Genomic DNA, 124,952 nt, shown 5'->3' on the forward strand with positions numbered 1-124,952 from the left:
CTGTCTGTGCAGTTCGTCACCGTATGACCTTAGGGAAGGCACTCTACCTCACAGATTGTTTTCGTCTCAGTAAAATCAGATGACACTTTTAACCTCATAGGTTTGCTGGGAGGATGAACTGAGAACACAGAAAGCATGGTCGGGTACCTGCTGCGTTCTGAAAGATTTAATTTATTATTTATTTATTTATGAGAGAGAGAACACAAGCAGGGGGAGTGGCAGGCCCAGGGAGAAGCAGGCTCCCCTGGGAGCAAGGAGCCCGATGCGGGGCGCTATCCCAGGACCCTGGGATCATGACCTGAGCCGAAGGCAGATGCTTAACCTACTGAGCCACCCAGGTGTCCCCAGTGCATTGTAAGTGCCCAAGAAATAGTAACTATTATTTTAAAAACTCCCTTTTCTCCCTCTTACTGTCCCCAAAACTGCAACCAGGGGCTGACTTACCGCAGTATCTCCTTTCCTTCCTTCCTTCCTTCCTTCCTTCCTTCCTTCCTTCCTGTCTTCTTTTACTCATTCATTCATTCATTTCTACATTTATGAAGCTGGACAATGTGCTAGATCCTAGGAACACAGGGACTAGGAAGTCATTAAGGCAAAAGAATATCTGTATTTCTTTGCTGTTGTATCCCCAGCCCCTGGGTTTTCAATAAATAATGGCCAAATGAGTAAATTATATTAGTTGTCTTCCTGGGCACCCACGACATGCCAGGTGCTGAGCTAAGCATTTTATCTCCGTTACTGCAATGGGTCTTCAGAAGGAGAGCCCCAAACAGAAGGCCTGTAATCAAGCTCATTTACTAATGGTAAGACTGAGGCTCAGACTGATTAGAAACTTAGTTGACTGAAGTCACGCGGTCAGGAAATGATGGCACTCCAATTCGGTATCCAGCCTCAGCTATGACGGAACCATTTTTTATCATCATGGCTGTCACTAGGCGTGATTTTCAGAGGCTTATCTTACAGTCTAGGGAGGGTCCGGTGGCCTTTTCCTCCCCAGACTTACCCAGGAGGGGCCCAGGCGTGGTGCAGACTTGGGTTCAAATCCAGCTCTGCATGGCTGGGCTTAACTTAACCTCTCTGAACCTCAGCTTCCACTGCTGGGAAATGACGTTGGGTGGGTGCTCCACGAGAAAATGCAGAGGGAATGCCCAGCACCTTGCCCAGTATACAAAAGTCACTTGATAAATGTTCTCCTCTTTATTTCCTCCTCCCTCCCTGCCCTCTGTGGCCGCGGTCTGGGGGTTTGTGGCTTGAGGCGTGCTGAGCGCCCGCCGAGCACCCGGCGCTGGGCCGTCGCGTTCTCGCGGCGATTCCGACCGCTGCCTCCAGGGGGCGCCACCACACCGACCTCGCGTTTGGGGGTGGCCGTTCTCTTGGTCGCCGCGCGGGGCCGCCTGGGTCCGGAGTTTTGGGGGACGAGGGCATGCGGGCGGCAAGGAGGGCCAACCCCAGCTGAACCAAAGATGTCTTCGGCGTCACAGTCATAATTAATAATAAACAGTAATAATAGTAATAGCACCAGAGCCACCGGGAGCCAGCAGTGACCGATTCAACAGGCGTATTTGGGTGCTGGAGGCTGTGGGACTTAAGGGAAGGAGCCAGGTTTAGACTCAGACTAGGTTCCAATCCCATCCAGCCAGCTCATTTCACTCTGTGCTCTGTAACCTTGGCCCTTTCTGAACCCTCTTCCTCAGCTTTGAAAGGTTCGGGCTCTGGCCAGAAGACTTCCCCCAGCCATTCCCACTACACGCCACCCCAACCCTCACACTGGAGCAATGTCCCGCCTCTTACCTGCCTACCTCTTCTAAAACCCATGCAGTCACCTCATCCAAAAAAACCTCTCTCTCCCCTGCTCAGCAGCCTTCGCGTATGCTGTTCCCTCTACCTGCACACCCTTTCCCCAGCCCTAAAGCCTGCTACTCAGGGCACAGCTTAAATATCCCATCTTCCAGGATGTCCCCCTCCCCTATGTTCCTGCTGCCTCCTGGTCAGAGCATAAAGGACTTGCTTGTTTAAGTGCTGCCTCTAGTCCCATTACACCGCGGTGCCCTGAAAGCAGGAGCCACACCCTATCGAGGGCTCCATGGTGTCACAGGGCCGAGCCCAGTGACTGGCACAAAGTGCCCGCTCAATAAACACATGTCCCGTGAATGAGCGATGGACCCAGCTGGCTCCGCTCACTGAGCCTCCTCCAAGGCCTCAGCCCCGGGGCATCTGCACCGGCGCAGAAACAGAAGCACAGACTCAGAGACAAGTCACGCACAGAGTCACATGTACTCACAGTTGCAGAGAGTCATATGCAAAAGGCCAAATTCCTCCATTGCTCATTTCTGCTTCTGTTTATGTACCTTTGTGTCCTAGGTATGTGTTCCCTCTCTTCTTTTGTGACTTGAGGTCCCTGAGAACAGTGTTGTGTCTCTTTATCAGCCTGGTAGCCCCTTAGGAGAGGGTGAACTGCTCCCATCAGCCTGGGAATGCCCAGGGAAGTGTGAGATCTCCCCAACTAGTTTGGGGACTGGGCTGCGGAGTCTCTTCCCCACCAGCCTGGGAGCTCTTGGAATAGTCTGTCTCCCACATCAGACTCAGAATCCTTGGGGCAAGGCCTTTATCTCCCGCACTAACTCAGCCTTGGGGCCCCAAGGTCAGAATGGGTCTGACTAAGCTGGGCACTCCAGGGGCAGAGCGGAGCTGGATCTCCCCCTTCAGACTGGTGGCTCCCAGGAGTATGGCCGTTTCTCCCTGACCCCTACCAGATCCCTACCTACAGTCCCTGCTCCCTGACTCCGTAGCCCTGCCACCTGCACACCGGCCAGGCCCTCCTCCCAGCAGGGCTGGGTGGGGCTGCCGGGGCTTTGGGGGCAGCAGCAAACCCAAGAGCAGCCCGCAGGGCCAGAGGCTGAAGCGCAGGATCAGAGAGGTTCCCGGAGGGGGTGAGGCGGCTTGGGTCAGTTTGTCCTGGCAACTCATTCCTAAGTCTTCCAGTCGCTCCCCAGACCTGTCCCTGCAGCCATGCTGCCTCTATTGTGTTCCTTAACTCCCTCGCCAGTCCAATCTTGGGAGACCATCACCCCATTTATAGCTGAGGGGCCTGAGGCTCAGGCAGCAAGGGGCTTGCCCTAAGTCACATAGCTGGGAAGTAGCGAAGGTGGGCCTCACCCTGCACAGGCCGCCTCCTCTCCAGGTCTAAGGACACGGGGGAGATAAATGTGACAGGGAGCAGGCACCGTGGGTGCATGTGTGCGTGTGTGCGTGCGACACATGCCCAGGTTTCTGGCTTGCACCTGTGCTGTTATGGTGCCAGAGGATGGGAGTGCCTGCCGGGGACACTGGGAACACTGAGGAGCGACAGGTTGGACAGGCAGCCAGCCAGCGCAGGCAGAAGGAAGGCCTGGAGCCCAGTGTTCCCTGTCCCAGTTCCCAGCAGGAGCGTCCCCTCCCCACGTGGCTCCTGGCACTGGAGTCCTAGGTTCAAGTCCCATTCACCATCTGACCCCTCTGTGGGCCTCACTTTCCCCATCTGGGAACAAGGGCACAGACCTGATGAGGTCAGCGCTTGGGATTCCCGCTCCTTTAAGCCTTTCTCGGCGAGGGCGCTGCCTGGCACAGGTGAGCGAGTTGTTGCCACATCAGCAGGGCGAGCCCCGCCCCCTCCCCTCCCCCAGCTCCGGAGGGAGGCCCCAGAGGCCCCAGAGGACAGTGGGAAGTGGGTGGGGAGAGAGGGCCGAGCCTCGTTGGCTGCAGATTGGGGCAATGGCCTCGGGGGTGGGTGAGGGAGGCTGTGTGTGAGTGGACCTGACCGTACTAGCCTGTGTGTATCCGTGTCTGAATGTTCCAGAGGATACGGAGTGGGGACGCAATAAGTGCATGCTTCTGACTGTGAGGAAGTACTCAAGTGTACAAGCTGGTGTGCAAGAATGTGTGAACGTCTCTGAGCACGTCTGTGTGTCTGTGTGTCTGTGTGGGTGGCCCTGGCTGTGCAGGAGTGTGTAGGATTGTGTCTGAGTGTGTTCCTTTTGGTTCCTTCGGTTCCTTTCGAATGCACTTGAGCGTACAAGTGTGTGCGTGTGTGCGTTTGCCCTTTTGCCTGTGGGTGTCGTGTACGGGAGCGTGTGCGTGTGTCTGAACGTGCGCCTTTGAGTGTGGATGTACTGGAGTGTAAAATGCGTGTGGATGCGTTTGCGAATGTCTCTGAGCGTGTCTTTGTGTCTGTGAGTGACTGTGGATGTCCCTGAGTGTACAGGAGTGTGTGAACGTGCCTGTGTGGTTCCAGACTGCCTTTGTGTGACCGCGTGGACCCGGGTGTGTGTGACCGTGTGTCGCTAGTAAAGTGCTCTCAGAACAGGTGTGAGCCTTGGAGAATCCCCATCTAGCAGACCCAGGGAGGCTGAAGGCCTGCCCTAGCCTTCAGAACAGCCAGCTCCTGCTCCCCCCTTCCTGGGGACTCACCTCCCTGCTGTCTCTGTCCCCTGCAGCCTCCTGCCTTCAGGGGCAGTCCCCCTCTTCCCCAGTTTGCCCTCCTCCCACCCAAAAGGAGTCTCAGTCCTTTCTTCCAGTCCACCTGCTGTGACCAGAGAAGGGGGACATAACACCAGTGACGCATGTTCCATGGAAGCCTCACTTGACAGGTGAAAACAGACTCAAAGCACTACAGTGGGCACATGTGTTTAATCCTGTGATGCCTGAAGCTCAGGGTAGGACCCCTGGCCTCCTCCAGCCCCCCAGGAAGGATGGCCCCAGCCTGAAGCCCTGGACCTGGGAAGGAGAAAGAGAACTGACATTCAGGGAACCCTCCAGCGACTTGCTTGGCCCTTCCCATGCTGTCATTTTAAAGGAGATTTTAGTTTGTTTGTTTTTGTTTTTTAAAGATTTTATTTATTTATTTGACAGAGAGAGACAGCGAGAGAGGGAACACAAGCAGGGGGAGTGGGAAAGGGAGAAGCAGGCCTGCCGTTGAGCAAGGAGCGCACTGCAGGGCTCAATCCCAGGACCCTGGGATCTTGACCTGAGCCGAAGGTAGATGCTTAACAACTGAGCCACCCAGGCACTCCTAAAGGTGTTTTCAAAATTAATTAATTTATTTGAGAGAGCGAGAGAGAGGCACAAGCGGAGCGGTGGGGAGCGGAAGGAGGCGTAGAGAGAATCTCAAGCAGACTCTGCGGAGTCCAACACGGGCCCCGATCTCACAACCCTGAGATCACCACCTGAGCCAAAACCAAGAGTCAGACTGTAAACCGACCGCGCCACCCAGATGCCCCTCGTGCTGTCGTTTTATTCACTCCTGTCTTGCTCAGAGAGGTGAGGCAGCTTGTCCAGGGTCACACAGTCAGGAAGCAGCTGAGCCACGATTTGCACACAAGTCTCTCTAGCTCCAGAGCTCATGTTCCTAGGGCCAGGGTTGGAGTGGGGGGTGACTGGCCACTAGTCCTCAAAAGAAAGGTAGAAAGATGATGAGATACGGGTAGAAATGAGGAAAGGTGGCTCGAGACAGTTCCCTAGCGGCATCACGGCAAGAGCTGAGTTGACACAGTCTCATGTGAGCCCCAGCCACAGCCTGATAGGACTTCCTGTTCTAACCAGAGTCCAGCTCCCGCCCTAAGGCCCCTTCCCCTGGACCGAGGCCCTGGGTTGACAGAAAATGTGACTAAGTGGGCCCAGGCTTGAGCAGCCTCCCCACCCACTGGTCACAAATGTTTGAAATTCCACAATGCCACTGACCTTTGTCCTCCAGAGGCTTCTCTTTTATTGTTTTAGTTATTTAGTTTTTAAAAGATTTTATTTATTTATTTGACACAGAGAGAGAACACAAGCAGGCGGAGCAGCAGGCAAAGGAGAGGAAGAAGCAGGCTCCCCGCTGAGCAGAGAGCTTGACGTGGGGCTCCATCCCATGACCCCAGGATCATGACCTGAGGAAGGCAGATGCTTAACCGACCGAGACACCCAGGCACCCCTGGGGGCTCCTCTCTTAGATCAGAACCCCACCCAGGCTCTCGGGGAGGTGGCTAGAGCCCTCAACCCAGCCTGAGGGAGTCTGGTTGGAGCCAGGGGTCCCAGATGGATGGAAGTCCTGGGTGCCCTTCTGGAGTAGGGATGGAAGCAATGACCAGGGGCCAGAGGGATTGTGAAGAGTGGACCCCAGGGAGAGGCCAGAGTGGCCTCTTGTCATCCACCATCTCATGTGATTCTCCCAGCAGCCTCTGGGACAGTGGGCATCACTCCCATGGCTGATGAGGGACTCCGAGAGGCAGATATGTGCTAAAAGTGGGACTTGAATCTCATCTCTGGACTCAAGTCCAGGGCTCTTGCTACCATATGTGGCTCCCTCTGGATCCCGGGGCCAGCCTAGCCGGGAGGAGGCCAGAGAGGCAGGGATGTGAGAGACCATGTTCCTTTGGCTCTTCCGGATGACAAGCACCAGAGAAACGCTTATGCAAGTGCTTGAGGAGACAGGACTTGTGGTGAGGCTATGTGGGGAAGTGAGGGAGGCAGGGACGGCGCCCCTCACCTCCACACCTCACAGCGTCCCCATGGGTGGTCAGGAAGCAGAGCGCCCCCACTGACCCGGACTTCTGGTCTTTGCTCCGGCTGCGGGAGCCCGGCGCTCCCACGTTTGACGGTGCCGGTCTCAGAGGCTCCATCATTCTGGGGCTCCGCTGCTGCTCTTCCTGCACATCCTCCCTGCCCCGCATCCTTGCTGTGCTCCCCTCCTGAGGAAAGGATCCTGCTCCCAGCTTTCTCTGGGTGGCTCCCTTACCCCCCGAATCCGTGAATCTGATCCCTGGAGGGCAGTTTCAGCCAGACCACTTCAGGGGCCACTGGGCAGCTGAGTGAGGGCCAGGCCCACCTCTGGTCCACTTAGGGGCAGGGCAACTAGGTCATTCCGTTCAGAGTCTGGTGACCTAAGAAACCCTTAGAAAGGACTATGGGTAAGGCAGTCCCTTAGCGCATCAACTCCCTTAAACCCAGCTCCTGGGTTCAGCTGCTTCCATGAAACTGGGGACAGCGCCTTTTCATTTCCTTCCCCCTCCTGTCCAACACGGGGCTGGCAGAGCCGAGGTGTGGTGGCTCAGTTGATGGACAAGTGAATGAAGTCAGCCAGGGAGCCGTGGGGCTCTGTTGAAGGCTGTGGCTGTGCAGGGGGCCTGGGAACCCTGCGTCCTTGTCCAGGGCACTTCAAGGTCATCTTTACCTCCAGAATCAGTCAACCTCCCCGCTTCTATGCCTGTGGGCTTGGGTCTCTTTCACAGGGGTCTGCTCCTCTGCGTCCCCCAGACATCTAGAACACCTGGTGGTCGCCCCTGTCACTCCAGACTCGGGGGTATGAGCACCCAGCCTCTGCCTGCAGGGCTGACTGTATCCCTGACCCTGGAACTCCAAGCCTGTCTCCCTTGCTCCTTGCTGCCTGGGTGTCCTTCTGTTTCCGGTCTCCATGGGTGGCCCTGCTGACCCTGTCCTGGCCTGAGGGGCGGGGTGGGGGAATGGGAGCGGTGTGCACAGTGCAGCTCTTGTTCAGGGGATCAGGGAGGGACCAATGCCCGCTCTTGTGTTCCAGCCCCTGGCTTGGTTTTGGCACGCGGGGTGGGGTGGGGGAGCTGCTCTCGGCCTGCAGCATCATCTCAACATCCGTTCCGCCGGCAGAGCAGGCCCAGAGCCACTATGGAAGCTGACCAAGAAGGCCCGTAGCTGGGCTCTCCCAGGCCGTTACTGACCCCTTTGCCTCTAGCTCCTCCACCTCATGACCCCGAGCCACTGGCCGCGCTAAAGACAGGATGTGGCCGGTATGACTATGGCCGGAGAAGCGGTGGACACAACACTGGTCCCGGGGCTGCAGTTTCAATGTCTCATCTGGGAACTGGAGGTTTACAACGAGGTTTAGATTAGGGAGATAGGAAATCAGCCAGAGGGTGGGGCCCAGTGAGGGGATGGGGGCTCAGTGAGGGGGATGGGGGCTCACTGAAGAGTTGGGATCTCAGAGAGGGGGATGGGGCTCAGTGAAAAGATGGGGGCTCAGGAGATGGGGGGTTCAGTGAGGGGATGGGAGCCCAGTGAGGGGGATGGGATCTCAGGGGATGGGGGCTCAGTGAGAGGGTAGAGCTCAGTGAGGGAATGGGGGCTCAGTGAGAGGAATATTGCCTTAGTAAGGGGGTGGGGCTCAGTGAGAGGATGGGGGTTCGTTGAGAGGACAGAGGTTCAGTAAGGGCTTGAAGTAAAAGAAATGGGTAGATAAGCTCTCGAGACATTAACTCAATGACCCCTTCCTAATTCAGCTCAGGTACCTGAGCCTATCCTGGGGTCTATAGTCAGCATAACTGTGAGGGACATGGCCGGTCACCTTGGGGTCAGGCACTCCTCCTAACTGTTGGAGGGAAACTGGAGACCTGTGTCTGCCAGGAAAGGACTCAAAAGGACTCAGGCAACACCACAGTCCTAAGCAGTGAGGACTTTGGGGACTAGGAAGCCAGGGCTGAGAGTGAGCCCCCCCCCCCAAGGCTAGTTCTGGCCTGGGGCCATGGAGGTCAAAGGAGACTTTCCTGGAAGCTTCCTCCTACCTCTGGGGTCCAGGAGGCTGGATGCCACTTCCAGCAAGGCATTCGGAATCCTGGAATGGCCCTACCCAGGGATCTGGAGGAGTGCCCCTCTTTGCCCCTCAGGTTACAGCCTTGGCAAGCTTCCAGAACTGGGAGGAAGAGGAGAGGATGGGCATTGGGATGACACGGGGGATTCCTGAGACTTCTCTTCAGTAAACTCCCTTCCTCCCCCTCTCTAGTACCCTCCTCATTACTGAGTCCCGGTCTGTTTTACAGAGGCCCCCTCCCCCATGATTGAGCCCACCCCTTTCTCTAGAGAGTCTCTAGCTCTTTCTGGGTCTCTGTTCCCTTACTGAGTTCAGGTCCCCCTCACATAGCTGTCATACCAGAACTAAAGCCAGTTTTAAATCTTTCCCTTGAGCCTTTTAGGCACTGACCTTTCTCACTAGCAAGGAGGGCCGGATTGACCCTGGGCCCATCCGCTCAGGCCCCATTGTCTAAAAAACTGAAAGGGCTGCTCCTGATATTGCCTTCATTTGCATAGGATCATTTAATATTCAAATGCCCAAGCCTGGGCTGGTGAGGAATGGCGGCTGCTATGCCTACTGTTTGCGTGCTTCCTTTTTAGTGAGGAAAAACTCCAGCTCTCCTCCCTCTCCAGCACCCCTGTTTGGAGTCTGACTTGAGGAGGGTGGTAGTTGGGCTCCACGGAGAAGGAGCAACAAGGCAGAACGTTCAGTGGGAGCTGTTTGGGTACTAGACCTCGGAAGTTTGCTGAGGACAGGCCTGAGGTGGGAGAAGAGGCAAAGATTGTCTCCCCATTCCCCAGAGGAAGCCAGGATCTAGAACAGGGAATAGGATGAGAAGGGGAAATGTTCTTACGTTGTTAAAAACTGAAGTGATTCTTAGGATTTTTTAGACCCAACACAGCGTCCCCACAGGATCTGCGTTCCACCACTCCTTCCGTGCCCATGCAGACAGGGTTAGGTAAGCATGGCACCCTGAGCCCAGACCCACTTCGTTTGAGGCAGCAGTTAGCATGTGCAATTATATTTGTCTCCCCTGAGTAGTTCGGCCCTTCCTTCCCAGACAGGGAAACTGAGGCCCAGAGAGGACACAGGAAATGTAGATTCTATCCACCCCCGCACTACCTGCCCGTCATGGAAGCACATGGGTCAATCCCTGGAGGGTGAAAGAGGGCAATTCTACTCCGTGGAAGAAAATCATCACAAAAAAGTCCTTCCGGGTGGAATTACGGTGATTTTTATTGATGACTTTGTGCTTTTCAAATTTCCCCAATTCTCTCTGAGCATGAATTCATTTTGTAATCAGAAATCCCTCAACAGGGGCGCCTGGGTGGCTCAGTCAGTTGGGCGTCTGCCTTCAGCTCAGGTCATGATCCCAGGGTCCTGGGATGAAGCCCCATGTCATGCTCTCTGCTCAGTGGGGAGTCTGCTTCTCCCTCTGCCTGCAGCTCCCCCTGCTTGTGCTCCCCCCCCCCGTTAAATAAATAAATAAATAAATAAATAAATAAAAAAAATCTTAAAAAAAAAAGTAAGAAATCCCTCAATAACAATACTAGCTTTTTTTTTTTTTTTTTTTTTTTTGTAAATACTATGTGGTACCTGCTTTAGTCATTATCTAAATCTCAACCCTGACATGGGGCGCCTGGCTGGCTCAGTCAGTGGAGCATGTGACTCTTGATTTCAGGGTTGTGAGTTCGAGCCCATGTTGGGTGCAGAGATTACTTACAAATAAAATCTTTAAAATAAATAAACAAAAACTCCTGACAACCACCCTGAGAGGGAGAGTTTATATTATTGTTGTCATTCCCATTTTGTTTTTTTAAAAGATTTTATGTTTTTATTTGGGAGAGAGAGTCAGAGAGCGAGCACGAGCCGGGGATGGGGGTGAGGGCAGAGGGAGAGGAAGAAACACTCACCCTGTTGAGCAGAGAGCCCAGCGTCATGACCTGAGCAGAAGGCAGACATTTAACCGACTGAGCCACCCAGGTGCCTCATATTATTTCCATTTTAAAGAGGAAGAAGATAAGACTTAGGGAAGTCCAAAAATTTGCCCCAAGGTCACATAGCAAGTGGCACAGCTGTGACTCTAGCCACATTAAATACCATTAAATCAATTAAAAGTTAATAGCAGGGATGGTCTGGGTCTATGGAAGAATGCTGATTTGAATGCTCTTCTGAATAATAGAAGTGGAAAGCCCCATTGGGAGGGGGAAGTGACTTGCTCAAGGTCATGCTGGATGTGCCTGAAAAAGCAGGCTGTGCCCCAAAGAAAGTTTCTGAACAGCCTGGGACAAGAGCAGAGGCCTGGCAGGATCTCCTTGCCTCTCTCCAGGACCTGGACACCTCTCTGCTCAGGACAATGGGAACACTGTGCCCCGGCAGAGTGCGGAGTAAGCTCCCGCTATTCCTCTCAGCGTGGTGGAGTGAAGAGATGAGGAAAGACACTGAGGAGTGAGGTAGGGGTGGGGCGCCGGGGTGGCACAGTCACTAAGCGTCTGCCTTTGGCTCAGCGCGTGATCCCAGCGTTCTGGGATCCTTCGCTGGTAGCCTGCTTCTTCCTCTTCCTCTCCCGCTCCCCGTGCTTGTGTTCCCTCTCTCGCTGGCTGTCTCTCTGTGTGTCAAGTAAATAAATAAAATCTTGAAAAAAAAAAAAAAAGGAATGAGGTAGGGGTGGCTCAGAGCTGAGCCAACAACAGCATGGCCAGACAGAGCAGGCCAAGGGGAAAAAGGAGGGTCTTCCCTCCACTGGGACTTTGGGAAGGGGCCATTTTATTTATTTATTTCTAAGGTTTTTTGTTTTTTGTTTTTTTAATTTTTAATCTTTTTCTTTAGTAATCTCTACACCCAACCTGGGGCTCGAACTCACAACCCCAAGATCAAGAGTTGCAGGCTTCTCCAACTGAGCCAACCAGGCGTCCCTAGGAAGGGGCCATTGTAGCAGGAACGTGGGCCAAGTGCCTCCCCCAACCTAGCTTCTGCAGTGATCACCGCTGGGAGGCTGGAGCCCCTGGGCTGCTTTTTTCCAGTCTCCAAACCCCCACCGCCTTCTGTGTGCCCAGAGCATGGGACGGGGACAGCCTTAGAGCAGCTCTCCAGATCTGTGTGGCCTCGCCCAAGCCACTTTGTGTCCGAGTTGTCAACCCTGTGAAACAGAGGTGACAAACCCTACTTTTCAGGGCTGTTCTTTTTTTTTTTTTTTTTTTTTTAAGATTATTTATTTATTTATTTCACAGAGAGAGAGACAGCCAGCGAGAGAGGGAACACAGGCAGGGGGAGTGGGAGAGGAAGAAGCAGGCTCCCAGCGGAGGAGCCCGATGTGGGACTGGATGTGGGACTGGATGTGGGACTCGATCCTGGAACGCCGGGATCAGGCCCTGAGCTGAAGGCAGACGCCTAACGACTGCGCTACCCAGGCGCCCCTTTCAGGGCTGTTCTGAGCCTAAGAGGCGGTCACAGAAGCAAAGGACCCCTCGCCAGAGTGGGTGAAGCAGCCCAGCAAATTCTGGTCGTTCTTGAAGCACGGACTCTCCTTTCCCAGCCTGCCCCTCCCAGCGGGCTGCGTGAGGACCTGCTGGGAGAACTTGTGGGGGAGGAGCCTCTTCCTTCCTACCCCTTCCAGCTGGGTATCAAGATCTGAGACCAGATGTGGGGCTGAGTGACTCAGCCCTTTCCTGCCTGGAAACTCCTCCCTGCCTGCCTCACCAGGCTGGGCCAGGGACGGTGAGACAGCAGATTGGAGGTGGGGGTGGCTGGTTCTGAACAAACTCTGGGGAGCCGTGGGGGGCCGAGTGGGGGAGGGAGAGGGTAGGAGGAATAAGGATAAGATGGCTTGGCCTGCAAGTTGGGGATGGGAAGGAGTGGGGGGGGACCATGTCCAGGCTGCTGAGGAAGAGATGGAGAGCGTCTTTGTGCTGAGTGGCTGGCTCAGCCTAAAGTGCTCACCTGCCCACCCTGTCCTCCTCTCACCTGCTCGCATCCCTTCCCCGATATCTCCAAGCCAGCCCCAACCTATTTGCCCTGCCCTCCTAAGTCCTCATACCCGCAGGGTGCTCCCTTCTTTCTCGGTTCTCTCTTCCTCTTCCCAGCCAGCCACCTCCACTTCCTCACCTCCCACTCAGCACGTCCCTTTACTGACTCCTCGATGCACGTAGAAGCATCAGTCTGGAAGGCTGACTCTCAGTTGTCACATCTTGCACCCAACCCAGCTTGATCTCTCAGGGACAGTAGGCTCTGCTGACCGGGCCCTTCTTAGACCTCTTTTCTCGTCCGGAAACACCGCCCTGCTGGTTTCCCTTCTATCTCTTGGACAGTTCCCTCTCTCTTCTGGGCTTCCTACTCCCACCGCTGTAAACATATGTGTTTATAAGCACAGTCCTTTCTAGTCTACTGAAGAGAGAACGGATAAAGTGCATCATACGGAACTGGGTTCAACTCCTGGCTCTGTCCTTTACTAGCTGTGTGACTTTAGATAGATTAATTTAATTCTCTGAGTTTCAACTTTCTCCTCCATCAAATGGGTTAATATTACCTACGTCTTGGGGATCAAATGGGATAATGCCCATGATGCATTCAGCACCGGATCTGGTACATAGCAAGGATCAGTTAGCGGTTGTTGGTTTTGTTTTTTGTTTTTTAAGTTTTATTTATTTAAGTAATCTCCACACCCAACATGGGGCTTGAACTCATGACCCTGAGATCAACAGTTGCTCTACCGACTGAGCCAGCCAGGCGCCCCTCAGTTACTGTTAATATCCTTTCCTCCTGGTCCACATTCGTTCCCACTCCACTCCCGGCTCCTGCCTACCGGGCACCTCAGGCTCCAAACGACGAAAAGCAAAATCTCATCACTTCCTTTTCCTCTCCAAAGACCAGGTTCTCTTCTTGATGCTTATTTTTTTTTTTTAAGATTTTATTTATTTATTCGACAGAGATGGGGACAGCCAGCGAGAGAGGGAACACAAGCAGGGGGAGTGGGAGAGGAAGAAGCAGGCTCCTAGCAGAGGAGCCTGATGTGGGGCTCGATCCCAGAACGCCGGGATCACGCCCTGAGCAGACGGCAGACGCTTAACCTCTGTGCCACCAGGGGCCCCTGGGCCCCTCTTCTTGCTGCTTTTATTTCTGTTAACGCTTCACCATCTTCCCCCAGGCCCAGCCCTCGGGGATGTCGTTCCATTCATTCAGCAAGTGCTTACTGAGATAGCAAAGCTAGGCGCAGTGAAGAGACTTGAAAAATCATTGTCTTTGCCCTTCAGGAGTTCGCAGTCTGGTGAGGGAGACGCACAAGGAATTAACTATAATGAGATAATTGCTCTATTAGAGGTTTGTATGAAGGAAGCCAATCCAGGAAGCCTTCCCACAGAAGGTAGCATTTGAGTTGGCACTTGTAAGCTGAATAGGAGCTTGAGAGGTGGACAACTCAGGAAGAGCTGAGGAATCATTTCCGGGCAAGGGTGCGGCCCTGTGGGTTATGAGAGGGCAGGCCCTTAGAGCCAGAAGCTCACATTTGTGATTGAGAGCTCCCTTGGGGCAGCATAGAGGGCGGCATGGAGGCCCACTGGAAGGGGGCAGATGTGGAAGAGGCAGGGAGACCCAGGAGGATTAGGGTTCAAAAGTTGCCACGCACACAGGCTGTGCAACCTTGGGAAAATCACCTGACCTCACTGAGCTTCCATCTCTCATCCTTCAAATGGAGACAATAATAGTCACCCAAGGGGATCCTGGGGAGGGCAGAGTGAGCTAATGGAAGGGAAAGTGCCGCACAGACACAAGCTGTTGTTATTGTAGAAAATCTGCCAGGCAGGCTGTCTTCCAGCCGCAGCCCCACCTCAAAAATGGCCTCCTTGAGCCTCCTCTGAGCTGGGCCCACATCCTCCCCGCTGGGGGTGGGGCACAGGACACTGGGAACACGTGCACACACCTGACTCGGGATCCTGGCTCGCTGGCTGTGTGATCTGGGACCAGCATCCTCCCGCTCTGAGCCTCGTCTCTCCAGCTGCAAAAAGTGGGCTGAAAACCCAAGCTGCAGGGCTGTTGGGAGAATTCTGTGCCACCTGGCAGGTGATCATTAACTGTAAACAGTTCCCTATCCCCTGCTCTCTGGTCCCCTTCTCCGGGGCCTGGCACCAAGCTGAGCAGTGGGAAACAGTAAATATTTAATAACACCCTGGCTCAGAGCTCCTGACTGAAGGGACGTGTGGAGGAGCCAGAGGACACCTGCTCCCCCAGCAGGGTCTGTGCAGATGGCCCTGGGCTGCAGGGACAGCCCCTGCCAGACCCTGAGGAGACCCTTGCCTTCAGTGACTTGTTAGGGAATCCCAGTTAGCAGCCCTGCCAGGCTTTCCCCATCTCCCTCTCTTCTATCCTCTCTTATTCTGTCACCCGGGGGACAGCAGATGGATGGGTACCGCATTCAACAACCATTCACTGAGCCCTTCCCCACCGTGCCAAGCCTGTGCAGCCCAGCAGAGATCCAGAGATGAATATGTTCACCCTAATGTGATTGTATATGGCTTGTTTGAGGACTGACTTTCAAGAACATCAGACTGGAAGGCAGGGACTTCACCTCTTTGGGCCTCCATTTAACCATCTGTAAAATGGGGACAATAGTTCTTATCTCTCTAGGGCTGCTGTAATGATGAAGGGAGATGATTATATAATACACTTAGGGCAAGTCCTAGAAGTTAATCAGTCCATCAGTGGTGATGATTTTAAGTCTTTTTTTTTTTAATATTTTATTTATTTATTCGACAGAGAGAGAGACAGCCAGCGAGAGAGGGAAAACAAGCAGGGGGAGTGGGAGAGGAAGAAGCAGGCTCCTAGCAGAGGACCCTGATGTGGGGCTCGATCCCACAACGCTGGGATCACCCCCTGAGCCGAAGGCAGACGCTTAACCGCTGTGCCACCCAGGCGCCCCTGATTTTAAGTTTTGAGGTGGATCTCTGCTGGGCAGACTCTGTGAGGTGGGAGTAGGGGTGGAGGTGGGGACTGGAGGCAGGGAGGGATTCTGCATGGGGAATTGGGGAAGCTTCAACAAGAGGAGAATGTGAGCTGGTGCTGAGGAAGAGAAGTACTTTGCCAAATGGAAAAATGGGGAGAGGCGGGTTGGGGCCGGGGAGTGAGGGCTCTATGTGTCTAAGAGGCTGGGATTCCTTCTGGAGACAACAGGAAGGGATTTCAGCAGCGGAAGGACAAGGTCCGGATTTAGCCTTAGGAAAGGTTCCCCTGGGACCTGCGGGGAAGGGATCGAGGGGGAGAGAGGGGTCAGGAGACCGGTAGAAGCAGGTTGTGATAGCCTGTGAGGCTGTGTGGCCGGCTGAGTCACCTGTGCGGTGCTCACCTGGGGTCAATGATTCAAAGGTTCCAGGCCCAGGAAATACATCTGCTCCTTAACAGAAATTTACAGGGACAACGCCTGTAGCCAGAGGAGGCGACCGAGAGACCCAGAACAATGAGGCGGAGAGCCTGTCGGGCCTCTCTTCCTCTCCAGCCCGGAGGTGCGGCCCCTCCCCCTGCCCCTGGGCCTGGGCCTCCCCTTTGTGAATCTGTCTGTCTGTGAACGTGTGGTTGTCTGCGGGCTGAGGCAGCAGAAAGAGCATTTTGGAGTGAACCAGAGCTAAATCCAAACCCTAATTCTGCCACGAAGTTCGCTGTATGATCTTGGTCAAATCTCTTAACCTCTCTCAGTTGGTTCTATGGAAAATGCCAGACCTGTAGTATCTTCACACGTGTGTATGTAAACGCACAGAGTATACACTGCCCACCAGCAGGAAGAGTGTTGGGGTCTGGGGAACGTGGGGGAGGAGCCACCTACACATTTTATCTTATTTCCTCCCGCACTGTCTGGGCCTTCTAGAGGCATCCGTATTCTACGTTGTCACGTCTGTGAGGAGTGGGGATACCGCCACCAACTTCACAGATTGTCGCAAGGATTTTTAAAGGATCCTACGGATAAAACTGTGCAGAATTGACCCTCACCGGGTATCAGCTCCCTTCTCTTCCCCGTGCCCGGATCTGCGTTAGGGATTCGCGTGTCTGCCTTTCTACTTGTAACTGTTTCTCTCCCTGTATCTGTGTTTGTGTGACGGGCCTTCTGGATATCCCTCTTTGGTTTATGGGTCCCTGAGCATGTGTGTGTGTGTGCGCGTGATACCTCTGTGCATGAGTTCTGTGTTTCAACACGTTCCCGTATCTGTGTGTGTTTAGACGTCAGTCTGTTGTGTACCTGAGTGTTTGTGGGTATCTAGATAGGCCGATGTGTGGCTGGGTTTGTGTTTTAGTGCGTGTGTCCATGTAACTGGGTATGCCAGTGTGGACGGGTGCACACGTGGGTGTGTCAGCCTGTGTTAGGCCTCTGTGTGGATTGTGGGAGGTTTCTCCGACCGTCCACATCCAACTGTTTCCCTCTGATCGTGGGCGGGGAGCTCTGCGCACAGATATTGACCCTACTCCCGGCTTCTCGAAGTCCCCAAGTGTGGGTGTTTCCCTCCTAGCTCTGCCCTTGGGCACAGGGCCAGGCTTGCGGCCTGGGACTGCTAGAGTGGGTATCTGCAAACACCTTGACGGCCCCACCCGGCAGCCCCCAACTCGAAGCCTCATCAGCTGGCAGGTGAGGCTGGTCATCCCCCTATTCTGGGGGTGAGAACCGAGAACTGAACACTTCTTGGAAAGCAGGGAGCCCTGTGGATCTTGGGTCAGGAAATCCCTGCTCTTTTGGCCTAGGTCAGTGCCCATCTGGCCCGGCTTTTTGTGTTTGTCAGAGGCAGCCAGACAGTTGGGAAACAAAGCATGTCTCCATGGCAACCCGCCTCTGGCTTCGAACTTGGGCCATTCGGTGGTTTTGTGGACCCTTCTTCAGGCTCAGTGCTGGGATGGGGGTAGGCGGTAGGATGAGTAACGAAGTTTCCGTTACGTGCACTGCACCCCCGTCACACACCCCAACACCCTCAAATACCTCCACACACTCACTACTTTCCTAGGTGAAATCGGGTGCTCAGATGGGGAAACTGGTGCCCAGAAAGGGCAAGCGTCTCACCCAAGGACACCCAGCAAGTTAGTGGCAGGATCGAGACGAGAACCGGGTTAGGTTAACTTTTGACAGGTCACTAAGGGCTGGTTGGATGACTCCTTTCCTTTGCAGACCCCACAATAAAGCTTCTCTCCACATTTCTACCGAGTTGTTAAAATTCTTACCATTCGCGCCCGCTTGTCTATGGGTGCAGTATTTTCTAATTACCTATTAAGACAAACTGCCACCAAAACAAATGGAAGGCTGGCTCTCAGTTAAAACCCAAACCATCACTTATAACTTGGGTTTCAAATTTTTAGTCCATCACGGTGTCGTCACTGTTCCCACTGAATTACTTTGTGGTAAGTAAAGGTTATATGTTGATTTATAAACTAAATTTATATGTAGAAAACATTGCTTTTTTCCATTTTAACGCTCAGATAAAAGGCAGGTGGCTTTTGTTTGAGGGGAAAAATAAAATTCTACTGCTAAAAGAGAAAGTTCGAAAACCCCTTTTCTATACTGCGTACGGCTAAGCGAGTGACAACCGGGTCACAGATGAACCGGTCCATCTGGGAGCCTGGAGCACAGAGCTGGTACTCCCGAGATGTTTGCTGAAAGAATGAATGGAATCAGAATTTGTTCCGCACTGGAGACTGGGCAATGGCAAGAGCTACCTGTCCTTTCTCTCTTGTTCCCCTGCTCCCCCCTCTCCTCTTCCCTCTCCTGTCTCTCTCTCCCCTTCCTTCCTCAGCCTTCTAGGAGCCAGCACCAACTCAGAGCTGGGAGCCCACCAGGCTCCATCTCATTCCGGGCACCCACCACACGCCCCTTGGGTGCTTTCTCATCTCTCAACCCAGCAGGGGAAATGGGCGCAAGTAGGCTCAGGATCTGATTCTTGGAGGTGCTGGGAAGATCTAAGAAGACCTCAGCAGATGTTGTTCGACACGTTAACCTGCTGCCTCAGATGCCAGCAGCCAGGGCAGGGGACCAGGGAATACCCACGGTGCGGAGGGGGCCTGCACGCCTCCTCCCACTCCCACGTTAGGGAGGAGAGGGGAGGAGGGCCTCTTTCTATCTCATCCTCCCACTGGAAAGATCAAAGGGTAGATTCTTAGTTCGTTCTGAAATAGGAACCCCTTTGGGAATCTGGCTAAAGCTATGGCCCTTTCCCCAGAAAAATGCATGTAAATACATTCAGAGTTAAGCAGCACATTTGGGAGGCCCCAGGAGAAGTACTTTCTTTTTCCAGGGTCTTCGCTGTCTACAGCTGAAAGCAGCTGGCATGGGGTAGGGAGGCTTGACATAAAGCAAGTGCTCAGTCAGGAAACACATACACCCACAAACACACTCGTGAGCACAAGGCAGTTTTAAATTCCACCTCTGCCCAGAGGGAACTGTGTGACTGCTGGCAACTCACTCCACCTCTTCTTAGGCTGTCTTATCCACGGAATAGGAATATTATTAATCACTCCATATCTCAATTTTGCAGAACTGCTTCTCCCTGCACTGTAATTTCAGCCCCTCCAATTAGTCTTAGAACAGAGGGCAGTCACAGGTGCTCCTACCCTTGGCTGTGTGATTTACAGCCTCTTTTCCTTCCTGGTGTTCCCTGTAAAATGAGGGAGGCTCAGCCACACCTTGGCCTGGCTGCCCAGTCTGGAGTTTGTGAGAAGACCGGGCCCAGCAGAGGACAAAGCTGGTGTCTATCGGAGGCAGGTCTCCCTGGGAGAGTGGGAGGTGGGGCAATCTTGGGTGGGTATGGGGGCAACATCAGGGTGGCCCTGGGGTTTCCAGAAACAGAGGGGGCAAAGCTGGAGGGCCTGGGGGCTGCTGCCCCAAGCCTGCTTGTTGCTGGTCTCCCTGGGGCTGCAGCTTCCTGCCTGGTCAGGTGACAGCCTGGTTCCAGGATGGACTTTGGGCCCTGCTGACATGGGCTGCTGGAAGGTCTGTTTCCTTACCTGCCCACAGGGCCAGCAAGGAAAGGTAGCTGAGCTGAGTAGTCATGAATCTAGAGGGCAGGGTTGCAGGCTAGCCCTTCCCAGGCTAGCCCTCTCTGGGTGTCTCCGAAATTTGTCTGTCCATTAGGCCAGGGGACAAGAGGGAAAGCTGGGGCTATTGGTCCAAGGGTGGTCCAGGTTGGAGTTGGAAGGTGAGACTGTCTGGCTGTTGGGAGTTAGAAGCAGTGAAGGGAAAATAACCCTGACTTCTTCCCACTCCCTCCTTCCCCACCTCCAAATCAGGGGACCCAATCTCTGAGCTGACTCCTGAGGATTGTGGGGATTTTTTTTTCTTCAATTTTTTAAAAAAGATTTTATTTTTAAGTAATCTCTATACCCAACATGGGACTTGAACGCACAACCCTGAGAACAAGAGTTGCACGTTCCACCGACTGGGCCAGCCAGGTGGCCCTCAATTTTTTTTTTTTTTTTTTTTTAGTTAAGTAAGCTCTATGCCCAGTGTGGGACTTGAAGCCAGGACCCTGAGATCAAGAGTTGCATGCTCTACCACCTGAGCCAGCTAGGCACTCCTGGGGGTGGGGGGATTGTGGTTTGAGGGGAGCTTTTGCTAAGGAATTATATGAGCCACTGGCAGGGTCAACTTCATAGGCCCAGTCACCCCCCGGCCCTGATGTCAGACAGGCCCCACACTTGGTTGAATGCTCTGCTGCTGCCTGCTTGAAAAAAAATTTTTTTTTAAGATTTTTTAAATTTATTTATGAGATAGAGACAGCCAGCAAGAGAGGGAACACAAGCAGGGGGAGTGGGAGAGGAAGAAGCAGGCTCACATCAGAGGAGCCTGATGTGGGGCTCGATCCCATAACGCCGGGATCACACCCTGAGCCGAAGGCAGACGCTTAACCGCTGTGCCACCCAGGCGCCCCTTGAAGTTTTTAAGTAAGCTCTAGGCCCAACATGGGGCTCAAACTCACGACCCTGAGCTCGAGTCTCACGCTGCACCTACTGAGCCAGCCAGGCGCCCTGCCTTCTTGAAAATTTTAATAATTTTATTGATTTATTTGAGAGAAAGGGAAAGAGAGCATGAGCGGGGGAGCGAGGGGCAGAAAGAGAGGGAGAAGCGGATTCTCCACTGAACAGGGAGCCCTAAGCGGCCTGATCCTAGGACCCCTCAGATCATGACCTGAGGTGAAGGCAGATGTTTAAACAACTGAGCCACACAGGCACCCAAAAATTTTAATAATTTTTGTACAAAAGTCTCTGCATTTTCACTCTGGAGTAGGCCCTGCAAATTATGTAGCCAGTCTCGGCTACCAGGAAGAAGGAGCTGCTGAAAGGGCTGGTGGGGGAAAAGACTGGCTAATATCCCTCTCTTGATCGTCCCTCCCAAAAGCCAGAGTATGTTTGCCTTCCTCTCTCCTCCCTACCGAGTGCTTCCAGACTATCCGACAGGCCACGTTCCTGCACGTTGGTCTTTCTCTGTGTCTCAGCCTTGCCTGTAACACCTCTCCTTTGACACTTACTAAGTGAGGGAGAGGAAGGGTCCTTAAGGCTAGTGCTGGGCTAGGCAGAGAGAACATGAGGACGGGGTCCATTGTGATCCCTGTGCCTGGCCCAGTGCCTGATCCAGAAGGGGTACTCTGGAATGTGGGCTAGACCTGAATGAATGGTGGTTAGACGGGGAAACTGAGGCCCAGCAAGGATAGTGATCTGCCTCAAACCCCCCAGGTTTGCCACAGCTGAACCTCTGGGGACACGCAGGGGGCTAAGTCAGGTTAGGGAGGCCAAACCCTGAGGTCTAATTATTTTCAATGTTACGGTGAGTGCTGTCTACGCTATGCCAGGGCTGCCTGGACTGGGTACCCCAGACAAATGGGTCTCTGCCCTTGTGGAGACCAGGATCAGGAGAAAGCTATGTGTCCAGAGTCAGGTTGGATGGATAAAGGCAAACTCTAACTGGTGGGGTGCTGTGATCCCCTTCTTGGGACCCCTGAACCCACAGCTGGCCCCTAGGGCAATTTCTAGTGCTGGGGACCGGGCAGAGACAAGATCTAGATTGCTGGTCTTGGCTCCTCTGCTGCTGACCACCTCTGTGCTCTTGGGCAATCACTGTCCCCTCCTGGCTTCAGTTTCCCTTTTGTGCTAGGGGGGTAACACTCCCTGTGCTGCTTCCCTCATGGCTTGTTGTGGGATCTGATGGTTTAAAAGTGCTTGGTCAGCTATGATAAAGAGCCAGAGGCCTGGAGGAAATGAGCACAGCACTTTCATGATTCTTAAAGGCTTTCTTCCGTACGACCATCCTTAGTCACACTTCTTACCCACAGAGGATCTCAAAGCCCCTTAGAAGCTGTGAGTTTATCAAGCCCAAGATCAGCCTTCATCTGTGTTGAGCATCTCCGTGGAGAATCCAGACCCAGGCAGGGGTGCCCTGGGGCCCGACAGCGAAGTCCAAGGGTAAACTGAGGCACGACTCTCCTCATCCCTCTCACTAAAAGGGTGAAGCGAGAGTGCAGGAAGCATGGATCCCAGCTCCACACCGAGGCTTGACACTGGGAGAAGGTGCGATGAATTGGGGGTTAGGAGTGATGGGGAGACTCCCAAATCGCCCGGCTGGAGAGGAAGGCCCACTGTCGGTCACAGGTCTCAGGTGTGTCTGCAGCCTCAGTCTCTAGAGCAAACCTCCAAAGCCGTCTGCGTCCTGGAAAGAATTCTCAGAATTCCCATATTCCAGGAGAAGAATGCTCGAACCCCCAGGTCCTCCCAGTGAACTCAGGATACCTAGCTGTCCTGGGGTCCAAGTCCAGACTTCCAACGCCGCCCTCCCGGTACCTCCTCCCGCAAAGCGAACTCCCTTTCGCGCCCCCGCCGGCACCGAACCCCAGGACCGCTCCTCCCGTCCCGCCCCGCGACCCCGCCCTCTGGGTCCCCGGGCCGCCGCGCCACCCACCCGCGCCCGCCCTCCCCCGGCCCTGGGAGCGCCCGGAGCCGGACGGCGGGCCGGAGGCGGCGGGGAGGGCGGCGGGTGGCACCGCCCCCGCCCCGCGGCCGCTCCCTCCCCGGCTGCCGGCAGGCCTCCGCGCCCCGCCCGCCGCCCGGCCCGCCCCTCCCGCGCCGCTCCCGCCGCCCGGCCGCTCCCCGCGGGCTCCGCTTCCGCCGCCCAAACTTTTCTCCCGCGCGTCTCCCAGCGGCGGCCGCCTGCCCGCGCGCCCGCGCCGCACATGGGTGCCCCGCCGCAGGGGGCCTGACCCCCGCCCGAGGTCCGCCCACCGCGCCATGGCGGCCAGCGCGCCCCCCGCCGCACCTGCGGCAGACGAGCCGGGGGGCCCGGGCGGCCCCCCGCGCAGGAAGAAGTCCCGCTCCGGCGCGTCCGGCCTCCGCCGCGCCTTCAGCTGGCTGCGGGGCAAGCGGCGCAAGAAGAAGGCGGCGGGGGCCGAGGGCGCCGAATCGGCCGCCCCCCGGGCCAAGAAGGCGGACGACAAGGCCAGGCGGGCCAAGGGTAAAGGCCGAGGTAAGGCGGCGCGGCACCTGGGCTGCGCGCCGGGCGGCGCCGAGGGTGCGGACGGGGTGGCTCCGCCGGGGGTACGCGGCGTGTTGGTGGGGTGAACCCCTAGGCGCCGAGGTACTGGGGAGCGGAGAGCCCGGGGCTCAGCCCGAGCACCCCCATTCTACGCCGCCCCCCAGCATTTCCCAGACGCAGCCCGACCCTATTCTAGGGGGAAGGGACCCCCGGCTGGGGCAGGAATCTCCTGGCTTGAGCAGGAAGTGCTGGCAGGCTGGCTGTTGGGACGGTGAGGCAGTCCCCCCTCCCCCAGGCTCACCCAGGTTCTGCCCTCTGCTGAGTCAGGGGGTCGGAGACTTGGCTGTGGCCTGGGGCCCATGGGAGAGGCAAATGGCCTTGCGTCTCTCGTGGGGATTCCTCCGGTGCAGAAGGTCAGCTGCACTCAAAGGTGTTTCAGCCCCACAAAGGACCCGGCGTGGGGCACAGCATGCTCTTAACGGTGTTAGCTTTTCCCACCTGGCCCCCCTCACTCCCCTGGGCCAAACCGCAACCATGCACCTCCTGGGGGGGGGGGGTGAGCTCACCGGTGAGAACCAACCATGGCCCCCCTCCCCATCACTCCTTCCCCATTCCTGGTGGAAACATGCCAGTGCTGGAAGTGTGCTTACAGATGGGGAAAACTGAGGCCCAAATTAATGGAGAGTTTGTACTTAAAATACAGCCAATTCCCTGTCTCTGGGCTCTCTCTGGTCTGATGGATGGGTGGTCTGAGCAGAGGGCAGGGGTGGCTAACTTGGCCCATCCCTGCTGGCGGTCACTTTCTTTTTGAGCACTTGCTTGGTGGTTTTCTCATTTCCCCCCTCTGTTTCTGTCTCCCGTTTGAGGGGTAGGGCATGAGTCTCTGCAGGAGGGTGGGGCTCCCTTGGGGCATGCCCAGCTCCGAAGTCTACCTTTCCTCTGGCTCGAGCTGCAGTGCCAGAGGTGAGGAAATGGCGGTGTGTGCGGGCCCATCCCATTCTGTGTTTACCCTCCCAGTGTCCTTTAACCACCTCCTCTACGGGAGAATGAGAAGGAACGTTTGAGGGGTCAGGAAGAGGGTGAAAAGCCTCTTGTGTGATTGCATCCGGCCTGATCTTCCTTTTGGATGAGGGCCTTTGGCCCAGGCACAAATAGAAGTCAGGGTGCTGGGGTAGGGATGGCCTGGGCCAAGCCCTGAGGGAGGGTTTGGGTGAGGGGTGTTTCTCAGGGCTCTGCACACCCAGCTGGATGCAGAGTCTGTCCTGAGGCTGTCCCACTGGGATTCAGTCTGAAGTCATCCCCATCTCAAGAGGGCATGGGTCAGAATTGCAGCAGGATGGATTCTGGTTAGATCGTCAGGATTGGAGATAGAAGGCTAGTGGTGTACCCCAGAGCAGTGGACCCTTTTCGCCTCGGAGACCAACCTGGAGGCAGGGGCTGGAAAAGCTGACTCTGTCCGTCCCTGCTCCAACAGCCTGGGTTGGGGTCATTGGGTCAATGGTAGGCCTCCCCTTGCGTTGTGTTAGGTATCTGGTAGCACTGCGCTTTCTGGGCAGCAGGTCGCCTGATTTGAGCCCACGTGCATAGGAAACACCTCCCTGCCCCTGGCTGTTGTTTCTCTAGGTCTGGGGGTGGCCCCAGGTCTGACTAGAGGAAGTCCTGCTCCCTTGTGCTCCAGCCTCCTATTATTCCAATTGTTTCCTTGTCACCTGCCTGGCCCAACTTCTTTTCTGTTTATTAAGAGAAATAAATCCGATCTCTCTAATCTCCATTGGCACTGCTGGTCAGGAAGGGGAAGCCCAAAGAAGGCTTAACTCTTTCTGGGGAAAATGTTCAGAATGGAGACTGGGGGAGATGGGAAGGAGGAAGATACAGAAAATTCCTGAGAGGTCAGGGGCCTTGGCTTGGAAGCTCCCCCATCCCAGTCTCTGAGATGCAGGTCGTGGCTCCCCTAATCTGACTTTTCTACAGTAAGTTGGGAAAACTGAGCTTGGAGTCGAATTTTGAGCCCTTGTCTTCCAGGACCACCCTGCACAGACTTAGAAAGAAAAGAGAGGAAATCTGACAGTTACCGATTATTCTGAATGTGCCAGGAGCCCTGCATCCATTAGCTCACTTGAGCCCCTTTGCAGATGAGAAAATTGAGGCTCAGGGACAGTGAGTGCCTCATTTGCCCAAACTGGGATTCGAACTCAAACCATCTGCCTCCAGAACTGGTACTGTTTTCATGAAGAGGATATGCGGGTGGGACACAGACCAGCGGGTAAGGCTGACAGATCTTCTCATCCAACCCATTCTACAGATGGCAGAAGGCCCAGAGAGAAGTGAGGGGAGCTGACAGAGTGGGAGGAGTAGGAGAGTCGGGCAAATGCGAGTTCAAATCCTGGCTCCGTCGCTAGCAAGCCCGTGACATTGGGCAGCAGCCTCTCTGTGACCCCACTGATTCCATTACTGTCTCAGGGAAGAACGGGGACCTTCTCACAGGGGTGACCCTCTGGCTGGACATGGCCTTGGTGGGTCCGTGACTCCAAAATTTCTATCTCTGTAAGATTCTCACAGGAGCGAATGTGGAAGTTAGAGGAACATGAAATCACCACAGAAATGCAAAGGCTTGTTCTTCCTCATCACACTCATCTGAGCTCGAAGGACCCAGTCTGGAGGGAACGGGCTCAGAGGCTGACGGGACAACGCTGCTGCCCCCCCCCCCCCCCGCCCCGCCCCAGGCCTCATGATACCCGCAGATCGTGAGCCCCTCTAAGCCTCAGTTTCCTGGTCTGTAAAATAGGGAGACTCACTCCTGGCTTTACAGGGCTGTTTCAGGGGTCAAATGAGATAACAGAGATGCAAGTGCTTCGTGAACTGTGGAGAATGGTCTAGAAGGGAGCAGGTTTCCGCGGTTGTGATGCTGAGGACTTGGACATTAGCTGCTCCTTGTTTGGAAATCAACTCTCGGTTACACCTCAGATACCCATGGCGGTGATGATGACGATTGAGGGGGGAGTCCTGGAAGGTGGACTCACCCTTGTCCAACAGAAGACTCAGGCATAAGAAAAGGTAAACAAAGAAGAATCCATATTTTCCAGAAATATCACCTGGACTCTAGACAAGTATGTGGGGAGGAAGTGTTTCTGGGACAGATGCCAGGACTGGAGCCCAACAGATAACCAGGGGAGGCTCTCTGCAGGAGGTGAGCAGTGTAGAAGGAGGGCAGGGTGCTGGCTGATTTGATTTATTTATTTATTTGAGAGAGAGAGAGAGTGGGTGGAGGGGAAGAGGGAGAGGAGAGAGAGAATCTCAAGGAGACTCCACGCTGAGGGGGAAGCCGGAAGCGGGGCTTGATCCCATAACCCCGAGATCACGACCCATGCCAAATCAAGAGTCGGGTGCTCAACCGACTGAGCCACCCAGGCGCTCCGGGTGCTGGCTAATTTGAAGAAGTAACATGAAGGCTGCTTTATCAGACCCTGGCTGGGCATTTTCACGAGTGTTTTCCTTTGTCCTCACCGCAGCCTGGGAGGTGGGCAGTTATTACCATTGACACGTGAGAAAACAGGCCCAGTAGGTGAAAGTAAGTTGATCGAGGTCACTCAGCTTCATTCATTTGAAAACGACATATTCTTTATGATGTGGTGTCGGGCACTGTTCAGGGTAATGCGAATCCCTGGGACAGGACAGGCAAGGTCCCCACCTGCATGGAAATGACGTTCATGGCGTGGCAAGGACAGAAGCACTCAGTCGGCCTCCCCTTCCCCAGGCCACACTCTTGAAACCAAACAGTATGAGGCCAGATATGTTTCTGACTCTGGAGACGAGGAACCAGTAACCACTGTAGGAGTATGTAGCCCTCCTGAAGGTTCCTCTTGGGGAGTGGGCAGCGGCCGGGGGGAGGGGGGTCAGAGTACGGGTGGCTTCCGTACTGGAAGAATTGAGGTCCAGCAGATTTAACCTGAACTCTGGCCACTCAGGAGGAACTGTCCTTGGTGTGGGGTTGTGGAGAGACTCCTGAGTTTGAGTTCTGCCCCACTGTAGGCCACACATGCCCTGTCTAGACAAAGATGGGGTTTCATGGCCTCTGAGAGCCTTTCTGGTTCTAGAATTCTGGTTTGAGAATGGGCTGGGGCCATAAGGGTGGGAGCTATGCTCAGGAAAGGAGAGTCTGCCTTTTGGCCAGTCACGGGCAAGACATTGGGACCCAGTGGTCTAGGTGTTATAGTAAGGTGTGCAGGGAGAATCTGTGTGAGTAATGCCATCTCTCTCTGCTGAGGAAGGGGCCTGTGTTGCTCTTTTGTTTTTTAATTAAATTTTATTATTTATTTGTTTATTTATTTATTTTTTAAAAAAGATTTTATTTATTTATTCGACAGACATAGAGACAGCCAGCGAGAGAGGGAACACAAGCAGGGGGAGTGGGAGAGGAAGAAGCAGGCTCCTAGCGGAGGAGCCTGATGTGGGGCTCGATCCAAGAATGCTGGGATCACGCCCTGAGCCAAAGGCAGACGCTTAACCGCTGTGCCACCCAGGCGCCCCTAATTAAATTTTATTTTTTAAAAAGATTTTATTTATTTGAGAGAGAGAGAGAGAGAGAGAGAACGAGTGGGGTTAGGGGCAGAGGGAGAGGCAGACTCCCCACTGAGCAGGGAACCTGATGCCGGGCTTCATCCCAGGATCCTGGGATCATGACCTGAGCCAAAAGCAGACACTTAACCAACTGAGCCACCCAGGTCCCCCTGTGTAGCCCTTTGAAAGTAAAGTGAGGACCCAAAGGCACTTTGGGTAATGGACACTTTGCCTATCTAAGGGCAGGATAGTGTCTGTTTGCTTTTCTCCCTTTCTTTCTTTCTTTCTGGGGGCAGGCAGAGGGAGAGGGAGAGAGAGAGACTCTTAAGCAGCCTCCATGTCCCACACGGAGCCCACGCAGGGCTCGATCTCAGGACCCTGAGATCGTGCCATGAGATGAAATGAAGTCAGATGCTTAACTGGCTGCAACACCCAGGCGCCCCTCTGTTTGCTTTTCAGTAAACACTCCATGTACTTCCACATTCTGTGCCGTTGCATGCGCTGTTTCCCCTCCGCAGGGTGCGCTTGCCTTCACTTTTCTACCCACTAAACTCCCATTCATCTCTCAAGGCCAGGCGCCAGCGTCATCATCTCTGTGACAGCCCCCAGGGAAATTACTGCCTCCAGACTAGAGCAGGGTGCTTAAGGGCTTTGGAATTGGACAGTCTGTTTTTCGGGCCCCCTGCTTGGGTAGGGCCTCTCAGGGTCCTTAGCCTGGGGCCTGGACCAATGTGATTGGGGTAGGGCTCCCTCTGCTGTGGGATACATCCAGTGGGGGAGTGACTTCCATAGGGGAATCTGTCCACCTCCTCCAGGCCCCTGGGAAGGGATGGGCATTATCTGTTTCGGGTCCAGATGGGAGAGGGAGCCTCACTAAGGGATATCAAAATACTTAGTAAGTATTTAATATTAGGTAATAAGTACCTACTATGTGCCAGACATGTCCTGGGGATGAATGAGAGACAAGGTCCCAGTCTCATGAACCTCATCATCTGAGGGAGGAACCAGACACTGAACAGGTAATTAAGGGTCAAGAAGTGAGACAAAGGAGGAACAGAGTGATCCCAGGGGTGACATCAGGGATGGCTTCCCGGAGGAGGTGACACGTGAACTAAAATGGAAGGTTAAGGGGAAGCTGGGGTTGAGGGATTTGCAGTGCTGGGATCGGGCAAGGCACCTGCAAGGGGCTGGGGCCAGTTGGCGGTTTGGGTTCTGTGGGTATAGGAATCGCCATACCTCACTGTTTTGAACAGCCTGAGGGCAGGAGCTGGGTTGATGGTCCATTCCCTCTGCCCTGCCCAGCACAGGGCCTCGCACAAAGTGGCTTTGGGTAATAGGTGGGTGATCCGACATGGGCCCCAGAGCATGGGCATCTGCCGATCCTAGGTGCTCAGAGTCGATGGCCTGAGACGCCCCAGGCTGCCCTCGTGGCACACACAGATGGGCAGCCGAGGCCCAGAGGACGAAGTGTCTTACTCAAGGTCGTACAGCCAGCCAGCGTTAGAGGTGGAGTCGGAGCCCTCACCTGCCAGGCTGACCTCAGCTTCCCTACTCCTTTGTTCAGACTTCAGATGGAAAATCCCGTCCCAGAGAGGTGCCTCCACCAGGAGTGGGATGAGGTGAGCAGGAAGCTGAGGCCACGAAGGCCTCCATCCCCTCCCTTACCTCCAACACCTTCCAGGGGCTCATTCCCGCTGCCTCTCCCTCTCCCTCTTCGTGGAGGCCTCAAATCCCCACCCATGGCACACATCCCAGCGTTCTGGAAATCCCCTTCAGGCTAGGGTGGGCCCTCCCCCCACTATTCTGTCCCTCTCCTGCCTCTGAGGCAGGGCTGCCAGCAAGGTTTGCCGAACTGGGGTGGCTACATCCTGTGGCCAGCAAAATCTCCAGGAGAGGCTCCCCTTAGCCAGCTGTCCCCCGGAAGTCCCCCTCTCCCCAACCCTCAGAGCTGTCTCAGCTGCTCCTGGCCTGTCACATGCTGATGAAAACTAATGAGAGGAGGCATTGTATATTGTTTGGGCCACGCTGAAAGTGGTGGAGTGGGGAGAGCAGGTATCCACACCTCCATCTTCAGTCTGCAGAGCTGGCAGACCCCATGGCCACCTCTGGCCCCTTGGCCGACTTGGGGGAGAAGTAGGTGGCAGCAGCTTCGTGGGGCAGGAGGGGTGAAATCTTTGTCCATCTCTCCCATTATTACACCACACTGTCTCTCTGCTTTTGTGTCTCCTGCCCTCAGGGGCCGGTCCATCAAAGGTTGTCAGCTCTACTCACAGGGGGCCCAGCCCTGTGATTGGCACAAAGGGGAGACCAAGACAGTTCAGCCGGCAAAGGGTTTTTTAAACCCCAAATCTTCTGGCAAAGTGCATCATTCCCAGGAGGCCGCTGCTGCGGTCTGCTCCAGGTCGGGCCTCCTGTCTGCTTAGGATACCCCTCTCCTCCAAGTCTCTAGCTCGGCGAGGTCTGCACCACCGTTCAAGAGAGTCACGAGGCACTCAAGCCCAGTGTTGTCGTTTCCAGGTGTTCTGGTCTTCCAAACCAGCTCCTTCTTCCCACGGTTCTACCCCAGGCTCTCTTATGCTTTTGGCTGTGGGCAATACTCTTCCTCTCAGATCCTGGAGCCCGCACAGCCTTTGTAGTGAAAGAACGTGAGATTGGGACTCTTCTGCCCGCACCTGTTCACCTCTCCCAGTATGAAGTGACATCATCACCACCTCCGTCCGCAGGCAGGCCCCACGGTCTCCACTTCCACCCGCTCCGGCTCCACACCCACAGCCCGCCTGCTGCGCGCCCACCACGGCTTCGCTCAGGCTTACTCAGGGGAGGGAGGCGATCACTGTCTTGAGGAGCTTGTTTTCTGATTGGAAAGGGAGATGCCAGAAGGAACTGTTGTCTTGAGACGGGTGTTGGGATGGTGTTACACAGGGTGCTGGGGGGCCCTGGGGTGTGATCGGTTCTATCAGAGGGCAGCACTAGTGCCTGCGGGAGCACAGAGGGCTGAGCTGGGGGAGGAGGGGTGCAAGGAAGACTTCCTGGAGGAACAGACTGTTGAGGAGGGTATTGAGGAGAACGAGGAATCTTCCAGACAAAGGTGGAGGAGGAAGCAGCACATGGGAAGGCCTGGAGGCGTGCAGTGGGAGCGGTGGGGTGGTGGCGAGCAGCGTTGTGGCTGGAGCTCTGAGAATGAGAGGGGTGTGGTGGGAGATGAGGTTGAACTGGGGACAGGACAGTTGCTGCAAGGTCTCTTGCAAAGGCCAAGGCACCTGCTACCTTCCAGACATCCCTTGAAGCTCTTTGCATACCTGCTGTTGCTCAACTCGTGCCAAGGGATCTGGATGTTATCGTTGTTTTCTCTGCTCCTCCACGCCACCTTTCCTCTTTATGGGCCCCATCTGTAAATTAAGGGAATCGGGCTAGCAGATACTCTCTGAGGTCTCTTCCAGCTTTGACACTAGGGCCCTCTTCTCTGTACAAAGCAGGTGCCTGGTACACACATTTTGGTATATAGTGTATGTTTGACCAGTGTTTTCTGGATGGAAAACCCCTCAGGGACAGCATTGTTGTTAACCTCAAACTCTTATCAAGGCATGGGCCTCAAGGAGGGTGGGGATCAGCTTTGACTCTCCCATTTCTCAGGGAGGGATGTGGTGCCCTGGAACCATGGGGCATAAGAGGCAGCATAGTGTAGTTGAGGGGCTTGCCCAGTGGCAAAAAGGATGAGCGATATGGGACGAACTGAGGGCTTTGGACTCCCAGCCCAGCGGTGTCTCTGCTACACCATGCTGCCCCTAGTTGGAGAGACAGGGCACAGCAATGGTAAAGGAGAGTCACTGATCAGGCTGCTGGGCTCTGGGCACAAGGGCACTTGGGAGGACACAGAGGTAAGGACAGCCTGGCAGCCTGGAAGGTTTCTGGAAGAAGTGAAGCCTGGCCTAGGTTTGAAAAACAAAAGACTTGTACCAGGGGAGATGAGTGACAGGCACAAAGACATGGGTGGCTTCACATACATTTACCTACACACTCCATTACTTATACTCACAGCCACAATGCGACAGAGCCAGTCACAGTTACACAGGCAGATACACAAAAGCACACATCCAGACTTTGAAAACAGACTCCATACGGACATAGGCACACAGTCACACACACAGATGATGACACAGAGGGATCCAAGTGTTCAGGGTTACAGATACACAGGTACGCAACTACACAGCCACAGTCACGCATACAATTACCGACGCTCAATTACACGCACAGGCACAGATAAACTGGGGGGGTAGTAGCATGGTCAGTGGTATCGGAGTCAGTCTGGGTCTGAGTCCCAGCTCTGTAGCTTACTGCTGTTTGACTTTGGGCCAGTCAGCTGACTTCATGGAACCTCGATTTCCCCATCTGTAAAATGGGGATGATAAAAGTACCTACCTTATAGAATTGTTTTGTGGCATGAAAGCAATTATCAGAGTACCTGGCACATAGTAAGCGCTATATAAAAGGGTGCTGTTATTCCGAACACGATTACCCCAGAAATACAGTCTGATCGATACATTTGTACACACAGGCACAGAGACAGGAGATACACAGACACGTGACACTCACGGGGTGGGGGCCTGGTGGGCCCTAGCAGCAGCGGGGCTCCGGACCCCGCCTGTCTGGGGCCCTGCTCCGAGTTCTCCGGGCTTCACTGCAGTCCTCAGAGAGGCTGGGAGAGCGGGCCACCCGCCTGCCCCACCTGGTCACGCCAGCCTTTCCCGAGCGCTCTGGGTGGGGTGGCTCAGCTGGTCTCCCAGGTCCTGGGAGGGGCGGAGCCTACGGGACGCGCGCCAGGCCCCGCCCCTCCGCCGTCCCCGCCCCCGGCCCGGCCATTGGCCGCAGAGCCCGGAGGCGTGGCTGAGCTGGGGCTGGGGGCGCCTGCGGTGGCCGCCCGCGCGTCTCTCTGCCTCCCTCCCGGGGCTGCGGGCCCGGCGGCCGGGCTGGTCGGGCTGCGCTAGGGTTTCCGCGCCGGCTCCCGCGCCCGCCATGGGCAACTCACACCACAAGAGGAAGGCCCCCAGCGGCCCCCGGGCCCGCAGCTTCTGGCGGTTCGGGCGGTCGGCGAAGCGGCCGGCAGGTAGGGGCCGGGGGTGGGGGCGGGGCAGGCGGGGAGGAGGGTCTCCCTGCCGCAGCCGCCGCCACCGCTGCTGCCCCCTCCCGGGGCTTGGTGGGTGTGAGTGCGGGGGGCCGGGAATCCCCCGCACAGACCCCACCCCTCACATGCGCAAAGAGGCACACGCACATACGAATACCCACGGGCGGGCACACGTACATGTTCACAATTTTCAGGCACACATAACACCCACTCAGATGTACGGACATGTAGACGCAAAATCACATACACATTCGCACCCGCAGCATCGCTGTAGGACGCACAGACCCCGAGACACAGGTACATGTACCTAGGTATAAGGTTTATACTGCCACGCGAATTCTACCACACGCGCAGATTCACACAGTCGCACACACACACATCAGTCATGTAGGTACAGTTGCCCAGCAGCTTAGGCACACAGATGTACATACGGGTTCAGAACTGCACAATCAGCCAGACTCCCACTCTCAAGCTCAAAGACAGACCCTAAGGCGCTTGTACACACACACACACACACACACTCACACTTGTTAGCCCCCAACAGGCTGAAAGTTTGCAGGAGGGAGGGGAGACAAAGGTGCAGGGGAGAAGCAGGAAACCAGGGGCTGGAGACTCCGGGCCGCCTCCATCTGGCGTGATCGGGAGTCGGACTGGTTCTCTGGGCTCTCTCCCCGCCCCCACCTGCGTCGCCGCTGCCTCTCATCCCCCTTCCCCCCACCCGCGGTCCCCGTGGTCGCTGCCGCATGTCCCCCCTTTCAGTGCAGCCACCGAGCTGGAACGCAGCCCTTCCCGGGCGTGCTGCGGGATCCCTCCGCGGGTCACATTCCTGCCACCAAGTGGGGGGTGGGTGGAGGGGGAGAATAGAGAAAAGGCCTCCAACCTTAGGGCTGCGAAATGGGATTTCTGGTTTTCTCCAGCAGGTACGAGAGTTCAGGGTATCCCCCAGAGCCCCAAGGGGTGCTGGAGGAGGGGCTGTGGAGGGTGGCTAGTTCCCTTACCTGGCGAATCCAGAGATGGGGTAGGGGCATGGGGTAGATCTACCCTTTCCCCTGAGGAAGATAGGGGGTCCCCAACAGAGGCAGGTGTTCTTTCTGGTCTTTGGGAGTGAAAGAATTCTGGAGAAGGTGGGGTGGGGTTCCTTCTGTGGTGAGGGAATCCACCCATGTCTTCCTAGGGTGGCCCACATTCCTAGAGGTTCTGAAATGAGCCTGATGATCTCATCCCTCCACACAGGGGGTGACAGAAGAACCTGGGCTGGGAATTAGGGGGTCTGGGTTTTCAGTGTGGCTCTGGTCTGGGCTCTGGTGACCTTGAGCAGATTGCTTTCACTTCTCTGGACCTCCTGGCTCCCACAGAGGGGCCCGTTGGTGGATTTAGGGGGACGTAGTGACTTCTGGGACCCTTACAGTTCTGTCTAGCCATTTTGTGGATAAAGAGCCTGAGATCTGGAGAAGATGGGCTTGTCCAAGGTCATTTGCCAGTAGCGGTTTGAAAAATAATCATGATAATCAAAGTAACAGCCGGAAAGGGTTAATTAAGTTTTGGTGGGCTCTCCGAGGATTCCTCAGGAGGTGGATTGAGAGAGACTCCAGGACCTTCCAGTAGTCTCCCTGTCCCAGCAATCCTGAAATCCTGGATGTGTCCACCTGTCTCTCCTCTTAGATTCTGCACTGAGGGGTGGGGCTGGGGCTCCGCCTGCTCTCCCGTGGTCACTCTAATCTGATGGTTTCCTGAGAACCAACTGTGGGTCCAGACTTGTGACCATTTGTGGTGGGAGAGAGAGAGAGGTGAAGAGGCCTGTGTTCACAGTCTTGCCCACTAGTCCTTGTGCTCTTAAGTTCCTGCTGCAACTCAGGGACTAACCAGGCTTTAAGGTGGTCCTAAAAAACCAGAAAGGAATGTCAAGGCAACACAGAAGTAAGTGTGGGGGCTGGGGAATACTCAAAAGGCTTTTGGGTGAGGGTCCGTTTTAGAAGACTAGGGAGATGGTCTTAATTTGTTCTTTGAAGTAACTGCAGGGTTGGAATGAGTCCTGAATTATTGATTAAATGAGAGAGATGACCAGGAATGCACTTCAGCTCTGGGGAAATGGTCGTGAGCACAGGCATAGAGTTGAACCTGAGAGTGGAGGCTGGAGAGAAATGTAGTTGAGGCTTCTCTCTTTGCTTAGGAAGAGAAGGAGTTCCACTGTGAATGCAAGCTTCAATCCCTTTAGTCTTACTTGTGATGAGGATTCTAAGGCTTCTCCAGACTGGGCCTCTGCTGTCACGTGCCCAAGTATGGGACTGGGGTTTGAGTACTTATCCATTTGATTCATCTGGAGAAGATGAGGGAAAGAATGCAAGGCAAGCAGAGAGAGCTGGAGTCTATAGGCCATAGGGAGCCAGTGAAGGTGTTTGAGCAAGGGAGGAGCCTACGAAAGCGGTGTGTTAGGAAGATGGCGCCAGAGCCAGGACAGGTGCAGGCAGGATAGGTTGCGGGGTGGAGTGGTGAGAGTGGAAGCTCCAGAGAGCAGTAATCCAGGGGAAAGGTGGTGAGGTGAGGGCTGGGGACAGGGTGGGAGTGGAGAGGAGTGGCAGCTGCAGAGACACTGCGGAGGAGGTGGCAGAAGTGATAGGACCTGGGATTAATCAGATGTTGGGAAGAAGGGCCAGAGAGGGCTGTGAAGGCTCTGTGCTCGAGGCTGCTTGGCTGGGGGACAGTGACAGAGATAATAACTCAGAGTTAAAAATAAGGGCCTATGCTAAACCCTTTGCATTGGTTGATCCATTCGTCCCCCAACAGTCTTACAAGCTAGAAGCCATTATTGCCCCCATTTTACAGGTGGGAAAGCTGGAGCTTAGAGAAGTGAAGTCACTTGCCCAAGGCCACTCAGCAAGGAGGTAGCTGAACCGAGATTCAGAACCCAGCCTGTCAGATTCTAAAGCCTGTCCCCTTAATCAGTTCAGGAATAGATGGGTTTCTTACGATTGAGGGGCCTACAGATCGTCCGGGCAAAGAAAGCCTGAGGTCCTGGGGGTTTGGACTCCGTAGGGAGCACAGTGGAGGAAGCGCTGTGGGAGAGGGGCAGGGGTTGAGGACGAAGCATTGAAGCCCCCCAAGGGCTCAGAGGGGGAGCAGGTAGCAAACGGAAGGAAAACTGAGATTTAAGGAACAATTGGTCCATCGGACCAGTGCCCTTGGATGGAAGGGAAGGGTAAGGGTGGGGGGACAGGGAGAGGCCTTCTCACTGCTGGAAAGATACTGTAACCTGCTGGGATCGTTTGGTCTCGGATCTCAGGAATCCAGCCCCACCCACCCCTCCCCAGGCCCACTGGGCATCTGGTCCTGGGCAGTTTGGGGGATTGGTGGAAAATGTGAATTGGGAGCCAGGGAGCGTCCCCCACCATACCACCCTCTGTTTCCCAGACATTGTACTGTCAGGTTTATACACCCCCCCCCCCACCATGGCCCCCCTTGCACCACCCCACCCCTGCCATGGCCCCCCTTGCAGATGAGGAAATTGAGGGAATCGACTAAGTTATTGGTGGAGTCAGACCACCTGGAATTCTTTTTTTTTTTTTTTTAAAGATTTTATTTATTTATTTGACAGAGACAGCCAGCGAGAGAGGGAACACAAGCAGGGGGAGTGGGAGAGGAAGAAGCAGGCTCCTAGCAGAGGAGCCTGATGTGGGGCTTGATCCCAGAACGCCGGGATCACGCCCTGAGCCGAAGGCAGACACTTAACGACTGTGCCACCCAGGCGCCCCTGGAATTCTTTTCTTCCCTCCCCCTGCCTCTGTACCTGGAGCGCCAGGGGCCTTTGGTAGGTCCCAAAGCTGGGAAAAGTACCCCTCCTCTTATCTCCCCCAACCCGAGTGTCTCCCTGTCTCCTCCACTTTCATGGAGGAGTGGTGAGAGTGGAAGCTCCAGAGAGCAGTAATCCAGGGGAGAGGTGGTGAGGTGAGGGCTGGGGATGGAGCCAAGTCTCCTCCAGGAAAGTGGAGGAGACTTGTGACCAACTGTATGTCTGAACTTGGTTGTGGAAACCCTGGGCTTCCAGACAAGGGGCTGGACTGGCCCTCTCTGGTCTGAGGGATCTGAGATAAGGTGAACCTCCTTGCTGCCCCAGGCCCTGACCCAAAGTGGGGGACCACTACCCTCCTGGGGACAGAGCCCTACATTCTGAGGGATCTTTAGAGATCGGCTCGCCAGCCCTCCCATCTCACAGATGAAGACACTGAGGCTCGGAAAAGGGCACGGCCTGGCTCAGCATCGTGCTGCAGTTGAGGGGCAGGGAGAGCTCAGACCTGAGGCTCCCGACTTCCTGGGCTGTGGGGTCTCTGGTCTGGCCCTGAAATTCTCTTCCTTCCCAAACGGAAGGGTTAGGGCTAGGTCACTGACGAGCTGATAGGGAGCTCTTGTTCAGTGTCCCTTATCAGACCTTATCTTAATAATGGTCCTTAATGCCACTTGGGATTTGAAGAGAGCTCCGGAAGTGGGTGGGTGAGGAGGCCTCTGGTGGCATGGGAAGAACAGGGTTCTGCAGCCAGTCAGAGCTGCGCTCGCACACCCTGACTCTGCCAGTTACTGGCTGTGTGACCTTAGGTGAGTCACTGACCCTGAGGGAGTGCCTCTGTATGGCGAGCAGGACTTAGTGAGACCACATGAGTCTCAGTTCGTTGGCACTCGATAAACGCGAGTTTATTATCGTGTTGTGCGTGGAGAGGCAGAGGGGCCTGAGAGGGACCTTTACCCATCCCTCTACCTTGGAGACGCAGAGGCTCTGAGCATAACACTTTGTGTTTGCACTTGGCTGTGTGGCTTTGGCTTCCCCAGGCACTCCGTAAGGGGGGGTGAGTCCTACTTTACAGAGGGAACTGAGGCCCAGAGAGGCTGATTCGTTTGTCCGAGGCCTCTCTAATCCAGACTCCTGACTCCCAGGCCTTTCCTCTCTGGACTTCATTGTGGCTGCCTCTCCCGCCATCTGTAAAATAGGGATAATCGTGCCTTGAAGGAACAAAGGAAAGGGCTCTTGAAAATTCAGACTTGCGCCCTGGCCGAAAGAGATTATTAGGTCATTGTCAGGAGCAGATACTGACCCGGAAACTCGTTATGACATTTGTTAACATTATCGTAGTTAATTCCTCCCTGCACTGCTGCTGGTTCCCCCAGGCGCCCAAGGCCTGGGATCCTCCTTTCCTTGTCAGGGGCACTCCCTGCCCCCCCATATTTACCTTAGAACCGGCCCGTCAGCTCTGCAGCTCTGCTCTAGGGTGGAGCTTCCCACTGATGGAAGGAGGGACGGGGATTTCCCTTCGTAGAGGTGGGGTGTAGAACTCCCCCTCTTTGGGCAGGAATTGAGGTTGCAGCCCCCCGATCCCGTAAACTTCCTCAGACTTAAGACCATGATAAACATTGGATGCAGACCCAAGTTTGACTGTGGGTTCTGTCACTTCCTGGTTGGGTGACCTTGAGCAAGTCACTTTCCCTGGAGCCTCCCTGTATGCATTTGTAAAAAGGGGAAGTCTTACATGGCTTTTAGGTGTCTTGTCAGGTGTTCCATGAGACAGAAGAGAAAGAGAAACCTTCCCCTGAAGGTTTTTGTGGTGTTCATGTCCCTTTGTCTTATCTCTAAGAAAATAAAATCTCCATGTGTTCTGGGTCTGCTCCTATCGGAAGGGCCTGGTTTGTTTACCATGACAGAGGGGTTGAGACTTTAGGACCTCTGAACACTCTGAATCCTGGCTCCTGGGCTGGCCTGCGGTCAAATATGGGGGTGGGGGAGCGGGGTCAGGCCCAGGCCCGGAGGGTTCCAGCTCCTGAGCAAGGCCACCTGGGCAGCTGTGCCCTCCCCCCTCATTCCTCTTCCCTGAGTCAGGCCTGCCTGGCTGTGGGCGCGCCCCCGCCCCCGCCCCTTGCTCTGGAATGGGGCAGGTTGAGGCCTCACCCCGTGGAGGATGTTGCCAAGACAGTGTGTACGCGTGCGCACAAAGGTGCACTTGGCCTTGGGGGCTGGGGGCTCCCTCCCCCTTTCCTCCCTGTCCCCAGGCTCAGGAAAGCCCCAGAGTGGTGGGTGCATGCACCGGCCTTTGTGTACACACAGCCACCTGGCTGGGCCCCGCGTGAGTCTGCAGGCCTGCTCGTGTATGAGGAGGACCTGGATTAGGGTGGCCTGGGTGTGCTTTGTGGATGTGGTCCTGAGAGCACACACCTGGGGGGGCGGTGGCAGTGGGACATTTAGGAGGGCCTTGCACACTGAACCTCTGCTGGTGGACTGGATCTGAGCTCCCGAACTGGGCCTGTGTGCTTCCCGGTGTGCCCTTCATGGGAGGGGTGTGGCCAAGAGCAAGGTGTCTTCTCTGATCCAGGAAGCTTCCTTCCTCAGGCAGGTGGGGGAGGAGGGGAGGCGGAGGCTGGTGGTGAGCTTCAGCCCCAGGCTGCACCTCCAGACTGTGCCAGGGCAGAAGGTCCTGGAACAAGGACTCTAAATGTGGCCTTGGGCGAGGTCCTTCCACTCTCTGGGCCCCAGTTTCTTTGTGAGGAGCCTGCCCTCGCCCTGAGACGCAGGTCGCGGAGCCCCTCCCTAAGCACGTCACAGGTGTGTGGATCTGAGCCTTGGGTGGCTCAGAGAGACCGCACGCTCTGGCCAAGCTGTGGGTGTGTGTGTGGGGGTGTTGCTGGAGCAACCAGATGTTATCAGACGTGAGAGCCTTGGGTCCTCTGGGAATTTGCAGCTGTGGCCCTGACTGCCAGCTGGGGCCTGGGACCTTGAGCTGATGTTCCCCCACGCCATGAGTGGAGCTCAGCCCTGAGTTCACGGTTAGGGGGAAGCTGAGGATGACTGTGTCCTGCGTGGTTAAAGCCTTCTGTGTTGGAGCCAGCCAGAGCTTGGGAAGTCACCTAGCTCTCCGAGCCTCACAGGTCCAGGATCAGTTCCGGGAGAGTATGTTTGAGACCTTGCCTCGAAGGGCTGTTGTTGTAAGACTCCTGAGGGCACAGACGGTTTGCCTTCCCCCAACCCCTGGCGTTAATCACCCTGCAAGTGGGGGGCTACTGCTCTTCGGGGTGGATGGGTCTGACCTAAGAGAGGGACAAGGGGAAGATGTGGCCAAGAAACCTCGACTTCTGGGGATGATAGGGTCCCTCAGCCCTTCGGAGGGGAGATCAGGTTTGTAGCTCACACACAAGACAGCACAGCTTTTGGGTTCACGTCGTCCTGAGGGCAAATGCCACCTTGCCCTTCCCAGTCGCCCTTTCTGGCCTCTATGTCCTCATCTGTCAAATGGGGATAAAAGTGCCTCCTTCTTGGGATTGTTGTTCAGATTTCAGTGATTTGTGGATTCACTACTACCGGCTGCACAGACGTTGTACACATGGGGAGGGGGCTTGTTTGCGGCCTGGGAGCCCCTGTGAATTCTTAGCGACTCAGGGAGAAAGGTGCTGTGAGACAGCGGTGTCCCCAGGGCAGTTTGGGCAGTTTGGGGACAGCGCTTCGCAGACTTTCTCTTCCACAGCCTCAGCTACTTTTGCTGGAGTTGCCCAAGGGGATCTCTTAGCACTGTCATTACCCAGATTAACCTTCCATGCTGACCTTTGGGGCCCCACCCGACCAGGCTTCTGCCCTTTTCTCCCTTGCTCACCATATTTCCACCCCACTGGCCTCCGTTTTCTGTTCTGAGACACCTCCCCCCGCCCACTCCTGCCTCGAGGCCTTTACACTTGCTGCTGTCTCTGTCCAGAAGGCTGTGTGCCGAGCACTTGCCCTGGCCGGCTGGCTTCCTTCGCCTCGTGCAGGTCTCGGTTCCCATGGCCTTTCCTTAGACTTTCCTTCCTGCTCCCTAGAGGAACCCCCTTCCCCATCATAGCTCCTCAGTCTTCACTGATCTAAAATTGTATTGTTAGGCTACCTCCTTGATGTATTTGTCAAACGTTTATTGAACTCACAGTATGACAGGCACTGATTTAGGTGCTAGGGTGAGCAACCTGAAGTTCCCCTCCCTTCGTGATAGCCCCCGCTACTACCTTAATAAATACTTTCTGATGGAACGAATGGTACAGCAGTCTTATAAGGAGGAGTTTGTTGGTCTTGTTTCCATATGAAGTCATGACTTGTGTGTGACGGAGCTGAATTTGAACTTGGAGCCGACTTCCCTCCAGGGACCTCCGCCTACCCCTCATTTTTACTGCGCTTACCTGTGATCGGGTTTTTTTTGGCTAATTCTGTTCTCTCTGCCGGGTGACCCAACAGTCACCAGGTCACAGAGTGGGGCCAGTGGGAAGGGTCCTGGGCTGGAGGAGCAGGGGATATACGATGAAGCCTGCCTCTGCTGTGTGACCTTGGAGAGTTCACAGTGCTTCTCTGGGCTGCTGCCCACATGAGCAAAGTGGGAAGAAGGTTCTTTGGAAAGCATGGGTCTGAACATACAGACAAGCAGTTGTTCCCAGCAGCCACTGTGTTTCTGCTCTGGACATCTCCCTGGCTTCTCAGTGTCCCTGTGTCCTGGGCTGGCTCCCACCCCTCCCTTTGCCAGTGGCCTTGCCATCACAGGCAGTTCTGGGCTTCTGCCAGGCTGTTTCACCTCTGAGTTCCTTCTCCAGGGAGTGACCCTCACCGGCCAGGAGGACTTGGGGATGGGCATCGTGCCAGGTGTAGTCTAGTGGCTCTTCCACCCACCATCTGGCCGCTGGGACCCCTGCCATGGCTTTGGCTCCTGACTGTTTAGAAAAGGACTTGGGGATGGGTTCGTCGTCTGCCCCCCGGGACTGAGTATCTTCAGCCCTGCTAGTCATACTCTCCACCAGAGCCAAACATCCGCAGACTCCCGTCCTCAGTTTCCCCGGTCAGAATCTGGGATGGTTCCTGCCTCTGCGCTCCACTTGAGGGGCGGGGTTGGTGGGTGGGCGGGATCAGCGGCGCAGGTGGGAGGAGGACCTGGAGAGCAGCCCCTCCCCCTCCCCTGCCTGGAGCCGGCTCTGCAGCTGGGCGGGCGACTCGCGCCACTCGGTGCTGGGTTATGGTGAAGGCGGTGCCCGGCGTTCCGGAGAGGTCGGAATAGGGAAGGGCCCTAGTGGCGCCCGCAGTCATGGTGGTGTTCCTGGGCCGCCGCCTCCCGGTGCTCCTTGGGCTCTTTAAAAAGAAGGGTGAGTGGGTGTGGCTGGGGAGGGGGAGAGGAGGGACCCCTACACCTCCATTTGCTAGGCCCTTCTGTAAAAAGGGGGATCAAGGCCGAGGAAGGGTGAGGGGTGGGGGATGGGGAGCAGTAATGAGGCCAGACTGCCCCGTCCTCCACTGTGCCTTTGTCCAGCGGCTTTCCCGCTGCCTTTGTCTGGGCCCTGCTTGGCTGGTTTTGGGAGGATGGATCCAGGTGTCTCTGACCTTGAAGCCTGCAGCCCTTGGGAGAGACTGCTCCCTCCAGGGGTACCCACACTGTACTGGGTGCATCCTAATACCTCAGTTCTGAGAGGCACAGCACCCAGCTGACCCCCAGGTCAGTCAGTGTGTGTGGGAGGATGGGATGTGGGGAGCAGAGTAGAGAGGAAAGTAGTGCCCCTGGAATTTGGAGCCCGATCATGGAAATGCTGCTTAGAGGTGGAGGGCTGGTGGGTGGAGAAGTTTTGGAGGGAGGGGGTCCCTGCCGGCTTTCAGCTTCTAGGAACTGGACTTTCAGACCTGGATTAAGACATGGGGGCCAGAGTTTATTGGAGTTTTTTTGGGGGGCGGGCAGAGGGTCCTCAGTTTGAGTGAGCCTGGAGTCCCCTCTGGGAACCTGGAGTTTAGTCCTAGTCCTTGGGCTGACTCTGATTTGCTGGATGGCCTTAGGCAAGGCCTTTCCTTTTTGATCCTGTTTCCCCAACTTGTAAGATTCAGGGATTGCTCAGTGGGTTGGGTTGTCCGGAGACCTAGGAGCTCTGACCTTGTAAGGTTGCTGCAGGTTCCCTGGGCAGGAGCTGGCTGTTGAAGAATGGGCTGAGGAAGGAGGAATGGGCAGGTGTCCGAGCTGAAGACCCTGATCATGGGGTGTGGCCCTTTAAAGGGCCTGTTTTGTTCCTGCCCCTCTACAAGGTGCTGCCAAGGTCACATGATCCTCCCAGTGCTTTTGCTTATGTTGTGGGTTCCATTTAAAGGGGGGCTGGGGCTGCAAAGTGCTGACACAGCCCCTCATTCCCAGGATTAGATGACCAGCTTCCCCATGGGCGGGGCCTGTAACAGGATCCTTTGTAATGGATCCCTGGCTCCCCTGCACCAGGGGCTGGGGCCTCCACGAGAGGGGGATGCCTGGGACTGTTCTCCCAAGAGAGGCTGGGGCTGCCTTGTCTGGGGGTGGAGGGCCCCGGGGCCGCCTTCTCCCCTCCCCTGGCCATCCTTCCATTAAGGGACAGCCACATGGGTGAGTAGGGGACACAGAGGCCACGTCCCTGGTTTGTCCCTCCTCCCAGGACTTCCGGGAATTCTGGTTAGGACCCCTGCTAGCCCACAGCCCTTCCTAGTGTCCCACACGGTGTCTTCCTGCGCCTGGGCCAAGGGGGTGTGTGAAAGGGGTGGTTGGTTTTCCGTAAAGTGGAGCTTGGGGTGTGGAGACACGAGAAATGTATTCGCTATGGGCTATGTGTATATTGGGGTACTTTGTGTTGGGCCCTGAGTGACGTGTGGACACACAGTTGTGTGTATATTTGGGTTCTGTTTGTATATGTACGGAAATGGGGACTGTGGATGTTGTGTATATATGTGGGGGCTGGGCGTGTTCTCTGGGGCCCCTGTGTTTGATGTTGGTCGCCGACGTGTTTATACTTGGGTGCTGTTCGTTTGTGTAGAGCCTGAAGCCTGTGGGTGTCGTCCGCCTGTGTGGGGGGCTTGTGTGCCCTGGGTATGGTGCCCTGTATGGTGCCCTTTGTGCGGTGTGGGTACTCAGATACAAGCACGCTTGGGTGCAGGTCGTACACGTACGTGGGGGCTGTACGTATTGAGTGTGTAACTCAGACCTGTGAGTTGTGTGTACAGATTGCTGGAAGTGGGCATTGCATGTGCGTCCAGGGCCTGTGTGCAGTCTTGGGACGGCGGGTGCTGTTGTTGTGGGGCCCGTGCATCCCCAGGACCCAGATGCCCTCAGGCCTCACTTCTCTTCCTCCTCTGTTCCCCTAGGCTCTGCCAAGGCTGAGAGCGACAAACGTCTGAGTGTGGGGCCTGGCCAGGGGCCAGGGTCTCTAGTGGATGAGCACCAGGACAATGTCTTCTTCCCCAGCGGGCGGCCGCCTCACCTGGAAGAGCTGCACACACAGGCCCAGGAGGGTCTCCGTTCCCTACAGCACCAAGGTACCTTCTCCCCTCCAGGACTACTCTTGGCTCCCAAGGTCAGGGGCTTAGCCCAATGTACCTTTCTGGTGTCTTCCAGAAAAACAGAAACTGAATAAGGGTGGCTGGGACCATGGAGACACCCAGAGCATCCAGGTGAGCCCTGTCCCCAACCCGGTCCTGACCCTGCTTTTCCCTCCCTGCTTAATCTCTGGCAAGTAGGTCTTTGCACGCTTCTGGATCTCAGTATCCTTGTATTGCAAAGGGGTCGACTCGATGACCCCTAAGGGCCAGTCCAGCTGATGTCTGCTCAGTGCTAGGTGAAGCCAGGGAGAATCAGAGTCCAAAGCTCCAAGGGGGGGGGCCCTGAAGAGGCAACAGCAAGAGGCCCCCATAGGCTTCTGGGGTGGTCTGAGGCCAGGGCCTCATCTCCTTCTTCCCCCAACAGTCTTCCCGGATGGGGCCGGACGAGGATAGCATCTCCTTCTGCAGCCAGACCACGTCCTACACGGCTGAGAGCTCCACAGCAGAGGACGCGCTCTCCATCCGCTCAGAGATGATCCAGCGCAAAGGTGTCTGCTCACCAGCCTGGGTTCTTGGACGGGGCGGAGGGGCGGTGGGCACGATCTGGGGTCCCAGCCCCTGTAGCTTTCCCCTTTTCCTCCTAATCTAGCACCTCCCAAGGCTCTGTGAGTTAGTGAATTCAGGAAACACAGTATCCTGTGTCTTCTTGGAGACTCGTGCCCACGCACCGCAAAGCAGGACCTTAGGAGTCAGGAAACCTGGTTTTGGGCCTGGCGTTGCTACTTCCCAGCTGTGTGACCTTGGGCCAACCCTCAGCCACTCCAGTCTTCCGTTTGATGTTCTATAAAAACGAGGATAAGAGTACTTACATTATCGGAATGAATGCCAAGCGTTTAGCATGCTGACTAACACATAATAATTGTTCACTAAATGGAAATTATCCTCGGCCTAGTGAAGCCTTCCAGAAGTTGTACGGAAAAGAAGTGTTTAGCTTTGTTTAACCTAGCTTTGCCCACGCCTACCTGATTATGGAAATTTTTTTTTTTGCAGCGCTCTTATTAGTTATTCTACGAAAGCAGTGCTCTCTGCAAAATGTGCCCTGAGACCTGCTCTAATGGTTTCTCTCCCCTGGACTGGCCCCCAGGTTCTACCTTCCGACCCCATGACTCATTTTCCAAATCATCTGGGAAGTCGGGGCGGCGGCGCCGGGAGAGGCGGAGCACGGTGCTGGGACTGCCGCAGCACGTGCAGAAGGAGCTCGGTGAGCCCCGGGATGGGAGGCAGCGGTGGGGGGGTGGGGAGCTCTGGCCGCACCCTCTGCTGACTCCCACGTCCTCCCTGTCCCTCGCAGGCCTGCGGCATGAGCGTGAGGCACCAGGTACCCCTCGGCCTCCTGGTCCTCGGGATGCAGTACGCATCCCCACGGTGGATGGCCGTCCCGCGGGCCCGGCCTCGGGGACCGGCGCCCGGGTGTCCCTGCAGGCGCTGGAGGCACAGGCCGAGGCTGGGGCTGAGGCGGAGGCCATGCTGCAGCGCCACATTGACCGTATCTACCGGGATGACACCCTCGTCGGTCGGTCCACGGGGGCCCGGCCCCCGCCGGTGACCCGGCCCATGTCCCTCGCGGTGCCCGGACTGACAGGAGGGGCCGGGCCTCCAGAGCCCCTGAGCCCAGCCATGTCCATCTCGCCCCAGGCCACCTACTTGTCGAAACTGATCCCGCACGCTGTCCTGCCACCCACCGTGGACGTGGTGGCGCTGGGCCGCTGCAGCCTGCGCACGCTGAGCCGCTGCAGCCTGCTGTCGGCCAGCCCGGCCTCTGTGCGCTCGCTGGGCCGCTTCTCCTCGGCCTCCAGCCCACGGCCCCGCAGCCGCCACCCTTCCTCCTCCAGTGACACCTGGAGCCACTCTCAGTCCTCGGAGACCATTGTGTCTGATGGCTCCACCCTCTCCTCGAAGGGCGGCTCCGAGGGCCGGCCCGAGGGCTCTGTGGCTAGCAGTAGTGTGGCACCCCCTCCCCAGGGGGGCAGCGGGAGGGGCTCTCCCAGCGGAGGCAGCACAGCCGAGGCCTCAGACACCGTCAGCATCCGGAGCAGTGGGCAGTTGTCCGGCCGGAGTGTGTCCCTGCGTAAGCTGAAGCGGCCCCCCCCACCTCCCCGCCGGACCTACTCCCTGCATCAGCGGGGCTCGGCGGCCCCCGATGGGCCCTTGGGGTTGCCGCCCAAGCCTGAGCGGAAGCAGCAGCCGCAGCTGCCCCGGCCGCCCACCACTGGTGGGTCAGAAGGGATGGGGGCGGCCCCCTGTCCCTCCCACTCAGCGGGCACCTGGGTGCCTGGCTTGTCTCCAGGGGGCTCCCGGCGTCCCCCACGCTCCCCAGAACGGACGCTCTCACCCTCCAGTGGGTACTCGAGCCAAAGTGGTACCCCTACCCTCCCTCCCAAGGGTCTCACCGGGGCCCCTCCTTCCCCGGGCAGGGCCCAACCCCCTAAACCAGAGCGTGTCACTTCCCTTCGCTCTCCTGGGGCCTCTGTCTCCTCCTCCCTCACGTCTCTGTGCTCCTCATCCTCTGACCCAGCCCCCTCAGACCGTTCTGGTACACAGATGTCAACCACCATGGGTGACAGGTTTGCCATACCTCCTCACCCCAAGGTGCCTGCCCCCTTCTCCCCACCCCCTTCCAAGTCCAAGAGTCCTAACCAAGCTGCCCCTGCTCCGGTTACTCCTGCCGTGGTCCCTGGGCCCGTCTCTACCACTGATATGAGTCCTGAGCCTTGGCCAACTCTGCAGACATCCCTCGTCCCACCACAGGAGTCTCCCATTGCCTCCAAAGACAAGTCACCCCCACCGTCCCCGCCCCCATCTTATCATCCTCCTCCCCCACCCACTAAGAAGCCAGAGGTGGTTGAGGCCCCGTCTGCCCCAGAGACTGCTGAGGAGCCCCTCCAAGACCCCAACTGGCCCCCACCCCCGCCTCCTGCACCCGAGGAACAGGACCTGTCCATGGCTGACTTCCCCCCACCCGAGGAGGCCTTTTTCTCCTTGGCTGGCCCTGAGCCTGCAGGCCCTTCCGACTCCCCAGAGCCTGTCAGATCCCTGGCTGCTTCATCCTCGGTTGCGGTCTCTTCCCAGAGCCAGCTGCTCGGTTCCCCAGAGCCGCCTCCAGCCCCACCAGCCCCGCCTCCTGCTGGTTCTGGCCCAGGGCTTCTGGCCAAGGTCCCTCGGAAGGAGCCGGTGGGCTGCAGCAAAGGCAGTGCGGCTCCCAGGGAGGACGCTGGTGCGCCCCTGGTCACCCCCTCGCTCCTGCAGATGGTGCGGCTGCGCTCTGTGGGCACCCCTGCGGTAGCTGCGAGCCCGGCGACCGGGCCGTCGGCCCCCCAGAAGCCGCTGCGAAGGGCGCTGTCAGGGCGGGCCAGCCCGGCACCTGCCACCTCCTCAGGGCTCCATGCCGCCGTCCGACTCAAAGCCTCCAGTCTGGCTGCCGGCAAGGACCCTGGGAGCGCCCAGCCCAATGGACCACCGGAGGCCGAGCCACGGTCTCCCCAGTCCCCTGCCTCTATGGCCAGCTTCATCTTCTCCAAGGGCACCAAGAAGCTGCAGCTGGAGCGGCCGGTGTCCCCTGAGGCCCAGGCTGACCTCCAGCGGAATCTGGTGGCTGAACTTCGGACCATCTCGGAGCAGCGGCCATCCCAGGCCCCAAAGAAGCCACCTAAAGCTCCCCCACCGGTGGCCCGCAAGCCCTCTGTGGGGGTCCCACCCTCCCCCTCCCCCACCTTTCCTCGGGCTGAGTCCCTTCCTGCTCCTCCCACCAACGGGCTCCTTCATGCTGAGGACAGGACTAAGGGGGAGCTGGCGGAGAACGGAAGTGTCGGGCAGCTGGTGGGCTCGGAGGAGCAGAAGCTGGGCCCACCTGGCTCAGGTACAGTGGACAGTGTGTGTGTGGGGGGTGGGTTCCCATCACTGGTGATGGGAAAGAGGTGCCTGAAGTCCCACTCCTAGGGATGTGTGACCGGATCTTTCAGATTTTTCTGGTCTCAGGCTGCTTGGGAAGGGCGAGCTGTCACCCTCGATAAGCTAGTGAAGGAGCCTGGTGTGTGGGGCTTTGAAGTCAGACCTACTGAGTTCGAACTCAGCTCTGCCATTTTCTGTGCTCATCCTGGCCTTCAGTCCTCACGTTAAAGGGCAGGCCGGGTGCCTGCATTAGTGAGCCAGGGCTATTGTTTGTAAAGCATCTATCTGGCTGGTGCTGGTCAATTGAGGGGGAGAGGATGTGCCTGGGGGCCATCCGGAACTGAGCTGGGAAGCCCCTTGCTGAGTGTCCCTTCCTTTTCCCCCCCTGCAGACCCACAGAAAGAGCTGGTCTGACCACCAGCACCTCGCTGGCACTGCTGACCCATCCCAGGAATACAATCTCAGGGACCTGAGCAGCTCCAAGGACGAGAGGATACGGCAGACACTTAACCTAGTAGAGAGGATGCCTGCGGCCTTAACCTTCACAGCCTTCGATATTTATGCAAGCCTGGTGTTGATCCTGTCCTCCAAGTCATCCAGCTCATGCCCCCTCCCCGCACCCCCCTGCCATGGATTGATTCCCCTCTGGCAGCTGCTGCTTGTCTTGGCCTTAGCCTCATCTTGAAGGAGGTAGCTGGTGGGAGCGGGTGGCTGCGCCCCCTGCTGGCCACGAGGCCACACAGTTGGGAGCAGAGCACCTCACTTGAGTTTCTTTCCTTTTTCCCCCCCATGTCCAAATCATGCACATACTGTAGTCCAGAATCAAAGCACTTTTGAAAAGTGGCTGCATGTCCATCCTCCAGGGCCCACGAAGCCGCTTTCCAAGGGCCTGTTTACATGGCAGCAGCATCAGTCCCCGGTAGCCAGCCCATAGCTGGGACCAGTCTGTCCCCTCCCTCCGATCCAGTTTGCCCATTTCTTAGTTCTTGGAGGTGCGCGAGTCATTGTATTCCCACAGGCTTCTCCAGGCTGGAGGCAGGAGCGGGGCTGTGGAATTCCAAAGCACAAAAGGTGCAGCAGGGGTTAGCCCTCTTGTGCCTCAACTTACCACCAACCACCCTCCTTGCCTTGCAGTTCTGCCAGGTGCTCCATGCAGGGGACAAGAAGTGGGAGACTGCCTGGGCCCAAGTGGGGGTGAGGGTGGGGGAGAAGAACCAGAGGGGCAGTCCACAGGCCCTCTGTCTTCAGAGAGTGGGAGAACAGAATTGGGAGACGTCTCAGCGGGCTCTTGGTGATGCCAGGCATCCGCCCCTTGTTTCACTTGGGCAGGCGCAACACTTTGGAGGCAGGAGCCCGTGGGCTGTGGCAAAGCTGTGTCCCTTTCAGCGGGGCAGGAAGTCCTGAGGAGGGGGGTGGAGGGGTCTGGCCAGGGGAGCGCTTGTTTGGGCAGTGGGCCCAGACCTGGCCCTACACATCCGTTCTGTGATCTTTCTCTTTCCTCGGTGCATGTTCTTTCTGCAGCTGCCTTTCAGCACAGGTGGTCTCACTGGGGGGGAGCTGACGCTGAGTGACAAGGATGGGGAGCCAAAGGTGCATTCTATTCCAGACTCTTCCCTAGTTAATGAAGGGGGTTCCGTGCTCCTAGGGTGCAGGCTGAGTGATTGCCCCCTAGCTGCCAGCCTCTGCTACTGATCTCTTCTCTAGGAATTTTAACGACATATTTTCGGCCTGTGCCCTCTAGGTAAGCCGGCTTCCCCACTGGCCCCGGCGCCTCCCTCCGTAGTAGTGTGGCTCCCACCCGGGCCACCCCTTCTGTCCTGGTCCTCTTTCCTCAACAGTGACCTGGGCTTGAGCCTGGCAGGGAGGCTCACTTTTAGCTGCTTCTCTGGAGAGACTGAAGCCCTCCCAGAACAAGAGCTGGGAATATAGGGGATGTGGTACGAGAGCCCAGCATCCTCTGGCCCTCCCTCACTACTGTCTTCTCCCTGTAGCTGTAAACCAAGGTCGTTTCCTTGCCCCGTGGGCGAGGGGGAGCAGCTGCTGGGTACCTGTTGCACTTGCCCAGCGAGCTGGGGGAAGAGGAGAGTCAGTATGCGTCAGTATGCGCTGCTCCGCTCAGAGCTCCTGACCCAGCCCCCTGGGAACCAAGACCAGGCCAAAGCCTCCGGGAGACCAGGCCCTGGCGGCAGCCCTGGACTTGCTGGAGGTGGGAGGGAGCCCAGCTTCTGTGTTTCTTGCCCTCCCCCCTTTCCCCTCCCTTGTCAATGTTACTTGAGCTCCTTATCCTCGGCTAGAATCTTCTGAGCTTGTTTCCCCACTGGGTGGGACAGAGTACAAAGGAGAAGGGAGGATCTGGAAGAGGCAACCCCTCTTTGTCCTCTGGGGTACATGAGCGCGACCTAATGCAGATGGAGACCAAAAGCCTCTGATTTTTAATTTCCATAAAAATGTTAGAGAGAGAAGTATATATATATTTCTTTAAATTTTTGAGTCTTTGATATGTCTATACAAACAATCCATTCCCTCTGCCCTGAAGCCTGAGTGAGACACATGAAAAAGCTCTGTGAGTGTTTCATTCGAAGGTGTTAATTAAATGATTAAAACTTGGCTATGGTTTGCTGCTTCTTAACGGGAGAGGGACAGGGTCTGGGTGTGGGCCCACTATTAGGAGGGAAAATGTTCTTTCTGCTGTAAGCACTGGACTCCAAAGTGGGCCTCCTCTGTTTGTTTTTTTTAAGTGAGAATCTTAAGCAGGCTCCACACCCAGGGCGGGGCCTGACACAGGGTTTGATCTCACAACCCTGAGATCATGACCTGAGCCGAAGTGAAGTCTGGTGCTCAACCCACTGAGCCACCCAGGTGCCCCCAGTCTCTTCTGCTTTTATCGCCAAAGGAAAAGTCAAAGAGTCTGTGATCCATTCAGTTCACACCCCCCCCCCCTTACAGGGTCAAAAGTCCAGGATACAAGCAGCCTAGGCTGGGTGAGGGGCCCAGCAGCTGCTCCACACTTGTGTTCCTCCCTCCTGAGATGGTCCAGCTCATAGACAGGCCCATCCAGACACTCTTGTTCAGACAGTTTATTCGAATTCATGACAGCAACAGTGATTCTGACTTAGGTATCCCACTCTCTCTGAAGAAAGATTCAGGCTGTGCCATCTGCTGCCTTCTGATATCAACACACCGCTGCTTTAGGGAATGTCCCAGCCCAGCAGGATCAAGGGAAAGAAATGGCAGGAGCCCCGGGGCCGGGCCTCACGGTTGGCAGGCACTGGGGAGAACTGCCCACCACTTGGTAGACCACTAGGTTCTCTTTTTCCCCTCCCTTTCCTTTTCGAATCCCACAATTTCCTGCTGGGGAAAGGCTGTAATTAGCCCAGTTCAGGCACCAGATCCCAGACCCCAGGCACAGCTGCTGGAAGAACTCTAGGAAAAGAACCGATATTTTTCCAATTAGAAAGACTGTGGCATAAACCTTTTCTAGGAGTTATATTGAAACCAGATTTCTCCAGTCAGCTGCCAGGGGAAGAAGGTAGAGCTGGACTCCCTGCTGCTGCCCCGCCCTCATTACTACCCGGGGGGTCAGCGGCTGACCACAGCAGCCCAGCAGCCCAGACGGGATGCTTCTGGATTCTGGGGGAGGCTGAACTGCCGCTTACTGAATTCCACACCTAATAAAGTCCCCAACTTCCTGCCTCGGCGTCCTGGCAGATGGGTAAATGGGTGAAGGACGGAGCACACTGAGACAGGAGATGACTCGGGGACAGAAGAAGGGAGCAGGATGCCGGGGTAGCTAGCTGATGTTTCCCCCTTTCAGCGATTTACAGGAGATGCACCCCAGCTTGGTCATGAAGTTGGTTTGCTTCCACTGTGCGATGCAATCCTCAGAGGTTTTAAAGTCAGCCTGCACAAAAGAAACAAGCCGGGAATGTGGCGGCGAGAGCAGGCGCTCACGCTCCGGCAGCACGGACAGCACAGACAGCCCGTCCCTGGGGCCTCGAGTGCCTCTCTCTCCACTCCCCACAAGCCAGCTCTTCCGAGGCATTTAGTTTAGAAAAACGGTCATGAGTAGGTGCAAAGAACGATGTACCAGGACACCCATGTAGCGCTGGAATAGTGAAAACCTGAGAACAACTTCAATAGCTAATAAGGTTAAACAATTTTGTTACATTACGGTCACTATGATACAATACTATAGAACCAGAGCCCCCCTCTCGGTATTTAAGACGACCGGGCAGTTTTTCTGGCATCCAGTTAAATAAAAAAATAAACATATGGTAGGATTCGAACTGCAAACATACTACCTCCATGCACTGAAAAAGTCCACAAAGAAAGAATCACTAATGCTATTTTCCAGGATCTCTAGGTGGCAGGGCTATGGGTATTTTTCTTCATGTCCCCTATACTTTGGACATTTCTACACTGGAAATTTATTTTATAGCCAGAAAAAATAAGTAATTCAAAAAAGCAGCCTGGAAAAGTAGGAAAGGGGGGATTGGGTGAAACCACGTGCCCGCCACATGCAGGGCGGAGGAAGCGTTGGAAAGCACTCAAAGGTCCCCCAGACACACTCTGGCTGAGTGAGGAAATGCGGGATTAACTAGGGAAGGTCACAGGGAAGGTCACGTGTCATCTTAGCTCTATGAGAGTGAACGGTTGCTGCTTGTTCACAGATGTAGCCCGAGCACCTAGAACGGTGGCTGACACACGTTATCAGGGGCTCAGGACTTGCTGAAGGAAGCAATGCGCCCAGGGGACATGGGGACGGGCTGGATGTGAGTCCATGCCCCAGACCGCACACAGAGAATGGGTGCTCTAAGACCAGGGTGGGCTGGGGGGGTTGGGGGGACCCTGACTCCATGGCTTCTGGTGACCCTGTGTGGCCTTGGCAGGTATCCTGCCAGATAAAAAAGGGATAATCCTCAGATCACAGACGGAAGATCAGAAGAGGAAATGTCCGTGTCCCTCACACAGTGCCGCAGTGTGTGCGAGCTCGGTTCACGCAGGGACTCCCTCGCTCTGCGGGCACCTGCTCTGAACACGTGTGGACTAAGGAAGGGAGGGGCTTGGAGGCAGGCGGGTGGGGGGCGGGGAGGGCGGCCGCGGACTCAGTAGCAGCGCAGGCAAGCGCAGGGGCGTGGCCAGCCACTCACCTGCAACTTCTCAAAGACTTTCTTCTTGGGCTTGAGCTCTTCATCTGGTTGGCCCTTCTCGTAGCCCTTCACGAACACTCGCTCACCGGGAGCAGAGCCTGCAGGAGGGTCCAGAGGCTCAACCTTGCGGTCTACCCCCTCTCTAAGAAGACAAAGGGGACGAGGAAAGAGTGAGGCTGTGGACTGCCTGCAGCTGCCGCCGAAGCCAAGGCATTAGGGCCTTTACGGAGGGGCCCTCGACGCCAGAGGCCCAGGAGGCCCTCCGTGCTGCGCTCCCTTGCTGGATGCTACCAGGGTTGGGTTGACCAGGGCTACTCTGAAACCCTCTGTCGGGAGAGATACCAAAATCAGGGCTTTCAGGGAAGGAAGTGGGATATAACAGATACAGCAAGGCCCGAACAGCCAGTCGGAATTAGCTTTGACTCCTGGCTCCAACTCTTACTGGTAGAGAGACTTGGGCATGTGTGTGCTGCTTTGAACCTTTGATTTCTGTCTTAATAAAACTGACTTTAGGGGCGCCTGGGTGGCTCAGTCGTTCAGTGCCTGCCTTCGGCTCAGGTCACGATCCCAGGGTCCTGAGATCGAGCCCCGCATCGGGCTCCTTGCTCAACGGGGAGTCTGCTTCTCCCTCTGCCTGCTGCTCCCCTGGTCATGCTTGCATGCTTGCTCGCTTGCTCTCAAATAAATAAATAAAACCTTTATATATATATATATATACATACATACATATATAAATACATATATACATACATACATACATACATAAAACCTGACTTTAGGTAAAGTGCTTCATTCTCGGGACTTGCCCAATAACTAATTCCTTCATGCACTGTCTTTTGGACAGTGTTCCTAGGGTTCCCACCTGGCACGCGGAAGGGCATCACGTGCCCCCCCCCCCTCCGGCCCCCGCTCTCACTCACAGGGAGGCGCACAGAAGCATGCCCTGGGACTCGACGCCTCTCATCTTCTGGGGTTTCAGATTGCACAGCACCACCACCAGCCGGTCCTGCAGCTCCTCCTCAGGCACAAACTGCACCAGGCCGCTCACCACAGTCCGCGGCTCGGCTTCCCCCACGTCAATCTTCTCCACGTACAGGCTGTCTGCATCGGGGTGCTGCCAGCAAGAGACGTGAGTGCCAGACAGGATCACAGCGGAATGGATCACGGACGGGGCTGGCGAGCCCGCGGACCGCTGGAGCCGCGTCTACTCCCCAGCGCAGGCTCCTAAGGGACCGCCTGGAGCAAACTCTTTCCAGGTTCCAGACAGCAGCCAGGAGAATGGGCCGGGAGGGCACATTTTACTGCCTGCCAAGAGGCAGGCTTTGAGTAACAGGAGGGGCAAGGAGTCTCCCCCAGCGGCGGAGCGGCCTGGATTGTGTGGGTGGCTGGCATCAGGGCCACATGCCGCACCAGCCTGGAGGATGGACGGCGGACAGCGCTGACCTCGCCATCTCAAACAGCGCCGGCAGCTAACTCAAAGTTGTTAGGTAGTCGGGTCTAGGCAGTGAAAAACCATGCTGGGAGAGAAAAAAAGTCCACACAATGGTCCCAGGTCACTGGTTTCATAACCTTATGTCTCTGGGAAAAAGGAAGTCCCTCTCCCTTCCCTATTTTCAGGGGTGGGTGGGATGGGACAGGGCAGGCAAAGTGGCTGATCCGAGATAAGGCCTGCAAGTAAGTCCAGACAAACTGGTAGAGACCAGAGGAGTCTATGGGACCGGATTTAATGGATAAGCAAGCTCCCTCTGACTAACATCCTCCCCCCACCCTGAGTTCCCGGCTGTGTTTGGTTGCATAAGGTCCAGAGGCAGCAAAAACTGGAATTAGGCACCTGCGTTCTGACTTGCAATATGACCTCAGGGGTGTTACTTCCCATCCCAGGCCAGGTTTCCTCCAGATGGAAACAGACAAACGTGACCCCTATCTGCCTCTCTGCGACGTGGTGAAAAGTGAGTACCTTGTCCACGCTAATGACTTTCCCCACGCGGATATCCAGCCGGGACGGGATGACCTCCTCTGGTTCTGAATTCTTGGCAGGGCCTTTGGCAACTGGTTCTGGCAATGAGAAGAACCCCGAGGGGTCAGAACTCTCCCCCCTTTGCCACGACAGGCCAACTGCTGACACCACCCAATGGGGACTCACACTCACGACCCGAGCTTAAGAGTCGTAGGCTCTCCTGAATGAGCCAGCCAGGGGCCCCCAGTTGTTATCTTCTTTAAAACAGGATCGGCAACCTTTGGGATGTGACATGCCAGATTTTCATCTATTCTCTCCCTCAGTTATCAGCTGGCGGGGAGGGAACGGGGGGACAGTATAGCTCTGCTACCTTTAGGTCTTTCCATGCGTGCTCTCCACATCCACTGACTGAGCCCGAGGGCCACACAGAACCATCCATGTCAGTATCTCAGCGTCATGGCTAAGTGCACGGCCAACCAAGGGCCAGTCAGAAGCACACAGAAAGGAACTGGCGAAGCTGAAGAGGAGCTTCCCTCAGGGGCTGCGCCGGCTCTGCCCGAGCAGCTGTGTTACCTTCACGGCCTAACCCAGCTGGGCTCTCAAGGGAAAGGTTTAGTGAGGGACCACGACGTGTCTCACACCAGTAGCCTTCGTACAACAGGATGTAATCACTGCACAGTGTCGCCCAAACCTAAACCCGGACGACTCAAGTTCCATCCCAGGAGTCAACGCGATAGGGTATTCTTGCACTTCAGACCCCCTGGCTGCTTGGGCTCTCGATTTAAGATGGACCCTTTTCTGAAGCCCGCGGACGGGCTCTCTGTCCCGATGATGTCCTGTGGCCCTTGCCACCCGCCCCCCCCCCGCCCCGGCGGGCCTTACTCTGCTTGGAGGGCTCCGGGTAGGCGGCGCTGCTCAGTTTCTTCAGTGCCGGGGTATTAAACTTCTCCCGGATGGGATCCAGCAACTTGTTCAGGGCGACTTCAACAGAATTCTTTAGGTCTCCAGGGTGTACAACCTGCCCGGTGAAAGGAGGCACCTGACTGGGGGGCACAGGACGTCTGAGTCCGCTCAAGATAACGTGTGTGTGAGGTGTGGGCTGTTGATCCTCGGAACAGCCCTGTGACACTGACAGAGCCAAGGGGGGAAACGGGTTCAGAAAGATCATCTTTCTGGTCTGAGATTTAGGTCTCTTGACTCTGAACTCCATACTAACTTGGGGGATTTTATTTTATTAAGATTTGTTTATTTATTTATTTGAGAGAGAGAGTGCATGCAGGGCTGGGGGAGCAGAGGGAGGACAAGAGAATCTTAAGCAGACTCCAGGCCCAGCATGGAGCCCCCTGCGGGGCTCCATCTCATGACCCTGAGATCGAACCTGAATAACTTGAGGGATTTTAGAGGCTGATTTTTTTTTTTTGAGGCTGAATGTTTTTATTAGTCAAATTCTTCTAGTCCCCCCATTCATGCTTTGAGTAGAAAGAGAAGAGGTGGAGAAACAGTCATGGAGGCAAGTCGAGGAGACAGCCTGGTGGGGAGCTGAGCGAGAGAGAAGAGTGAGCGACGGTGTTGGAGTTAGACCGGGGTTAGAGTCCCAGCTAGCTGTGTGACCCCCGGACCCGGCACTTAACCCTTCTAAGTTTGGGGTGGTTTACTTATGAACTAAAGAGAATACCTGTATCTCAGAGAGTCAGAATGAGGATTCGATCCCATAACATGGGTGAATATGGGGAGTGATGCTAGTACATGGCAGGAGCTCAGCAATTCAATTTTTCTTCTTGTGTCCTGTCACTAGTACTTTCATATCCCAAATCTGGCCTGAAAGGCTCTGCGAGATATTCTGAGGGCGTATCTCTTAGCTATGAACACCTGTAATTCCACAGTGCCTCCATTTTTGTTTGTGATGACAGTCCTTCATTTCCTTAGGAATGTTTAATTTTTAACAACAGAAAAGCTTTAGTCCGGCTCTGCCCAGTGCGGTAGCCGTTAGCCTCGTGCGGCTATTTAAATGTAAAGTACGATTCAGTTCCTCAGTTGTACTGGGCGCACACGGCCGGGGCAGCTGTGTGAGAGCAAATCCAGAACGTGTCCGCCGTCACAGAAAGCGCTACTGGCTAGTGCTGCTCCAGGCTCTTCTTTCAGATGCATTTCTTCCATCCTCGTTATTCCAACAAATGACTGTTCCCGGGGCCGAGGAGCGCCGTGTGGGTTTTGTGGCCTGCCTCAGACTGCGGATAGAGGGTTTCAGAGCAATGGCTGCGGAACGTCCAAATAATGGGCCTATAGAGCTCAGAGGTCACAGAGACCCGAACCCTCACACCATGTTGTCTGCAGGGGGCTTCTGGCCTCTGCCTGAACACCTCAGTGATGGGGGCACAAGGTCAAGGGAGGCAGCCCGGACCGTTGCCATCCGACCAAGGTCACCACACGGCTCTCCCTGATGTCGATCCGGAATGTGCCCCACTGCGGTCCCCACCCGCAGACCTGGCTTAGCCCTCTGGGGCCACAGGAAGAGATGCAACCCCTCTGCCACGAGAGTCTGTCATGTATCTGATCCCAGCCAAACACCCCCAGTTCTTTCAACTATGCTTCTGTGACAAGGGTTTGGGTCAGGTCCCTATCACAGTCACCTCCCTCTCCCCCCATCAACACAGCTCAGACTGTCCAATACACCTCATAAAATTGGGAGTCCAGGGCTGAACGCGCAACCCCAAATGTACTCAGGACAGAGGCGAACTGAATGGACTCCCTGGTTCCAGACTCCACATTTCTGACGCCTTATAGCAAGACTTCACAAACATTTCTGACAGCCCAGTCACACTGCTGATCCAACCCAGAGTCAGAGTCAATCAAAAGCCCTCACTTCCTTCCCCACACGCACCACGATCAGATCTTCCCTTTAGGACCTGGCCCTGCCTCTCTCTCCCACGACGCTCCGCCTCACCTTTTAGACTCATGTCAGACCAAAACTACTTGCAATTCCGTACCGTGCTATTTCATCTTCCCGTGGCTTTGCACAACTTAGTCCCTCTGTTTGGATGTCGTCCCCTCCGCAAAGCTTTGCCAGCCAGCCAGGTCATCACTTCCTCCTATTTTCTCTCTGGACGGTGTATGCGTCACCACCGCACAGCCACGCAGCAATGGTACTTGTTCGCACGTCTGCCTCTCCTTCCGGACCACGAGCTTCGTGAGCATTTAGTCCTTGCCATGCCAGCCCCTACCGGGGTGCCTACCTCAGGGGCACCTAGTAACTCTTTTGTTACACTGTCTGCTGAGATCAGCAGGATCGTCTATGCTGTCCTTTCCGAGGTGTTTCTTTTTGGAACCTTGACTTTGCACCTCTCCCTGAAATGCTTCATCTTGCTGGGTTTAGTCCTTCATTCCAGGTTAAATCCTTTGCAGAGTGATTAGGACACCAATACGTGAGCTTTGTGCCATTTGCTCACCTAACCTCTGAACCACCCGAACCCTCATTGAGCATTACCCACAATACACAGCCCTGGAGAGCATCGAGCAGAAACTTGTGGCAGGTACTAGAAAGCTGGCTAGGCCAAGAAGGAGAGCTCTGCCAGAAGGAACTCAGTGGGGATTACTCCTCCTTTAGGATTACCTCATCAGCAAAGTCCTTTTCCAGGTCCAAGTAAGCGGTATAGGTTTTGTTTCCACCCCATTTCTCATCTCGAAGGATCACAAACTCTGTAAGACAAAGGATCCCTGCCAACAAACTCATCGATAATGGCAGAGTCAGCATTCCTAGGTCAAATGTTACGGATAGTTGGAGTTTTGGTTATATATTTTGAACTTCATTATATGGCATTTTATTGTTCTTAACAGAGGAGCTAACAACCCGGCTGGCATCCAAGCTCAAGGGGAAGGATCGTGCCTTACATTTCTTTCGTGCTGCTCTAATTCGGCATGCCTGGGCCCACCCTCATTTCTACAACCCCCGCCCACCCTGACATCCCGCTTAGAACCCAACCCGGTGACAATCTCATGGGCAATGAAATGTCATCCCAAGTGCAAGTGTACCCTGTTATATGAGAAGTCAGAGCACAGAATCAGGGAGGCCTGTCTCCGGAGGAAGACTCCTGACCAACCACAAGGATGATCACAGTACTAGTTTTGCTCCTTCAGCCTGGCCTCTGAGAAGCGATCAACAAGTGTCTTACCGGACTTCAGCGGGAAGAGGACATGCTTGATGAAAGACAGAACCCCATTGTTCTCCACATTCCCTGGCTCACAGAAGGCCTTCTTTAGTTTTTTCTTTACATCCTCCTTCCGGTCAAGGAGATCAATCTTGGACTCCTAGAAGCCACGGAGGAGAAGGGACCTCTTATGGCGGGAAATGAGATATGCTCAACTAATCCATGTATTTTAAGTTTTTTTAAACAGAGGTTTAAACATTAACAACTTTAACAAAGGCAGAATTAATCAGAGTCAAGAACCACTCACAATATTGTCACCTGACAAAAATCACGATTTCAATTTTCCTGTGTTCTTCCCAGGCCTATAACACACAGAATCGTTACAAACTCGTAGTTCGAGAACAAATGTCTACACTTTGCTTTTTCACTTGACACTATATCATAAGTATTTCTCAGTGGCTACCTAGTCTCTGCTTCTGATTTTTATGCTGTATCATATTCCCAACGGTTAGTGACCACATAATTTCTAAACAGGTAGATCATGTTCTGATGTTTACAATTTGTATGTAATATTACAATGAACATCTCTGCAGAGGTTTTTATTGTTTTTGTTTCTGCCTTCTCTAGGATTATTTCCTTAAGCTACCCCAAACTGCCAGGCCCAAAATTATTTTCTGAAAGGGGCATACGCACTGTCACTGCCTGGAACAGTGTGTGTGCGGCTTGCTGCATGGCAACCCCCGAAACCAGGTACTGTCTAGTATCTGGAGCCATTTTCCCTTTTTAGGTAATAGGAACTGTTTCTTATTTTGCAGTGAGTAAGCTCAGGCTTCTTTGGGTTCAGTGGTTACCAAATTCTGGTCCACGTATGCCTGTGTATGAGTCATCTGGGGTGTCTTTAAAAAATGTAAATTACTGGGAAATGAATCAAAATCTCTTGAGGTTGGGCCAGGTATTTGTAATTTTTTTTTTTTAAATCAGAGAGAGAGCGAGCGAGCACAAGCAGGGGGAGTGGCAGACAGAGGGAGAAGCAGGCTCCCCGTGGAGCAGGGAGCCTAACACGGGGCTCGATCCCAGGACCTGGAGATCATGACCTGAGCCGAAGGCAGACGCTTAACCAGCGGCTCAGCCACCCAGGCGTCCCGGTATTTGTATTTTTAAAAAGCTGAGTGATTCTGATGCAGTCATGCTCAGGAGCTGCTGCCACCACCGATTCCCAGGGCTCGGATACGGCAAATGTCACTAAATACGGTGAGGGATATGCTATTCTGTCAGAGAAATAACTGATACACGGAGCACTGTAACACAGAGAAAAGTGACTATTTTATATATTCCTTCAAAAATAATAACAGTTTCCATGCATATATTTACTGATCTCTGATCAAAGACTGAAAAGTCAGATTTAAAGAACTAGGTGAACACCCACACATGACTTCAGTCAGAATCACCTAGCAGAGTTTGAAAGAAAATACAGATTCCTGATGTTCCCCAGAACCACTTTATCAGAATTTCTAAGAATAGAGTCTAATCAACGCTTTTTCTTTTCTTTTTTTTAATTCCCTACGTGGTTCTGAAGCGCAGCTGTGTTTGGGAACCGAGAACTCAACCTTTCACGTCTGTGGGTTTCACTATGTCCTCCGTTCTGTACCCTTAGTGACCAAAACAAAAGTGTACCTTTCCTAAGCAGGACTTTTCACTGTGCAAAGACATTGTATTGATTACATTAGTCACATCAAGCATCACCCTTAGAATCAAGATGCTTTACGGTGAAATGCAACCCTAGCCTCTTAACCCCATGAGGGAGGCTGAATTTGATCACAGTTCTGGGAATGAAGAAATTACTTTTGCTTGTGTTTTATCAGCCACAGTAAAACTGTTAAGATTATGAAGGGATCCCATCAGGACTGCTTCTGGGTCCTTCAATACTCAGGAACCACTGAAATTAACTGGATGCCTTCAGGCTCCTTGGAACTCAAATCTACAAGAATTCTAGTTAGCTAGGTGACTCTTCTTTTGAGTCCTCAGCCTCTTCATCTCTTGCTGAAGATTTCTAACCTCAAGTCAGAGCTGGCAAACCTACCTCTTCTGAGGAGCTCATTTTACTGCCAGTTAATCCTGGAACCATGGGATTCATCAGATGGACCCGTTTTGAGTAGCCAAGTGCAGGGAGGTACTGAGGGGTTAGAAAGAAACACACAAAGCGTTAGTATTAACTCCCCCTCCGTGCCCCATCTCAGCTAGTTTCAGGTGTACGATTTACATGATTCTACACTTCATACGTCACCCGGTGCTCGGTACAACAAGCACACTCCTTAATCCCCCACCCCCGACCCACCTCCCCTCTGGTAACCATCAGTTTGTTTCTATAGTTAAGAGTCTGTTTCTTGGTTTGCTGCTCTCTCTTTTTCCCCCTTTGTTCATTTGTTTTGTTTCTTAGATTCCACATGAGTGAAATCATATGGTATTTGTCTTTCTCTGACTGATTTATTTCTTTTCTTTTTTTTTTTTTTTTAAAGATTTTATTTATGTATTTGACAGACAGAGACAGAGAGAGCACAGCAGGGGGAGTAGCAGACAGAGGGAGAAGGAGAAGCAGGCTTCCCACTGAGCAGGGAGCCCAACCACGCAGGGCTCCATCCCAGGACCCCAGGATCATGACCTGAGCCGAAGGCAGACGCTTCACCGACTGAGCCACCCAGGCGCCCCAGACTGACTTCTTTCACTTAGCATAATACACTCTAGCTCCATCCATGTCATTGCAAATGGCAAGATTTCATTTTTTGTGGGGGCTGAGTAATACTCTATTGTGTTGAATACACAACCTTTTGATGGTGTATACAAAAAAAAAAAAAGTGTTTTTTTTTCTCAACTGCTTTTCTATTAGTATTAATTACACTGTGATTTTTACATTACACTGGATCTGCCCTGCCACCATAAACAACTATAAAAGCTGGAAATATATAAAGTAACCATTTGCAGGCATTCAAGAGCAATCAGTGTAGGACTACAACGCTTGGCAGAAGGGAAAGCAGAGGTGACCCCACACTCACCCTGGCTTTCTCCTTGAGGGCACTTTTTCCAAACCAGGTGCTGAGAAAAAGAGAAGAGCTGTCTGACAAAGCAGGAGAGACAGAAACTGGGTTTCAGTGCTGCCAGGAGGCTAGGATTTGGGAAGGGTTTTAGAGTGAAGTGAGCCCTGCACCCCCAAATCTAAGTCAAAATTCCCTCCTGGTTTATGAGCTGACTCGTAGCTGTGTGTGCATACAGAGAGACGCCAGAAGCCTAGCAGAAAACAGGTGCTGGGAGGCTGGAGACCTGCACAGAGATTCTGGACACTGGACAGTGCTGGGGAGACAGTTTGAAGCTCAAGTCCACTCAGAGTAGAGAGGTCTTTGTGAACACCCTGAGATTTGAGTTTGAGACCCCAGAAAGGTCATATCCCAGGAATAAGGACAACATCATAGAAGGAAGGGTTTTGGCTCAGGTCATGATCTCAGGGTCATGGGATCAAGCCCTGGGTCTGGCTACACGCTCTGCACCAAGCCAAGTCCGCTTGTCCCTCTCACTCCCCCCTGTTCCTCCCCGTGTGATCTCTCTCTCAAATAAAGAAATTTAAAAAATCTTTTTTTTAAGATTTTATTTATTTGTCAGAGAGAGAGAGTGTGTGCGCACAAGCAGGGGAGAGGCAGGCAAAGGGAGAAGCAGGCTCCCCGCCAAGTAAGGAACCCAACAAGGGGCTCCATCCCAGGACGCTGGGATCATGACCTGAGCTGAAGGCAGACGCTTAACCGACTGAGCTACGCAGGTGTCCCAGGAAATAAAATCTTTATTAAAAACAAAACCAAAAACTACATAAAAACCATTCTTAGAGTTTGTGAGTCACACAAAAACAAGCCATGGGTCATATCTCTGCTAGAATAATAAAAGCAGATTCAACTAAAAAGTTAACAGAGGAGATAAAATAGAATAATATGAAATACTTAATCGAAAATTTACATTGTAAGCATTCTTCTTTCATTAAATATACCCAAAAACCACTAAGCCAGTCCAAGAAAGATAAACACTACATGATTTCATTCATATGTGGAATTTAAGAAACAAAACAAACTGGCAAAGGGCCAAAAAAAGGAAAGAGAGACAAACCAAGAAACGGGACTCAGCTACAGAGAACAAACTGATGGTTACCAGAAGCGAGGGGGGTGAGGGGATGGGGGAAATAGGGGGTGGGGATTAAGGAGCACACTTGTATAGAACTGGTGAACCAGTATATTGCACACCCGAAACTAATATAACACTGTATGTTAACTATACTGGAAATAAAATTAAAAACGTAATAAAAAATACATCCAAAAACCATTTAAAAATATAAATATTCCACTGAGAGGAGTTATCATTACATATATCATAACATAACAATCTCTTGCCATTGGATGTGAGTTTATTTCTAGATTTTTTTTTAAAGATTTTATTTTTTAAGTAATCTCTACACCCAATGTGGGGCTTGAACTCACAACCCTGAGATTCAGAGTTGCGTGCTCTACCGACTCAACCAGCGAGGCATCCCTATTTCTAGATTTTACCTGTATTTATTTATTTTTTTAAAGATTTTTTATTTATTTATTTGACAGAGATAGAGACAGCCAGCGAGAGAGGGAACACAAGCAGGGGGAGTGGGAGAGGAAGAAGCAGGCTCCCAGCGGAGGAGCCTGATGTGGGGCTCGATCCCAGAATGCCAGGATCACACCCTGAGCCAAAGGCAGATGCTTAACGACTGAGCCACCCAGGCGCCCCTAGATTTTACCTTTAAATTGATAATGTGATAGATACTTTCATGCATAACTGAAGTTGCACTTTTAAAATTATTTCCTTAGCACTAATTTGTATAATTACTAGCGCAAACTACCCTCCTGGAAATTTATATTTCCACTAACAGTGTTTTCTCCATATCCTTGCCAAGATGAGGTTTTGAGAAACTTTCAAAAAAACAACCATTTCTCAATAGCCCTTTCCAACTTACTCAAGTTCTTTCCCCAGAAAGAACTATTACGGGTTTGCTCTGATTTCCTCCTTTAAACACCAGTGAGCCTCATCTCAGAGATGAGCGGTTTATGTAAGATCCAGAGCAATATGGACCGAATGCTCTGGGAAAGACCCGTAGTTGACTGATGGTCCCTTTCCCTAGAAACTGTGTTATTAGGAAAGAAGCAAATCCAACAGCTCTGGGGGCAGCTTCCTGGGGGCAGCAAGAGCACGGGCTTCCGAGTCAGACAGCTGTGTAATTTCTGCACAGTCACTAACTGTGTGATAATGGACAACTTTCTTTCTCTTTAGTTTTCCCGTCTACAAAACAGGGAGAATAATACCCGCCATACAATATAGTTATGAGTGGTGGGACTGGCATATTCAATAAACCTTAACTGCATATCTGAGGCACAAAAGAAAAAAAGATAGGAAAGAGAAACACCGACCTTCTCTGCAAAGGTAAAAATCTTTCTCTGATCAACACCTCCAAACTGGGCATCTACTTTCAAATACTCTTCATCCAAGGCCTGTGGGGGAAACAAAACAAACACATGAGCGTAAACTCCTACTGTATTTCTTCTATACGGATCTGAGAAATCAGAAACTTTTGAAAATCACCAGATTTTTTCAGAAAGTAGAAGCCAAGAGGCAAATAAAGCAGCATCCAGCCTCCCTCTTGGCCTCAAGAGCTGCATAAACGTGCTGAGTGCCTGCGGTGAACAGCACTCCGTGAGGATGGCATGGGGGGGAAAGTAAGAGCCTCTGCCTTTGGGAAGCTCACAGTAGATGGGGAAGGGAGGAAAAAAGGAGAAGACACACCACAGTCGGGTGAAAGGTACCCACTGAGTAGGGCAGCCTGTGACAAATGTCAAATAATGGCATAACAGGGGCGCCTGGGTGGCTCAGTCAGTTAAGAGTCTGCCTTGAGCTCAGGTCATGATCCCGGGGTCCTGGGACCCAGTACTGCATCAGGCCGCTGCTCAGCGGGGAGTCTGCTTCTCCCTCTCTTGCTCTGTCAAATAAATAAAATCTTTAAAAAAAAAAAAAAAAGAAGGCATAAGAAGAAAGTGCTGCGAGAGCTCAGAAACAAAAGGCAAGACTTTCTGATTTTGTCACTTTCTACCCGCCCGGCCTAGTGCCAGCCCCGAGGATGCAGAGCTGAATTGGACCCAGACTCGGCCTACAAGAAGCTAATTACACAGCTGAAAAGAGAGACATATAAACAGATAATTTCAGTGCAGTGTGCGAAGGGCTCCTCGAGATGTGCATTTAAGGAACAGTGCTAACACAAAGAAAGAAATGCTTATCTCTAGCAGGTCAGACAGGTGGCAGTGAAGGCTTCCTGGAATCAGACTGTGGGCTGACCTTGGTTTTGAAGAATATATAGATGTTTTTCACCATGTAGAGGAAACAGATGTCAGAAGGCAGAGAGGTGTGAAATGTTTAGGGAAATTATGAGTGATTTAGTTTGCAAAAGCACAAACCTCAACGGATGTAGGAAGTGGTTAGTGATGGCATCAGAGAAGTAAGGATCCTGACCATCACGCTGGGGTGCCTAGCGTCATCCTGGCCCACACTGTAGAAAGATCACACCAGTAAGAGGGCAGGGCACAGAGTGGGGCCCTTTGGACTGGAGACAATGAAAACAGCGAGGAGGCTGCCGTGAGAGTCCGGGTAAGAAATGATGCTGAGCCAGGTCAGTGGGGATGCAGAGAAGAACACATTTAAGAGACCTTAAAAGTAGCAGTGATAAGATTTCATGTCTAAATGAACGAAAGGAAGAGGAAGGAGGAGAGCAAGAGAAAGGTGAGCAAGCAAGAATAATCTAGAACAGCACGGTCCACTAGTATATTCTGGAATGATGAATATGTTCTATGTCTGTGCTATCCAATAGGTTAGCCACTAGCTACATGTAGCTTCTGAGCACCTGAAACAGATCCAATGTGACTGAAACCTAAAAATTTTAATTTTAATTATTTTTAATGGCTGCATATGACCACAACTAGAGGAGAGGCTACCATAGGGGACAGTACAGATCTAGAATGCCTCCAGGCTTAACTGTAGAAAGCTCTTTTGGAAGTGGTAAGGGAAGACTTGATATTCTTATACCATTTATTTTTTTTAAAGATTTTATTTATTTATTTGAGAGGAAGAGAGTGCACGTAAACGGGAGGAGGAGCAAAGGGACAGGGACAAGCAGACTCCTTGCTGAGTGTGGAGCCCGACACGGGGCTCAAACCCATGACGCACAGATCATGACTTGAGCCAAAATCAAGAGCTGGATGCTCAACCAACCGAGTCACCCAGGCGCCCCCCTTATATCAAACACTATAAAGAGGGGTGCCTGGGTGGCTCAGTTTGGGGTTCAAATCTTGGTTTCGGCTCAGGTCATGATCTCGGGGTCATGAGATAGAGCCCTCGTTGGGCTCTGCGCTCAGTGGGGAGTCTGCTTGAGGATTCCCTCCCCCTCTCCCTCTGCCCGTGTCCCCCACTTGCATGTGTGCACGCTCTCTCTCTCTCAAATAAATGAATTATATATACACACACACCCACACACAAAGAAAAAGTTAGGTCTATTATCATTTTTGTCCCATCTTTCTGATGGGACAGTACTAGTAACCAGTACTAACAACTCAGTTTGAATTTTTCTTTTCCTTGCTCATACAAATACACACACGATATACGATGTGCTTTGCTTAACCGAAAATAGGATCATGCCTAAAATTTATTTTATTTTGTTTTATTTATTTAATTTTATTTTTTTTAAGATTTTATTTATTTATGTGATAGAGAGACAGCCAGCGAGAGAGGGAACACAAGCAGGGGGGGTGGGAGAGGAAGAAGCAGGCTCCCAGCAGAGGAGCCTGATGTGGGGCTCGATCCCATAACGCTGGGATCACGCCCTGAGCCGAAGGCAGACGCTTAACGACTGTGCTACCCAGGCGCCCCTATTTTGTTTTATTTTTTAAAGATTTATTTTATGGGGCCCCTGGGCGGCTCTGTTGGTTAAGTGTCTGCCTTCGGCTCAAGTCATGATCCTAGGGTCCTGGGATCGAGACCCCAGTCAGGCTCCCTGCTCCCGGGGATCCTGCTTCTCCCTCTCCCTCTGCCTGAGGCTCCTCCAGCTTGTGTTCTCTCACTCTCTCTGTCAAATAAAATCTTAAAAAATAAATAAAATAAAATAAAGATTTATTTGTTTTAGAGAGAGTGCGCGTGCATGTGTGCACGGTGGGGGGGAGGGGCAGAGAGGGAGAATCTCAAGCGGACTCCCCACTGAGTGTGGAGCCGGATGCAGGGCTTGATCTCACAACCTTGAGATCATGACCTGAACGGAAATCAAGAGCTGGCTGCTTAACCGACTGAGCCACCCAGGTGCCCTGCCTGAAATTTGTTTTTACATATCACTCTGAAATTTTCTTCACTGAAGAGATCAAGATCCACATAAAGAGGGTATGTGACACTGCAAAGCATCCTCTGGCAGGACGGCCTCCATGTGTGTAGCATACTCTGCAGACATGAAAAACAAACCCGTTTACTAGGTATGTGTAAAAAGCCTAGTCCTCAGGCCATTTTCGGCCAATAGTCACATCCAGGGTACCTTTGCACAGAAGACTTAGGGTGTGGTCTGTGGTTATGATCTGTAAATAACTGGTGTGAATACCCATGTACACCTATGTAAATAGAGCTGTTAACTGAAATGCACTTTATAAGAAAATATATAAAATCTGGGGGCACCTGGCTGGCTCAGTCAGTGGAGGGTGCAGCTCTTAATCTCAGGGTCGTGAGTTCAAACCCCGCACTGGGCATAGAGATTACTTAAAAAAAAAAAAAAAAGAAAGAAAGAAAGAAAGAAAGAAAGAAAGAAAGAAAAAGAAAGAGAAAGAGAAAATACAAAATCTGCACATTTATGAATTATAATTTGTAAGCTTATTATAAATTATGATTTATATTAATTATAAATTATAAATTAAATTTATTACTGATTTATACATTTAAAAAAGCAGATGAGTGAGATGAGCAGTGTTCAAAAGGGCAGACAGATGGGGGAGGACCTAGAGCTGAGGAAGGCAAAGGCTTGCAAGAAAGGGGAGGGGAGGGGGACAGGAAGGCAGGCGCGCAGCACAGTGAAGGAATGGCCGGCCGGCAAGTACCTGGGCTTCACTGGGGCTGAGGGACCAGCAGTTAGAAAGAGCGCCAGGCGGTCCCTGCGCAGCCCCGCCCCTCCCGAGTACCTGTAATCCAGGGTACAGCAGACCGCTCAGCAGAGGGTGCTCCACCTGCTTCACCACCTCGGCCCCAGCTTTCTTGGCGTCGTGCTGTGTGACCACGGACGAGAGTCTGTACACGTCTAGTGTGTACTCTCTGGAGAGGAGAGGAAGCAGGGACGGCGGTGAGACTGGGCCCAGGCTACACTTTGATCCTGAAGCGCTTTAATTTCCTCTCCCAATCTTAAGACATTCCAAGAGAGCTCTGACGCCTGGTACCTTCTAAAAGGTGGCTGGTTCTTCCTCTTATACAAAATACCACTTTAGTTTTATGTCTTCCCTTTATTTATTTTTTAAAGATTTGATTTATTTGAGAGAGAGAGAGCATGAGCTGGGTTGGGGGGGAGAGGGAGAAGCAGACTCCCTGCTGAGCAGAGAGCCCAACTTGGGGCTCCATCCCAGGACCCCCAGATCATGGCCTGAGCCCAAGGCAGGCGCTTAAGCGACTGAGCCACCCAGGCATCCCTATGTCTTTTCTTTTTAAAGACAGCTTCAATTAATCTTCTTCTTCACTTATCTCTTGAAATACTGCTTGTTTGCCATTCCCTTCCATTCTCTTCTTTTGGAATGCCTGTTAAATAAACGTCAGAATTCGCTCATCTATCTTCCATGGTTTTTTGTTTTTTAACTGAAATACATGGAAGTAATAAACAACAATATAAGGAGCAGTGTACCCATCACTCAGTTTAAGAAAAAGGACTTTAAAAAGAAAAAAAAAGAAAAAGAAAAAGGACTTAATTACTTCTGAACTCCTGTGCTCTAACCCCCCGCCACAATCCTCTACCACTTCCTCTTCCTCCAGACTAACTACTGTCCTGAACTTTTGAGTTTCTTTCCAGTTTTACATATTATATTTGTATCTATAAACAATGTGTCATAAATATTCTTATGTGTGTATCCTGGTATACAAATGCAAGTTCCTTTATATATGCCTAGCAGTAGAATTTCCGGATCGTGGGGAGTTTGCATCTTGAGCATTGGTTGGATAATTATGCCAAACTATTTTCCAAGTAGGCTTTTATCAATTTTATTACCTAATATTGTTATTATTTTAACTTTACTAATTTGGTAAGCATGAGTGGTTTCTTACTGAAGTTTTTTTTTTTTTTTAAGATTTTATTTATTTATTTGACAGAGATAGAGACAGCCAGCGAGAGAGGGAACACAAGCAGGGGGAGTGGGAGAGGAAGAAGCAGGCTCTTAGCGGAGGAGCCTGATGCGGCGCTCGATCCCATAACGCCAGGATCACGCCCTGAACCGAAGGCAGACGCTTAACCGCTGTGCCACCCAGGCGCCCCTCTTACTGAAGTTTTAATCTAAATTTCTTAGAATAACCACGGAGGTTAATTTTCATTTATTTATTGGTCATTTGATTTCTTCTGTGAAATGCCTATTTGTCTTTTTCTACTGAACTGACTCATTTTTTTGACAGTTGACTCTGTAGTTTTTGACAAAGAATATAGGATATTAATCCTTGCCAGAGATATATGTTTTCAATACTTTCTCCCAGTTGGTGGCTTGTCTTTTTACTTTATTTTACTTTTGATGTACTGAAGGTCTTAATTTTAATTTGAATTCATCAATCTTCTCCTGTGATTTGTGCTTTTGGTGTGTTTTGTTGAATTTTCCTTGCCCTGAGATTATAAGACAGTTTTATTTATACACGGTCTTTTAAATGTTTAATAGTTTGGCCTTTACTGTTAAATCTTTAATCCACCTGGAATGGAGGGATCATTTTTCCCCCATATGGATAACTAATTGTCTTTGTACCACTTTTTCTTAAAAAGTTTATCCTTTCTCTGCTGATCTGCAATGCTGGCTCTGTCATAAATTAAGTTTCCATATTTATGAGGCTCTATTTCTGAATTCTCTATTCTGTGTCAGTGGTTAATTCTCTCACCCCATGCTACATAAATGACAAAGGATTTGCTATACAGAATACATAAGGAACTCCAAAAAAAAAAAAAAGGGCTAATGGCATAGATACTTCACAGACGAGGATACATAAATGACCAATAAAAACATTAAAACAATTTTTTTTAGATCAAGATTTTCAGGTATTTTACTCTTTTTTTTTTTCTAAAGATTTTATTTTTATTTATTTGACAGAGATAGAGATAGCCAGCGAGAGAGGGAACACAAGCAAGGGGAGTGGGAGAGGAAGAAGCAGGCTCATAGTGGAGGATCCTGATGTGGGGCTCGATCCCATAACACCGGGATCACGCCCTGAGCGGAAGGCAGAGCTTAACCGCTGTGCCACCCAGGCGCCCCTCAGGTATTTTACTCTTATACTTGAATTAGGTAGTTCAGGTGGGCACAAGTTTTTAGGTTGCAGACTGTTTTCTTTGGAATTTTATTTTTTCTTTTAAAGATTTTACTTTTAAGTAATCTCTATACCCAACATGGGGCTCAAACCTACCACCCCGATATAAGCAGACCAAGCCAGCCAGGCGCCCCTCCTCCAGAAATTTAAAGGCTTTGCTTCATCACCCTTCGGTTTTCAGTGTTCCTTTTGAGAAACGCAAAGCTATTTTGATTCCTGAAATTTTGTATGTGACTTCTTTTGTCTCTTTGGAAGTTTATAATATATATATTATATATAAATATGTATAAATAAATAATATATAATATATAAATAATAAATAAATAAATAAAATAAAAATAATAAAATAATAAAATATAAAATAATAAATAAATAAAAATTTATTTTTTTGGACGTTTATAGTATATATATATTATACGTATAATATATAATATATAAATATACATAAATAAATAATAAACATATAAATAATAATAATAAATAAAATAATAAAATAAAATTTAAAAAATAAAATAAATAATAATAAATAAATAAAAATATATAAAGGAAAAATATATAATATAATATATATATTTATAATATATATATATATTTTTCTCTTTTTCTGTCCTTAGTGTTGTGAAATTTCAAGATAGTGCACTGAAGCATGGGTTTATTTTCATCCAGTGTGCCAGGCATTTAGCGGGCCCTTTCCCTCTGGACGCTCATCTACTTGTTCTATAAATTCTTTCATTGATGACTTCCTTCCCTCTGATTCTTTGTTCCCTTTTTCAGAACACTTATTATTCAAACATTGGACCTCCTAGTCTAGTATTCTAATTTTCTTAGCTTTTTTTTCCCCCCCACCGTGCTCTGTGAGGCCAGAGAAACTAAAGTTCAATCCCATATAATTCAACAAGGTCTTTCGAGGTGTTAGTAGTCTTAGCGTTCTATGAATTGTTTTACAGATTACAAAATGCACTTTTTGCATTTTTAAAAAATATTTAACATCTCCGAAATCTAGGTAAGTCTTTTAAACACTAGCATATTAGAGACTAATCAGCAGTATTTTTAATGACATCTTAGATTAGGTGAAACACAGTATCTTGGTCTTTTTTTTTTAAAGATTTTATTTTTAAGTAACCTCTACACGGAACGTGGGGCTCGAACTTACAACTCCGAGATCAAAAGTTGCGTGTTCTCTTGAGTGAGCCAGCCAGGCGCCCCTGAAATAAAATATCTTTGTATTCCCACTTTCGTTTGGTTTCTGGCCACTGAGTACTCTTGACTAATTTGTCAACTGACTGATCTGAAGCATTCAGGACGTTTCAAAAAATATTTTACCCAGCATTTTTAGTTGTTTTCAGTAGTAAGGCCGGTCAGAGTACCCAGTGTGCCAGACTGTTGGAAGCCAACGTCCTCATCCATGTCTCAAACACTCCAGTTTTTCTGTCCATCTCTATGTGCTGCAATCTGGGTGAATCTCAGTACGATCTCTCAAACCTCTAGTTTTCTCTTCAACTTTATTCAGTCTAGAGTTGATGCCGTCTATTGAAGCCTGGTTTGTGGAGTTTTTTTGGTTTTTGTTTCAAAGTTTATGTATAATCTCTACACCCAACGTGCGGCTCGAACTCACAACCTTGAAATCAAGAGTCATGAGCTCTTCCGACTGAGCCAGCCCGGTGCCCCTGTGGGGTTGTTTTGGTTTGGTTTGGTTTGGCTTTAATGACTGATTTTTACATTTCCACATTCTCTAAATGATTCTTTTTATTTCTATATATTCATGTTTCATTTCTGCCTCTGTTTTATCGTTTCCTTTTTAAAATGGATGCTATTTCTTGGCATGTTAGGACTTAACATCTTTTTGGTAATATCGTGGATATAACACTCATAAATGGTGGACAGCCTGGTTGAATTCTTCATATACATACAGTCAAGTCTCCATAGACCTGAAGCTTGACAAAGTCCCTAAAGACCCAGGCAGGTGACTAATAGTGCCCCTACTCCTTGGCTCTACTTTCCTTGAGGGGTAGATATGGGAATGGGAAAAGGGTAAAAGCCCTACTTTAAACTCTGGCTTTAAGCAGTAAGCCTGGTTTGTCCCCACTGTCCACTTCCTGACTGGAGCCCAGCAAACCTGTAACTTCAGACCGACTCACCAATTTGCATTTCAATTTTGTTTTCTTACCGTAGAAATGTTTAGCTTGTCTTTGAATCTGTCTATGTCTTCTGGTTTTTAATGTTTTTATCTATCATCGCTGTTGCTTGGAACAGAGGGGGTGCATCAAAGCGTATACTTACCAAGCCATCTTCCTTTGAAGTCACTTTTGTATATACAAAAAGATCAAGTGACTTTGAAGCAAGGTAGCTTTATTTATGTATCTTATCTTCCCAAACCCCAAATTCTGCTCAATTGTGGAAGAATAAAAAACTTCCCTGAGTCATTCACTGTTACAATCCTAGTACCTAGAACAGAGTCTGACATACAGTAAGAACTCAGTAAGTGTTTGCATGACTCACTCCCTCATCTGCCTCTGGTCTCAGTCTAATGTCTTCTTATCATAGAGGTCTTTTCTAGCCACCCTATTTAAATAGAAACCCCCTACTCCCCAAGAACTTTCTCCCCTGCCTGCCTGCTACGTAGCACCTATCACCATCTGACACATTATATATATATTACTTTTTCATTTGTTTCCTCTGACTGTATTTCCTTGCTAAAATGGAAGCCCCATTAGGATGGGGATTTTTGTCTTAGTATATTTTTGTATACTCAGGACCCAGAACAGTGCTTACCATCTAATAAGTGCTCTGTAAATATATGTAGAACAAACGTAAAAACAAATGGAATTGTAGGCACTCTACCGAGGCTGAGGATTCAAACATCTGTTTACATAAGAAAGTTACGTGCCTTATCTAAAACTCTAAATGTCAAGAGTGAGGAATGCTAAAGAAAACTACAATTGGGGCGCCTGGGTGGCTCAGTCAGTTAAGTGTCCAGCTCTTGGTACTGGCTCAGGTCAAGATCTCGGGGTCCTGGGATCAATCCTGCATTAGGCCCTGCTCTCAACGCAGAGTCTGCTTGTCCCTCCCTCTCTCTCTGTTCCTCCTCCAACTCGCTCTTTCTCGCTCAAATAAATAAAATCTTAAAAAAAAAAAGGAAAGAAAATTATGATCAATGAAGTAAAAAGAGAAATGAACTTGTAAGCAAGAGATCTGGGTTCACATCCTGGCTCTTCTACTTACAGCAAGTACGAACTTGTGAAGGTTACAGCTGAATCTGTTTCCTTTTCTGTGAAGTAGGGCACAGCAACGCTTAGCTTACAAAGTTGTTCTACGGGTGCAAATGCAAAAGTGACCAGTAGAATGATACATGGCCTGAGGTTTTAAGAATCAAAAAATGTAGAGACTATGAGGCAGCATGGAGGAATTACTTAGGAAATTACTGAAGTTAAAAAAATTAGGACACAAAATCATATCTATGCTAATATTACAAATATGAATAAAACTGATAAAGATATGAAGCAATAAAAATTGTTGGGGAGGGGACACCTGGGTGGCTCAGTCAGTTGGGCGTCTGCCTTCGGCTTGGGTCATGATCCCAGGGTGCTGGGATTGAGCCCCACATCGGCCTCCTTGCTCAGCAGGGAGCCTGCTTCTTCCTCTCCCCCTGCCTCTGCTTGCTCTCAAATAAATAAATAAAATCTTTTAAAAAAAAATTGTTGGGGAGGTGAGAAACAAGTGAAATATTTTTCTTTCACCTTTCTTTAATCATTATTTGCTGAGGCTGGAAAGAAAAAGGGAAGCTGAATTGTTGATCATCAGTCTCCCATATGCTGTGAGTTCTCAAAGGCCAAGGACTTTGTTTTGGTTACATTCATATCTCCAGCAAAATGGACAGTACACAGGCATTAAGTACATTTTTGAGGGATGACTTAAAAGCACAAAGAGTATAAATTTTTTAATGGCCTCTAATCCAAATTCAAAGAGTGCCTGGACTCCACAGACCTGTAATTAGCTAGAAGCAGGAGAGCCACAAGGAGGGCAGATGATCTAGAACTTACTTGCTGAGCTGGTAATCAGTGCCTTTGATGAACTTGAGCTTTTCCAGGGGTACACCAATGCTCTCCAGCATTGCCTTGATCACATTCTCATAGTAGTTGGTTCGGAGTTCTAGAAGTTCCCATGGAGCTTTCATGTTATCCAGGTATGCGTGAAGGTCCGCAAACAGAATCGTTACCTGGACATAAGAGATAAAGGACCACCAAAATGTGTATTTCGTCCAAGTACCTCCAAATCCCCCTCTCTGCCCTGCCCTTATTAAATCTCTTTTTTGGCCATTCCCTAAGGAACTGCTTGGTTTATGAAACATTACTTCTTACCTCACATCCTGCTTTTAGGAAGTCCGCAATCTTAGACATAGGCACGAAGTAAGCCACATGTGGCTTGCCTGTGGTTGCTGTTCCCCAGTAAACTTTAAGTTCCCGCTCCTTGAGTATCTCCTTCAGCTTCTCTTCCCCCAGAACCTCCTGTTGTGGAAGCAGAAGAGCTGGTTTAATGCTGGTGCCCCACCTTGCTCATCCTTTACCCTGTGACAAGGAAAACAAAAGCACGTGTCACCGGGGGCCCAAGCCCAGAGCCAGCAGGGAGGTCCAGCCATGCTCTGAGTGCTGAATGAGAGCCAACCTAAGTTGATGCTGTTGCTAGTACCACTCCAGTGAAATGCCACTGACGTTAGGGAACGGGACATGTCCCTAACCTGCATCTTCCCCTCCGTCTACTCTAACTCACGTTCCTTACTTTCAGAGCCAACTTCTTGAAATAGTTGTCTCTTCTGGTCTTTATTCCTCATCTCCCATTCCAGCTGAATTCCACACAGCATCACACCACTGAAAATGCTCTGGCTAAGATCACGGATGACTCCCAATGTTGCTAAATTCAACGAAAATTTTTTTATTCTTCACTCCATTCCTGAAACACTCCCCTTTTTTAGGTCCTCCACTTTATTTTTTTAGTTTTCCTCCTACTTCTCTGGCTGCTGGCTCAGATTTCTTTGCAGCTGTTCTTCTTGCTAATCGTTAAATATTAGCAATCCTTGCAGCCCTCTCTCTTCTCTTCTTACTCTACATTCTCCCTAGCAGACCCTTTAAAGATGCTTCAATTACTACTTATGAGCTAGTAACTACCAAATCTCCTGCTCACACCCATATATGGAACAGCGTACTTCTTATCAACCCAGTTAATTCAAACTCAACGTGTTCAAAATTAACCTCGTGCTCTCACCTTCCCGCCTCACTCCCCACCCATCTTTGTCACTTATAGTTTCACCCCAGTGCAGTAAATGGTACTATCATTCACCAAGTTGCCTAAGTTACCCCAGAGCTCCTAAATCCTCCTTCTTCTCTCTGCCTCCATACCACCACCCTAGTCTAAGCCACCATCAGATCACTACTAGGCTACCAGAACTGCTACAATAGCCTTCTACCAGGACTCCTGTATTTATCCTTTCTCTCTCCAGCCCGTGTTCCAGAAGGTAGCCAGAGAGATCTCTAAAACGCAAAATCTGATTAACTCATTCACCTATTTAATACTTTCATGGTTTCCTTTTGCCCGAAGATAATATTAGACAAATCCTTAAAGGTCAGTATGCTATTAATAAAAGAGATTTTAGTGATTCTTCCAAGTGATGGTTTGGGGAGGCAGTTAGAAGCCATGAAAGACAAAAACTGTTTTGCTGGTTTGAATCATCTATTAGCAAGACTTATTAAAATCCTCTGTTTCAAGGTAGCTGGCGGCTGGATCCTGTACTCTCCAAGCCCCTGACAATTTGGCGCTTGGGAGAGTTCTTGCCACCCAAGGAAAGGTCATATCACTTACCCTTTAAAACCTGAGTGAGTCAACGCCATTAGCTTTGTGTATCCTTATTTCGTGGAAAGAGACTAGGAAGCATGCAAAAATTACTGATTAAGATCAAGTTGTGAGTGGAAAGAACCCAAATGTCCACCAACTGTTGAATGGAGAAACAAATGTGATATACCATATAATCATGAGTATTTTTCAGCTATAGTAAGGAATAAAGTTCTGATGAGTGTGACAACATGGATGAACCTTGAAAACATGCTAAGTGAAAAAAATGAGACATAAAAAGCCACATATTACATGATTCCATTCATATGAAATGTCCAGAATAGGCAAATAAAGACAGCAAATAGATTAGTGTTTCCCTAGGGCTGCCGGGAGGGGGGAAATGGGCAGTGACTGCCAATGGGTACAGGTTTTATTTTGGTGATGAAAATGTTCTGGAATCAGTGGTGTTAATTATACAATCTTGTGACTATACTAAAACCCACCAAAATGTACACTTTAAAAGGATGGATTTTTTTGGTATGTGAATTGTATTTCAAAAAAAGTTTAAAAAAACAAGCTGTGGCCCAACCAATGTATCACTGCTCTTAGAATAAACTTCACTTTTAAACACAGCCTGCAAGGCCTTCATGACCTGGTCACCACTTACCCCTTCTCAACAAACAAGTAAAATATATGGTATGTCAGATGGTGATAAGTTCAACAATGGAAAAAGCTAGAACAAGGGATGAGACAATTCTGGTGGCAGAATTGGTGGGTCTGTTATTTAAATAAAGTCGTCAGGAAAGGCCTCCCCATAATGTGACAATAGTCAGAGGCCTGAAGGAGGCAAGGAAATGAGAAATGTATTTATTGAATGTTTGATCTGCACTTTGCTCACTCTACTCCAGCCAAATCAGCCTCCCCTCTGAACCAGTGTTCTTTCTCCCCTCTGGGTCTTGACCTGGCTTCCTTCTACCCAAAATGCCCCCTCCCCATTCTTCTTCTGGTTAACTTCTACTCCTGCAGTTCCTGGAAACAGCAGGAACAGATGTGGAGTAAAGTGATTTGCATCATCAAGGCGCAGTTTAGAGGTCACTTAGCCTTCCCCGACACTCCCCCAGCCCTCTCCCCTAAATTCCTTCCAAAGCTCCACGAATAGTACTTTACAGTACTTGTTTCAAACTGTAACTAAGTTTTTGAATTATGGGTCATTCTTAACGTCTGATTTCCTCAAGACAAGCCCTGGGAGGGCAGGGCCCTGACGTATCCCCGGTGCTTAGCACCGCGCCTGGCACATAATAGGGTGGGTGGGGTGGGAGTCCTGGATTCAAAGCTGGACTCAGCACAAGGTAACTGTACACAGGAGGTGAGCCCACTGTCATTTCTGTGCGACCCAGATAACTACTGCTTGACTGACTGGCCGACCGACAACTAGCAGCGAGGGCTGTAGTCTCTCTGAGCTGCCTCGGCGCGGAGTCCCCCGACCCCACACACTTAGGACCCGGTAGTGAGGCTCAGGGTCACTGGACCTCGAGCCCCCAGTCCCCAACAGCGCATTTCCAACCCTGAGGCCTGACCTGCAGGTTCCGGGTGATAAGGTGCAGCTTCTCTTCAGGGCTCGGAGCGTCCCCCATGGCTCCGTCGCCCCTATCTCCCGCGCTCAGCCCGGCACTGCGCCGCTTCCTCGGTCGCCGCCGCCGCCGCGTGCCGGGAACTGTCACGCGGGCCGAGTTAGGTTGCATCAGCTGAGCTCGTCGCTCTGCTTCCTCGGCCTGAACCCTTAGCCTAAGAGCGGACAGAAAAGAGTCCGGAGCAACTGAGAGTCGAGCGGGTCGATGAGACGAGAAAGGGGCGGAGCCAGTAGGCAGGCTAGGCGGTGCGGAGGGCGGGGTTGCGGCGTCTGCGCGGGGCACAACCCCCTGAGGGGCGGGGCGGTTTCCTGCCAATCACTGTCTGTTTGCCCTCCCCCTCGCGCTGGCCCGGCAGCCTCGGGGTGGGGGAGGTCGGGGAGGGGGCGATAAAATGGCGCAGGGGGCGGAGTGAGGCGCAGTCGTTCGCCCAGGCTTCGGCCCCGCTTCCGGAGGTGAAAAGCGGGAGGGATGAGGGGGTCTGCGTTCCCGGCCGGGAGGGGGATGGGGGCGCCTGTTGCTTCTCTAGGGGGCCATACATGCCCGTCCACCCCGTTGAAGGGTTTGGAGGCCTTCGCCCTGCTGGGAGAGGGCTGGTTGTCGTTCCTGAGGTGATGGCGGCGGGAGGGGGGAGTGGCCCTGCGCTCCACCTCCACGTCGGCGGGCGGTAGATGCCCCTCACCCTGCTGCGGAAGAGGAGGCCGTCGGGTCACCTGTGAGGCGGGGAGCTCTGTCAGTCTCCCTGCCCAGTAGGGGTGGGGGAGGATGGGTGTGTTAGGTGGGTTGGGGGTGCCGCTGCCTCTGCCCCACTTGGGGGGGGAGGCTGTTGCTAGGGAAGATCTTCCCGCCGCGCCTTGCGGGTGGGGGAGGGAGAGGATGACCCACCCCTCGGCTGGCGGGGCCTCGGTCCCACCGAGGTGCGGGTGTGGGTGTGGGTGGCTACCCTCCGGGTGAGCGGTGCACCGCGCAGGCCTGCTGAGGGGTCGGTTTGGCCCCTTGCGGGGGGGAGGGGCGGGGAGCCAGCCCGCGCTTCTCCCGCCTTCCGCGGGGAGGCGGGAATTCTCGGTGTTTTCGGGGGAGGGAGGAGGGCAGTGCGAAGGCCCAGCCCCGAGGGCGATGCCGTGCTGAGGCCGTCGCATTTCTGGGGGAAGAACAGGGGGCAGCCCAAGCAGTAGTCTACGAAGGGTGGACTTGGGTCACCCATCCTCATGGCTCTCGGGACTAGAGGTGCCACCAGTTCCTTCCTGGGCGGGAGGGAAGGCCGCTGGCATCGCAGGGTGGGCCCCGGAGAGGGGAAAGAAGTGATTGAATTGCCTACCTGCTGATCTCCAATTTCTTGTGGGGTTTTTAGAGGCTGCAAGCTTTAGCTATCCTGTCTAAATTATCTTAAAAATATTTTCTTTTTAAAAAGAAACCTGTTGCTGCAGCTTAGTAATAATTAGTTTCTGTGCCCCTGTGGGATGAGAATCCTGGAATCCATATCTAGTGAAATGTTAACCTAAAGCAGAGATTTCCAGCCCTGGGTTGTTTTTCTGTCCTATAGTATTTCGATTTACTTCAAAGGAAGTTGCAGAATTGTTATAGATGATTTCAGTTCACTTTGATTTTAATTGTTATGCCCATTTTATGGAGTGATAAAGCCTAGTGAGGGCCTTTTGTGCTGTGTGCTGCACACGTATTGCCTATGGGGAAGGTTGGAAATCAAAGGCCTGTCCCTTGGAAATAATCTTTGCCCTTGGCCATACCTATCAGATCTAGCTTGGTAATGGCCTTGGTTTTAGAACCTTGAAAGAGGGATATGGGGTTGTGTCTGGTGTTGCAATTTTGGTGGCCTGAATAAAAATAAGGCTTTGTGCTCTAAGGCAATAGGTTTTCTTAGGTACGATAAAAATAGCAAGGGAACCAGTTTCTGAGGTTGCAGCTAGGTGGTTAGAGAACAGAGCGAGGGGGTGGTAAACTGAAGTGTGAAGAAGGGGGTGGACAGGTGAGAGAGACGTGGAAGGACAGAATAGGGTCACAGGAGGGATGGGGAGCAGAGGAATTATGAGATAGACTTGGGAGATGGGGAGAATAATCTTCCCTTAAAGAGATTCTCATTTTAGGTGGAACTTACAGAGCAAGTGCCAAGAAAGGCAGTTAATGGTAGAATGGCAGACAGAGAAGTGCTAAGGCTGTCTTGTGGACATTCACTTTAGACCTTAATTTTATCTGAGATTTCCTCCCTCTTGCAAATTCATTAAATATCAACTTTAATTAGTATAGGGTTTTTAGGTTTAGAGTGCTTTCATAAACATCCCCTCATTTGATCCTCATGTTTGAAGTTAATAGCGTATAATTGTATCCCCCATTTTTCAGATGAGTATTATCTGAATTGAGATTCAGAGACTTTAAGTGACTTGTGAGGTCTCTGAATTTTAGTTCAGTCGCTCTATACAGGATACTTCAGTAACCATTAATTTGAAGGATTTGCCTGATATTTCAGATGTCCACGCAACATGGTCTTTAATTAATTCAGTGGCAATATGGTTGAACGCTCGGTTAAACTAGAAGAGATTTGAGTATACTAGATAATTTCTTAACAAGCAAGGACCTAGGGGATGTTCTCAACTAGATTAGCATTCTTTCCTACCATTCCTAGGCTTTGTTAAGACTCTTAGGAGTCAGGGAGGTGATGATGATGGGATGAAATAGAAACTATAGCCACTACTTACTGAGCTTTTCCATTGTGCTTGTTGGTAGTACTCGATGTGCATTATGTTCATGGTCTCATTTAATTCTGGCAACAACACTATGAGGTAGCTACTGTGATGGTCTCTGTTGTGTAGGAGAGGACATTTGAAACTACAGAATGTAGTCATTGTCTTTCTCTACTGACTTCTTAATTTAAAAATATTTTTATTATTGGGGCGCCTGAGTGGCACAGCGGTTAAGCGTCTGCCTTCGGCTCAGGGCGTGATCCCGGCGTTATGGGATCGAGCCCCACATCAGGCTCCTCCGCTATGAGCCTGCTTCTTCCTCTCCCACTTCCCCTGCTGTGTTCTCTCTCTCGCTGGCTGTCTCTGTCTCTGTCGAATAAATAAATAAAATCTTTAAACATATATATATTTTTATTATTAAATATTTTAAGCATATAAAATTTATAGGAAGTAACAATGATGTCATTATACATGGCATCCAGCTTTATCGATGTAGGCAGGCTGAATCCGAGGACTCAGAGGGGGGGGATCTCTTTCTGTGTCAAAATAAATAAATAAAATCTTTAAAAACAAAACAACAAAGTAATCTGGTAAAGTGGGGGAGTGGATGGGATAACATTTGCTTTGGGTTGGTGGTTGTTGGGGCTTTGGTGGGTATGTGAGGTTTTGTTATACTGTTGTTATTTTTGTGTATGTTGTAAGTTATGTGTAATAAAAAGCATTTTTTTTTTAAGATTTTATTTATTTATTCGACAGAGATAGAGACAGCCAGTGAGAGAGGGAACACAAGCAGGGGGAGTGGGAGAGGAAGAAGCAGGCTCATAGCGGAGGAGCCTGATGTGGGGCTCGATCCCAGAACACCGGGATCACGCCCTGAGCCGAAGGCAGACGCTTAACCGCTGTGCCACCCAGGCGCCCCAATAAAAAGCATTTTTTAAAATGAAATAAAATTGTAGAGGGAATGACTTGTGCAAGTTAAAATTATATATACGTACGTGTATATACACATATATACATGTGTGTATATACATACATGTACACACATATATACATACATATACATGTACTTATGTGTGTGTGTGTATATGTGTGTGTGTGTGTGTGTGTGTATATATATATATATATATTATTTTGCATGCTTTTGCTCCCAAACACCCTGGAAAATTCTCTGAAAGAAGCTCAGAAGAGCCAGCTCTGTGTCTGTGGATGTCATGTGGCATAGGGATTGATGCTTTCAGTTGTTGTGAAGGATATTGGTCCTGTGTGTGCACAGTCAAGCTTCCAAGTAATGATGTTTTTCTTCCAGTGAGATTTGGCCGCATTCAGGGGTATTTCTCATGTTCTATTCTACCTGGGAAGTCAAGGGAAGCCTGTGTGTAATAAAGTGGTTTAAATTATTTTTGCCAAGGGATCAAAAGCCCTCTTCAGTATGTTTATCTTTCATAGTATATTAGAGAGTGTGCTGAAATTAGGAAGGCTCCGCCATTTGTTGACCCACCCTGGGCAAATCTATGACAGGTAGCAGAAGAGACATTACCTTTGGAATTAGACCTGCGTTTAGATCCTTGTCCTAGCATTATTAGGTCTGTGTGCTTGGTTAAGTTACTTAATGCCTCTCACGTTAGTTCCCAAGAGTGAACATTTATTGAACTCTTCAGTTGGTCATGCCAGCTGCTTGTACTAGACCTTTTGGAAGGAGTTTGAGTGAGAGTGGAGATAGTGGCTGAGAAAGGGCATCTCAGAAATATAGCTGCTTACCCTCAGTTCCTGTGATACTTGTGCTTGACATCTACAAACTTTAAGTAAACTTTTTCTTACTGCAGCCTAAAGAAACAATATAAAATAACCCAATCACTCGGCAGAGAAAATTACTTTTCTCTTCATAGAAAATTACTTTTCTCCTCACTGCTTCAATGCCTGCAGTGCCTGGAACTTTCTCATAACAATGCTGGAATATTGGTAAAATAAGATAAAAAGTCTTAGCAGCCCTAAGTTTAAATAAAACAGAAAGCATAGTTTCTTTGGCAGGGTCTATGTTACAGAGTTATGTTGAAAAGTTAAATTAGAAGTTTTAAAATGTGTTTCACAGTGCCTGGCTTATAATTGGTACTTAATATTTCTTGCTGTCACATCATTTATGAGTAAATTTAACTAAGCTTCTTCTTTTTAAAAAATTTTATTCCCCCCCCCCGTTTTACTGAGATACAATTGATATAGCGTATTAGTTTAAGGCATATGATGTAATGATAAATGTACATATTACTAAATGATTACCACAATAAGAATAGTTAACATGTATCACCTCACAGTTACAATTTTTTTCTCGTGATGAGAACTTTTAAAACCTACTCTCTTAGCAACAAATATAAAATACAGTATTGTTAACTATAGTCACCATGTTGTACATTATGTAAACCCATTCTAACTCTAAATTCTGTAATCCTCTCCTTTCCTTCTCTTTTTCTAGTACTTTATTGTCCATACCATTTTATATTTTCTCATATTGGTGCATAACTTTCAATTTATCTCCCTAGGAGGATTACACATTTTTTTTTTAAAGCAGGTTCCACGCCCAGCGTGGAGTCCGATGTGGGGCTCAAACTCACAACCGTGAGATCAAGACCTGAGCCAAAATCAAGAGTTGGACACTTAACTGACTGAGCCACGCAGGTGCCCGAATTATACATTCTTTAGGGATGGAAACCATATGTTTATTTTTTAGCAAGTCATATAGAAACATGTTACCTTTCTCAGTGCTTTGTGATGATAGTAGCTCAGAAAATATTTTCTGAAAGAATGCATGAACTAAAGCTAAAATTCAAGATGTGGAAGGAAAGTGGGGTGTGGGGGAAATTCACAGTTAGAAGGCTAATAAGGAATTTTCCAAATTATTAAGTTCAGTCTTTAAGCATTTCTTACAGCTTCTCAGATGTTGACATGATCTGTGAAATATACGTTTTTATCACCTTATCTAGAAAATAGATTAGGTCCATCACTGACTGTTTAAAAGCTAGGTTTTAATTATATAAGTAATATACAAATATTCAAGTAGAAAAGTGGAATGACACTGAAGTCTGCCCTTGACGTCTCTCGGTTTCCTTATAGGTTATAACAGTCATCAGTTTTGTGTTTATATTTTCTGGACCTGTTCTTTGCATTTATATATAAATTGAAAATGAGACTTTGGCATGTGTGATCATGATTAACTTATAGATCTTGGTGGAATCTTAGACATTGCCTCATACCCCTTCTCCATTCCGTCCCCATTTTATAAATGAGGAAACAAGTCCAAATGGTTAAGTGCCTTATCCAAATTATTACAGCTGGTTAGTGACAGAACCAGGACTACAAGCAAGGTCTCAGTACTCTCAAGCCAGTATTCATCTTACTGGAGCAAATGATATTCTTAAGAAAGTACAAAATTGTTGGGAGGAACAAAACTAGTTCCTTAGTTGCATAATTTTTCCTCTAAAGGTTTTTCTTTGATGTTCTTGACTCAGAATCCAACTTTCCGGTATTTAAAAAAAAATCAAGATCAAAATTAATAGGTGGAGCACCTTAAAGCATAATACACTTGACTTTGTAATTAGCAGAGTTGAAAGTGATGAGAAGATCCTCTAATTTTCTTTGTGCCTGCAGGAAGGTGGGAGTCAATCATTTTGACAAGTCTCCTGAAAGGAACAGCTAGCGGGAGCTGAAACCTTTTTCCATTTGGTCTCGTGGCAAAGAGATCACACCAGCAGCTCCACACAGTATGGAAGACAATTCTTATCATCTTAAAGTTGTTTTGTTTTTTTTAATTTCAGAAGTTATACATTTGGGTTTTTTTGAAGTATAAACTGAGCATCCAAACATTTCACATAATACGTACTTGCTTTATTTGTATGTTGTGGCTATCATTCCATGATAGTATATACTGATCCACTTCCTTATGTTTTTAAATAGTTGTAAAGTATTCCATAGAATGAATGTACCATGATTTCACTGAGCAGTTCTGGTGATGCACATTTAGGTTGTCTCCAATATTTGGCTATTTTGAATAATGCTGCTTTGAACATCCTTATAAATGTATCCATGTGCATTTGTATAGGTGCTGCTGCAGGAGAAATTCACAGAATTGAAATTGTGGGGTCAAATGGTATTGCAAATTACTCTCTACAAAATATTGTGCTGACTTACACTCTTATACTGGTAGTGTGTGAGGATGCTTGTTTCCTATATCCTTATCAACTTAGATATTATGGCATCTTAATTTTCACTAGAAAATTATGTCAGAAATTTTCAAAATTCAGAATTTCGAAATTTCATACAAAAAAAGTATGTCACTGTTGTAATGTGTATTTCCATGATTCTGGTAAGGTTAAATATCTTAAAATTATTTCTAATGTTATAAGTCACAGTGCAAAGAATTCGAAATATCAGGACACCACCACTATAGAACAGAAAAGAAGTTGATATAGGGGTAATTCCTGTTCCTCAGGGAAATTGCCTCTTATTTTTCCAGATATGACGTGCTCACTAGTGCCCTCTGAACGGTCTTCTGGAACTTCTCTCTTGCCTAAAGACAATGCCCCATTTTCTTGGGGTTCCTTGGATGAAGATGGATTGGATGACTCCTTACTGGATCTGTCTGAGGGAGAAGAGGATGATGGCCATTTCAGTTTCACAGAGGAAGATATTCAGGAGCTCTTGAAGGATGATGACCTTAAAGATGACAGTAGGCGTGTTGAGAAGGGAGGGAAAGGGAGTCAAATTCTATTTGACACTTCCCAAGAGAAAAATTCATTGTACAGCTTGGGACCAGTAGCTGACACCCCTGGCCTCTTAAAACTACCTCACCTAAGTACATCAGTTGGTCATGGACCAACTCCTACTAAACCATTAAACAGACACTTTGCACTAGAAAAGAATCTTATAAAAATAACAGTTGTTACACCATTTGATCCAACAGTTTGTGATGCTGTGCTCGATAAGGACCAGACCGATTCATCCAAAGATACCGAAAAACCCTCCTCCCTTGGGGAAGAAATGAGAAAAGATGGTCTTAGCCCAAATGAGAGCAAACTCTGCACTGAATCTGAAGGGATCAGTCCCAGTCATTCTGCTTGGGATGTGCCTCCACTCTCTTCTCCTTCAGACAATGACTTTGAACAAACTGTGTCTGATAAAAATATACCTGACAGTAAGAGACCTACACCTGTAGTCTCTCAGATCTTGGACCACTCAGAGACTCCTAACACGGGGTCATCCTGGAAAAATGAATCACATAAATCAAATTGTGAAGTGAGGTTTCCGGTTGTTTCCAGTTCATCAAACAAAGTAAGTATATTTTTTCAAGATAAAGAGAAAAATTATTTTGATTCAGAAGCTGTATAGCAGAGCTTTGTATTCATCAAACAAATTGGGATTTGAATCCTAACTAGAACTGTGCCCTTGGGAAAATTATTTAGCCTCTCTGTTTCCTCCTATTTCTTATCTATGAATTGTACTGAATAATACTTCACAGTATAGTAAGGATTAATGAAATAATGTATATATAGGAACTGGTATGAAATATTAAATTACTTCTTATTGAATAATTAAGATAGTGATGCTTTTACTATTATTTTTACTTTCTTTGGGTTTTAGCTTAAGTCTCAATCTTTGGTTGCCATGAGATACGGCACCTGATCAGCCATTGAAGAGCTGAAAAACCTTGGGCAATTTACCTAACCGTTTTGAGCCTGATTCCGTCTATCAAATGGGCATACCACTTAGGGTTTCTTTCTTTTCCTTAAAAGTACAGTCACAGTCTCATTTAAAGTATCTGTCATAGTGCCTGGTACACAGGAGGGTTCGGGAATATGCCTCTGTAGCCTTTATTAAAAATATGTCCATAAATAGTGTTTTCAGCTTTTTCCTTATATTTGTCTTTCCTTCTGCTCTGAACGAAAGCAGGATGTTCTTAACAAGGATTCGGGGAAGCTGAAAGTCAATGAGAGAAGACTAGGCAAAGTCATTCCTGTTCTGCAAGCCAAAAGAAGGTAACAGTATGATAATATACTGGTTTCTTTGGTTTTCTTCAATTTCTTTCTTCCCCTCCTCAGTTCCCCTTAGTGTGGAGTAAAGCTATGCACCAGGTGTAAGCATACGTTTAAGTTCCGGGACCGGTAACATGTAGCTGTGTGACCTTGGGCAAGTCAAATGATCTGTGACTTCAGTTTATTTGTCAACAAAATGAGGCTAATGATGCTTTCTCTGCTGCCGCACAAGGTTATTTTGGGAGTAAAAAAGACCTATTAGTGAAAGCACTATATAAATGTAAGATTTCTTTTCCTGTGCATCAGCAAGCCTGGTCGCAGATATGACAGGAGGTTAGAATAATTTTAACACAAATATTAAAATACAATTATATAGAAAATCCTTTTGTCATCTCTCCCAACTTGAATGCAACTGTCCTTGGGGAATGATTCTAGTGGAGGTTACAGATTTGGGTCACCTTTTCAATCTATTCTCTTGTTGCCAGGAGATGGCAGTGTCTCTACATGGGCCTTCTCAGTTAGCAAAGCCATTTTTTAGGTTGAGTCAGATTGGCTTCCTTACAATGAGATTTAAAAAATTTTTTTGATTACACAGATACTAAATTTTTTCGCTTTTTTATTTTTAAAATTTATTTTTATATATTTTTTAAGCTTTTATTTATTTATTTGACAGAGAGAGAAAGAGCACGAGCGCACAAGCAGGGGGAGCGGCAGGCAGAGGGAGAGGGAGAAGCCGACTCACCGCTGAGCAGGGAGCCCAACGAAGGGCTCCATCCCAGGACCCTGGGATCATGACCCAAGCCAAAGGCAGATGCCTAACTGACTGAGCCACCCAGGCACCCCACTTGCTTTAAATTATTTTAATATATTAAAAATAAGGCGAAAGTCTCTTTTGACTACTATCCCTAACTCCAGTTTCTTGGTTTTTTGTTTTGTTGCATAATTGAGGGTAACTTTGTGACTTAGTTACAGTGGATATTATACCAAGGAGCCAAGTCAGGCTACTTGGGACAGTTAACGTACTTATTGTCTCAATAAGTACTCTGACTCTGCAATTATCAGTGCAAGGGCCAGACATTGTTCATGCCAAGGTCACCAGTGTTATAATTGCCACATCCAGCTGGTTCTTTTTGGTCTTTATCTCATACAGTTTTTCTGTGGCTCTATCAAGTTAGCTATGTCCTGATTAACCTTGAATTACTGAACAAGTGCTTTCTTTCTCTAGGGACTAGGGAATCTTTACTTTCTTATGCCTTGTTAACAGGAGTTTGTATCTATTTCTCATCTTCCTTTTTTTTTTTTTACCTCCATACTTGATTTCAGCTTTATACTACGTGACTAATACTGTCTTCTGTCACTGGATCTTAAAGAGTATTTTGCCTCTGAAAGTTAGTTATTCTAACTGATCAGCAATATTTGACTTCTCTCTACAAAGCACTATACATGGGTCTAATAGACTGTTTTTCCTCCTTCTGGTTTGCTTTGTTCAAGGACTAATGTTCCGACGTCTTCACAATCAGATCTAGAAAAGCAGAAGGAAAGTTATCTCAAGGAAGTCATTGCTCATATAGAACACCCGAAGGACACTAACCAAGGTAACATGGTAGCCAAAGAATGGCATGGAGAAGATGTGATGGGATTCTTTTTTTTCCGGTGTAGTACAGATTAAACTGGGAGATTATTTTGAGTTTTCTTAAATTGATGAGAGAGGTAACTTTCTTACCCAAAGATTTTTACTTGAAGGGATTGCCTAACCAAATAAGATCCTAAGTGGTTTGGCTAACCAGTATTAGAGGGGGATCCAAGGAGACTCATACCAGTATATGAAGAGTGCCTCCCCCATGGTTGAGGTGTGTAACCAGACCCTTAGTCTTTAGATAGGGAATTTTTTGTTTGAAAAATGAAGTGGATGACCAGGGGCTGCTTAGTAATCATTAGTTTTTTATATAGAATTATTTCTTTTCCCTATTTCCTTTAGCATTTAAGTGTAAAAAGCAAGCATTTCAAATACCTTTCTGCATCTTTATATTTGAATAAAAGCTCTTAAAAGGTTTTGACTACCGTCCAAATTCTTCAAGCTGAGTTCTCCCTGGTTCACTAAAAGCTCTTACAAACCAAAGTGACGATTCTTTCTCCAGCCCTGGAGAGATTCTTGTCTCTGTTATTATGCATCCTGGACTAGTAGCTGATGGGAAAACTCTTAAAGGGAGTGGAACTGTGGGCTATAATGAAGGTGCTAAGATTAGAGAGGTACTGATAAAAAGATTCCTTCTCAAAAAGATTGCTTCATATTCTGTCATCTTCAGCTTCTTTGTTCATTTAGCAAACCTTTCTCAACTACTTTCAGTGGTTTGAAGGTTAGGGATTGGAAATGTACGGAGGACCAAAGTAGGGTCCTGGCTCTCTAGGAATTGATAGCTCAGAGAAGGAAGAGATAATTACACCACAATATTGATTAGAATATATCTAATCAATAGAGATATAATTCTAATAGAATTATGTATAAAGTGCACGAGGAGCAAGGAAGGAGCACTTCTGTTTGTGTTTGGGAAAAGTGGAAGATGGGGAAGAAGATGCCCTAGTTAGGCTCCATGGGAAAGATAATTCTGTTACTCGAAGATCTGTCATAAATCACTAGGAAGAGTTTTAGGGGAGCTTTTGGCTAAAGAGGAGACTCCCCTTTTTTTACGAATCTTTAATTATTTAGTAGTTTTAGAAATCCATTGGCCAGAATTTTTTATTCCAGGTCCTTTTATTTTTTAGTCAAAGATTTCATTAAGCATTCAAGTGCTACTTGTACTGATTGCTCAGCCCTCTGTTTGTGAGCTGTCTTTGTTTGAACTATTTTAAAGGTCTGGTGGAACTAGAGACAGTCCTCTCCCACTTGCCTGGACCCCCTTCAACTGGGTCATTGATTGGAGGGGTAGATTAAAAGAAGTTTGTATATATTTAACCTCTGTGGAAGAGACCTGAACATTGCTTTTTCCTCTGTGAAGTGACTTTCTTTTATGTCCTAGGCAATTCAGACTGATGATATCCAATTATATTTTCCTTTCTCATTTGGGGCATTTAGAAAAGCAAATTTCGCAAGAAAAGCAGTGAGCAGCTGCTCATGTTTGTAGCATCTTTTCCAGTCTCTTTCCCATTCAGCAGTCCCTCTCCCACTTTACCACAATCTATACGCCACGAGGAACAACTAGAATAATGCATATAGAGGAAAGACGGCATACTTCAGTAGTTGGGAAAGTAAAGTGTAGTCTAGAGATAACCTCTGGTTTCGTACCCTAGGTCCACTGCTTACTGGCTGTGTGACCTTGAGCCAATAAAAACTCAGTTTTCTCATTTGCAAAATGGGTTTAATAATGAGGTTTAGCATATATGAAAATTTAAGTACAAATGTAAAGCATAGAACAGTACCTAGCCATAGCCACCAACATTTATTGAATACTTGATATTATTCGTAAGAAAGGGTATCCTTTCAAACTGAAGTTTTTATAGGTAGAATAGTATGATGTCAGGTGTTTGTTTTCAAATCTTGAAGAAAAAAAGCCAAAACCCTGGAAAATTAGAGGAAACAGCTTTAACAAAGTGTTGGTGAATGAAGCTGAGTGATAGTAATGTGTCGGTTCATTATGTTAGTTTCTACTTTGTGTGTATTTGAAAAAATATCCATGGTAAGAAGTTTATTTTTTTTTAAAGTGCATCTTTTAGGGGATTCCTTTTTGACATCTAAGAATTGTCAATGTCACCAGTTATTCTAAAAATTTCACAGGCCTCCAGCGCTTGCTTCTGCTTTCTGGGAACCCAGTGTGATACCATGTTCTTGTGTTCCTTCCCACTGCCCGCTATTCGTGCATCCAGAGTTTAAAGCTTATATACTAAATTGCAGAGGAGAGTGAGGGGGCATATTTCCTTGCTCCTCTATTTATATATGAAGTAAAGAGCAGCCAGAAGCAAACAGAGGAAGCATATAGTGCCTCCTGTCCTTTTTGATACGTGTAGTGCTGTGTTACCTTGGAAAAGTTCAAGTTCTTTATTAGATACAGAGAAATTAAAATTAGTAGATTCAAATGTAGTTCCTGCCAATTCAGTTTGAATCCTCTCCTTTGGGTTAATCGTATGCTATTGGTACAGAATATGATAATGTAAATCATCCTTCAACTTCATTATTCTAGTATGATCTCTTTTTAGTTTAATGGCACACGAGTCTGCTGACATTCCAGCTCATGGAAAACTTTATATGGAATTAGAAGTTCTTAGAGTAGAAAAGGATCATTAAGATCTTCTCTTTAATCTCCTAACATATAAATCTGTTCTATATATCTTTGCCAAATGACCATTCAGCCTTTGCTTAGAATTCTAATAATACAAAACTCATTAAATCATGAAGCAGGCCATTCGTTGCATAAAAAATTCTAATTCTTAGAAAAGTTATTCTTTACATTGAGCCAAACTCTGCTTCCCTGTAGTTTCCAGTGCTAGTTTCTAGTTCTGCCCCCTGGGATCACAAAAAATAATTATTACCTTCCAAATACTTAATGTATTCTAAGGACCTTTTCATGTTAAATATCTCAAGATTTTTAATGATTACAAAGTATTATATAATTTATTATTCCATCTTGGATAATTAGGTTGTGCCCATTTTCATTAGTAATGCTGCAGTGAACATTCTGGTCAATAAATATTTATGTACAACTCTTATTTCTATAGGATGAATACCTAGAAGTGGAATTGCTGGGTAAAGTATATAAATATTTTAAAAACCTCTGTTACATGTTACCAGATTGTCCTGCCCCCCAAAATTGTATTAATTTTTATTGTCACCAACTTGATAGGTAAATTTTAACATATTTTGTTTTAATAATTAGTGAGGTTAAATATTTTTTATGTTTTTTGGAAATACATATTTAATTGTAATTTTTAAAAATCATCTAATATCTAATTTATATTCCAGTTTCCCCAGTTGTCCCAAAAATGTTTTCTTGTAAATTGTTCAAACAGGATCTAATCAAGGTTCACGTGTTTAATTATTGTCTCCTTACTCTCTCTTAATCTAGGTCACTTGTTTTGTAGATTGTCTCACATTCTGATTTGTGTCTGATTGTTTCCCTGTGGTGTCCTTTAACTTGTTCCTCTATCCCCCTGTATTTCCTATAAACTGGAATTTGCATCTAGAGGAGGGATTAGACTCAGAGAAAGCATTTTTGGCTGGTATAATTCCTAGGTACTGTTGTGTATTCATCCTGTATCAGATTAGGGGGCCACGTAATGACAGGGTGTTCAAGTAGTGATGCTGTTTGATTATTTTGTTAAACTGTTAACTGCCACGGAGCGCCTGGGTGGCTCAGTCAGTTAAGCATCTATCTTTGGCTCAAGTCATGACCCTAGGGTCCCGGGATCTAGCGCTGCGTCCAGCTCCCTGCTTCTCCCTCTTCCTCTGCCTGCCACTCCCCCTGCTTGTGTTCTCTCGCTTGCTCATTCTGTCAAATAAATAAATAAAATCTTTTAAAAAAATAAAGTGTTAACTGCCCCATCTCCATTGTAAGGCACATTTTCCGCTTTGTAATTAGTAAGTCATCTGTGGGGTGTTGCTTCAGTATCATTTGAATATCCTGTTCCCCAGCAGTTGTTACTTATTTGATCATTCACTGATGACTCTTACCTAAATCAGCTACTATACAGAGAGTTGTATAGAAAGTGGTCATTTTCTAAATATATAATTTCTTTTACAATGATTACCTACCATTCTTCTATGAAGATTTTTTTAGTATCACTATTACCTCATAGATTTTTAAAAATTAATGTGTTATAGTTGATAATAGTCATTACTTTTTTTGATGGTCTTTTTGTCTCCAGTTTGACCAATGAGAACTCCTTCCTTCGGGTGGGCTCCTTTGTCTACTGCTGTGATCCCATTAATCTTTTTTTTTCTTAATTGTGGTAGCAAAATAACATAAAATTCACCAATTAAACCATTTTTAAGTGTGCAGTTCAGTCATGTTAAGTTTATTCACATTAACTTGCAAATCTCACACTCTATGCATACCATTAAAAAACAACTAGCCTTTTTCCCTTCCCAGTAATCCCTGGTAACCACCATGCTACTTTCTGTTTCTATGAATCTGCCTTTTTTAGATACCTCAACTAAGTGGAATCAAACAGTACTTTTCTTTTTGTGATGGGCTTATTTCATTTAGCATAATGTCCTCAAGGTTCATCTGTGTTGTAGCATGTGCCAGAATTTCGTTCCTTTTTATGGCTGAGTAATATCCCATTATATGTATATACCAGTTTGTTTATCCATTTATCCTTCAGTGGACATTTGAGTTGCTTCCACCTCTTGGCTGTTGTGAATGATACTCCTGTGAATGTGGGTGCGCACCTGCTAGAGATATCTATCTCCTCAAGACCCTGTTTTCAGGTCTTTTGGCTATGTACCCAGAAGTATCGTAGTTCTACTTTGAATTTTTTGAGGAACCTCTTTACTGTTTGACACAGTGGTTGTACTATTTTACAATCCCACTGATAGTCTACAAGGATTCCAGTTTCTCTACATCCCCACCAACACTTGTTATTTTCTGTTTTCTGGTAGTAGCTGCCCTAAGTGGTTGTTATATCCATAATGTTGGTATTACAGCCAAGTAAATATCACTCACTGCGAAGTCAGATAGTATCCTGTGGTTTCATTTTCTTGAATCATTCGTTTTTCTGGAGTGGTTAATTACTTCACTTATTTTTTAAACTACGAATTAATTTATTCTTAATTTTTTCTTTACAAATGCATCTTATATCCTTATCTATGTTGTCTGTGTGTCTGTGTCATGCCCCCCCCCCCCCACAAATGGTCAGACATACCCAGTAATCTATCAATTCCTTTACAGATTTTTTCTGGAGACCTTCCTAGAGCCTTGTGTTCTGCTCCGATCTGTACTGCTTGTTCTCTAGCCTTGCTGCAGAGCTGTCATCCTCATGTCTCCCTTTGCTGCCCTCCTGGATCCCCCTTTCTTCCTCTTGATCTGTTTTAATGGAGCACACTCTTTGAGAATTTCTAAGAAAGTGTGATAGATAAATTTGGGTGGCCCTTCCATATCTGAAAACACCTTTATCTTCGTACTTGGTTGGTAGTTTGGTATAGAATTCTAAATTCAAACTCATTTTTCCTCAGAATTTTGAAGGCATACATCTAATGTTCTTGTAAAACAAGTCTGTTATTAATTTAATTTTTATTCCTTTTAATGTAACCTGTCTTTTTCTCCCTGGAAGTTCCTAGTCTTCTCTTTATCCATTATTTTATGCAAATTATTCCACTGGCTGGGACATTTTCTTCTTATTGACTTCTTTACTTTCATATTCACATTTCTAAGAGTTTTTTTCCTGTTTTGTTCCCTTTGCATATTATGTTGTTCTTATTTTGTGAACTAATTGCTTATCTCAAGATTTTCTCTCTCTCTCTCTTTTTAAAAAAGATTTTATTTATTTATTTATTTGGGGGGGTGGAGAGAGCTCACAAGAGTAGGAGGGAGAATAGGCTCCATGCTGAGCAGGGAACCTTATGCGGGACTCGATCCCAGGACAGTGAGATCATGACCTGAGTCGAACGCAGTAGCTTAATCAACTGAGCCACCTAGGTGCCCCGATTTTCTTCTTTTTTGAGTAATAATTCAAATACAGTAAGCTGCACAAAGTTAACATATGCAATTTGTTGAGTTTTGACATTTCTATGCACCCATGAAACTCACTGCAATTAAGATAAATATACCACACCACAAAGTTTCTTTCTGCCTCTTTGTAATTCCTCCTTTCTGCCTTTCCTTGCCCCCTTCAATTCCCAGGCAACCACTGATCTGCTGTCACTATAGTTTGTAATTTCTAGAACTTTATGTAAATGGAATCATACAGTATATATAGTAGCTTCTTTCTCAAAACATAATTATTTTGAAATTCATTTTGTAGATAGTTTACTCCTTTTTGTTGCTGAGTGGTATTCCATTATAGAAATATACCACAATTTGTTTACCCATTCATCTATTGATAGGCATTTGGGTTGTTTCCAAATTTTGGCTATTACAAATAAAGCTGTTAAGAATATTCACGTACAAATCTTTGTATGGATATGCTTTCATTTTTCTTGAGTAAAAATCCGGGGGTAAAATGACTGGGACATATGGTAGATGTATGTTTAATTTTTTAAGAAATTACCAAACTCTGGGGCGCCCAGGTGGCTAAATCAGTTAAACCTCCAACTCTTGATTTCAGCTCAGGTCACGATCTCAGGATTGTGAGATTGAGTCCTGCGTTGGGCTCCGTGCTCAGTGGGGAGTGCTTGAGATTGTCTCCCTCCGCCCCTCCCCCCACTCATGCAGGCTCTCTTTCTTTCTCAAATAAATAAATCTTTAAGAAAAAAAAAAACCCAAACCACCAAACTTTTCCAAAGTGGTTGTACTATTTTATATTCTCACCAGCAGGGTATGAATTCCAAATGCTCCCATCCTTAAAAAGGATTGTTCGTTGCCAGTATGTAGAAATTCAGGTGATTTTTGTACATTGCCCTTATATTCTGCACCCTTGCTCATAAATTCACTTGTTAGTTTTGGTACCTTTTTTGTAGATCACATCAGTTTCTGTATCTATGATCATGTCATCAGCAAATAAACACATTTTTACTTGTTCCTTTCCAATTTGGATACCTTTTATTTACTTTTTGCCATATTGCACTGGCTTGAACCTCCAGTACAATGTTTAATACAAGTAATACAAGTAACTTGTTCCTGATCTTAGGAGGAAAGCATTTAGTCTTTCACTACTATGTTAACTATTATGTTAGCTGCATCTCCTAGATACCTTTTATCAACTTTACAATGTTCTCTCCTACTTAAAACTTGCTGAGAGTTTCATTGGAAATGGATGTTGGATTTTGTCAAATACTTTCTGCATCTGTTGAGATGATCATACAGTGTTACTGTGTTTTTTAAAGTCCATTAATTAGAGAATTATATTATTTGATTTTCCAGTGTTAAGCCAGTCTGGCGTTTCTGATCTTAATGCATTCTGCACTTGGTCTTAAAGTATTATCCTTGTAAAGTAATAGCATTGAGTTGATTTGCTAAAATTTTATTATGCATTTTTGCATCTGCCTTAATAAGGGATATTGGTCTATACTTGTAATTTCTTGATCTGGTCTTGGTATCAGAGTAATGTTGGCCTCACAGGATGAATCGAGAAGTATTTCTACCCCTTCAAATTTTCTGGAAGAGTTTGTATATGTATAGAATTGGTATCTCTTTTTGGGTAAGCTTTGGTAGTCTTTCAAGGAATTTGACCATTTCATCTAAGTTGTTAAATTTATTAGCATGAAGTTAATAACATTTCCTTATTAGCCTTTTATTTATTTACATTTGTTTGTTTACTTTAAAGATTTTTATTTATTTATTTAGAGAGAACCAGCATGCAAGCCAGGAGGGGGGAAAGGGAGGAGAGAATCCCAGTAGACTCTGCTCTGAGCACAGAGCCCGACAGGGTCGGGGAGGCTCAATCTCATGACCCCAAGATCATGACCTCAGCTGAAATCAAGAGTCAGATGATTAACGGACTGAGCCACCCAGGCACCCTGCATTTTATATAGTATTCTGTAGTGATGTCATCTTTCCCATTCTTGGTATCGGTAATTTGTGTTCTCTTTCTTCTAATCAGTGTGGCTAAAAGTTTATGAACACTATAATGTAATACTTTCTTAAAAAAGAACGCGGCTTTTGTTTTACTGATTTTTCTCTATTTTCTATTTTCTATTTCATTGATTTCCATTCTGATATTTATTATGTCCTTTTCTCTGCTTACTTCAAGTTTCATTTGCTTTTTTTCTAGTTTCTTTAGATGGTTGCTGAGACCATTTATTTTGAGATCTTTCTTTTGTAATTTAGTAAGGGACGTTAGGAGTAAGAGAAGGTAAATTCATGCAGTCAATCTCTGTTTCTCTGGATGTATGCCTTGACCTTTTTTTGAAAATCAGCTTTACTGAGGTATACTTTACATGCAATAAAATGTACCCATTTTAAGGGTACATTTTGCTGAGCTTTGACAAATTTATGCACATGAAATCATCACAACAATCAGGATTGATAGAACATTCCGGCTATCCCCCAAATTTCCCTTGTGTTCCATATTAGTCATTCTGTCCCTGCCCGGCTCCTGCACTGGGAAAGCATGATTTCTTTTTGGTCACTATAATTAGATTTGTCTTTTCTAGAGTTTCATATAAATGGAATCATGCAATATGTGTCCTTTTGTGTTTGGCTTCATTTACTTGGAATAATTTTTACATATTTATCCATGTTGTTATGTGTATCAGTAGTTCTGTAGTTTACTGCTGAATTTTTCCTTATATTAATATACTATAGTTTAGTCACTTTTTGAAAGACATTTGTGCTTCTAGTCTTTGGCTGTTATGAATAAAGCATTTATGAACATTCATATATGGGTTTTTGTATGGATGTGTGTTTTCATTTCTCTAAGGTAAATAATTAGAAGAGTGGAATTGCTGGGGCGCCTGGGTGGCATAGCGGTTAAGCGTCTGCCTTCAGCTCAGGGCGTGATCCTGGCGTTATGGGATCGAGCCCCACATCAGGCTCCTCCGCTATGAGCCTGCTTCTTCCTCTCCCACTCCCCCTGCTTGTGGTCCCTCTCTCGCTGGCTGTCTCTCTCTCTCTGTCAAATAAATAAAATCTTTAAAAAAAAAAAAAAGAAGAGTGGAATTGCTGAGTCATATAGTGTTTGTGTAATTTTCCCAAAGTGATCATACTATTCATTGTGAGTTTTCTATTGCAGAGGCTTAGGTTCTTTCTTACGTATGCATATCTAGTTACTCTAGCACCATTTGTTGAAAAAATTATCCTTTCTATGGGTTTCTGAATTCTCTATTCTGTTCCATTGATATACGTGTCTATTCTTATGCCAATTTTATACTGTCTTGATCACTATAACTGTATAGCAAGTCTTGAAATTATTTGGATTTCTATAATTTTTAAAAAAAATTAACATCAGCTTGTCAGTTTGTTCAAAAATACCTGTTGGGTATTTCATTGGGATTGTGTTGAATCTGTAATAGATCAGTTTGGGGAGAACTGACATCATAACAATACTGAGCCTTCTAATCTGTGAACAGGATATATTTCTCCATTTATTTATGGCCTCATTAATTTCTGTCAGTAACATCTTGTAGTTTTTATTGTACAGATCTTGCGCATATTTTGTTAAATTCATTCATCAGTATCTCAGTGCTTTTTTATAATTTAATGAACGGTCACCACCATCTGTCACCATACAATATTATTAAAATATTATTGACAATATTCTGTATGCTGTACTTTTCATCTCCATGACTTATTTATTTTATAACTGGAAGTTTGTACCTCTTAATTTCGTTTATCTATTTCACCCATTCCCCCACCCACCTTTCTGCTGGCAACTACCGGTTTGTTCTCTGTGTTTAAGAGTCTGTTTGAGCCTTTTTTGTTCATTTGTTTTTTTAGATTCCACATATAAGTGAACTCATGATATTTTTCCTCTGACTTATTTCGCTTAGTGTTATACCACCTAGACCCATCCATGTTGTTGCAAATGATAAGAACTCATTCTTTTTTATGGTTGACTAATATCCTAGTGGGTGTGGGTGTGGGTATGTGTGTGTATCACATCTTCTTTATCCATTCATCTATTATAGACAGTTAGGTTGCTTCCATATCTTGGCTATTATAAATAATGTTACAATAAACATAGGGGTGCATATATATTTTCAAATTAGTGTTTTCACTTTCTTTGGGTAAATACCCATGTGTGGAATTCGGGATCACATGGTATGTCAGGTTTTTTTTTTTTTTTTTTTTTTTTTTTTTGAGGAACCTCCAATACCGTTTTCCATCGCGGCTGCACTAGTTTACATTCCCAGCAACAGTCCACAAAGGTTCCCTTTTCTCCACATCCTCACCAATACTTGTTATTTCTTTGTTGTTTTGATACTAGACATTCTGACTGGTGTGAGGTGGTATCTCATTGTGGTTTTGATACTTTTAGTAATGTTTTAATAAATCCTTTAGAATTTTCTGTGTTAACATGATAATATCTCCAAATAAGGACAGTTTATTTCTCCCTTTCCAATCTTTAGGCCTTTTGTTTCTTTTTCTTGCCTTGCTGCACTGGCTACCACCTCTAGTACATTAAGTATGATATTAGCTGTAGTTTTATCAGAGATACCCTTTATCAGGTTTGAAGAAGTTCCCCTTCTGTTGGTGTTTGGGTTGAGGAAGTTCCCCTCCTGTTTTTAGTTTGGTGAGAGTTTTTTATCATGAATGAGTGGTGAATTTTGTCAATTGAATGTTCTGCATTTATTTAGAAGGTCATATGGTATTTCGACTTACTCTGTAATGTGGTGTGTTACATTTATTGATTTTTGACTCTTAGGCTAACTTGCATTCTTCAGATAAACTCACTGGCCTTAATGAATTATCCTTAATTAAGTTTGCTAATATTTTTAGGAGTTTTTATGTCTTGTTTATAAGGAGTTTTGGTTTTTAGTTTTTCTTGTATTGTCCTCTAAGTATCATGGTGTAGTACTGGCTTCATAAAATGAGTAGGGAAGTGTTGTTTCAGTTTATGTAGGACTGGTATTATTTCTTCCTTTAAATGTTTGCTAGAATTTATCAGTGAAGCTATCTAACCCTGGAGGTTTTTTTCAGAATTTCTTTATCTTTGAGCCCATTTCAGTAATTTGTGTCTTAAAAGGAATTTGCCCATTTTATCTAAGTTAATTATTTTATTGGCATAAAATTATTCATAATGTTCCTTTGTTATGCCTTTAATTACTGTAGGATCTGTAGTGATGGTCACTTTTTCATTTCTTATATTGGTAATTTGTCTTTTTTTCTTGGAAAATCTAGTTAAAGGTTTATCAATTTTACTGGTTTTTTGCTCCCAAAGCAAATTTCTAGTTTCATATTTCTATATTGTTTTTGGCTGTTACATTCTTACTTTTTTCTCCACTTTGTTATTGCTTTTCTTCTACTTTGGGTTTAATTTGCTCTTCTAGCTTTGTAATGTGGAAGTTTAGATCACTGATCTGAGATCTTTCTATTTTCTGTAATCATATTTTTTAAGATTTTATTTTGAGAGAGAGAGTGAGAGAGCGAGCGAGCATGGGGGGGCAGAAGAAGCAGACTCCCTGCTCAATTGGGGGACTCCCCCCCGCCCCCATGCAGGGCTCATCATGACCTGAACCAAAGGCAGATGCTTAACCGACTGAGCCACCCAGGCGCACCTTCCGTAAGCATTTGAAGCCATGGGTTTTCCTTTAAGTGCTGATTAGTGCTATCCCACAGATTTTGATATATTTTCATTTTCATTTGGCTCAAAGCAATTTCTATTTCCCTTATGATTACTTCTTTATTTATTTAGAAGTGTTATTTAGAAGTGTGTTACTTAGGGGTGCCTGGGTGACTCAGTTGGTTAAGCACCTGCCCTCAGCTCAGGTCATGATCCCCAGAGTCCTGGGATCGAGCCCTGCGTCAGGCACTCTGCTCAGCGGGGAGCCTGCTTCTCCCTCTCCCTCTGCCTGATGCTCCCCCTGCTTGTGCTCTCTCTCGCTCGCTATCTCTCTCTCTCTTTGTCAAATAAATAAATAATTTTATTTTAAAAAAAGGTATGTTACTTAATTTCCAAATATTTGGGAGTTTTCATCTATCTTCTTATCTCTAGCTTAATTCTATTGTGGTCAGAGAATCTTCTCAGTATGAGTTCAATTCTTTTAAATATACTGAGACTTATTTTTATAGACCAGCATATGGTCTGTTTGGTGAATGTTCCATGTGCACTTGAAAGTGTATATTCTGATGTTGGTGGAGTGTTCTATACATTTCAGTGAGGTTTTGTAGGTTGCTGGTGGTGTTCAATTCTATATCCTTACAGATCTTCTGACTAAAAGAGGAGTGTTCATAGCTCCAACTCTAATTGTGGATTTTCCTGTTTCTCCTTTCACTTCTGTCACTTTTTGCCGCTTGTATTTTGAAACTCTGCTATTGGATGCATACGCTTTTAGGGATGTCATATCCGCTTGATAAATTGACCCCTTTTATCATTATGAACTTTTTTTTACTCTTAGTAACATTCAGTATTTACATTCTTAGTAATATTCTCTTTGGAAGTCTACTTTGTTTCATATTTATATAGCCATTCCATTTTGTATTTATGTAGCCATGCACACTAGTCTGTGCATGATACAATTTTTAAAATCTTGTCACTTTTAATCTATCCATATCTTTGTGTTCTAAAGTGGGCGTCTTGGGGCATCTGGGCGGCCCAGTTGGTTAAGTGTGTGACCCTTGATTTCAGCTGAGGTCATGATCTCAGGGTTGTGAGATGGCATTTCTCCTGGGGCTCAGGTGCTGGGTGTGGAGCCTGCTTAAAATTTTCTCTCCCTCTTTCTCTCCCTTTGCCCCTCCCACCTCCCTCTCTCAAAAAAATAAAATAAAGCGGATGTCTTGTAGACACTATATAATTGAGTCCAGCTTTTCTTTTTTCCAGTTTTCCAGTCTCACTCTTTTAATTTGAGTGTTAGTTCAGTCAGCATGGCTGATTTTAAATCTACCTTCTTATTACTTGTTTTCTATTTGTTTATCTGTTCTTTGTGTCTTCTTTCATCTTTTCCTGGCCTTTTTTTTTTTTTAAGTATTGTTTGGTATTGCATTTTATCTCCATGCTTGATTTATTACCTGTACCTCTGCTTTATTTTTAGTGGTTGTTCTAGGGTAGTAGTTCTCAAAAGCTTTTGGTCTCAGAACCCATTTACACTCTTATAAATTCAGGACCCCAAAGTTTTTGTTTATGAGGGTTACATCTATCTATACTCAATCATATTAGAAGTTAGAGCTGAAAAATTACTTAAATATTTATTAATATATTTAAAAATAAACTCATTGCACGTTAACATAATAATGTTATTAAAAATAACTTTTTTAAAAAAAAGTAATCTCTACATGCAACATGGGGCTTGAACTCATGACCCAGAGATCAAGAGTGGCAGGCTCCACTGACTGATCCAGCCAGGCGCCTCTACATATAACTTTTTTTTAGAGGAGGGGAGGGACAGAGGGAGAGAATCCTAAGCAGGCTTTACGCCCAGTGCAGAGCCTGACACAGGGCTGCATCTCACAACCTTGAGATCATGACCTGAGCGGAGATCAAGAGTCCATCCCTTAACTGACTGAACCACAAGGCGCCCCTAAAAATAACTTTTCTTTTTTAAAGATTTTATTTATTTATTTGACAGAGAGAGAGACAGCCAGCGAGAGAGGGAACACAAGCAGGGGGAGTGGGCGAGGGAGAAGCAGGCTCCTAGCAGAGGAGCCTGATGTGGGGCTCGATACAAGAACGCCGGTATCACGCCCTGAGCCGAAGGCAGACGCTTAACAGACTGCGCCACCCAGGCGCCCCTAAAAATAACTTTTTAAAAACAAAACCAAAACTTTAGGGAGAAGAATGACATTGATTTACATTTTTGCAAATCTCTTTTAATTCCTGGCTTAACAGAAGACTGCTAGATTCTCATATGTGGTTCTGTACTCTGTATCGTGTCATGTGGCCTCTTGAGAATTCAGTGGTACACTGGAGAGGATGCAAGTGGAAAGGACAAATAACATCTTCGCGTTCTTGTGAAAATAACTGTGACCTTGTAAAGGCTCAGAAGGGTGTGGAGGGACTCCCAGGGACTCTTGGACACACCTTGAGAACTACAATTCTGTTGTTTATAATATGGATCTTTAACCCACCAGTCCACCTTCAAATAATACACCACTTAATATATAATGTAAGGCCCTAATAGCAATATACTTCCAAATCTCCATTCTGGTTTTTGGTTTTTTTTTTTTTTTTTAAGTTTATTTATTTATTTAAGTAATCTCTACACTCAGTGTGGGGCTCGAACTCACGACCCCAAGATCAAGAGTCGCGTGCTCTTCCGACTGAACCAGCCAGGTGCCCCTCCATTCTGTTTTTTATGCTATTATTTTTATACATTTTACATATACATATGTGTTTAATCCTTCAGCACATTAAACAGTTATCTTTTAAAGACTTTTTTAAATGAGGAAAAGTCTTTTATATTTACTCACATATTTACCATTTTCAGTGCTCTTGATTCTTCTCTATCTGTTATTTTCCTTTTTCCTGAACAATTTTTAGTTTCTTATAGTGCAGGTCTGCTGGTGATAAGGTCTCTGCTTTTGTTTTATTTACAAAGTGTTTGTTTTGCCTTCATTTTAAACTTTTTATTTTGAAAAGTTGTAGACTCAGAGACTCACAAGAAGTTTCCAGATTCACCTCAGTTGTTTTCCTTCTCTCAGGAATCAGGATTCTGAGCAGTCTGAAACAGTTGTTGCGTATGTTTTGCCCAGTTTCTAGTTGCTTACAATGGGAGGTAAGCCCATTCAACACGCCTAGAAGTAGAAGCCTCTGCTTTGATCGTTCATGGAGGTCACAAGCAGCAAAGGTTATGTACATGCTGCTTCCGCATTTGGCATTACTGTTGAGGACAGTCATATGTCACTCAGTAGCCCCCATCTAATACATCACTTCAAAAATGAGTTGTATAATATATGTAATAATGCCTGTTTCTTTCTTCTGTTTCCTGCCCTGTCTGTGAGGGAAACCAGCCAGATTTGCACTAGATCATCACCGTTTTGTTGACCCAGAGGTGACACATTTGCATTCTTGTTTCCCACTTAATCTTTTTTTCCTCTTTATTCCTATTTTATTAATGTATTTATAAAAGCAGTAGCCTGCACCCCTATAGCACATTTTTTCTTTGTTTCCCTCTTCATTCCCTCCCCTGTATTAGGTATTTTTTTAATTGCAAGGAATAGAGACCTTGTGATTGCCTTTAAGAATAACTGAGTTTAGGGATCTACAGAAGATTAGATGCTTAACAACAGAACCAGTTCTTGTAGTAAAAAGAATCAGCCATAGGTCCAGGCCCCATGCCCCTCAGAAGTGGGTGCCTTTGTGCCCTGTTCAGGTTTTCCTTGCTGAGTTAGTGATTCCCATACTTCTAATCTTTCTCTGTGACCAGTGCTTCTGCTGCTCTCTGTGAGCTGTTTCACGCGTGTCTGTTCTCTCCTGGAGTCCTGCCTGTGTGCTGTTCTCGCTCATTCTCGTTACTGAAGCTCACAGTCACATTCCAGAGGAGAGTGTCTGATTGATTCATTTAGTGACCTGTTGGTGCCAGGCCAGCTCTCAGGTCATTAGCCAGCAGAGAGATTCTCTGTTCGTGGGTCATGTGCCACACTTTTTCTTTTTTTTAAAGATTTTATTTATTTATTTGACAGAGAGACAGCCAGCGAGAGAGGGAACACAGGCAGGGGGAGTGGGAGAGGAAGAAGCAGGCTCCCAGTGGAGGAGCCTGATGTGGGGCTCGATCCCAGAACGCTGGGATCACACCCTGAGCCGAAGGCAGACGCTTAACCGCTGTGCCACCCAGGCACCCCCATGTGCCACACTTAATTAAACAGGGTCATGTACAAAGTACGGTGACATATAAAATCTGTCAGAAGGGCCGTTGGCATAGCAAGCACTCAGCATCTTCCATTCCTCCTCCTTTTTAACAATTGATTGACCTAACTTATTAAGGACAGTTATTAGCCTGGATTTTCCGCAAAACTAGTCAGATGCTTATTTATAGATTAAGGTTTAGATGAATTGCTTATCCCATTCCTGTAATGTTAAGGTTTTTCTCCTCTTTCATTCTTGGATGAATTTCATTCTTAGGCACAAAACAAAGGACAGTCTTTGCCACCTTTTAGCCACCACTTAAAATAAACCCATGGTACTGATTGTTGGTCCAAGAAAGCCCATCTGTTAGAGACTGTGAAGAGAAAATTCAAACATTTCCATTCTTGTTAGGGAATGGAAATTTGGCAGAAGAGATAGGAGCTATGAGCTGAAATAAGGTTTTTGGGTTATTAGCTCCACCTTGGTTTGAATCCTGGCTTTCGATTTACTAGATGATAGATGAGTATCTTTTCCAAGCTTCAGTTTAATCATGAGTAAAATGGAGATCATGGTATTTGCCTCATGTGGTGGTGACGATTAGATGATAGGGGAATGCAAGGCAGTTAGCAAAGAGCCTGGCACATAATAGATGCTTGATAAATGTAGCTCTCCTTATCTCTGGATCATCAAGTCTTATTGAAAAAGGTTACCCTAGTCCTTCAGTAAGTTCTTAGTGCTAAGAAAAACTCACTTCTCTTGGTGCATGAACTGAGACCTGATTATTGAGCCCTTGTTTATTCAGCGCTGTGCGAGGTGCCAACTGGGTATACGAGAGACATATTGTGATATGATTCTGGCTTTCTAATCCCCACTTTGAAATGTCAGTCCCAGAAAAATTTTTAAGGAAACCCAACTCGATGATGGTATCGTATTGTTAGAATTCAGGCTCTGTAACTAACTGTGTGACCTTGGGCAGATTGTTTCTCTGTCCCTCAGTTTCTTCATCTGTGAAATGGGGAAAACACCTCATAGGATTACTATAACAATGAACAAATGCGTTAATGTATGTAAAGCTCATAGGACAGTGTCTGATCACATGGTAAGTGCTGTATGTAAGTTGCCCCTGCTAGATTTTGACTCCTAGCAATTTAATACTTGAAGCCTCCCTGGGCTTAATCGACCAGTTTTTTTCCCCCTTTGAGTTTAAAGTGAATAGGTTTCTTTGTAGGGGGCTAATAGTGTATCTTTAGCCTCCATCATCAGGACAATTTTATAGGATCTAGCCGGCAAGAGATGAGTGAGCTGAAGGACATGGTCTGCAGATAATCTTGTTCCATTTTGAGGTTAGGTACCACAATATCTTTATCTTGCCAGCCCTCCTTTGGTGATGCTTTGGCAGGAAAAACAAATCTCAAAGCTGGTTTTTCCCCTGACTGAAATGGTTTTTGCAGGCCTAGAATGAGTGGGGTGCTAGTGATGTGAATGTAGGCTATGGGAAGGGCAATTTGATTTGAGACCTTTGATTTTTACTTAACACATCCAGCAGGCAAGGGCTTTTCTAATCTAAAGCTACTTCCCTTCTTAATGGAGAAACTCTTTTCTGCTTTATATTTCCTTTTTAAGAAGTGAGATTAATGTGTGTTCTTCCCATATTAGTGAGATTGAACATCTTTTTATTATGTTTATTGATGATTTGTATTACTTTTGTGAAGTGCCTATTCATGTCCTTTGACCTCTTTTGTTCATGAGGAGATTACTTCTGTAGAATGAGGACATTAAAACTTTGCCAGATATGTTTGAAATATATTTTTCATTTTGTCAGCTGTCTTCTTTTACCCTTGGTTGTACTTTTTTATTTTAACTGCACAGAAGCTTGTAATGAATCTATAAATTTTTCCTGGAGAGTATCCTCTCGCTATGGTTAGAGAATTTCTGCTGAGTGTTACAAAACATGTCACAGTTTATGTGTAGACTGATCCAATTAATAAACATTTTTCCTTACAGAGAGGTGATTGATTGTCACATGATTCCGAAGAGTCTCTGCAAACTAACATAGGCCCGTGGCTGTAACACCATAGTAACAGTGGCTAGCACATAGCGCAGAACAGCTTCGTGTCAGGCCCTTTACTACGTCTTTTATGTGCGGTGTTCCTAATGTCCAACTTCATGCTAGATAGTATTATTGTCTGTATTTCATAGGTGAGTCAGGTGGGCCTAGAAGAAACGAAATGATTTGCCCAGGGTCACGGAGCTAGTTAGTGGCTGTATTGGAATTTTAATTTAAGTCTGCCTAACTTCAAAGTATATACTTTCTCTGCAAAGCTCAACTTCTTGAGGCTTCCAATAAATTAGATTGGTCCTAAAAGTTAAGTAAATATCTTTTACCAGAACTTGAAAAGATGGTCTGTAGCCTAGTTCAACTGCTTTTGGTTTCTGAGAGCATAGTGGAGACGATAGTGAGAAATGTGTGAGCTAGCTGAAAGAAAAGTATCTACTGTCTAGGGCAGTGGTTTTCAAAGTGTGACTCCCAGGCCAGCAGCATCAGCATCACTTGGGCATTTATTAGAAATGCAAATTCTCAGGTCCCTCTGGAGAACTACAGAATCAGAAACTCTGGGGTTGGGACCCAGTAATCTGTTTTATAATACTTATGATTATGATGCATGTTAACATTTGAGAATCACTGGTCTAGGGAAATTATTTTGTTCTCTCTAATCATAATTTCTGTTTTTGCGAGCTTCAACCTAAGTCTCAGCCTTTAAGTGCAAAATTAGCATTATTGGATGGTGGCAAAAGCATGGAGTCAGACAGGAGCCAGCTTTGAGATTGGTTTAATGAGCATTTAAGGCAAGTCTACCTCCTTGAGCCACAGTTTCCCCTTTCCAAAAAGATGTTAATAACATTTATCTCCATATGAGATATTTTTTTAGCATTAGGTAAGATAGTATGTAAAGTGCATAGCACCTTGCCAGGCTCCCAGGTGTTCGAGAAATTGCCTCCAACAATTTTTCTTGCTTAGCAAAAAGCTCCCATCTGCCTTCTATTCTCAACTTTTCTTGTTTCTTGAATGTATTTTGCTGTCTTGTATCTCTGGGCCTTTGTATTAGCTATTTCTCTTGAATACCCGCACCTCCACCCCTCTTTCCTCACTAACTTCTAGAAATCCTTTTGACCCCTGCTTCTGGTTTACTGCCCCTGGAGAGGGCCCTCTCAGACCCCCACCCCCAGTGTCTGTGCTCGCACAGCAGCCTGTGTCTCTCCTGTCACTGCACTTACCACAAGGTTTGGAATTGCCTGTCTCCTATATAAACTTAACTGAGCGCAGGTACAGTGTCTTGTCTACCACCATATTCTAGAAATCAGTAAAGTTCCTCACACATTGTAGGAGCTGATAAGTGTTGAATGAATGAATGGTGGCTGTCATTTTTGCTGCTCCATCATCATCATCATCATCTGAGAGCAAGCTTCCCTCCCTGGCTTATAGTTTTTGTGCTGCTTGTGATAATCATAGATAGTATTAGGACCAGTGCCTGTTTTCTCTTTCCCTGAAAGCACGTGCTTTGACCTAGGCTGACATGGGAGTTCTCTGAGCTGCTTCCTAACCATGATCCCTCTGTGTCACAGGTGCCTTGGGGGAACTGTATGCCCTGATGGGTCAAGTTCATCATATGCAGAACCCAAAATGGCAGCATCCTTCGGACCTCACCATGCGGTGAGTGGGTGATTAGGAGGAGGAGGAGGGAAAGGGTAGAATTTGGCTGTAGGAAGAATGTTGTGGGGAGTTGGGCTATGCTTATTGTTTAATTCCAGAAGTGGGAAAAGAAACAGGAGAGTATAATGGAATAAGAACTGAGCTGAAATTCAGGAAACGTGGGGTCCAGTACTAGCTTTGCAGTTTATAACTTAGCTATATGATTTTGATCAAGTCATGCTACTTCTCTGGTCCTCACATCACTAAAACTAATATGTTGGACTAATTAATGTCAGAGGGCCTTTCTACTCTGGAATCTTCTGGATTCTTAAATGTAGTGTGGTTTTACATTTATTCAGTTACTTTGATCCAGTTACTGAGAAACCTTGGAGTCATCTTTGACTCCTTTCTCACCCCATATTCAGCCCATTAGCAAATCCCATAAGCTCTACATACAAAATATATCTGAAACCTGACCATTTCTCATCATTTTCACTTGGACTATTGCAAGTCTCCTAAATAGTCTCCCTGCTTCTGCCTTTGCCTGTGTCTGCTGTTCTCTTCTTTGCTCAGAATTTTCCAGTGGCTTCCCATCTTCACAGTCTCCTACAAGGACCTTGGCCTGGGCTGATGTGGTTAGCTCACCAACCTCATCTCCTACTACTCTTCCCCTTGCTCATTCTGCACTAGTCACACTGGCTTCCTTGCTCCCACCTCAGGGCCTTTCTACTCCGTGTTTCCCCTGCAGTTGCCAAAATCACAGCAGATCTCAGAAAGACAGGGCAGTATGATGGTTATTAGATGAATTCTGGAGACAGGTGTCAATTCAAATCCAGGTTCTTCTACTTACTCCACTTTATGACCTTGGGCAAGTTATTTAACCTGAGACTCGGTTTCCTTACCTGTACAAGATATTAACAAGAGTGCTTTTCTGATAGGATTATTATTAGCATTAAATGAGGTAAGGTATGTAAAGAATTCAGCAAGTACTTGCATATAGGGCTAGATAAATGTCATAAAATGTTACAATTACTCTCAACTCTGGCTACTGACAATCACTTGTGGAGATGTCTTAAAAATACAGATGTCCGGGGGCACCTGGGTGGCACAGCGGTTAAGCGTCTGCCTTCGGCTCAGGGGGTGATCCCAGCGTTCTGGGATCGAGCCCCACATCAGGCTCCTCTGCTATGGGCCTGCTTCTTCCTCTCCCACTCCCCCTGCTTGTGTTCCCTCTCTCGCTGGCTGTCTCTATCTCTGTCAAATAAATAAATAAAATCTTAAAAAAATATATACATATACAGATGTCCAGGCCCTTCCTCAAGGGATTCTGAGTCATTAAGTCAGGGGTGGGGGCAAGAATCTCTACCTTTAAAAAGCTTCCCAGGTGGTTATTAGGAACAGCTCGAGTTGAGAATGAGATCAGATTATCTCAGAGGGTCTTATTCAGAACCTCAGCCTAAAGGACTGGGGTGATTAGAGGAGAAGCTCAAGAATCTTTACTTTGAGTCCATGCTATTAATTATTCAGTCTCTAAACTGCAATGTGATACTCACATGGTGATTTACCTTCTCTGGGAATTTTATTCTAATTTTAACTGCTGTGTCCTGAGCAACCTTGAGCTGTGTCAGACAATGAGGTCCTGTTGGAGGTACAGGCCTGATGCAGCCAATGAAATATAGATCCTGTTTTACATGTTTCTTGAGGGAGAAAATATTTTTTTCCTCCTGAAACATTATTATACATGATATATTAGGGTTTCTTAACATTCATGTATATGGCACATATCAGCATAGTACTGTGTGGCAGCTGGCTTTGGGAGTTGGAAGGAAGTAGCACTTACATTAAGACTTTCACATAAATAAAATAGTATAAATAATTTCTAAAATTGTGAGGATTGAAATGTAAAATTAATATCTGGTATCTAAAAGTAAAGGTACTCTTTTTTTTTAAGGGTTTTTAAAAAAATTTATTTATTTGAGAGAGCATGAGAAAGAGTACAAGCAAGGGGGGGAGGGATAGAGGGAGAGGCAGACTCCCCACATCAGGCTCTCTGCTCAGCAGTGAGTTCTCTCGTGCTCTCAATCTGAAATAAATAAAATCTTAAAAAAAAAAAAAAGATATTCTTAAAATAGTTGCCTAGGCCATTTTTTTGTGTGTACAAATAGCCATTCCAGCTGAAACCCTCATCTTTCCTGTTTTCATTTTCCTTCTCTCCTGATAGAAACTATGCTCGGTTCCGGCAGAAACCTCTGCAGAGATACAGTCTGACTCAGTGGGTCGACAGGAACATGCGAAGCCACCATCGGTTCCAGCGTCTCCCGGACTTCCCTTCAAGTCCATTTGTCTCATCCCATCAGCAGTGAAGGTCCCTCTCCAGGGTCCTGTTCAGAGCAGCATCTCATCTTCTGCTCTTTTGTGCTTTGTAGATTTTCAATTTTATTTTTCACAAGATTTTTATTTAAAGAACTTGTCACCTTTTGGAAATTCCCATTGCTGACTTGAAATTTTTTTGTATAAGGTCCTTCTTGTTAGTCTGCGTGCATGCGTTTAAGCACTGTTACGTTTTAATTTTTTTATTTAAATTGAAGGTGGTCACTTCTTGAAAGCCAGCATTAAGCCAGAATACCTAGGCTCAAGCTAAATACCCACCTCGACACAGAGGTGAAGTCTACTTCTGGTGCCCAGAAGAGAATCATCTTTTAATCTCCTGTAAGGAAGAGATTACCAGGCTGCAAGCCAGTGTTAATTATTGCTGATGACTTATAAACGGAAATAAGTCACTTTTAACAACCCCACTTACTTTTTTATTTGAATCTCTGAGTACTTGTCAGTATTTTAAAGTTGGTAATCCAGGACATTTGAAGTAGGATGGAGCAGGACAAAAGTCCTGTTGAAAGGACAGATTAAAAGTGTAAATCTTCTCTCGTTTTTGTACTTACTAGCTGCCTTTATTTATTTATTTTTTTTTTTGCTCCCCTTCTTCATTAAATGTGTTTTGCACGATAGGTTTACAAATCTTACTCATGTTAACTCTGACGGAAGACTGCTGACTAACCCTTGTCAGTTTGTGGTCTTGTGACTGACTGTCTTCTCTGCCTTTTCTCAAGGATTTTCCTTCTTTTTTCCCCCGTGACCATTATGCTCCTTAGGTTCTATTGGTGTGTCCCTGTATCCTGTTAGACCTAGATATGCCTCCTAAGGACAGCCTCCCTGCTCTCTTATTAAAGAGCTTCCCACCCAGAGTCTTAACTCCAGGACAGGCCAGAAAGCCGGTGCTCTTGAGGTGTGAGTTGGTCGTCAGTTTCATCTGCTCAACTCCAACTTCAAGTATGAGTTGATGTGCTAGTCGATGAGCTCCGTCCTGTCGGAGACACTTTGGAGAGGCACTTTTTGTCTCCATTATTAGTTAACAAGAGGTGCCTTTAGCTTCTGGATGTTCCGTCTCATTTGATCAAACCTCTGATATACAGTTGGACAAAACTGCTGATGTGGGTCCAATGTAGTTGTGTTTAAGCCTGTGTACAAAAGCATTACCTGATCTTTAGGTCTGGAATTCTAAATTAAGTTGACAGACTTTGTGCAGCCCTCCTGCGGGATGTTTGAGGAGTTTGTCCTTCTTTCTTTACAGAGGCTCTAGACAGCTTTTGGGGGGTTTTGCAGTCCGGCATTCATGCTGTTGTTCACCCTCCACGAAGGCTGGACATAGTTGCCTGTGGTACTGGGCTAGCTGCCTCTGTCTGGTTTTGTGTTTTCATCAGCCCCACCTTTGTATGTGAGAAACCCTGCTTTAGAAACTGACTTGGGAAAGGTTTGGTCATTCAAGCCACCAGTCAACTTAGATGGATGTCCCTAAGTGTTTACTGTTTTTATCTGGGTGAGGATTCTCTTCCTTGGACATTTGGTTTAGATGCTGGGACCAAATGCAGGGAGGTTCGGTTCAAAGGCAAGAGTCAAAATCTGTTATTTCAGTTGGCATAATGGACATTTGCTACATTAGTCACTTCTCCAGGTTTCCCTGACTTAGCATGATGGAGTAAGATAAGCAGGCAACTACCTTTGGAACCATAGCATAATAAAAATTCACTGTAGCTGGAATAGCAAGCACTGTAGCTGTCTGGTTCCCCACAGAGTGGGGGACCCAAGGAGTGAGGGGACAGCATTGTGCTCAGGCTCATGTTCCTGCATTCCTGGTAAAGGAGGGTTGAAGTCTGAATGTGTAATGGCAGCATTGCCTTTGCCAAATGAGTGACGGGTTAACTAGAAAATGTGACAATCACATTTCCTCTTTGCTCAAATAATTCTGTTTTTCCAAAGCGTTAGCAGCTTAATTAAATCTGTTGGACTGGGGGAGGAGAGAACTGTTCTCTCGCGGTTAACATGGTATTCTTTACGAAGAAAAAAAACAAAGCCAAAGAAAACTCATTATCAGGCGTGTTTGCCTTTAAGATGGTAGTAGGTAAAATCTGGAGTTTTAACCTGTTTTTAAAGCTGCATATCTCATATTTGGTATTGGGTTCTCAGTCTAGTATTTCATGAGTTCTTGCCGTATTTTATTTGAGTGAGGGTTGTGTGCATTTAACTGCCTGCCTAGCTTTCTTCATTCGTGACGACATTCTCACCACCGGGGTCTTGACAAAGTGAAAACGTGCCGTTTACATAGTTTATTTGTAAGAGCCTGCAGTAACCTGTAGCTCATGCAGGCCTGATGGACTTGAGTTGTCAGGACCAATTATGAAACTGAAGTTTGGTGCCTCCTCTTTATCATGTTTTTTCTCTTGTAGCAGTTGTGTTTAATGTCATTAAAGAGAAATAAAAGTTCTTGTCGTGGCATATGTACTGTGGCCGTCTGTCGCAGGCTTTGAAGAAGGGTTCCTTCCTCTTTTGCGTAGGCAGGTTAGTGGGGTCTGGGCGGGGGTGGCAGTTGGTAGAATGTGGTACTGGGGAGGCGAGGGTGCACGCTCCCTATTCTTTTGAGGGTAAATTACAGTGTTGAGAAAGGCCTTCCAGCGGTTAAGAAATGTTGAAATTGATTGGGATTTGCAGCGACATATAGTGCATGTCAGGAGCCTGACCTAGGGAAAGCCTGAAATATCACTGTGCTGCTGTTTTTGCAGAGAGGGGAGATGGCTCAGCCCCATCAGACAAGCACTGCCTTCCATTCCTTCCCATGGCTGCGTGGTTGACCTCTGCCTCTCCCGAGCTGGTGCTGCTGAAGGAAGAAGCTGAGTTATCCCGGGGCATTCTCCCTTTGAAAGGGATATGGGAAACCAGAACTGAGCATACAAAATTGATGGTGGTTCTTGATCCAACTTCTCCAGAAACTGACTGCTCCTGGAACCTGGGATGCAGGTGGAATGGCATGGGTAGATGTGGGGGACACGGCGTTCCTTAGTTCCCTTCTGTGAACCTGAGCTTCTCAGACTTACCCCAGGAGACAATAAAAGCTTGTCACCTATATTAGCCAATGCTTTTAAAATTTCAACTCTTGCTGAGAAAATAAGTAGCAACATGTTTGGACAGGCTCTCTCTGTCTTGCTGTTACTTAAGTTTTGTCTAATGGATACTCTATAGTCCAGTCAAAAGCCTCAATATCGATTTGCTAAATACTCAGCTATTTGATATCATCTCAGTCTGAGGTACTCTTGACCTATACATACCCATTGTGCTTCCGTCGGGTGTAGATCCTTTGTCCAGTAGTTGCCTATTTCCTTTTTAGCAACGTGTTACTGCAGACATCAAAGGTTTCAGAGACCAGGCTGCATTCTCTGGAAGTGGTGGTGTTCTTCACCTTTAGTTCGTTTTATGCTATGGAAAAGTGAGGAGGAGGAGAAATGGACCTTCTCTCAAAAGAATTGGGTCATTCTCTAGCCTGTTCGGAGCTTTTACAGGAAGGAAAAAAACCCCAACCACCTAAAACTAGAAAGCAGATTTCCCTGCTTTTCTTTGTGTTGTCCTGCTTTTCTAAGAGAAAACAATGATTCCTAAGCTGGTTCTAGGGTATGCTTGCTTTGTATGTCAGAGCACCTGTCAGAAAAAAAATGCCCACTTGTCACGGGAAGTATCAGCTGGTCAGTGTTGGAATTCCTTCATGAACAAGCTCCTGCCTTGTCAATCCTCCCCACCTGCCCTCCTCCAGTGACAACTGGAGCATATGCCACAGACAGAAAATCTGACCTTCCCCAGCACCCATTGAGAAGAGGGTGGAATGTAATCTTTTGGACAACCTGTAAAACACTCCATGTGGTAGCCTGAATCATCGTTATCATTAAGGAACTATTTGTATATGAGGGTCTCCTTCGACTTAGCTTCCAGTGACACTTGAGGGTTTGGGAACATTGTACTGATGGAGTTTGGTGGGGTTGGAGCCAGGGTGTGTGTCCCATTTATGGAAGCAATTCATTCTTGGAGGGCCCTTAAAAGCAAAATCCAAAAACTCAAATAGGTTTAAAGAGGGTGAGAAAGAACATAGCAGTCTAAAACGTCACATGACTGGAGTGGTACGATACTACATATTTTTATAAAGAGCTGAATTAGAGATCCTAAAAGGGGATTCTAGACGAGGCCACCCTGAGAAGTCTGGGTTGAAAGGACAGGATCAGAAAGAGGAAAGGACTCCTGCCTCACAGAAACATGGTCCTTCTTCCTCTCCCAGACCCTGCGGCTTCCCTCTTGTTCCTGGGAGGAATCCCGCTGGCTCCTACCAGGTGGTGGATGGGCTCTGGGATCCTGTTCTTACCCCTTTGTTCTTGACAAATAAGGACACCCCCCCACCCCCGCCAAGTAGCTGGCCTGAGGGGTCACTCAGTAACAAGGCAGGCCAGCCTCGCCTCTTGTCTGGCATTCTCCCACAGGCCCTGCGTGGCCTGCAGGTTGGCCTCTCAGTCTCCAAGAACTTGCCTACATCCATCCCAAGCTGTGAGGAATCTGCGGGTCTATGTGCTGAAAAGGGGACCCCGTCCCAAGTCATAGCTGTAGGGTTCTAATGTGCATGACGGCTGGTCCAAGAAGAGCTCAGCTGTGGAACTTGGGGGTATAGTGAGGTAGCTACAGGGAATGGGGTTTATCTAAACCAGAAGTGTTCACTCCCCTCCTGTCCCCCTCATACCCTCAGCTGAGGTACTGCAGGCACTGCTAAATCCCTGGCCCCCGACAGCTGCTGACTTAGGGGCTTCTCTGCCACGTGTCACTAGACAGGCACACAGGATAGAGGGCCTGGCCAGTACCTCTCAGGTGTGGTTTCGAGTTCTGGGTGCCAATAGATTTCCACTTTCCCACCCAGCCTTTAAGACTTGCTTTCCTCTTGGAACCTTCCAGAACAGTCTACCCTAAGTCCCCCTCACCTGACCTTTTCTCTCCAGCTCTTGCTGGCTCTGGGGAGGAGTGTTTGAGGTGTTCCATTTACTGGTTTGCTCACTGGCTACTGACATCATCACTCTACGTTTCAGCCTGCTGTTGGGATCCTAATGCTGTTCCTTTAACCAGCCCAAACAGCATGCTGGGACTACTGAGCTGCCGCAAGGCGCTTCTGCAGCTTGTCTTCCCTTCCCTCCCTTCTCACCCTGGGGAGAAACTGGAACTGCATTCCTTTGGTCAGGGAAAACACCCAGTCCCACCCAGAGGGGAAAACCCTTCGTTCTAAAAACTGAGCCCAGCCTGCGTACCTGTGCGGCGAGGCAGCCCAAGCTTCGATTTGGGGGCCTCGGTAATAGGATGATAGAAGAGCTATTTTCTCCTCCTACACGTGCACCCCCATCTGTTCGAGATTTCCCTTCCAACTCCAGCTTGGCTGGCAGGCATGTCCCTAAGAAGCTGCAGGCCAAAATGGAGAGAGAGAACCGACTCCCTCCTCCACGCATCCTGACTTTGCTGCCAACTGCCAGAAAAAGAGGGCAGCACTTGGGCATTTACCAGAAGACAAGGATGTGCCTTTTCATTTGTCTTTTATTTTACATTTAAAAAGAGGTTATTGCTCTAACTGGATCAGAGGTAAGGACCTCTCCCCTAAGGAGCCTTGGCCTTGCAGCCCCATTCAGCAGGGATGGAAGTCACAAGACAATGAGTGGAGCCTCATGCCCTTCCATGAGGAAGCCCTTAGTATGGCTGACATCTGCCTTTCACCCTGTCTCTCCCCCCTGCCTGTGCTGCCTCACCGAGCGAAGGAGAGCGGTGGCTGACCTCGCCGGGAGAGCTCTTGAAGACCGGAAGGAAGGGGCGGTCATTAGGTGATGGCTTTCAGCTCTCTGGCTGGGGGGGGCCACTGCTCTTAACGTTTCAACAGGTATTCACTGAGCGCCTACTGTGTGCCAGGCTTGTGCTAGGCGCAGTCCTCCCACATGCCCATCCTTAGCCACCAACGGAAGACGCAGAGGCCCATCTCTTCCCATGCAGGTATTCAGCAGCCGAAATGCGTCAGTCCGAGGGAAGAGTCTGCCTTCCCTTATCAAGCACCATTTTGGTTTGTTTTGTTTTGTTTTCCAGAAAGGGGCAGTGGAGAGAGAGACCTGTCACCTCACACCACTCAGGCTCTAGGGAAGGACATGAGGACCCTGGGTAGCTTTCATAGAACCCTGATGAGATGGCAAGATATGGAGACCCCAGAGGCCAGGGCTGCTCTGACTGTCCACGGTAATGGCTCAGGCCTGCCTTCCAGCAGCTTCCACTCCAGAGCGGGTGACTCAGCAGCCCCGGGGATGTCCCACGTGGACATACCTTTTCAGCTGTGTAAGCCAGCATTGTTCCAACTCCAAGAGACTCTTCCTAAAGAAATGGGGCCAGTACGTGCCAGGTCTCTTTCCCACTTCATCTTCTTAAGACTCCAGACTAATGATGTTACAGTCAAAGTGAGGGCCAGGGAAGATCGAGGCTGCAGGCAATCAGCTCGGGGAATTCCTCTGCCCTCTGGAGTGAAGCCCTTCAGTCGTGTTTTCCAAAGAGACAAAGCAGAACCTCTTACACACTCGCCGAGTTGTGCATCACACCACAAACAAGTCCTTGATGGCTGGACCCAGAAAAGGCTTGCTGGCAGCCATGACCCTGCCCCATGGCTTCCCTGATGGCTCTCGCTCTCAAAGACACAGCTGGAGTCAGTCTAGGTGCTTGTCATCTCCCAGGAGCTTTGTGCATTTTCTCGAAGAGGAAGCCAGTCCAGGAGAGGTGAGGAGGCAGAAAGAAGGCTGTGTCTCATGCAGCTTTGCCTTTTCCAGAATGGGGCCAGGCCTTTTAGTTTTGTGGCTTGTTAATTTTTTGCAGAATTTGGGTTTGTAGTTCAGCATCCCTCACCAGACTAGGATGGGGAAGAGGGAGAACAGTGCAGCTAGCTGGGCCTCCCCCCACCGCAGTCCTCCCTGTCCCTGTGCCCATGGACCTGGAGACCAGCAGAGAAGAAAAATGAAATCCTTCTCCCTGCAGACAGGCAGTCATGCTTCGATGATGTTCACCGAGGGCTTGTTTGGAAACTGGGAGGAAAAAAATGAGAGAAGCAGCCAGGGCTAATCGAATAGACTTCTTGCAAGGTTGGAAATAGGGGGAGGACACGAGAAGGAAGGGCTGCCGCCGAAAAGCCAGGCTCTCCTCCCGCGTGGAAGGAAAGGAGGAGCCCTGCCTGCGTGTCTCGTCTCTCTGCCTTCTCAAACCCAGCTTTCGGCCTCACTGACTCAGCGGCCAGGACCGGGTGCCGGGCCCTCGGCCCCCCGGCCCCCCAGGCCACCCCCAGCAGAGCCATCCCGCCGCCGGCTTGTTCTCTCGAATCCTGCAGACCTGCCTCTGCGTGCGGCCTCGGCCCCTGACACTGTCGAGGTGCTTCTGGAGATGGGGGTTACTAAGAGGCTTCAGGAAAATGCGCCAGAAAGAGAGAAGCCAAGAGAGAGGACAGTAAGCCAGGGGGTGTGAGGAGATGGAGGGACGAGGAAATGTGGAGAGGGCCGGATGTTTGTTTGTTGGACAATCCTCGTCAGGACCATGAGATTCTCCCACTTCTCTACCGTCTCTTCCGAGCTGCTCAGAGCAAAAGCACTGACAAGGCCTTCATATCTGTTTTGCACAAGAGGAAATGAAGGCACAAAGAGGTGAAGCAGCTGCTCGAGGTCACACAACACGGCAGGGGCACCGACGAGCCCAGAACCCGCTGCTCGTGTTGTCCCACACCGGCCAAGCATGCTGCCCTCCCCACTCACTGCATTTTGTTAGCCCCCCTGGCCCCTGGCACCCAGCAAAAGGAGAAGGTCCGAAACCCATTTGCAGTGTCCCCTGTGTCACACCAGCCGCGGCCAAGCTCGGCTCTGTCCGGCTGCGACCACACCTGGCCCCGAGCCGACCCTGCACCCAGGCCCGGGACCCGCCCTCACCTTGCTGCGGAGGAGACCTCCCCCTTGGTGCTCTGGTGTGCTGGTTTCCGACGCGCTCTTCGTTTTCTCCTTGTTGTTATTGGGTTCATTGTCCTTGATAATGTCGTACTGGCGGCAGAAGAGGGCAATGACGCCTGGGGGGTGGGGGAGGGGGGGGCATGGGAGAACAGGAAGAGGCCGGAGCTCGAGTCCCGCCCACCCGCTTCATTCCGACTGGCTCCTGCCGAGCTCCTGGTAGATACTGAGCTCCAGATGGCCTCTGCCCTCACCACTGCAATGGCCTGCCTCTGGCTCCTGTGTCCACCTGTCCCCCTCCAGCCATCCCTTTCGCTGCCGGCCGGGCTGATCTTCCCACGACGCGCATCTGATCCCATCTACCCTCTTCCCTTCGTTAAACCCCTGACGGCTCTTTCCACTTAGGGGAAACAGAAACGGTAACAACCGCTGAGCCGGGCACGGACACGGCCGACGCCACCGTGTCCTCAGAGCGCTTTGAGGGCACCTGTAGTTACCGTCCCCAGCGGACCAGTGAGGACACCGATGTAGAGAGCCGAGGAACCGACTGCAGGTCTCGCGGCGGGGACAGCCGGGACGTGCACTGCAGGGTCTGCGCTCTGCTAAATGCTGATCGTTAGCGAACTACTAATACGTGAACGTGATAGTTTTTGAAAGTGAGATATTACTAAGGAAGCCAACTCCAATTCTGGTAGGTGTCTTCTCCATTTTTACCTCTGCTTTATTTATAGTGCTATTTCCTGATCTACTTGTTTTAGATCCTATCTCTTGACTTTCCACCATGGTAGATACAGGCGAACATCTCCCCCCACTTCCTTTCCCATCATCCTCACAGAACCACGTCACAATCTCGGGTTCGTTCGCCATGTTTATATTGTTACGATTATATAAATATTGTCTGTGCCATGTCTGGTAATGCACCAGCAACCTCTTTTGTACCATCTTTCGTTTTTTCTACCTTTTTTCTTTTTTTACAAGTGCCTGTTTTTCAATGTGCCTACAGAACATTTTTTCCAAATGCTTCTACAAGAGAGCCTGCCCTCTCTACCACCATGCTAAGACAGCTTTGGCATGGTGTTTGAGTCCCTCAAAACGGACTCCAGCCTACTTTATAGGCTCGCCATCCTTTACTGTCCCCCTTTCTACTTTCTCTCTTGGGTCACAGCTGCACTGAGCCAGACTGAACTGAATTTGTTTCTTATACGCGCTGTCATCAGAACCCTGTTCCTTTTTTTTTGGCTGCCAGGTGAACTCCTATTCATCCTTCAAAGCTCGATTCCCCATGTTCCTCCTGTGTTTTTCCCAGTTTCTGCTGCTAGCCCTAGAATTAATTCCCTCTTCTCTGCCCCCATACCTGGCACCCATCACATTGAATTACAGTTAAGTAGGGGCTTGGCTTCTCCCAGACCCAGTTCCTGCAAGCCCAGGGCTCTCCTTAGTCGCGACTGTAGTACTACTATCTGGAATGGAGGAGCCGGCCACTCAGAAAATCCTGGTTAAGTACCGAGATGAAATTTGTTCCTAATCCTTGGGTAGCTCACAGACAAGTGGGAAAAGGGAGAGACATGAGCCCAATGACCTCGTCTAAGAGGAGCTAGAGCCACGTTCATGGGTGGACTGGGGAGACTTTATGGAGGTGGTCTCAGAACCAGGGCGAGAAGGAGGAGTAGGTTAAGAAGGTGTCCCCAGCCTGAAGCAGCTGGAGCCCCGGCAGCCCAGAAGGAAGCACGGCTGCGCAGTCAGGGCCAGAAGGCCAAGGGGCTGTGGGTGTGGCCGCCCCAGGCGCCCGAACCACTCGCGAGGGAGGGAAGGTAAAGTGCTCCAATAACCGGTCCTCCAAGGCAGCCCTCAATCCACTAAGTTTCTCGTGAGAGCTAAGTTAGAGACTGGGTCCCATCCGGTCCCCAGAGCAGGACTTGGAGACTTCTCACATCATCTCTCAGCTGCCTCCGCTCCTGGGAGAGAAGGCGCCTGGCCAGGGGCCTCCGTTCCCCGGAGGCCAGGTGAGGAAGAGCCTGGAGGCACTCACCGGCCCACATGAACAGGACCACCACAACAATCAGCACCTCGCCCGTCCGCAGCTGCTGGCTCCTCCCCATCTCCTTCATGGTCACCTCATCTGCGGGGAGGGAGACACTGGCTCTGAGATCTTAAGTGCTGATCTCTATAGGTGCCCTGACTCCTCACAGAGATTCGAGAACATGCTGATGGCTCCTTGGGGCGGCAGCAACAGGGCTTGACCCAAAGCTGAGAGCTGCTATCCCCACGGCCTCGGGGACTAGGGTGACCTCCTCTCTCCCAGGTACTGCTTTCGTAGGCAGCAGGGGTCTGGGGTCGGGGGAGGAAGGGGGGCTGGTGCTTTCCTCAAGCCACCCACTGCTCCGTGCCTGACCACCCCCCCAGCAGTGCGGGGGGGCCTGCCTTTGTTCTTGGCCGCCACCTTCTCCGCCTCGCGTGGGGTCTTGAAGAGCACTGGCTCGCTGGCCGGACTCTGGCCCTGGATGGAGATGGCTTGCACGTGCACGATGTACTCGGTGTCCTCCTCCAGGTCCCAGAGCGCGCACGAGCGGGTGGTGGTGTTCACCTCCTGGATGAAGCGCAGCATCCGCACGTCCTTCTTCTGCCAAGACAGACGCCGGGGCCCCTGTTGGTGGCGCCCAGCCAGCGATCGCGCGCAGGCCCCTCTGGCGGTGACAAGGGCTCACCCGGCTACCAGGCGAAAGCCTTTACGCACATAAGCTTCCCCACGCACCCCTCGTCTCTGCAGGTGGCCAGGAACTATCGCTAGCTCCATTTCAGGGAGAGGGAGACGGTGCGGGTGCAGAGAGGTTAGAAAAGTCACCCAAGGCCATCTCCCCATCGATAACTTGCACCGGGTCCCAAACTCAGGTCTGTGTGAGATCAAAACCAGGCTTTGGATTCCCAGTTTCCAGTCAAAGGCCCCAGAGCCCTCCTCACTGATCCATTCCCCCTCTGGGGTCCCCATTCCAAGCCATATGTGCAATTCTTCTGCCTGTCTCCTCTTGCTCCTTATTCCTTTTTCCTTTCTATTTCTGCACACCCCCTCCCCATCGCCTGCTACTATCTTGATGTGTCCTTCCCTCCCAGCCCCTCAAGGGTTACCTGCTGAGAGATGGCAAATCCGATGACAACCTCATCCTCCAGGACGTCCCAGCTCACCACCGCAGAGTTGGCCTTGAGGTGCCTGACAGTGACATTCACTGGGGCCGAGGGGCTGTCTGGGGGTGGGGAGGCACCTGAGCCTGAGCATCCCCTGCTGTGAGGCCCAGGCCCCCTGTCTCCTAAGTGGGAACCTGGGGAAGGCCACACAGTGGGGGGAGGAAGAAAGCAAGGCGTCCAATGGGGTTGGCACATGGGTCTCAGTTCATTTGTGGTTGAAGAGTGAGGCCCGAGAGGCCCCAGGCTCCTCGTGTCCAGGGTGGGAGCCCCCACTGGTCACACTGGCCCGATCAGGGGTCCAAGCTAAAAGTGATGGGCCTGGGCCAGGGCCAGATCTAATGGAAGGGTGGTAAGAGGTGGGGGGCCAGGCATGGGGGAGGCATAGGTGGCCAGGGTTGCAGGTGCTGAAAGTTAGTCTGATGAAAAGCAGTCAAAAGGACTCCCAGTCCAGTGCTCTTTCTACAATACCACACTGTTAGGTGAGTGACCTTGAGGAAAGGAGAAAGACCCAGAGGTCGAGAAGAGCCAGGCTAGGGTGAGCCCTGGGTTGGGAGTGAGGATCAAGAGAGGAACCCCCGGTATTGCAGTGAGGCAGACAGAACGAAGCCTGGGGACAGGTCTACATGAGCCTCTTTTCCACACTCTGCCAGCCCCAGGAGGGAGGTGGGGAGGTGGCAGGGGAAGATGGGGTCACTCTGAGCAGGTTCTCTCAGGGGAGAGTCAAGAGTACAGGGTGGGTAGGGTCTTCTGGATGTGGGAAGAGGATGAAAGGGGGTCAGTAGAGAAGGGAGTAGGAGGGTGAGTGACAGGATGGTGGAGGTCAGGGCAGAAAGAACCTCTCTAGGAGAGGGGCCCTGGGTCACACAGTGTCTAAATCCCCCAAGGCGCGAGTGGGGCGAGGGGAAGACCTGGCCCTCAGCAGCACCCTTCGCCCCACAGAGGAGCGGACCTGAGGCCCCCGGAGCGGACCTGAGGCCCCCGAGACAGAGAGAGACAGAGGGACACAGACAGGTGGCGGCAGACACAGAACCAGAAAACAGACAAGTGGGCTATCAGAGACAGACGTAGAGAGGAAGCAGAGGGAGAGAGAGAGAGAGAGCACTGAGCCACAGAGAGATAGGCAGAGGGAGCGATGAGCGAGGCGCCAGAAGCCAAAAGGACAGATACAGAGCCTCAGGAGAGGCTGGGCTGGGTGAGGATGAGGCTGGCCCTCGGGGCAGGCCAGACCGTGACCGCAGCAGGGTCAGGGGTCCACCCCACCCACCCCGAGCCCTAGGGTGCCAGTCCCCATCCCCCTCACACTTGCTCACGCAATTGGGACCCCATCCGACCTGCAGAGTTGTCCTGCAGGGCTTTGGGGACAGGGAGGGAGGCCCAAGGTGGGAGCACTGGTGTCCTCAGCTGCTCCCCAGGCCAGAGAAGGGAGCTCAGCTCGGGCACCTGAGGCAAAGGCCTGGGGTCAGGGCAATGGGATGAAGGGACTGGGGATCGCAGGACCCTAGACCCCAAAGCTGGGGTGGCGGGCCGGCGGTCGGGGGCTGGAGGACGGGGCCTGGGAGTCAAGAGGTGGGGAAGAGGCCGGGGCCGGGTTGGGGGGCGGGGAGCAGGAAGGGGCCCGAGGAGTCCCGCCCGCCCGCCCCGCGCCGAGCCCCCCGCGCCCCCGCCCGGGCCCCCTTACCCGCCTGCACCAGCGCGAGGCAGACGCAGCCCAGCCACAGGCGGAGCGTGGCGCGGGGCGGCCCGGGGCGCATGGCTGCTCCTCCGGCCGGCCGGCCCGGGGCGGCGCAGGGGGACGCGGCTCCCGCGCCCGGCGGCCACTGGCGCTCGCGCTCCGGCCCGCTGCCCGCCCGGCCCGGCCGCCCCGCGCCGCCCCGCGCCGCCTGCATGTCGGCTCCGCGGACAGCGACTCCCGCGCGGCGGCGGCGGCGGCCGCGTCCACGTCGGGCGCCCGGGGGGCGGGGCGCCCCCGCTGCGGGGAGAGGCGAGGGGCGGGGTGAGGGCGGAGGGCGCCCCCCCACGCCCGCCCCCTCCCGGCCCGCTTACCGCCGGGGCGCCCACGGCTCGCCCGCGCGCTGCCCCCGTCCCCCGCACCCGGCCCCGACCCGGCCCCAGCCCTGCCCTTCCGCAGGGAGAGGGAAGACGCGCGCCCCAGACCCACCGGCCTCCCGAGGCCTGGGGGGGTCTGACCCCCTACCCCACCCCCCATCCCAGACCCAAGGCCTGGCCGGGGCCCGGACAGACGTGAGCAGAGGGGAGTGTCACAGCGTGGGGGCGGGGTGGAGACTAGAGTGCCGAGTAAGTGCTGGGGTGTATACAGTAGGCGCTCAGTGTTTACCGCGGCGGGGAAGAGGGTGCTCAGACTCACTGGAGACCTAGCTCTGTGACCCCGGCCCGTCCTCTTTGGGCCTCCTATTTTGTCTCCATGAGAAGACACTGTGAAGAGCCTGACTTGCCTTGTGACCTTTCTCCCTGAACCCCTTAAGGGGCGCTCTGCGGTCCCCCGTTTTGCACAGGAGACTGCAGCTGGGAGAGGTCACTTGACTTGCCCAAGGACCCACAGCAGAGCCAGGATTTGCTAACACAGGCTGATCTGACTCCCACGCGTGTGCTTGACTCGATTGTCTCCCCACCCAGAGTGAACTCACCCACCGCACCATCCCTGAGATCCTAGACCTTGCCTGTGCCAGCTGCTCCCCAGCCAGAGAACAATCTGGAACAATCTAATCTCTTCCTGAGAGCGAGAGCGGGTGAGGGAAGAGTGGCTCCAGGCCCTCCCCCACCGCTCTGGCCCCACCGAGTGCTGTGAGCAGGATGAGCTAATGGCTGGAAAGTGCTGGGGGCTTTGGAGACTTGGCAAGTAACCCGCAAGTAACCAGCGGGGATGGCTCCTTCCTCACCACCTTGGGGACACCCCTATGCCTACCGCTGTCCCTACCTCGGTCTCACACACTCTTCTGCCCACCCACCCCTTTTCTGTTCTTGAAAAGGGAGAGAGCTGCCCTGGCCCTGCACCTGCCACCCTCTCCCTAATGAGGGGACCTGCACAACAGCAGGCGGGGAGGGAAGCCCCCCCACCTTGTGGCACTCTCCACCCTGAGTCCCAGTCAGAGAAACAAGGTTGAGGAGGGAGGCACAGACCAGGGCCCTCAACACGGAGAGGCCCCCACATCTCCAAATGAGCCCCTCCCCCCAATCTGAAATTCCACCATTAG

At 49.2% G+C, this 124,952-nt stretch overlaps 4 protein-coding genes across 42 annotated transcripts; 2 read left to right on the plus strand and 2 right to left on the minus strand.

The window, feature by feature from the left end:
- Positions 1-22,682: 22,682 nt before the first annotated feature.
- On the plus strand, positions 22,683-50,559 carry KIAA1522 (KIAA1522 ortholog). Of its 3 annotated transcripts, none has more exons than XM_026516770.4 (7): positions 22,683-23,021; positions 43,832-44,002; positions 44,082-44,137; positions 44,430-44,553; positions 45,150-45,266; positions 45,357-47,921; positions 48,345-50,559. In XM_026516770.4, exons 1-7 carry the CDS (start codon positions 22,787-22,789, stop codon positions 48,365-48,367), a joined length of 3,291 nt encoding a protein of 1,096 aa, XP_026372555.1. In that variant the 5' UTR covers positions 22,683-22,786; the 3' UTR covers positions 48,368-50,559. The 3 variants fall into 3 exon arrangements, with proteins under 3 accessions (XP_026372555.1, XP_026372556.1, XP_057161438.1); XM_026516771.4 differs by lacking the exon at positions 22,683-23,021 and adding an exon at positions 32,503-32,691; XM_057305455.1 differs by lacking the exon at positions 22,683-23,021 and adding an exon at positions 41,628-41,832.
- A 456-nt stretch (positions 50,560-51,015) lies between these two features.
- Positions 51,016-78,492, minus strand: YARS1 (tyrosyl-tRNA synthetase 1). 2 transcript variants are annotated; one of them, XM_026516755.4, is made up of 13 exons: positions 78,216-78,492; positions 75,174-75,320; positions 74,856-75,031; positions 68,460-68,589; positions 64,674-64,754; positions 61,286-61,378; positions 59,230-59,365; positions 58,671-58,756; positions 55,943-56,078; positions 55,061-55,158; positions 54,024-54,217; positions 53,104-53,245; positions 51,016-51,854 (listed from the first exon to the last, which is right to left on the minus strand). In XM_026516755.4, exons 1-13 carry the CDS (start codon positions 78,378-78,380, stop codon positions 51,744-51,746), a joined length of 1,695 nt encoding a protein of 564 aa, XP_026372540.2. In that variant the 5' UTR covers positions 78,381-78,492; the 3' UTR covers positions 51,016-51,743. The 2 variants fall into 2 exon arrangements, with proteins under 2 accessions (XP_026372540.2, XP_057161439.1); XM_057305456.1 differs by having other exon boundaries at positions 75,174-75,380; positions 78,216-78,306.
- Positions 78,493-78,500: 8 nt separating this feature from the next.
- S100PBP (S100P binding protein) lies at positions 78,501-113,032 on the plus strand. Of its 36 annotated transcripts, XM_057305481.1 has the most exons (9): positions 78,610-78,721; positions 83,526-83,632; positions 84,602-84,714; positions 85,467-85,679; positions 85,914-86,281; positions 86,897-86,985; positions 88,474-88,577; positions 108,136-108,223; positions 110,424-113,032. In XM_057305481.1, the coding sequence occupies exons 4-9, from the start codon at positions 85,469-85,471 to the stop codon at positions 110,563-110,565; spliced, it is 1,002 nt and encodes a 333-aa protein (XP_057161464.1). In that variant the 5' UTR covers positions 78,610-78,721; positions 83,526-83,632; positions 84,602-84,714; positions 85,467-85,468; the 3' UTR covers positions 110,566-113,032. The 36 variants fall into 36 exon arrangements, with proteins under 36 accessions (XP_057161450.1, XP_048077825.1, XP_057161464.1 ...); XM_057305467.1 differs by having other exon boundaries at positions 78,501-78,721; positions 85,467-86,281; positions 86,900-86,985; XM_057305466.1 differs by having other exon boundaries at positions 85,467-86,281.
- A 3,099-nt stretch (positions 113,033-116,131) lies between these two features.
- Positions 116,132-123,504, minus strand: FNDC5 (fibronectin type III domain containing 5). The gene is made up of 6 exons (XM_026516534.4): positions 123,419-123,504; positions 121,684-121,799; positions 120,982-121,180; positions 120,590-120,679; positions 118,546-118,679; positions 116,132-118,231 (listed from the first exon to the last, which is right to left on the minus strand). Exons 1-6 carry the CDS (start codon positions 123,489-123,491, stop codon positions 118,226-118,228), a joined length of 618 nt encoding a protein of 205 aa, XP_026372319.3. The 5' UTR covers positions 123,492-123,504; the 3' UTR covers positions 116,132-118,225.
- Positions 123,505-124,952: the final 1,448 nt, after the last annotated feature.

Source organism: Ursus arctos, unplaced genomic scaffold (assembly GCF_023065955.2).
Source record: "Ursus arctos isolate Adak ecotype North America unplaced genomic scaffold, UrsArc2.0 scaffold_32, whole genome shotgun sequence".
Taxonomy (NCBI): Eukaryota; Metazoa; Chordata; class Mammalia; order Carnivora; family Ursidae; genus Ursus; species Ursus arctos.

Coding starts and splice junctions, on each gene's coding strand:
- KIAA1522 (XM_026516770.4), top strand. CDS start 22,787: ATGGCGGCCAGCGCGCCCCCCGCCGCACCTGCGGCAGACGAGCCGGGG. Junction 45,267..45,356: donor GCACGTGCAGAAGGAGCTCG/GTGAGCCCCGGG, acceptor TGTCCCTCGCAG/GCCTGCGGCATGAGCGTGAG. Junction 47,922..48,344: donor GCTGGGCCCACCTGGCTCAG/GTACAGTGGACA, acceptor CCCCCCCTGCAG/ACCCACAGAAAGAGCTGGTC.
- YARS1 (XM_026516755.4), bottom strand. CDS start 78,380: ATGCAACCTAACTCGGCCCGCGTGACAGTTCCCGGCACGCGGCGGCGG. Junction 58,757..59,229: donor CCTCTTCCCGCTGAAGTCCG/GTAAGACACTTG, acceptor TTTGTCTTACAG/AGTTTGTGATCCTTCGAGAT. Junction 53,246..54,023: donor ATGCTTCTGTGCGCCTCCCT/GTGAGTGAGAGC, acceptor TTGTCTTCTTAG/AGAGGGGGTAGACCGCAAGG.
- S100PBP (XM_057305461.1), top strand. CDS start 85,469: ATGACGTGCTCACTAGTGCCCTCTGAACGGTCTTCTGGAACTTCTCTC. Junction 86,986..108,135: donor GTTCTGCAAGCCAAAAGAAG/GTAACAGTATGA, acceptor TCTGTGTCACAG/GTGCCTTGGGGGAACTGTAT. Junction 108,224..110,423: donor CCTTCGGACCTCACCATGCG/GTGAGTGGGTGA, acceptor CTCTCCTGATAG/AAACTATGCTCGGTTCCGGC.
- FNDC5 (XM_026516534.4), bottom strand. CDS start 123,491: ATGCGCCCCGGGCCGCCCCGCGCCACGCTCCGCCTGTGGCTGGGCTGC. Junction 120,680..120,981: donor GGTGGCGGCCAAGAACAAAG/GCAGGCCCCCCC, acceptor CCCTCCCCGCAG/ATGAGGTGACCATGAAGGAG. Junction 118,680..120,589: donor GGTCCTGTTCATGTGGGCCG/GTGAGTGCCTCC, acceptor CCCACCCCCCAG/GCGTCATTGCCCTCTTCTGC.